This window comes from Haliotis rubra, unplaced genomic scaffold (genome assembly GCF_003918875.1).
Source record: "Haliotis rubra isolate DU_JTF1 unplaced genomic scaffold, ASM391887v1 Scf275, whole genome shotgun sequence".
Taxonomy (NCBI): Eukaryota; Metazoa; Mollusca; class Gastropoda; order Lepetellida; family Haliotidae; genus Haliotis; species Haliotis rubra.
Window position 1 is genome coordinate 985,659 of NW_025766836.1, and position 121,896 is coordinate 1,107,554.

A 121,896-nucleotide genomic window follows, 5' to 3' on the forward strand; every position below is an offset into this window, starting at 1 on the left:
CCAGTCTTAGTCTACACCCAGTGTCTCCCTCAGCCCCTGTCTGCCAGTCTTAGTCTACACCCAGTGTCTCCCTCAGCCCCTGTCTGCCAGTCTTAGTCTACACCCAGTGTCTCCCTCAGCCCCTGTCTGCCAGTCTTAGTCTACACCCAGTGTCTCCCTCAGCCCCTGTCTGCCAGTCTTAGTCTACACCCTGTGTCTCCCTCAGCCCCTGTCTGCCAGTCTTAGTCTACACCCTGTGTCTCCCTCAGCCCCTGTCTGCCAGTCTTAGTCTACACCCTGTGTCTCCCTCAGCCCCTGTCTGCCAGTCTTAGTCTACACCCAGTGTCTCCCTCAGCCCCTGTCTGCCAGTCTTAGTCTACACCCAGTGTCTCCCTCAGCCCCTGTCTGCCAGTCTTAGTCTACACCTTAGTCTACACCCAGTGTCTCCCTTAGCCCCTGTCTGCCAGTCTTAGTCTACACCCAGTGTCTCCCTCAGCCCCTGTCTGCCAGTCTTAGTCTACACCCAGTGTCTCCCTCAGCCCGTCTGCCAGTCTTAGTCTACACCCTCTGTATCCCCCAGCCCCTGTCTGCCGTCGTTAATCGCAGGGCAGTCTGAACGTCTAAACCATTTTTCGTCGCTGTCTCCCTATGCCAGCAGTGCTTGTATGAATTCTCCAAGCCTTGTATGCACTTTTACTGTTTACCTGGCAGTGATATGCGATGTTTTGTCGAGTTTAACCGAGTTTTCAGTGTTGACTCTCTGCCATCTTATGTTCAAACAGATGTGTAACTCACAGGCGTAGATTCAAGGGGGCGGCAGATAGCACGAGATTAGCAGCGGCATAACTGGGCCAATGTTCAATGACGCTGTACTCTACGTGTATCGTATTTCGTCCTAGATCGTGCACAAGTGTCTACACCAGGAAATATTCAGGTACTGGGTTAAAGTAACCGAAAGATAGTGATCAGAATACGGGGTGTGCGACCAGTTACCTCGACATCTACACAACTCGGCTCTAAAACCAAAGTCAGGCTTTAACGTTGGCCTTAACTAAACCTAGCTCTAACTTGGGCCTTTTACCAGAAGAGGCTCTAGTGTATTTCCTTCAGCCAAGCCAGGCTCTAACTTGGGCCTTTGACCAAACCAAGCTCTAACTTGTGTCCTTCATCAAAGTCAGGCTCTAACTTTGGCCTTTAAAAATTCCAGGCTCTAACTTCGACCTTTAACCACGTCTGAACTAAGAAAGAGCAACTTACCTTGCCAACCACCTAATTAACCTAGGCCATAAACCAAACTAAATTTAAATCGACGAACTCAAAGTCAGACTTCAAGCCCTAAGTAACCCAGCCTTTGTAAATCAAAACCCTTTGCAAGTAAGCCAAAGTTTAACCGAGAAACGTTGGGCTCACGTCTTACCATAACGTTAACACCGACCCTTAGTTAACTCGTAATAATTTTAACGAACGTCCTTAACCAAGCCAATCTTACAGACTTAAACCAAGGAACTTAGCCAAGTCAGGTAAATTAAGAGAAATGTAAGTACGTACTTCAACCCATTTAGACACGTAGCAGTCTATCAGAAACGCCAGTTTTAACTGGATCCGCTTGTGCAATTTTTTTCGATGAACTATGACAGTACAGACGGTTCTCGAAGTCTGTGACTACAACTTGTCTAGTGTGGCAGTGGAGACACATGCACCCATTTATTCAGCCATTGTTTGTTTGACCGCGTTGTCGCAACATGAATGGCGAATCTGGCCTTGATCTAGTTCGTCTGGTTAGTCAGAACATTGACATCCATCCAGCAGCTAGCTGATGACATTATTGTTCGAGGATGTTTGTATGGGGAATGTTGAGGTATCTCTTGAGTTTTGTACAAAGCATTGACTATAACATGGCTTGTCAACTCGACATTTTGAACATTGTGAATACCATACTGAACTATGTGTCATTCGTGTATTCTATTCGCCGGCATGTAAATCGACAGTATTTTGACACGACGCTATTCTCATGACCCTGGACCAGGTAAACCGGTGGTTGATAACATGAGTACCATAGTAACACACAACCAGACAGTCAGTGCAAACGTCATTAGTCCGTGGGGCTACAGAGGACCGATTCTAATCCAGATTCTCTACTCGCTTTACATTACAGGTATGCAATGCATACATCGACACGCCTGCAAGAGAGAGTGAGTTTAGTTTTACGCCGCACTTAGCAATATTCCAGCTGTATGGCGGCGTCTGAAAATAACCGAGTCTGGACCAGACAATCCAGTGATCAACAGCATAAGCATCGATCTACGCAATTGGGATACAATGACATGTGTCAACCAAGCCAGCGAGCCTGACCACCCGATCCCGTTAGTCGCCTCTTACGACAAGCACGGGTTAATGAAGATACATTCTAACCCGGACCTTCACGGGTGACACGCATGCTGCAAATACCAATACAACACATTCAGTATGGCAGCGATAGGTACAAGATAAACTGCTTGAATCAATGGTACGTGTAAGATGATATGAAAAGGAGTTTAAAGCCGCTTATTCTGTTTTTAAGCATCGCGCGAGCGTCCGAGCGTTCGTGCGTCCGTGTGCGCGCGTACGATTGTTCCAGTCCTTAATAATGCTGGTTTACCCATGAATACCCAACTCAGATACAGGGATACTGACCAGGGCCCTTATTCTCGAAACGTTCGTAGCCCTAAGAATTCTTAACTTTGATCGTAGCAAATGTGTTAAGAATGGGCTTAAGAAGTTCGTAGGGCTACGAACGTTTCGAGAATAGCTAGCCAAGCCGTCTTTTATCGCGTCATTGCAGAGCCTGAGCCAGGGTAAGATCAAGTGTACAAGTATCAACCTTTAACATCTTTTGGTATGACTATATTCCGCTATATTTAGAGTAGGTGAGCTTAGGTTTTACGCCGCTGTTAGCAATATTCCAGCAATATCACGGCGGGGGGACTCCAGAATTGGGTTTCACGCATTGTAACAATGTGGGGAATCGAAACCGGGTCTTCGGCTTGACGAGCGAACGCGAACTAGGCTTTCCACTCCGCTCTATCCATGAAGCCATGGAGGTTGTCTGGTACATATACAGCTTTGAATATACAGTTAAAATCGTTGTCATATATAATTCATAAACAGGTGTATATTAATTCAATATTTTCTTTCATGTCAAGTGTAATATTATCCAGGTTTTATAAAAAAAGTCATTGCTTGCCGTAACATCCGACAAAATAGAAGAACATAAACCTCAGCCCAGACAGTGTTCTATATAAATTGTAAGCCCTTTTGTTCGCTGTGCAATCGGCCACCTGCCTCTTTCTGTAAGGAGTCTATGGTTGGTTGTAGAGAAGAATGTGCCTTATATGACAGATAAAGAATTCCATGCTGTGAGATTTGGAAAATGTCCCAGTCTGCTGCTTTTAAACAGGCGTCCTTGTTACGTCTGCCTACAAGACAACAGAGCGTACATTTTTATCAAATGTTAATGCTTATACTCTATAGGAATGTATGAAATACAAAGCATTATGTACCGTGAATCTACAGTGAGTGAGTATGTCATAGGCACCAATATCACAGCTTTATCATGGCAGGGTGCAAAGTGTAATGGGTGAGCGAGTTTAGTTTTACGCCGCACTCAGCAATATTCCAGCTATATGGCGACGGTCTGGAAATAATCGAGTCTGGATTAGACAATCCAGTGATCAACAGCATGAGCATCGATCTGTGCAATTGGGAACTGATGACATGTGTCAACCAAGTCAGCGAGCCTGACCACCCGATCCTATATAATCGCCTCTTACGATAAGCATGGGTTATTGAAGACCAATTCTAACCCGGATCTTCTCGGGTCGGATAGAGCAAGCTAGGACCTTCGCGGGTTGGTGGTTTAGACTAGGAGTGAAAGCGTTCGCTCCTCACGCCAAAGAGCCGGCTTTGAAACCCCTTGTGACATTTCAGCAATCTATGAAGCCCATTTCTTTAATCCCCCGTCCTGTTATTGCTGGAATTATTGCTAAAAGGGTGTTAAACAAAACTGATTCACTCACTCATAATCAAGCCATGGCTGACTCCGTGGTGTATAGTTGACGGAGCGTACATCCCGAGAATTGAGGTCTTTGCTTCGAATTCCAGCCTTGACGTTCCAAACGACGTCGGACATTAGGGGAAGTAATTGGGCATTAAGGCATAATCACGGGTCATGAATATACAGACGGACTTCGGGTGTGTGCCTCATGATGAGTGAGTGAGTGAGTTTAGTTTTACGCCGCTTTTAGCAATATTCCAAAGGGTAGCGTGCCTTGTACCTCTGCTTACAGGGCAGTGGGGTAGCGCAGTGGTCTAAGCGTTCGCTCGTCACGCCGAAGATCCGGGTTCTATTCCCCACATGGGTACTATGTGTGATACCCATTTCTGGTGTCCCCCGCCGTAATATTACTGGAATATTGCCAAAAAAAACGTCGTAAAACCATACTCACTCACTCTGCATACAACACCGCAGGGCGTTCTCTGTTTTTCAAAGAATTCAGCTTGTTACCTTAAGGAATGTTTAAAAATATATATTATTATGTACAATGTGTGCGTCGTTATGAACCAATCAGTAAGCTCCGCCACTGCATGAATACATATGTATATACACAAAGAACTTAGTTAAGCACCCCCCGACATATCTCACGATTGACTGAGCCCCGATCTAACCGTTTGGAGCATATCTGGGACATGATTGGTCGTCGTGTGCAACAAAGGGATCCTCTTGTACAGAACCTGGCTAGTTGGAACCTGCTTTACACGAGGAATGGCGTTGACTACCCCTTCAGAGGACCAGGAGGCTGACAGGGGGTATGAGGAGGTGAGTGCTGGCTGTCATACAGTCACATGATGGTTACACTCGGAATTGACTTTGAATCGTGCAAGACACGCAAAATGACATTTTGAATGAGATTGTTTTTTCCATCGTGGTCACCACGAGAAGTTTTAGGTACGTGTTGAAATTACGTGTTAATTACGTTCTTTGTGTATATTTGATTTGGATGGAAACAAATAATTCCTATTAAATTGAAAAGAAGACCCAATGAGAAGGGAGATTCAGAACCTGACGACATCTACACTCGCTTTATTTAGGGCCTGAGCATTGCAGTGAGGGCTAGGCAGTAGGGGACATTATGTGGTTCAGGCGCTGTGAGATTACTATAGGATCCGCCCCTGCATGAATAGATAGTTACAATGGTGACTGCACACACGCCTCTCTCGGACACGGAGTAGAGACTGGCTGTCTTATTCACATTTCCACACAGTTCCAAATCACTAACCTCTCTATTGACGCACTGAACAGAGTTGGGGCCACCATCCTCGCAAACCTAGCAGGAGGTGAGGTGAGGTGAAATTGGGTTTAACGTCGTGCTTGAGAATATTTCGCTCATATGACGACGTGCATGTGTGTGTATGTGTATGTGCAGCTGCTTGTACTAGCCCAGACTAAAGCTGGTTTTATAGTACTAGCCCACTGAGATACCATGCCGCAGTGAAGCATGAATATCCCACTCAGACACATTATACTGACTCCGAGCCGACCAGTCCTTGTTGTACCCATTAATGCCGAGCGCCTGGCAGGGATCAACAAGTACCATATTTTAACGTCTTTTGGTATGACGCAGTCGGGGATCGAACCCGCGACCTTCCGCTCTCCGGGCGGAGGCGGTCAACCCAGCAGGAAGCAGACAAAAATAATGACTGCAGCACAGTTAGCACTTTTTGTAACCATGTTCTTCATCACTACATGTTTCTTGAGCTGCAGATAATTTTTTTTCTCAAATTCACAATTTCATTGTGGTTAGAGCATCCACCCGGAGAGCGGAAGGTCGCGGGTTCGACTACCGACCGCGTCATTCCAAACGACGTTAAAATGCGGTACTTGTTGGTCCTTGTCTGGCGCTCGGCAACAACAAGGTCAGATGGCTAGGAGTCAGTATAATGTGTCTGAGTGGGGTATTCATGCTGAACTGCGGCATGGTATCTGAGTGAGCTTGCATTATAAAACCAGCCTGGGCTACTAAAGTACTGTCGGAAATAGAAAAAAACTGTTATTTCACATTTACATCCACAATTTATGTAGATAATATGTGAAAGTGTGAAATATCTGTTAAACTAGGTTCGGCCTAACTATAGTGTCAGTGGTAGGGAGATAGAAAACGTAAAAATTGGACTTTACTCAGGAGAGATTAGTGCAGAAATGAGCAATGCCAAAGTCCAAATCGACTTATTTGGAACAGACCATGGCTTTATGCAAATTAGAGGGCGATGATATTGTATTACAAAGGACACTTTTTAAATACCCATTTTGAAATTAGACGTAGCTTCATTATAAACGATAGCTAACGTAAAAAAATAATAACTTTAATACTGAAACTATTAAGGATGTAGCTACCATGGAGTCTCACTATCACTATAAAAAGAAACAGGCAGGAGGGGTCGTCTCAAAAGCAAAACAGGGACGGGTGTCGGAGACGGTGGTTTGGGGTCGGGCTGGGGTATAGCGATATCAGCTAAGATAAGATGATCCTTCAGAGGAATTAAACTTTTGCCCGATTTTACGAGTAAACATGCTTTTCTGGATATCCTATTACGCATCCCACTGAACGCCCAGTTAGGCCGATGTGGGTTATTTCGACATATGCTATTTGCAATTGTGAAAAATTTAGGGATACAGAGTAATAGCCTAAAAACATTTTCTATTTCCGACAGTACTTTACAAGCAGCCACACATACACACGCATGCACGTCGTCATATGTGCGAAATATTCTTAATTGCGACGTTAAACCACATTTCACCTCACCTCACCATAATTTCAGTTCTATAAAACAAAGAAACACCACGGTGCACCATGTGAATGCGCGGGTTTGCTCTCGACCGGCTGCACAGGAAGTCTTGTTTTGTTGTTAAAGGTTGAAAAGGGGTAAGGGGTGGAATGGCTGATAATCACTTGTCATATATCGATTGATTTTACCTGATGTACTCAAACACCAATTGCTCATCGTTTAAGGGGGCAGTGGATAGCCTAGTGGTTAAAGCGTTCGCTTGTCACGCCGTAGACCTGTGTTCGATTACCCACATGGGTACAATGTGTGAAGCCCCTTTCTGGTGTCCCCCCGCTGTGATAGTGCTGGAATATTGCTAAAAGCGGCGTAAAACTAAACTCACTCACTCATCGTTTAGGTTTACTTGACAAACGCAAGGTCTATACATATTCCATAGATAGCAGTCTATTGATGACGGGGATCGAGGATGACCCAGTCGTCAAAAGTGGGGACCGATTGGCCCAGTCGTCAAAAGGGGGAACTGATAGCCACGTCGTCAAATGGGGGAACCGATGGCCACGTCGTCAAAGGGGGGAACCGATGGCCACGTCGTCAAAAGGGGAACCGATGGCCACGTCGTCAAAAGGGGAACCGATGGCCACGTCGTCAAAAGGGGGAACCGATGGCCACGTCGTCAAAGGGGAACCGATGGCCACGTCGTCAAAGGGGGCCTATGGCCACGTCGTTAAAGGTGGTTCCGATGGCCACGTCGTCAAAAGGGGAACAGATGGCCACGTCGTCAAAGGGGGGTGGGTCGATGGCCACGTCGTTAAAAGGGGGAACCGATGGCCACGTCGTCAAAAAGGGGGAACCAATGGCCACGTTGTCAAAAGGGGGGACCTATGGCCACGTCGTTAAAAAAGGTGGTTCCGATGGCCAAGTCGTCAATTCGTTATGCAAAATTGCCAGAATGCGACAATGGTGGGTTCGAATTTCTAATTCGTCCTGATAATGTTTTGAGGTTTCTAAGCACCACATCGCTGCAGCTGGGCTTCACCGAAATGATAAGACCGGAATCATGTTCGCCTATGCTTCACTTCCAACATGACACGCAATGACACGCAACATATACACACAAGCGAGTCCGGTAATTCCGCGCGGTTACTACAGAGTGTAGTGGCAGATAGTGGCAACAACCGTCAACATTTCATCCTCTACTGAAGTTATAGGGTTCAAAACATGTACCAGTAGGTTATTGTCCGTACCGGGACTATCTTAGCCACAAACACCCATAAATAGACGACTTGACGTCAAATACGTGATGCCAGCCTTGATCGATTAGGCACATATCCACTCTTTAACGAAACATCGTTTGATTTGAAAACCAATACACGTCTGTAAAGAAAGCCCTCATCTTGAAGGATCGACATACCATATTCTATGTCACATGAGCCAATATCACGTGCAGGTACCGTGTCTCACGTAACCATAGTGATACGACGTATACAGAATCGACCCTGAAGAGTGAAAAAAGGTCCCGTGCCACACTAATGACGAATATTAGACGCCATGAAAGAGCAATATGGAAAGAATTGATCTGAAGGTCGTTGTTTTTACTGTGATGCTACGTCATCTGTGGTTTACGCCACACCAAGACTGTCATATCACTGTGAATGTGAGTGAGTTTAGTTTTTCTCTGCTGTTAGCAATATTCCAGCAATATCAATCCGGGGGGACACCATAAATGAACTTCACACATTGTACCCATGTCGGGATCGAACCCGGGTCTTCAGCTTGAAGGACGAACGCTTTAACCAGTAGGCTACCCCACCGCACTTTTTGTTATGGTCTAACAATACAATGCCGTCCGGTGATTCCGCGCACCTAAGCACATCGTTCGCAACACGGCAGCTAACGTCTCTTATTTTTTGTGGTTTACTCGATGGTGGTATGCATCATATTTACCTAGATATATAAGTTTTATTGACTATTATAAGATTCTAACGTTGCATTATGCCATACGGTTCACCTTATAGGCGTTCTGACGACATCGCTTGCTGTCCGGTAATTCTGCGCAGCAACTGATGCGCATAACATCCAGCCGGAGATCCGAAGTATGGAAGCCTATTAGGGCCAGATTATTTTCAAAAATCTCTTCATCAATGTAAGGAAGAGTGTTTCATATTAAATCCAATTATGAATAATGAAGAAAAAGGTTTAAAAGTCTGAAGAAAACGAATTTACATAAAACTGTCAACAGTGAAACAATAACATATTATGCTTATTTACCTACCTTTAGTGATTAAAAGCCAGTACCTTGTAGAAATGTCCCGATTTCAAGCGTAAATGTGGTAGCAGACGATGTTTACCTTCGATACGGAAGTACGCGTACGCTATTGCAGACCGCTGAATTACCGACCGCGCGGAATTACCGGACTCGCTTGTGTGTATATGTTGCGAAATAGAACATTGTTTTCTACGTGGCGCCATCTTTGGGTCTGATTATATTGTTATTGTGCTTGGAATCGTACAAAGTAATCATCAATTTGAAAAGACAAATACATGTACCTATACGGCGTACCTAAACAATGTATACGCACAGTTTGATGCGAATCGACGAGGGTACAAAGTGCCCAAGCTTTCTTGGGGTGCCTTGGGGCATGCACCCATAAAATGCATTTTAAAACACTAGTGTCAAGTTTCCTGGGATTTTGAGACTGTGATTATGAAGTTTTAGTACCCCAAAATATTTTGTGTTCAATTTGGTAGTTAGACAAACAAACACACCTAGCCTACTCCATTTCTTTCGTGGGGATTCCCTGCAAAACAGATGTCTTAGTGCCGATAAGGATTGCGCGGTTAGAAAATGTGACGTCCAATCATCGTATATGGGGTACTGTTATATTGCAGTGAAGTGCACTCAGGAGATCTAAATGATGTAAGCTGTTTTCGTAAAGGGGTTGATCCTTTCATATCTAAAAACTACGTGCTTATTCATATAGCCTGATTCAGTCGATTTCACTTCCAACCCCAAGAGACCCGTGAAGATCCGGGTTAGAATTGATCTTCAGTAACCCATGCTTGTCGTAAGAGGCGACTAACGGGATCGGGTGGTCAGGCTCGCTGACTTGGTTGACACGTGTCATCGTACCCCAGTTGCGGAGATCGTTACTCATGAAGTTGATCACTGGATTGTCTGGTCCAGATCCGATTATTTACAAACCGTGGCTATATAGCTGGAATATTGCTTATTGCGGTGTTAAACTAAATTCACTCACTCACTCCAACCCTAAGTGGCCCTTGAGACCCCGGGCCGGGTCCAGGGTGGAAACTGGGGGTGGGTACAGGGCCCCCTTGAAGCCAACGCACAATTGCAAACCCCCTTCTCATAAAAGTCATTGAAAATGATGTGTCCAGGCATATTTGTATGATTTTTGAATCGTCTAAATATGCAAGCCAAAGGAAATACCTACATGTACCTTAAAATTTTACATGAGATAGATTTATCAGTTTTGTCGCGAGAGCGTGACATGAGAAATAGAAACGCGAGTCTCAAACCAAGGACGTGAGAACTGGCAGGTATGCGATTTGGATATTTCCAGATAATATCCTAACTATAATTGTTTGGTTTACAGATAATTTATAGCAGTGTGAGTAAAATGCCATATTAGCTGGGAGTAAGGTAGCTGAGATTAAATACGTTGTGATGTTTAGATAGGTAAGTGGTCAGAACGTGGTAAGGTTGTATCCCATGGCAACAATACACTGTCGTGACCTCTTGACCAGTCGTTCACATATGGAAGGTTTACAGTGTCAACTCTAAAGATTGCGTTCAAATCAACCTTTACTGTTGCGACCCCGAAGATCCGGTTTAGAACTGGTCTAAATGAACTGGCAATCCATGTTTGTCATAAGAGGCGACTAAGGGGATCGGGTGGTCAGGCTCGCTGACTTGTTTGGCACATGTCATCGTATCCCAATTGTGTAGATCAATGCTCAAGCTGTTGATCAGTGGTTGTCTGGTTCGGATTCGATTAGTGACAGAGAGCCGCCATATTGCTAGAATATTGCGTTAAACAAGAAACAAACAAAACCTTGGCTGCTGCACATCGATATGGTAATGAGTTACCGGAAGGAAGTTAAATCCAGCCTCGTTTCAAAACTTATAACAACGTACGTAAGGTTCCGAGAATCACTTGCTCAAAATAACATCTATTAGCACGCTAAAATAGTCGCTATGTAGCCTTGGAGGTGGTCATGGCCATATTATATACATCAAAACAAATTGGGCAATGCGTCGGAGACGATGCTTCGCGTGTATTTGTACGTACGCGAGTGTGGAGCATGTGCGTGCGTGCGTGCGTGCCTTCATGCATGCGTGCGTGTGTGGTTCATAGCCCACCGGGATACCATGCCGCTTGCATCAGAAATATACTGACCCCGATACGACTTAATGCCCAATTACTTCCCCTAATGTCCGACGTCGTTTGGAACGTCAAGGCTGGAATTCGAAGCAAAGACCTCAATTCTCGGGATGGACGCTCCATCAACTATACACCACGGAGTCAGCCATGGCTTGATTATGAGTGAGTGAATCAGTTTTGTTTAACACCCTTTTAGCAATAATTCCAGCAATAACAGGACGGGGGGTGAAAGAAATGGGCTTCATAGATTGCTGAACTGTCACAAGGGGTTTCAAAGCCGGCTCTTTGGCGTGACGAGCGAACGCTTTCACTCATAGTCTAAACCACCAACCCGCAAAGGTATAAGGCTGCTCTATCCGACCCGAGAAGATCCGGGTTAAAATTGGTCTTCAGTAACCCATGCTTGTCGTAAGAGGCGATTACTAGGGTCGGGTGGTCAGGCTCCCTGATTTGGTTGACACATGTCATCGTATCCCAATTGCGTACAACGATGCTCATGATGTTGATCACTGGATTGTCTAATCCAAACTCGATTATTTCCAGACCGCCGCCATATAGCTGGGATATTTCTGAGTGCGGCGTTAAATAATAAGCCAACCGATATAAACCATCAGTCACAAGGGTTGAGGGGATGACCACAGCTGCCACACCCACATTTACCCCTTGTGCGTGAGGGTCCATCAACTTTACTTTGCACACGTGCACACAAGGTCCCGATCCACAAAGCGTTCGTAACATTACGACCCGTCGTATGTCTACAGTTTATCATAAATAGGCTTACGCATGTCGTAGCGCTACGAACGTTTTGTGGATGGGGACCTGGGACCCGATTGTAACGTTACGACCTGTCGCATCTCTACAATTTACCATAGGCTTACGCATGTTGTAGAGCTAAGAACGTTTTGTGGATGGGGATCCTGGGACCCGATTGTAACGTTACGACCTGTCGCATCTCTACAGTTCATTATAGGCGCTACGAACGTTTTGTGGGTGGGGATCCTGGGACCCGATTGTAACGTTACGACCTGTCGCATCTCTACAGTTCATTATAGGCGCTACGAACGTTTTGTGGGTGGGGATCCTGGGACCCGATTGTAACGTTACGACCTGTCGCACCTCTACAGTTTATCATAGGCTTAAGCATGTCGTAGCGCTACGAACGTTTTGTGGGTGGGGATCCTGGGACCCGATCCACAAAGCGTTCGTAGCGTTACGACCCGTCGTATCTCTACAGTTTATCATAGGCTTACGCATGTCGTAGCGCTACGAACGTTTTGTGGATGGGGACCCTGCTTCGTAAACATACATGTACTTACAATATATCTAGACAAGCAAGTAAACAACATACAGATAAACAACACCTATATATTCACGTGAGAAGGTTATCAGATTAGCCTACATATCCAAGTGTTGATGACTTACGAGAGTCCAAATACGAACCTGCCTTTCCTTGAATGCGGATGATAGCTAATCAGGGAACTGGGTCAAGAGAAGGTTGCGGTTGTACTCGGCAGTTAGTGAGTATACAGATGGCACCGTGTTGTCAAAGTATGAATGGATCACGATCTGATCACGCTTTGATAGTACCAGGGCACGTGGACAGATAGTGATAATGAAGGTCACATAGTATCTATTAATACTCCTATGTTAGAAACGATACGACCTCGTAACCATTTACATATAATGTTGTGTTGAATGAATTAAGATAAATAAAAAAAAGTTGTTGATGTTATTGTTGATATAGTGTTTGTTTGTGTTTTAAAGGTGCGCCAATATTCCAGCCGTCAGTAAATAATTCTGTTTGGACTAGACAAACAGGTGCTTGATATGTGAGCAATGCAGATATGTTCACAGCATCATAAAACATTATATGCTTGGATGAGTTGACTGAACCATACTTGCTGCAATTATTTAAGTACAATAATGATTTCACTGCATTTATTGTGACCCTTAGCCGAAAACAATGATCGTTTTGGATTTAAACTTCTCTAGATTGTAATGTTAACATTTCAGTTGTTGGCTGATGTTTCAAAGACTCGTGAATATATTTTGACAGCTTTTGAGGTCTGCGTAACAAAATATACTATTAATGCATACTCGTGTAGAATTATTCTAAGTAATACAGGAACCTTCACAACTACGTTTCGAGTTTCGAGTCTCGAGTATGAATCCAACTGTTTCACCAAGCTCTGTTACTGACTATGCACTGGCGTGCTGCCAGTGATGTCTTGCCCCTGAAAATCCGGGTTAGAATTTATCTTCAACATGCTTGTTGTAAAAGGCGTCAAACGGTTCTTACACACATGGAATGTCAGACATTATATCTCAAAACATGATTGTATGTATTTAGTATTTCCTAAAATAACTATATTTGTGCTTACTAACCCTGCCACAAATCGCCAGACACTTTCATGGTGTAAGTCACCCCACCACCTCACCCTTACAAAAAGGACAATTACAGGTATAGGGCTGTGTATCAGCAAATAAATGGTATTGCAATATATTGCGATTCAGGTACCCGTATTGCGATACGTATAGCGATGTATTGGGAACTTAAGTGTTTGACAGCAAGTGCCACCAATTGTATATGTCGACCCTATTTTCAACATTATAAGTCCTTAAACATATATGTTATGGTTCTGATAACAACAATCTCAAAATTAGCTTGCATAGTCAGGGATTTCTTTTCTACACAATTTACAGTATTACAGTATGCCATTTTGTCTTTGAATAACGAATGAAAACATTTTTGTCGTGAATGAAAGTCTGTGTAGATTTTAATCTAAACCATAAAGATAATCAAAAAAATTTAACATATGTTCTTTACCCAATATACCGGATCTCAGAAAAAAAATACTGCAATATTATCGTTTGAAAAGCGTATTGCGATATACCGATAATATCGTCCAGTCCTAGTTACAAGTATGGATTATTGCAGGGATATTTACAGAAACAGGCTGTCATATACTGGGACACATGTGGGGGATGTATAAACTGTCAAGGCATGGTGATGTGCGTCATGACCGACCTGTTGACAAACAATATCATATGCCTATCAAAATCAAAATAACTGGACGGTGAGAGTATACAGAAAGAAATGGGTTGACATATAAATGCACTCATAAGGTACAAAGTACAACTCATTTTACGCCCTGCCAGTTTGAGTGCGAATATGTATATGCAGTAATGTAATAAAAAATATATACCACGATGTGCATCAGTGTTTGTTGTTTGTCTGTTTGTTTGTTGTTTAACGCTATATACCAGCTAAATATATAACAGGAACTGACTGAGTGAGTGAGTGTTTTTATGCCGCTTTCAGCAATATTCCAGCAATATCACGACAGGGGACACCAGAAATGGGCTTCACACATTGTACCCATGTGGGGTATCGAACCCGTGACGAGCGAACGCTTTAACCATTAGGCTACCCCACCGCCCCTCAAAGAAGAAGAGTCAGTGAGTTTTAGTTTTACGTCGCACTCAGAAATATTCCAGCTATAAGGCAGCAGTCTGTAAATAGTCGAGTCTATACCAGACAGTCAAGTCATCAAAAGCATGAGATCGATCTACGCAGTTGGAATACGATGACATGTGTCAGCGAGCCTGACAACCCGATACTGTTTGTCGCCTCTTACAACAAGCATGAGCGTTGGCTCGAAGACCTGGGTTCAATTCCCCATATGGGTACAATGTTTGAAGCCCATTTCTAGTGTCCCCACCGTGATATTGCTGGAATATTGCTAAGAACGGCGTAAAACTATACTCAGTCACCACAACAAGCATGCTGAAGGCTAATTCTAACCAGCGTCTTTAAGGGTCTGCATCAATGTACACGCTAATTTTCCTTGAAATCTGAAATGGTTGACTGTTTGCTCTGGAGAGGGCCTTTTCAGTATGGCATCTGCACGACAGATTACGAAACAATTCGCCCCGAATAATATTAGGTTAATAGGTTTCACCGTCCTGCGAATGAACCATGCAATGGTTAGCTAAGATACATAGCGTTCACTGACTTCATGTCAGTGAGCGCTATGTATGTTAGCTATGTAATGGTTTCATAGCAAATCCGCCATCTTGTTTATTATGTTTTTCATTTTTTTGACGTCTGAATGATCAGTTCATGAGATGGTTCCCGGATCTGTCTGAGCGTTTTGATTCGAAAATGTTGTGTTGAATGAATGAACTCTGCTTAGATCAGTTAATTACCGCAAGAGGTTAATGTGACGTTTCATTGCCACTGTGTGCACATGCGTGTAATAGCATATTATTGAACAGTGTGCATCCAAATAAAACCGCCTCCGTGGTGTAGTGGTTAGAGCGTCCGCCCGGAGAGCGGAAGGTCGCGGGTTCGATCCCCGACCGCGTCATACCAAAAGACGTTAAAATATGGTACTTGTTGGTCCCTGCCTGGCGCTCGGCATTAATGGGTACAACAAGTACTGGTCGGCTCGGAGTCAGTATAATGTGTCTGAGTGGGGTATTCATGCTTCACTGCGGCATGGTATCTCAGTGGGCTAGCACTATAAAACCAGCTTCAGCCTGGGCTAGTACAAGCAGCCGCACATACACATACACACGCATGCACGTCGTCATATGAGCGAAATATTCTCAAGCACGACGTTAATCCCAATTTCACCTCACCTCATCCAAATAATGCTCCGGCCGTAGATGATCGGATATTTACTCTAAGTGCCCGGAACAAACCATTGACATTTGGAGAAGTTCATTTCAGACATTTCAGTTGGACCCACGCGAGAATCCCGTGGTCTTTTCTTACTTATGGATTGTAATGAGATTATTGTTCAAGATTATTGTTGGTGAGAGAATTGGTTGGGATACGACAACTGAGATGTTGGTGGCTGTTCGACGAAATCAGCGGCCATCTTCTTTCTTTCAAGCTGAAATTCCTTCAACAAACGTGTAATTATGGTATGTGATGGGACAGCGTACACATATGTAATCAACATGCTGATCCACAAAGCGTTCGTAAGTTACGACCTGTCGTAACTCTCTACTTTATTACAGGCTTAGGATGACGAAGCGCTCCGAACGCTCTGTGGATCGGGACCATGGGTAACGATCCACAAAACGTCCGTAGCGCTACGACATTCGTAAGCCTATGATAAACTATAGAGTTACGACAGGTCGTAACGTTACGAACGCTTTGTGGATGACCCTGATCCTCAAAGCGTTCGTAACGTTACAACCTGTTGCAACTCTATAGTTTATCATAGGCTTACAAATTAATGTCGTAGCGCTACGAACGTTTTTTTGATCGATACCCTGTCCTTTATTAATAGTCTTCAGTGATTGAATCTCTAGGGTAAGCGTATATATAATCTATACCTAGTTTTATCCATTCCAGTGCAGTGGGGCGGTGGGGTAGCCTAGTGGTTAAAACGTTCACTCGTCACGCCGAAGGCCCGGGTTCGATTCATTGGTACATTGTGTGAACCGCATTTCCGGTGTCCCCCGCCGTGATATTGCTGGAATATTGCTAAAAGTGGCGTAAAACCATACTCACTCAATCACTCACTTCGTTGCTATGGAGTAGCGTATGTCGGGGCCAGGTGTCAGCAAGTCACGTGACTAAAGCAATCAAAACTGTGACAGATGCCACAACGAACACAGATCACTGCTGATGTATGTCACACATAAATATAACAACTATAAATACACCACACATCATGATATCTGATAAACGGAAGATCAATAAAGAAGGTCACATTACAACGATCGGGCACCTGCTTGGACAATACGCTAGTGGGCATACTAGTTACTGGTATCTACTCTGTCTGGGAGTAAGTCTCGTGTGAGTCTAGTTTTACGCCGTTTTTAGCAATATTCCAGCAATATATGGCGGGGGACACCAGAAATGGGCTTCAAACATTGTGCCCATGTGGGGAATCAAACCCGGTCTTCAGCGTGACGAGCGAACGCTTTAACAACAAGGCTACCCCATCGCCCCACAAACAACTATATATGATCAGTCAACAAGCATCTGACCAACTCTCAAGAACTCTCTGAGCAAAATAAACAACCAGAGACCCGGAACAGATCAACATGGCTGCCTCCTTTGCTGAGCTTCCTCTGCCACAGATGTAACGCAAGATCATACATGGGTCTCAATGAGTAGGCTAACAACTATAACATTTTCGAGAAATATATTCAAATTCATAACACAATATGTACAGACAAATATGTTTCAGTTAAAACAGCTAAGTCAAGAAGAATCGGTCGGACACGCTTGTATTTTGTGATGCAATTGTAACAGAATGATACGAGAGATCGATTATTATTTTCCTATATGATGACTCATATTGTGTTCAGCACATACTATAACCGCGAGAAAGCTGTTGCTTGTATACTACGTGCAATAAAGCATAAACTGTATCCAACAAGATATAGTTTCTATTTATAGTTATGCTGAATATTAATCATTCTGATCATTGGTGATCAGGCCAAACACACTCGAGTTGTGTAATGTATTCATTTATAGATTTGTTCTGAACAGTTAAGATTATAACCTGTCAATAATATTTCCGTGTGGATATGCTTGAACAAATGAACTCGATCGCCTTATTGGTTTATAGATTATCTTACAGGCAAGGAAACTATATTTGAAGCTTACCGTATTCGATGTAATAAGTGCCCAGAGCGCTCAGAAAATTCATAAATGTATTTTCAGAGAATACAGTAGGAAACAGAGTTTGTTCACACATCGATCAAGCTAAAGAGTTTTACATGTATATACCAGTAGGCAGTTATGTTCCCCTTTCTTCGCCGTTGTACATTTCACCTGGATATACCGGCAATGAACGTTCGGTCTTACAAGGGAGCGCTTGGAAGCTTGAGAGCATGGCGCTTAGTAAGTACGTGTGAGTGAGTTGGGTTTTACGCAGCTTTTAGCAATATTCCAGCAATTGCACGGCGGGGGACACCAGAAATGGGCTTCACAAATTTGTACCAATGTGGTGAATCGAACCCGGGACTTCGGCATGACGAGCGAACGCTTTAATCACAAGGCTACCCCACCGCCCCTCCAACTCACTTTTTGTTTAGGATATTTATAATCCGTCAAAAACAATAACACGGCATTATTTTCATTATATTACTTATAGAAGTAGTATCATCGTACATATTTTCATGTAATACATGTAGATTGGACTAGACAGGGTCTGGGATGTAGTAGGATCTCAGCTCACCACATGCGAAAATATATATTAAACAGGGTACTCTCCCGGGGTCTCGTACTATAGCTTCTCGTGTCTCCAGAAACAGCTGTATAATCCAGTCCCTTTAGTAAACATTGTTAAATACTGGAAAGACAATCTACAACAGGACAAAGGCATCACCTGTATAGGTCCGCCCTCGGCCTGCTTGAACAGGACAAAGGCATCACTTAATTACGTCCAGCATCGGCCTGCTTGAACAGGACACAGGCATCACTTAATTACGTCCAGCATCGGCCTGCTTGAACAGGACACAGGCATCACTTAATTACGTCCAGCATCGGCCTGCTTGAACAGGACACAGGCATCACTTAATTACGTCCAGCATCGGCCTGCTTGAACAGGACACAGGCATCACTTAATTACGTCCAGCATCGGCCTGCTTGAACAGGACACAGGCATCACTTAATTACGTCCAGCATCGGCCTGCTTGAACAGGACACAGGCATCACTTAATTACGTCCAGCATCGGCCTGCTTGAACAGGGCACAGGCATCACTTAATTACGTCCAGCATCGGCCTGCTTGAACAGGACACAGGCATCACTTAATTACGTCCAGCATCGGCCTGCTTGAACAGGACACAGGCATCACATAATTACGTCCAGCACAGGCATCGGCCTCGCTTTGAACAGGACACAGGCATCACTTAATTACGTCCGCCGGCCTGCTTTGGCCTGCTTGAACAGGACACAGGCATCACTTAATTACGTCCAGCATCGGCCTGCTTGAACAGGACACAGGCATCACTTAATTACGTCCAGCATCGGCCTGCTTGAACAGGACACAGGCATCACTTAATTACGTCCAGCATCGGCCTGCTTGAACAGGGCACAGGCATCACTTAATTACGTCCCAGCATCGGCCTGCTTGAACAGGACACAGGCATCCAATTACGTCCAGCATCGGCCTGCGTGAACAGGCATCACAATTACGTCCAGCAGGCCTGCTTGAACAGGACACAGGCATCACAATTACGTCCAGCATCGGCCTGCTTGAACAGGACACAGGCATCACTTAATTACGTCCAGCATCGGCCTGCTTGAACAGGACACAGGCATCACGTCCAGCATAAACAGGACACAGGCATCACTTAATTACGTCCAGCATCGGCCTGCTTGAACAGGACACAGGCATCACTTAATTACGTCCAGCATCGGCCTGCTTGAACAGGACACAGGCATCACTTAATTACGTCCAGCATCGGCCTGCTTGAACAGGACACAGGCATCACCTGCTTAATTACGTCCAGCATCAGCCGCATTACGCTTGAACAGGCACCTGGCATCACAGGCATCATTAATTACGTCCAGCATCGGCCTGCTTGAACAGGACACAGGCATCACTTAATTACGTCCAGCATCGGCCTGCAGGACACAGGACATCACTTAATTACGAACAGGCCTGCTTGAACACAGGCATCACTTAATTACGTCCAGCATCGGCCTGCTTGAACAGGACACAGGCATCACTTAATTACGTCCAGCATCGGCCTGCTTGAACAGGACACAGGCATCACTTTAATTACGTCCAGCATCGGCCTCGGCCTTGAACAGGACACAGGCATCACTTAATTACGTCCAGCATCGGCCTGCTTGAACAGGACACAGGCATCACTTAATTACGTCCGCCCTCGGCCTGCTTGAACAGGACACAGGCATCACTTAATTACGTCCAGCATCGGCCTGCTTGAACAGGACACAGGCATCACTTAATTACGTCCAGCATCGGCCTGCTTGAACAGGGCACAGGCATCACTTAATTACGTCCAGCATCGGCCTGCTTGAACAGGACACAGGCATCACTTAATTACGTCCAGCATCGGCCTGCTTGAACAGGACACAGGCATCACCTAGTTACGTCCAGCATCGGCCTGCTTCATCAGGACAGAGGATCACCCAGTTGGCTAGTCCAGCATCGGCCTGCTTCATCAGGACAGAGGCATCACCTAGTTTAGTCCAGCATCTGCCTGTTTCAACAGGACACAGGCATCACCTAGTTAAGTCCAGCATCAGCCTGTTTCAGCAGGACACAGGCATCAACTTGTTGAGTCAAGCATTAGCCTGCTTCATCAGGACACAGGCATCACCTAGTTAAGTCCAGGGTCGGTCTGCCTGAACAGGATACAGGCATCACCTAGTAACGTCCAGGGTCGGCTTGCTTCAACAGGACACAGGCATCACCTAGTTACGTCCAGCATCGGCCTGCCTCAACAGGACACAGGCATCACCTAGTTAAGTCGGCCTCAACAGGACACAGGCATCACCTAGTTAAGTCGGCCTGCTTCATCAGGACAGAGGCATCACCTAGTTTAGTCCAGCATCTGCCTGTTTCAACAGGACACAGGCATCACCTAGTTAAGTCCAGCATCAGCCTGTTTCAGCAGGACACAGGCATCAACTTGTTGAGTCAAGCATTAGCCTGCTTCATCAGGACACAGGCATCACCTAGTTAAGTCCAGCATCAGCCTGTTTCAACAGGAGACAGGCATCACCTAGTTAAGTCAAGCATTAGCCTGCTTGAACAGGACACAGGCATCACTTAATTACGTCCAGCATCGGCCTGCTTGAACAGGACACAGGCATCACTTAATTACGTCCAGCATCGGCCTGCTTCAACAAGGCACAGGCATCACTTAATTACGTCCAGCATCGGCCTGCTTCAACAAGACACAGGCATCACCCAGTTACGTCCAGGATCGGCTTGCTTCAACATGACACAGGCATCACCCAGTTACGTCCAGGGTCGGCTGGCTTCAACAGGACACAGGCATCACCTAGTTAAGTCCACCCTCGGCCTGCCTCAACAAGACACAGGCATCGCCTAGTAACGTCCAGGGTCGGCTTGCCTCAACAGGACACAGGCATCACCTAGTTAAGTCGGCCTGCTTCATCAGGACACAGGCATCACCTAGTAACGTCCAGGGTCGGTCTGCCTGAACAGGACACAGGCATCACCTAGTTACATCCAGGGTCGGCTTGCTTCAACAGGACACAGGCATCACCTAGTTACGTCCAGGGTCGTCTTGCTTCAACAGGACACAGGCATCACCTAGTTACATCCAGGATCGGCCTGCCTCACCAGGACACAGGCATCACCTAGTTACGTCCAGGGTCGGCTTGCTTCAACAGGACACAGGCATCACCTAGTTAAGTCCAGGATCGGCCTGCCTCAACAGGACACAGGCATCACCTAGTTAAGTCGGCCTGCTTCATCAGGACAGAGGCATCACCTAGTTAAGTCCAGCATCAGCCTGTTTCAACAGGAGACAGGCATCACCTTGTTGAGTCAAGCATTAGCCTGCTTCATCAGGACACAGGCATCACCTAGTTAAGTCCAGCATCAGCCTGTTTCAACAGGAGACAGGCATCACCTTGTTGAGTCAAGCATTAGCCTGCTTCATCAGGACACAGGCATCACCTAGTTAAGTCCAGCATCAGCCTGTTTCAACAGGAGACAGGCATCACCTAGTTAAGTCAAGCATTAGCCTGCTTCAACAGGACACAGGCATCACCTAGTTAAGTCCAGGATCGGCCTGCTTGAACAGGACACAGGCATAACCTAGTTGAGTCCAGAATGAACCCGCTTCAACAAGACACAACTGATAAAATAACTCCAAACGGACGCAAGCATGGTACAATTCAGTGCTTACACATTTTCATTAAAAGCAGACCAATTACTCCTCTGTGATAGCCGTCATGTTGCTGGAGGCTAAAAATAAAGACCTCAAAAACTAAACTAACAACCTATTTGTATGTAGAGCAGTACCGATCTCCACATAGTGTCCCGTCCTTGGAACGTTCTAATCAGAGTCGAGGCTTCTAAATTCCCTGTACGGGTATGTAAGGCATTCAGATGAGCATAACCGATTTCTGCAAAACCAGATAGAACGGCCATGTCCGAATGTAAATAATGACGTCCGCACCAGTATTATGTAATTGATATACAATCTGGTTTTCTTTGCCCCGTTGCCTCTGCGTCCAAAACGAAGTACCATCGAAGCCATGTTTCTGTCTCGTATGAGTTTCAAATCAAAATGTAGTGTATGAGGTGGTGATGAAATGAAGCCAAATCATCTCAAAGAACTGTCATACCTACCATCCTTCATTCATTTACATGGCTCATAGCATAAGGTTCACATAACACGACTTCCAGGAGAGCGTTGTCAGATCTTACAGCAGAGATCCTAAAAGCCCATCCTATGTAAGTACAAACATCTAGGCCTAGATTTTCGAAGCTCTCTTAGTGCTAAGATAGTCGTAAGTGCCATACATTAACATTAACTTAAGACTATCTTAGCGCTATGAGAGCTTCGAAAATCTAGGCCCTAATGTTAAGGAAATTGGTTTACACGAGCTCAAACTGGTCAGGAACCTATGACCGTAGTAGAAACTCCCCTTCGAAGTCCGACTGACATCCTGGTCTTGTAGCATCATTCCGTGAAATCCAAGCTATTCCGTTTTCAGATTATATGATCATATTTCCAATGTTTACAAGGTTCTCTTGCTTGTTGCGGAGGATAAATGGAATGTTTTGCAAGAAAATACTACATTAAATTTCTAGTCATACGGCTGCAGACCATTATTTCCACACGGAACAGACTCAATATTAAACCTTCACGGAGCATTTACAAACATCTCGGATTGGGAACATGTCGGAATGGAAGCAAAACCATTGTGTGAACGTCAAGGTCCATGAAAACGTTTTTGAAGTAAAAAACTGGAAAGAAATTTGAATACGCTTATCCAAGGATCGCTTGATAACGGCAAGGTTTCTATCTGAAATCTGGACAGATGGTGGAAGTCTAGATTTGTTAAAACAGATATATTTTGGGTGATTTCATAAGTTCCGTTAGAGTGCAACACATTACATAACTTCGGGAATATATGGCATATCCTTTGTTACCAAACCATTTATCTTTGCCGTAATCTTCACATTTCATAGTTTGCACCTACGGAGTGAGTGAGTGAGTGAGTATGGTTTTACGCCCCTTTTAGCAATTGCACCTACGGAACTCATAAAGGAGCATTGGGCCTTGTTCGAACGTTACAAAGGCGTGACTAGTAAGTATTCATTAGCGACCAGTGGATGTCAGATAGTGAGTGAGTGAGTTTCACCTGGAAATACGTACCATAAATGTTCGGTCTTACAAGGGAGCGCTTGGAAGCTTGGGGGCATGGCGCTTAGTAAATACGAGTGAGTGAGTTGGGTTCTACGCCGCTGTTAGCAATATTCCAGCAATATCACCATGAGGGACACCATAAATTGGCTTCACAGATTGCACCCATGTGGGGAATCGAACCGGGTCTTCGGCGTGACAAGCCAACGCTATATCCACTAGGCTAGCCCACCGCCCCTGCATGTCGGATAGTACATAATGGAGCAGTACATAATTATGAATATTCAGTTAGCACAATGCAACTATGTTTCAACTACAGTGAAACCATAAACTATACCACCCTTATCATAATCACTTTAAACAAGCCATGGGTGACCAACTATGTTGTCTGCCAATATGTTAGTCTGCTGTCCGTTAAGACACGATGAGAGAGGTCTGATGTCCCTTAGCTATGGGTGATTTAATAGTTCACTGCCCATATCATGCACAAGTAAACTTACGACAATCCTGGTGGTTTGGGACCCACTCCCTGGTGTAGTGGTTAGAGCGTCCGCCCGGAGAGCGGACGGTTGCGGGTCCGATCCCCGGTCGCGTCATACCAAAAGACGTTGAAATATGGTACTTCTTGGTCCATGCCTGGCGCTCAGCATTAATGGGTACAACAAGAACTGGTCGGCTCGGAGTCAGTATAATGTGTCGGAGTGGGGTATTCATGCTTCACTGCGGCATGGTATCTCAATGTGCTAGCACTATAAAACCAGCTTAAGTCTGAGCTGGTACAAGTAGCCTCACATACACACGTCGTCATATGAGCGAAATATTCTCAAGTACGACCTTAAACCCCATTTCACCTCATCTCACCTGATGGTTTGGGTTGGACAAAAATTGCTTCCTGGTGACAATTAAGGATACTCCAGTGATCTTGTTGGATAAACAGTGGTATATACAGCTGAAAAAGTCTCATTTAACATCCAAAAGCTGGCTTCCAAAAGAAGTATGAATGAAACAATGAAACTGAACGACAATGTTTTGCAGAACACTGTGACGTAATTCACTGCTATGATGTCACAAACAAATGGCATCACTAATCTCTCTGCCAATGAAATTGGTTGGTTTTATACACTCAGGACACAGGTTATTACCGATTACAAAAAAACGATGAATGATGATGACTATGATGATTCTTTATGATAGAATCTCTCCTTTATCTTCTTAGCTCAATTATGTCAAGATTTTGTAAGAAAGGTAAAAACGCAATGGAGGATACAACAGAGGAAGGACACTGGAATCAAAAGGGCAGTGGGTGAACACTGTCTTATGAAATCGCTGTTGATGGTATAGCTTCATCAAAGCAACCTGTCCGAGCAGTCTGGACAATACAAACTCTGGCTAAGCAAACATCCAGCCAGTTGGATTTGTTGACCCATTATCGCCAAAAAAACACATTCATTCAAACCTATTATAATATGCTGAGAGGACATACACAGGGAACTGGGAGTCCACTTCACTGTTGAATGGCAGCCATGCCTTCCTGGGACCAGTTCACCTTCTGTAAACAGCTATATGCCTGTAATAGTGCTGAGCTCAGCATGACACATCACCTTCTTGGGCAGTGGGGTAGCCTTGTGGTTAAAGTGTTCTCTGGTCACGCCAAAGACTTTGGTTCGATTCTCCACATGGGTACAATGTGTGAAGCCCATTTCTGGTGTCCCCCGCTGTGATACTGCTTGAATATTGCTAAAGGCCTTGTAAAAGTAAACTCACTCACTCACACACACATCACCTTCTAACTAAAACAAAAAACATATTTCCCTCCTTTCATGTGATTTGGTTCTCATACAAATGTTTAGGTGTGCCCTTTTTAATTAACATGTTCATACTGCAAGAATAATTTTCAGCCATCATCAAAACTCATTTCACCAAGACCTAATAAGCAGCGGTTACTTTGAAAATTTTCCCCTTTCCTTATTTTGGAATTCTGATACCCTCTTCTTTATTTCTGAAAACTTAAATGTATTATGTGAATTACTCTGCGCATATATTTCATCATTCTCCTTGTGTTTGTCATCTTTAAGGTTTCATATTTAAAGATATATATACTAAACGTTGATGATGATATTCCATTCAAAAGTAAGCTATCTAAGTTAGTGGTGGTTCAAAAACCTGGCAAGCTTTCTGTCCTGCAAATTAACATACCTTATTTCTCAGTGTTTCATTAAGTAAATAAAATATACAAAGCTTCCATCCCATTTCACCAATCCTATTTTTACTACGAGATTGTTATTATTGACAGTTGTGATTGACAGCAACATTTCAACGGTCCTGCAAGTTTTCTATCTGACATTAATATCCTTACATTATTTATCAATGTTTCATTCAATAATTGTGGTGGCGTGTGGTCCTGTGCAGAGAGCTCAGGTCACGAATCAGTTGAAGTTAAACAACGTCCAGCTCGGACAATCCTTGGATGGGTGACCATGTTTGGCAGCATGACTCCTGAGAGTTTCTAGGACTTCAGTCCTGCCCCCACAACGAAGCACATGTGATGCATGTGGTCTCACCTTAGGCAAATGAGTTTGTTCAAATTGCCTCTGTTCACCCAGCAGAAAATGGGTACCCGGTGGGATAAAGTCATGTGACTATAACCTTCTAGCGCCTAACAGGCAGCTTGGGTTATCTGGGGTAATAAGAATCAGATTCTGATAAAACGCCGCGAGCAATCACTTTGTGTTTGGAGACTGTGCGTTATAAAAGATGACTTATTATTAACTAAAAACAAAATCCTGATCCTATTTCACAATCCTATTTTTACCAGGATATTGCCGCTGCACTAAGATATGTTCGTCATTCATCCTGACAGCATGTTTTTAAGTATTACAGGGAATTCATTATTTACAGAATTAAAGTAATTGTGGAAGGGTGGATCATTCAGAACTAAAAGAATTAAATTTTTCATCCTACATTGAACTTTTGAACTGGTCTCTAATGCCACACATCTGAGGATCTGACATAAGTGAGTGAGTAAGTGAGTGAGTGAGTTTAGTTTTATTCCACACTCAGCAATATTCCAGCTATATGGCAGCAGTCTATAAATATTAAATAATCAAGCCTGGACCAGACAATCCAGTGATCAACACCATGAGCATCGATCTATGCAATTAGGATACAATGACATGTGTCAACCAAGTCAGCGAGCCTGACTACCCAATCCCGTTTGTCGCCTCTTACGACAAGCATGGGTTACTGAAGATCAATTCTAACCCCGATCTTCATGGGTGGATATGACATGAACCTGTCGCACAATGTATCTGGTCTCACACATACCAGCATAACAGTTATTACCGTCACCATGAAATAAAACAGAACCAATAGAGTAAAGATATGTCTTAGTACGTTATCACCTTTATCAGCATAGAAAAATAGATCATTCATGTCTGGCTGATCAGTAAGCAACCTCATTACCAAGAAACATACAGGGAAAGAAATACAACAGTAGTTCTTAGCACAGCCCAGTGATACGAAACTAAAAAAAGGAAACTAAAACTAATCACTCCTGCTTTGTCTGTTACTTAAGGTTCATACATTTGATAATAATGTTTATCGCTATACAGGTTCACATAACGATACTTGGTGTTGGTCTGTGGCACGAGATTATGACTGGATGTATTGCATAACGCCAACGGTACATGTTTTTGCTTCAAATTTTATTAAAAGTTTTCAATTTGAGTATCACTGTTTGTGCTTAATAACGTAGGTTTTACAAACAAAGCATGGGTCTCATTCTTAATAGTGCTACCAGTAATGGTATCCTTTCCAGGAGTTAGGACAAGGGTTTTTTCAGGCCCAGGAAATTATCAAACATTTTCAAATGGCTCATAACTGGCATATTTTTTCATTACACTTGCAAATGTATGAATTCTGGCACAAACGCACCACTGTAGTGAAAAATGTCAACTTTAGAACTACAAATGAATGCATATAGTGTCTTCAGCTGCCTTGATGCAGACATACTATTCTGGATTTAGCACTACAGTATTCAATAAACTTTCCCTGCTTCAACTGAATTAAATTTTAAGTATGTTCACAATGTGACATCATAGCCATTGTTGCATCATGTAACAGTAACATCTGTCAGCATTGTCTGTCATGATGTAAGAAAGGACAATGGTTATGATGTCATAGAATACAGTTACGAGAGAATGAACAATGTAGTGCTAGCCCCAAAGATGAGTATATTTTTATATTTATGCAGTTTCATGTACATGTATTTATGAAGTTACTTCAATTCCTCTTTGGAAATGAACAAAACGTGAATGAGCAAGTTATTGACCAAATTGTTTACTGTATGTTTGTAATGTGTAACAGCTTGGCTCAAAAAATTGATTATTTTCAACTGTTTGAAAAACTATTTCATGGAAACAATGCACATGAGACATTTTGGCAAATTGTCCTTAAAAATGCATTTAATGTAGTCTTTGACATGCAATTGTTCAAATGTACAAAGTTCAGTTGTCATTCAGTTGAACATTTATAAAAAGATAATGACATTTCTCACAGGTTTGCTCAATTCTTATTTTAAAACAGACACTATGAGTCAAAACAATCCCATGTCCTACCTTGTCTTTTGACACATGATAAAGTAACATATATATCATTTATAACACCCCTTTATAACAACAAAGGTCATGGCTGGATACTCCTCTGAAGATTTAACTTAAAACAACAGAGAAGAATAGGTGATCAACAGGCATGTCAATGCACTCCATACAAGGAGTTTGTTTTTCATGCCATTTTTAACATAATTCAATTACTTGAGTTGAGGCAAAGGACATCGAGGATGGACTGCACACATTATATGTAGTTTGGGAATCACAGCAAGGTCTTGTATGTGATGATCCAACACCATAATAACATGGCTGCCTGATATTTTCAAGGCTGCACTCATTACCAGGGATACCAGCCATTCAAAGCATGGTTTAGTCTGTGAAACTGACCTTGAAATTTAAACTATCCAAAATTTGCTAGCTCAGGGACCATTCATAATTTATGGCTAGGGGGGGTGATGATGATATTTATGGAGAAACATGTGCAATGTGAATTAAACCCCCCTCCTCCCCCTAAAATTTGTGTAATAAGTAAGTGACCCTCCTGCATATCATGTACAAAATCAACGACCCCCATCCCCTTCCCATAATTTTTAAGCATACTTTTTAAATTTTCTTTTGTACAAAATTGCTGAAACACTAACCCACCCAACACCACCCCACACACACACGTGCATAAAATTGATGACCCCCCCAGAACAAAATGGGTGACCCCCTTAAAATCATCATCCCCCCCACTAGCATTAAATTATGAACCATCCCTTATTATGGTTTGGCAAGTGTAGATTATGTTCAAGCTCATTTCAGTTAGCTATTGAAAGGCAATGTGACCATTTTTAAGAATATTTCCATTTCAGACGCTTGATGTTCGTCAAAGCATAATGAAACTGGCTCATGTTCACAGTCCGCTCAACACTGATTACCTCTTCGAACAGATTCTGCTGCAAAGCTGATACAGGATATATCCAGTATAGAATGTCTGTTCATCAGATATGAATAATCTTTTTTCTATTCATCACTTTTCAGTATTTCCTTGACAAAACAAATTACATAATTGCATTTCAACATCTTGAGTGACAGAAAACCTTGACTGCATCATTGGTAGGGTACCTCTGTAGACATTTACCCAAGCATGAATATCAAAGTTTCATTCTCGTATTCTTCTTCCGAAAGTTCAAGTTCAGCACAAGATTACACATGTAAACATAAGGGAAAATGATTATGAAATATTTTGCAGTGAGATGCTGCCTTTCATTGCTAATTCCTTGAGCAACAACAACAGGGATGCTGATTGGCTGACTATTCACTTGCTTTCTGCATGCCCATTGGTTGTACCCAAAATCACGGAGAGAGAGGATCTGAAAAAAAGAATCCATATGTTATAGAATATGACAAAACTCTGTAAGGAATCCAGTCTCTTTGCAGGTATTACCTGCATTTCTATGATTAGAAAAGTATTATCAGCCAATCAAATTCTTTCACTACAGTATACCCTAGATGAGTTCTGGTTTAATACATTAACAAATAAATACATCACAATAGTAACTACTTGTTAGTAAAAACATTCAGGCAAAAGCCTGATCAAATAAAGTGTTTATCTTTCCTTAGGGACCGTTCATTATTTATGGCAAGGGGGGCTGATGATTTCTATGGAGAAGCATGTACAAAATCAGTGATGACCACCCTAGTACATGTATGCAAAACTGATGAAAACCCCCACCCCCACCCGACCAAAATGGGTGGAACACCCCACCCCCAAAATAAATCATCATCACCCCCTAGCTATAAATTATTAATAGTCCCTTTGTAGCTCTGTCATGAGCCTTAACCAAATATTAATATGACCTATGAGAATATGTTTAGAGCTGACCTCACCTGTATTTTGAGTGTTTGACAGTATTTAAATTACTAATTTGAATGGGTAATATATTCAGAATTCGGAGACAAACATTATCAGTTCTCTACTCAGAGTGTCTTTGACAGTTGATCAACAAGGACCAGGAAGTAAGCAGCGAGAACGGGGACCATACTGTACCTTGCATCTTTTATCTGGTTTCTTATTCTTTCCATCATGGCTACTGTGTTGGCCTTCTTCTCCTTCTGCTCCAGGTCAGCAATGGTGGCCCGGTACCCAGTCACATTATGGAACACCTGAGCATGTTTGTCTCCAGCGGAGAGCAAGTATTTGCTGCTCACATCAAACCCTATCTGTGATATTGTATCTGGAAGAATGGACATGGATATGAGTGAATGAGTGAGTGAATTTAGTATTACGCCGCTTTTAGGAATATTCCAGCCACATCAAGGCAGGGGGGACACCAGAAATGGACTTCACATTGTTAAAAACATGAAACAACTTATGAACCACACATCAAGCCAAGGCTCATGACTGACTGACTGACTGAGTTTGGTTTTACGCCCCTTTTAGCAATATTCCAGCAATATCACGGCGGGGACACCAGATATGGGCTTCACACATTGTGCCCATGTGGGGAATCGAACCCATGTCTTCAGCATTACGAGCGAACGCTTTAACCACAAGGCCACCCCACTGCTCCAACATGGATATGAGTTCAAGGATTTATTAGTAATCCAATAATGTCCTTAGAGGACAAAATGTGAATGGTTTTGTTCAAATTGGGACGATCTTAAAAGTCCTTTTTTTCTGAAACTCAGGGGTCTTAAATATTGATTCAAAGCAAAAAAATTAAAAGTGGGACTTTACAACTTTTTGTTTATTAGTCCTGTTATCAGTGAAAATCTAGTCATCTATGTGCAAAATAACACACCTTGGCAACTTTCTTAACTGCAGTTTGAAAATTTTACTGACAATTAAATTACATTTGTGACGTCATTCCATTATCTGCTCAATCCATTATTTTTCAGGAATGGAGTGATGGATACCAGTTTCAAAAGTAAGACTTTGATAGTATGTTTCATTTTGACATTTAGTTTTGATAACAGAAATACCCTACTTGGAATGTAATTTAAGCAGGGTAATATCCTCGTCACAGTCCATTCCTTAAAACTAATGGCCCTCGGCTCTGGATTCAATTTAATTGTTTATAAGATGTGCATGCCAATTGTTTATTTAAATTTTAAGGATTGAAGGTATATTCATTGAATTCCTCAGCTAACAGAAGACAGGGCCTCACATGAGCAAATTCCATAATACTCAAAATACTAAAAGTTCTGAATCAGTTGACACCTGGAAATAGAGGACAGCTGGTGTTGTTCATCATGCCAGCTGCTAACATCAATATTACATGGTATACTGACAATCAGCAAACCTGAACAGCCTGCAGCTATAGTCTGTTTGCAGTGAAAACGTACCGATGAATTTCACTTTAAACAAAAAAGTAAATCACATAAAGTGAAATTAAGATTGCGAATCCTCATGATTTTACCTTGCCAATTGAACATTAAAATCTCAGAAAGGTAATCAAATTAGGACAAAAATTGTTTAACAAACGATCATAGTTTCAAATCGCTCTTATTGGTATGTATTACAAGGGGGTATGCACATTAAATGAAAACACGAGAACAAGAAGGGTTGGTTTCTACGGTAGTCTAAGTTAACGCTCATCATGTACCGCACATGCATTTGTTTCACTATTCCAACAACTGCTCGTACCCCCTTGTAATACAAACCAATAATAGCGATTTGGAACTATGATTGTTTGTTAAACAACTTTTATCATAAGTTGAATAAAATTCTGAGATTTAAAAATTCAGTTGGCAAGGTAAAATCATGAGGATTCGCAATCTTAATTTCACTTTATGTGATTTACTTTTTTGTTTAAAGTGAAATTCATCGGTACGTTTTCACTGCAAACACTAACGTATACTTATTTTTATTCGTGGTGCAATTTTTCATGAATTGACAGTTTAGACTATATCGTAGCGGTCAATTATTCACAAGAATCAGTAATTGCCGGAACTGCCAGCTGTCTTTTTGGCCGCCACTAATAGCAATGAAAACAAACAGAGTGGCTTAACCTGTCAGGCGGCGTTTATTGCTTACTCACAGGAAATCCCTATCTGTGCGATATACTAGTACACAGTAATCCGTTTACTCCCGGAAGAGATGAAAAACACATCAGTCTTATGTTCCGAATTCTGACGATTTGACGAATGAACTTATACTGTATATGAAGCTCTTTGTGATTTCAAACAAGCCGGGTTGTTGTGAATGAGATGTGTTAGTGACTATTCACTTCATGATGTACTGGTGAATAAAATCTTAAAATCTTAAAATAAAATACTGCTGTATTATTTCTTTCCGAGTCGTTTCACGGTAATCTGTTTTGTATCAAACCATGTCATGTGACCAATTTCCATGGCGGCCACAACACACATTGCTGTTTTCGCTAATTCGGCAATGGGATTTGGCTCATTATTTAATTATGTTTTGGGAAATCAATTACAGCGACAGTTAAGTATGATCAGTCGTCATTTTAAGATTCCCTTTGATTTCTGTCTTCAAACGTGATGTGTTATGGTAACAACTCAGGGGCGAGCGTGGCTAGACTGAATGAATGACAGGTTTATTCGCGGTGTATAAATTTTCGCGCTAAAATGTTTTGCGCGAAAATAAAACCTGCGCGAAATATAATACGTTTACAGTATATGTTTCTCATTATTTCTGTTGTTCATATTTATGGCCTAATCAGGATGCCATTGGACAAAACAACCTTAACGCTAAGACTACCTTAAGTCTATATTAAGGAATGGGAGTTACACTTACAGCCACCTTAACGCTAAGACTACCTTAAGTCCATGTTAAGGAATGGGAGTTACACTTACAGCCACCTTAGCGCTAAGACTACCTTAAGTCTATATTAAGGAATGGGAGTTACACTTACAGCCACCTTAGCGCTAAGACTACCTTAAGTCCATGTTAAGGAACAGGAGTTACAGTCACCTTAGCGCTAAGACTGTCGTAAGTCTATATTAAGGAATGGGAGTAACAGTCACCTCAGTGCCAAGATCACTTATTACAACGGCACCCAGATGACTTCCACAGTCAGTCACGGGCTCTATTTACAATGGAGCAGACAACATTCACGCTGGGTTTCAAATTAATGTAGATGTTTACATATGAATCACAGACACAGTCAAGTCTACAGATTTCACGATGAACGTTGTACCAACAGGAGAAACATCGGTGTGGTGGGGAAGGTCTTGTGCTATGGTGAGGGTAGTAGTAGTAGTTACTCACCTGCATGTACATTTTCAAAAAATTCTTCTTCTTTTCCTGAGACAGTGCTGCATATAGAGATTGACTGGTCACCAGCAAGTGCGACCGATCGAGCATCAGGTGACAGTGTTATCAGATGGAGACTAGGGTGGCTCAGCTTGCCGGTGTATAACAGCTTGGGATCCTGATCAAACTCGTATCGCACTGTAATAAACGTATAGACACATAACACAAAGAACCAAAGGTTTTCTGTTTGTTGTTTATTGCTGCAATCAGGAACATGCCAGCTTTATGATGGTGACCTCTTAATTGCGTCAAGTTCAGACAATCCAGAGACTGATGTTATGAGTAACGCTCTCTATTCTCTGTATGACTTAGCAAAGCATTTTGACCGGCATATTTGAATTGTGTAACAATACTTAGAATCTGTAAATCTCATTATTTGGCATATGCTGCCTCTAATTTCATAAAAGTTGGATCATCACAAGCAGCGGAAGTGAAGTTTGATGAGATATCAATTGAACTGCTACCTCTATTCACAAAAAATGTTCAGTTATAAAGAAACAATGGCATCGTAAACAGTTCATTGCAAGATAGACACACATGATAGACATTCACTCTGGTTATACTGCCCCTGGTTATAATGCCACCCTGGATATAATGCCAAACTGGATATAATGCCATTTGCCAATGGTTTGTGGAAAAAGTCATTTTCCCCTGCCAACTTTACTCGTTCCTTGTAGAATACATACTGTTATTGGTTAATTGACATAACTCAAATTAATTGAGTCATAGATAAAAGTCATTAATGATTTAAGTAGTCTTGTAATCCCAGATAGGGATATCTTAACAGAGGCAACTATGGATTGGCTCATGTATGCCCTTCTAGGTAAGAATATATGTATATATGCAGTGGTAAGTGATAAAAACCTCTACAACAGATCCATATCTCCCATACACAGGGAGGTGAATGAATAAAACTAGTATAGTGGTATGTCATAGGCACCAATATCACAGCTTTATCATGGCAGGGTGCAAAGTGTAGTGGGTGAGTTTAGTTTTACACCACACTCCGCAATATTCCAGCTATATGGCGGCGGTCTGTAAATAATCAAGTCTGGACCAGACAATCCAGTGACACTGCATGAGCATCAATCTACGCAATTGGTCAGAGAGCCTGACCACCCAATCACATTAGTCGCCTCTTACGACAAACATGGGTTACTGAAGAATTCAATTCAATTCTAAGCCTGATCTTCATGGATCAAAAGTGTAATCAAGTCACTGATATAATCAAGATCCATCTCTTGATTGGTGAGGTGAGGTGAGGTGAGGTGAAATTAGGTTTAACGTCATGCTTGAGAACATTTCGCTCATATGACGACGTGCATGCATGTGTATGTGTATGTGAGGCTGCTTGTACTAGCCCAGACTTAAGCTGGTTTTATAGTGCTAGCTCACCGAGATACCATGCCGCAGTGAAGCATGAATACCCCACTCAGACACATTATACTGACTCCGAGCCGACCAGTCCTTGTTGTACCCATTAATGCTGAGCGCCAGGCAGGGACCAACAAGTACCATATTTTAACGTCTATTGGTATGACGCGGTCGGGGATCAAACCCGCGACCTTCCCCTCTCTGGGCGGACGCTCTAACCACTACACCATGGAGGCGGTCTATCTCTTTAGGATACAGTAATAAGCTAACAATAATAATCATAATATAACCTGCAATATCCATTTGGTCCTGTCTTATAACAAACATAGGTTGTTGGGGGCCAATTCTGTTATTGAATCCAAACTGGGACTAAATAAAATAACCAAATTGAGTATTATTCATGCACAGACTACAGGGAGGTGTTCATGAAGTCATAACTGCAAGAAAGGTGGGGCTACTTACCATCAGTATCCCAAAACTTCCAAGTGCCATCTTTAGACACTGAAGCCATCCTAGAAATAAACAATGTCATCATATTTCATGTTTTAGTTAATGGCAACACAACATAAACACGAAGAAAAAAAGTGATTTAATGCCGCATTCAATGCATAATTGTTGCATAATATTTAAATCATACCACAGTTTGATATTAATACTCCATTGTCACACAGTACACAGACTCCGACACACTCCGGTGCAGTGATGACTTAGCATAACATCACAGCCACAGGCTCCTTTGCATATCATGTGACCGGACTTTTCTATTGTTTGTAAACAATTGCGCGCATATTCGTAAATATGAAGAGACTGGTCTGACGCAAGCGATTCGGCGCGGTCTTCATGATATGTTTTACATTGTTACATAATTATTCTTCTACAACTGCGACAGTATGGTTTATGACAATACATATTTATATATCATAGGGGCTGCATCGTTTGCTCTCTGTCGGCTTCGATGACAGCACGTGGTGCCGTACAACCCATGTAAACAAAGGATCGCTACGCAAATCGCAATAGTGTTACACGTTTTAGGATATTTTCTCAGTGAAACTAAACCATTCTAACAATGATGTTTAATTAGATGTGTAGACTCATCAAAAGTAAAAGAGTTAAGAAATCTGTACATTATATTGAATGGACAGTGTAAGATGTGTCGAATCGTCACATCATTCTGGCCCGTGGCAGAGGTACTATGCTGGCTGGCCGCATGGAACTCTGGGTAGGAGAGTGAGACTCCCGAATGGACCTGTCCTAGTTTCATGACAAGCGTGCCAGGCAGGGCAACAACAAGCATCATTACTTGACATCGCTATGGCCACCCGAGAAGATGCTCTATTCACTGGGGCGGTGGGGTAGCCCAGTGGTTAAAGCGTTGGATCGTCAAGCCGAAGACCCGGGTTCGAATCCCCACATGGGTACAATGTGTGAAGCCCATTTCTGGTGTCCTCTGCCGTGATGTTGCTGGAATATTGCTAAAAGAGGCGTAAAACCAACTCACTCACTCACTCTATTCACTACACCACAGAGGTAGTCACATGCTAAGAGTGAGTGAGAGAGTATGGATTTACGCTGCTTTTAGCAATATTCCAGCAATATCATGGCAGGGGACACCAGAAATGGGCTGCACACATTATTCCCATGTGGGGAATCGAACCCAGGTGTTCAGTGTGATAAGCGGACGCTTTAACCATCAGGCTACTCCGCCAGCTGAGAGGTTTAGTCACACCAGCAGTACCATAGTGTAACTACTACTGTAAACGTAGTATATTTCGCGCAGGTTTTATTTTCGCCCTTTTCGCGCAAAACATTTTAGCGCGAAAATTTATACACCGCGAATAAACCTGTCATTCATTCAGTCTAGCCACGCTCGCCCCCGAGTTGTTACCATAACACATCAAGTTTGAAGACAGAAATCTACGGGAATCTTAAAATGACGACTGATAGTAGCATAAAGGATCATACTTAACTGTCGCTGTAATAGATTTCCCAAAACATAATTAAATAATGAGCCAAATCCCATCGCCGAATTAGCGAAAACAGCAATGTGTGTTGTGGCCGCCATGGAAATTGGTCACATGACAGATGGTTTGATACAAAACAGATTACCATGAAACGACTCGGAAAGAAATAATACAGCAGTATTTTATTTATTCATTAAAATAAATCACTTACCGACTAGAATCGTTTGAGAATGAAAAGCTATGGACACCTGCACCATGACCTTTCAACTCGTAAGCTCTTTTGACTTCTTTAAAACCTCCAGATTTGTCAAATAGCACCTCCCATACTTTGACATCAGGTGTGAAACCTACAAAACAAGCACATTAAACTGTATGATAGATCAATAAGACAAACTGACAATATTGTGGATAAATATAGATCAGTCAATGACATGACAAATCATGCATTGAAGATAAAGGGAGATAACTCAATCATCCCACTTCTTTGATTGCATTCTAGAAGTTGAGGAGATGAAGAATGAGGACAATATTTTTATGGATATACAACTTCTTTATTCTGTATAGGCGAGTGTCAGGAGATGTTTCGACATAGATTCTCATGCCAATGTCAAGCATAAACAAGGATATTCAATGCAAAATTAGTAAAATCTAAATATTTTTTATATTTGTATGCTTATCCTGCACTACTTACTTCCTGCACTTATTGCTTACGACTCGAAACGTGGCTGTGCCAGACGATTGATGATAGATGAAAACAAAAAGGGGAGGTAGCTAAAAGCGCAGGTTGGGCCCTTATCATAAGTAGTGCAGGATAAGTATACAATTTAAAAATATTTAGATTTTACTAAATTTTTAACTAATCCTGCACTACTTACTTCCTGCACATTTATCGGACAGGCAGGATGGAGGGCGTGTCATCTGTGGGGATTGCCTCGCAAGGTAAACAAAGACAGCTCGGTCAATGTTATCAAGTGCGCCTCGGTGGTGGAAAACCATCGTCGCACCTAGAGCGGACAGCGAGTGACGATCAGGCAGTGGTTATACGCATATAAGACACGTAGTCTTAAATGGAATATACCAGACGATTTTTAAAGCGTTATTAGCTTTAGGGAAATGTAGTAAAAAGCAGTGACTCGGGTTAACCCAAGCATTACTCCTTAACTGACACACCCAGTTGTTCCAGAACAACTCTTTCCCATATGGCGTCGGTGTGCTTCATGGGAAGAAAAATCATGGTGGAAGGTATCTTAGTTGCACCTGGCAGAATAGTCAACAGACAGTGACTATCTCTCAGTGGTAATTCGCATATAAGACATGTAGGCCTAAATGGAAAAGACCACGCGATTTTTAAAGCGAGATTAGCTTTAGGGAAATACAGTAAAAAGCATTGACTTGAGTTTTTCGAAGTGTTACTCCTTAACTGACACACCCAGTTGTTTCCCTCCGAACAACTCTCTTCCCACACCGTGACATCATGACTCGAGGGAAGAAATATCATGAATGAAGACACCTTCGTGGAATCTGGAAGACTGGTCGACAGAGAGGGATTGCATCTCAGTGGTAGTTCGCATATAAGCCATGTACACTTAAATGGAAAAGGCCACACGATTTTTAAAGCGTTATTAGCTTTAGGGAATGCAGTAAGAAGCATGGGCCTGAGTCTATCTAAGTGTTACTCCTTAACCGACATACCCAGTTGTTTTGCTCAAAACAACTCATTCCCCACACGACATCGTCATGCTTCATTGCGAACAACAATGTAGGATGTGATATCCTTCGGGGATTGTTGAGGTGCTGGTCTGGCACCAATGGTCGGAAGCGTTGGACACATATGGTGTGGATACTGATTGGCGAAGACTGTGTCCGACTTCTAGAAACACTCTTGCATTATCAATGCCACGGTACAGTTACTGTGAAGGGCCACTGTACAGTGACAGTGAAGCGCCATAGTAGAGGCGAGTGGCGAGTGTGCTGGAGGTTGGCGTAGATGTAGGGGAAGCCAGACCAGCCGCATTATACGCATGAATAATGGAAATCCGTATCCACAAAACACCCGGGGTTTTACTTACATGCCTCTGATGGCTTGAGTTCGCTTAATGTACAAACTGAGTTCACCAGCTGAACACAAGAGGAACACAGGAATGTCTTCACGCCGACAACGGACGATAAGGGCGAAATAGAGAACCGTTAATCATTTCGCCCTAGCTGGCAATGGGTGTGTAGTGATGAAATCCCCATAAACTACCCAGAGGTACAGAACCATGACTGCGTCGTTCAAACAGGGTCCAATTAACACCAAGCGCACCAAACGCAAAACCCTTGTCGCTATCGCTGTGCAAGTCTGCAAGGGAAGTGTTCGTGAGTGACTTGTAAAACACAACGCATAGGCGGTCCAGGACCATGTTGCGAGTCCTGGCGGGTGGTCAAAACTGCAGCTTGGGTACACAAGTGCTAAAGAAACGAAGCACAGACGGTAACTCTGGTCAAAGGGGACTGCTAATATGAAGGGAATTGCCACTAACAGAAGTGGCAGCCATATCCCTCCTGAAACGCCTCCCGTCTAAATATGAGCAGGGAAACTGCTAAAAACAGTGTGTGTGTGTGTGTGTGTGTGTGTGTGTGTGTGTGTGTGTGTGTGTGTGTGTGTGTGTGTGTGTGTGTGTGTGTGTGTGTGTGTGTGTGTGTGTGTGTGTGTGTGTGTGTGTGTGTTTGTGTGTGTGTGTGTTTGTTTTGGTTGTGTGTGTGTGTGTGTGTTTTCAGCGGATCCTGCTTCGTGGCAACATAACTGCTCGAATGACTGCCCCTTGTTATACATGTGCCTGATGGGAGTCTAATGTTCATCAGCAATGCAGTAACAATGCTCTGGCTGAAAAGTAATTGGCGCATAATGCCGTCTGCAGATGCAGTGTGTTAATTGAACCGTTCTGGCATGGGATGAGGATTCACTATAGAATGTTTCCCCATCTGGCTAGTTGAAGAGGGGCACTTGACACTAGACTGTTTCAAATCGGAAACCAACCTCTGGTTGGTCAACTGGGACCGACTAAATATAGTCGAAGTCAAGTTGTTAATTCTTGATTGGGACGAAAACATTTGGAAGCAAGACTGGAGGACACGTATTTTGCATGTAGCTCCCCCAAGAATGGCTTAAGCCATCCGCTGCCCAGGCTGACCATCCGGAGACAGAGACACATAAACCGGTATCTCTGGATGTCGGCTATTACTGGACAACCGACGGAACTTCTGGAAACAGTAACCCGGTCAAACTCTTGTTAAACCACCCAACAATTGGGTTGCCCGGGAGATAATGCGCCCAGTGACGGATAGTGAGGAACACTGCCTAGAGCTCCAAACTGCTGATTGATCTCATGTCCGAAACCCTGAGATTATCAGATATAGTAAGGGGGCGCCTCAACTCTGCATGGAGGCGCCGACGTAAACTTAGGTAGTTCGGAACTCGCTCAGTCAAGGGGACTGCATCTATAGGCGAGTCCACTACAAGAAAAAAATACTGAGGTAAGTGAGGCAGGAGACCGACATGTCTGTCTGTTACTCCCGGGTGGACATCGGTCCGAACAGCACACATGGGCTGAGGGTCTAAAACCTGTACCTGCCGGATTCCAAATAAGGATCTTGTCTGCTTGAAAGTGGCTTCAAATGTACGCCAGTGTGTGTGATGGTACAAGGTCCGAAACGTCCCGGTTGACAAGTCAACCCAGCTAATTAGCCCAGCTAGTATAAAGATGTATGGTGAAGACCGGCTGCTGTCCGTAGGCAAATGATGCCATATGGCGGTGAGCACGCATGAAATCACCAAATTATCACTGTTGCTGCATTATGATACGAGTTAATAACCATGGAGCTGTTGAAGTAAAAGCGCAGGTACTCCCGGTCAAAAGTAAACCTCGGAACCATGCACATCTTTGAGGCAGAGCTACGAGAAGCCGGAACACATGTTTCCAGATGTCGTGACGTATGGACCCCAAAGAAAAAAACAATTACGCCAGAAACGCAGTAGTCACCAATGTACGAGTGTTTGGATAATACAAGGGTCTCTGGAGGAGGGAGTGTCCAGTCGTGTGGATCTTGAGCTTCATTTGCCCCTGCTTCCATCACCCTTGAAGGGGACGCAGCTACGTTCATATCCTCCCCTGTCAATATGAGACTTGTCACCACGTCTCCAACCACGGATCGGAGCCTGATTCAGTGTGACGTCGAGGCAAGAGTAGGTACTGGATTCATGTGATGAGGGATGTTGGACGCGCTGGAAGGCCGTCAACACTATCTCCTTCTGAGGAAAGTCACACACTGTTCGATAGACATCCTTGAGCTCGTTATTAAATATGGTAGACAAGGACTAGGGTTGGCCAGAAAGATTCCACTGAAACTTTGAATCCCAACCGGAAAAGGGGAGAGAAATCCTTGGCCTCAAATAACACGTGCATTGGCGAGATCTGCCCGTAAGTGTTCGCCAAGGACAGTGAGGACCATCCACTACCAAGCCATCATAGAAGAGAGGTGACGATCCTGTACGGATTCATCTCAGGTCAGGTCTTGAGAGACAGTGTTAATAGCCCAAGCTAAGTTTGAGATAGGATGAAACATCCGTGTGAGTTCCAAATCAAGGGCCGTCATCCCTTGAGACTCATGCCTTGTAAGACTCACTGTACGAAGAAAACTATCACACGCCTAATTTCTTGACAAGGGATTGCATAAACGCCACGCCCGGCCTTAGGCGCCATAATAGTTGAAGTCTCTGAGGGCAAGATGTGTTTGTCTCCCGACATAGGGGCCATTGGAGACAGTGGCACAACCAACAGCTGCCGAATCCTTGAAGATGATGGAGGTGGTGACGCAGTATGTTAAACAGTGGAGGCACTGGATATAGTGGAGGCATCATATAGGTGCTGAATCTGGCAAAAATGCCGCTGGAACACAGTATTCAGAGTCCAACACTGTTCCATCGCAGTGTCTGCCTGCTGGAGTGAGTATGGGTTTACAGGCACTAGATCTAGTAGAGGCGCCGTACAGCTGGTAGCGCCGTATAGGCGCTAGATCTAGTAGAGGCGCCGTACAGCTGGTAGCGCCGTATAGGCGCTAGATCTAGTAGAGGTGCCGTACAGGTGCTAGATCTAGTAGAGGCGCCGTACAGCTGGTAGCGCTGTACAGGCGCTAGATCTAGTGGAGGCGCCATACAGCTGGTAGCCGTATAGGCGCTAGATCTAGTAGAGGCGCCGTAGATCAGCTGGTAGCGATGTACAGGCTAGATCAAGTAGAGGTGCTAGATCATACAGCTGGTAGCAATGTACAGGCGCTAGATCTGAGTTGCCGCATAGCCATACATACAGCTGGTAGCGCCGTACAGGTGCTAGATCTAGTAGAGGTGCCGTACAGGCTAGATCTAGTAGAGGCGCATGATCACAGCTGGTAGCACCGCATACAGCGCTTAGATCTAGTAGAGAGCCGTAGAGGCATGGTAGCACAGATCTAGTAGAGGCTACCACGACAGCTGGTAGCATCTGGTTGATAAGCTTGACAAGACGTTGGAGTGAGTGAGTATGAAGGTATATGCATTGGATCTCGAAAAGGCGCCGTACAGGCGATATATCTGGTAGAAAAACCGGACAGGCGCTCTGGATCTGGTAGAACCGCCGGACAAACGCTGGAGTGAGCAAGTGAGTATGGTGTTATAAGCCCCATACAAGCACTGGATCTGGTGGAAACGCCATACAGGCTCTGGAATGAGTAAGTATGGTTTATAGGCACCGTACAGGCGCTGGATCAGGTGAACCATACATTTGCTGTAGTCAGGAACAAAGTTGGAACAGGTAGGTATGGCGACGGAGACGCTGACACCAACTGCTGAACGCCAAGATCGTAGTCGATGTGCCGTACAGGCGCTGCAGTTATGATCAGCAGTGGCGCTGTTGTACCAGACTGCCCTGCTAACTAGGTCAAGTGTGGAATGGATGTGGAAACATCCAGTGACTGCTGAGCGTGCGGCGCATGGATCTTAGGCGTCAGGAGCATAACGCCTGCCATGGAAACTCTGAAAGCAGCAACCTGGAGAATGGAGACGGAGGGGCAGACGCCCTAGAGTTAGTGGACATCAGTGGTGTGGCAAGTATCTGGGTGCTTGCCATAGGCGACGTTGGTGTTGAACCTGGCGCTTCATAGACGAAAAAAGGTGTTAAGATGATATATATTATATTAAGAAAGCACAACAAGCACATTTATTCATGTGAAAATACGGGGAAAAACACGGAAGTGCAATTCAAACAGTGTGAATGTAGGCACTTATGAGATACCCCGCCTTTCAAACTATACAGCTTGTGCCGTATAGAAACTGCAACATAGCAGAAACCTCCAGCAAATACATGGTGAAAAACATTACAATAGTGATGAGGAACACACAGGGAAACAGTTTAATAGTAACGGGCTATAACAGCATAATTGAGAGCAAACGTCTCACAAATACTAACAAAAACTGGAGACCAGAATTAAGGACACCACAAATAAGCATGAGCCAAGAACAAGCTACTACAAATACATCGAAGCCACGTGTTCTGAATGGCGAAGTGACCGATAATAGTGATGAAAAACATCATGTTTATCACAAACACCATCACCATCACAGTACTACTAAAAAGACGAAACAGAAAGGTAATTCCTACACTCTCTGAAGAACAAAGGAAAACACCCAAAAGTCAGTTTATTATCAATAAACACAATTCATAGGATACAAATCAGTCGAGCTGGCAAACCACACGTCTTGCGAGGCGTGCCAAAAGCAATAATCTGAGGTGGCTGACGTCACCTTCCGGTGATGCGTGCGCAGATGGATATTTACCCGAGACCAGGAAGTGATCACAGTCTACGCTTTCAACATCAATCGTCTGGCACAGCCATGTTTCAAGTCGTAAGCAATAAGTGCAGGAAGTAAGTAGTGCAGGATTAGTTAAAAATATAACCCTTTGGAATATTTGAAAGTTAGGCAAACTGGAAGCTCTTGGACATTGTGAAGTGGTAAATGTTTCAATATCTTAAATAAAACCTCAAGGAGTGAGTGAGTGAGTTTAGTTTTACGCTGCTTTTACCAATATTCTATCAATATCACGGTGGGGGCAACCAGAAATGGGCTTCACCCATTGTACCCATGTGGGGAATTGAAGCCGAATCTTCGAACCCTTTAACCATTAGGCTAACCCACTGCCACTCTCACTCAAGGAAGAGGAGGGGGTAGGGAAGAAGGGTTGATTCGTTGGTAAATTGTTTCTAGGTCTCTCTGCAGAGGTACGATGTGTGCAGCCTGTTTCTGTGTGGTGATATTGCTAAAATAATGCCAATAGCCGTAGACTTCACTCACTCACTTGCATTAAAGACATATACAATGTATAGGTTTCTGGTGTAAGGCTTACCTGACGATCCCACAAACCTTCCACAAGGTGAAACAGCACCAAATGAGTTTGACATCTGGTGTGTGTCTATCCTAGACAATACTTCTCCTGGAACAAACAAACACAGAAACATTCAGTCACTGACAGCAGGGTTTTCTAGGACACACATGTGTCATCTTCATACCACACATGTGTCATCGTCATACCACACATGTGTCATCTTCATGCCACACGTGTGTCATCTTCATGCCACACGTGTCATCTTCATGCCACACGCGTCATCTTCATGCCACACGCGTGTCATCTTCATGCCACACACGTGTCATCTTCATGCCACACACGTGTCATCTTCATACCACACGTGTCATCTTCATAAGGACACATGATCAACATGCAACAATACACAACTTTTATTTTAGGATAGTATTACTTGTTGCAGAATACAATTCTCAAACTAAACACTTTAAGTTGTTTTATTCATTTATATGATCAGATTATCTTAAATCATTTTCAAATGTTTTATCATTCATGGGTAATTGTAAATCCTATGTTTGCTCCCCCTTAAGCAGAAAAAGCTTTGAGCAGTAAACCCTCAAGTTGGAGGTATCATACAGCTAAAGCTATGTCTCTTTGACGTAAAGTAAACCCTCACTTTTGAGGTTATATATAATTACAGCTCTTTCTCTTTGACATGCAGCAAACCCTCACCTTTGAGGTGACATATAACTACAGTTCTGTCTCTCTGACATGCAGCAAACCCTCACCTTTGAGGTGACATATAACTACAGTTCTGTCTCTCTGACATGCAGCAAACCCTCACCTTTGAGGTTACATATAACTACAGCTCTGTCTCTTTCACATGCAGTAAACCCTCACCTTTGAGGTACAATAAGTAAGGTCCTGTTCAATGTAGAACAAAACCTGATTTGCACTAGCATGTAACTACTGTTAAGTCACTGTTATACATGGTAAAGCATCATTTTAGGTTATATCTAACCGTAGCAATATCCCTGAGACACATGATAAACCCTCACCTTTGAGGTTGTATATTATTATAGTTGTGTCCCTGTGACAAGTCATAATGAACTTCCCATTTGAAGCAATGCCGATGCTGATGATCTCGACATTGTGGTGCTGTAACATACATGAAGAATAAAGCTATTAAAAACAATTTGCATTCAAATCTTTGAATTCATGCAATAATGTCTTCAGTTTATGATCTAGTCAACAGTAAAATCCAGGGTAGAAATTAGCACCAGACTGTTTGCCAAAGACATGCAATTAGAACTCTGAAGGTGTTTTTACATGTCAGGAATAGTACATTTTTAAGGAATTCAAATGTTTGATTTAAAGATTCTCAGGCATGTCTTTTTGAATTTAAGTGTGCAATATGCAAGTTCCTTGACAACAGTATTCACTATCATGGTGCAAAGTATAATGGGCCAGGTGAATATCTTCCCTCTTTCCATTCCCTTCTCTCTCTCTCCTCTACGCTTGTCGTAAGAGGCAACTAATGGGATCGGTGGTCAGGCTCGCTGACTTGGTTGACACTTGTCATTGGTTCCCAGTTGCGCAGATCAATGCTCATGCTGTTGATCACTGGATTGTCTGGTCCAGACTCGATTATTTACAGACCCCCGCCACATAGCTGGAATATTGCTGAGTGTGGCGTAAAACTAAACTGACACACTCACTCTCCTTTCCTCCCCACTCTCCGACGACGACAATGACAGAACACACCTGGGGGAAGTCCATGGCACCCTGTATGGTGACACTAGAGCCATCCTCCTTCTTCCCCAGGCGGAAGATTCGGATGATGTTAGCATTGCCCAGACCGCGACAACTGCCCTGAAATGAAGATACACAGTCTTCTTGTTATCAAGGAATCAAACAGGAATCAAACAGCCTTCTTGTTATTGTTGTGATAAGGACTTCATTTAAAAGAGCTTTCTCTCCTATACATTACTTCTCTGTGAGATGACCTGACAAGCCACCCATAAGCGATTACATCAGCTGACTGTTTCTATTAAGAATTAAGAGTCAATGTTTCCAAACTCTCCATAAGAGCAAGTAAGTGAGTGAGTTTAGTTTTACACCCCTTTTTAGCAATATTCAAGCAATATCACGGCCAGGGGCACCAGAAATGGGCTTCACACATTGTACCCACGTGGGGAATCGAACCCCAGTCTTCGGCGTGACGAGCGAATGCTTTAACCACTAGGCTACCCCACAGTCCCTAAGAGCAAAGATTTCACAGCAGTAAATCTGATTTCTGTGTCTCTAAAACTAACATAAACATTATAGAGGTCATAATCTTATATTGTTGGGGATAGTTCAAGAAAGACTCTCAGTTATTGCCTTGCCTTTTAAAACAGTTATCTTCCGGGCAGTAAATAGATACTCATATCACTATAATATGACACTAGTTCAAGCCTCACTGCATGTACGAACATTTTAATTATATACTGTAAATCATGAAATTAATGCGTCACAAATTTAATGCGAGTGCGTGGGTCTAGTCTAAAATGCGTCATGAAATTAATGCGTGCTCAGGAATCTGTGTTGATGATAAAAGGAATTGAGCTTGTTGAGCAATGAATGGAAATCAGCTGACGATGTTTTGATTACGCTGCCATGTTTGATCACGTGATTGCTTGCTACTTGGACATCTACCAACTTAGTCATCTACCAAGGTACAACAAACAAGTGGCTGGAGAATGTCCGTGCTGGCACCGAGCTTGAGTGACTTTAAACAATGACCAGTAATTGTAACCAGTGATAATTACATGTGGTTTGAGATACCTGTAATGAGGAAGTGACCTGTATTGGTGTAATGTGTAGTGTCAACAGATTTACGTTTTCTGTCTTTTATTAAGTAGACATGGTCAGACTGAAATGCGTCATTGTAATAATGCGAGAAGATTACAGACGCATTTTTCGCATTAATTTCATGATTTACAGTATGCATCTGACAACTAAGGCCATCAGCCTCATAGGAGTGCTACTGCCACAGACCTGAATCCTGCACACACATAAAATCAAAAAGGTTGATATCCTTGTACACTGTATCCCCCCAAAAATGATAAAAGTGACAGAACAAGGGATCATCATGCTCCATGTTGTACTATTATAGATTAATCATCGCTACCTCGAGTCTGGGCTGAAGGCAAGTTGAGTGGCATGATCTAGTTCTACACTTCCTCTGATGAATCTGAAACAGTTAACACAACATCGTGAACACTGGACAAAACAACAATGCACGATAAGATGAGATTCAATAAAAAATTGTTTCTGAGATGATGAATGAAACTTATGGCACCATCACTCAACTTTCCTGGTTGTTTGCAATCCCAGTTAAACTTGGAACACCTGGTATCATAAGGATATAACACTAGAGCTGTGACGATATATCATAGCAGGGGCGGATACAGCTTTTTGAGAAAGGGGGTTGCACACTATTGAGAAAAGGAGGGGTGCACACTTCATTTTCACCCCAGTTTCAATGGTCATTTAACAAACTTTCAGCACAAAAGGGGGGTTGCGCACCCCTGCACCCCCCCATCTGGATCCGCCTATGCGTAGTATCGATAATCGTGATACTTTACCTGACGATAAATATATCGATACTTTTTTTCGTATCGTGATATGTATCGCTGACCTTAAAATAAATAATTTTCACCAGAAATTGGCAGTCATGTCAAAATTTACAATGTTACTTGCTATCAAAATATACATTTTGAAAGAAAATAACTAAAGATAGCATATCGTGATATGCATCGAATCGAATCGTATCGTTCCAAGATATCGCAATACGTATTGTATCGTGAAATTTCTGTATCATCACACCTCTATATAACACATGCGATATTAAATCATCTTTTTCCAGTTTAAACTCATTCTTGAAAAAAACCAGCATGGTGGTGGTTGATACAGTGCCCCCATCGTCCTGCCCCGTGATATAAATCTGTGCGGATTGGTTCCACACCCCCATCAACTATACTACCGTCCGCAAGATACAAAATGTGGAGGACAGATATGAATGTGCAAAATATCATGTTCCCGTTTTATATTTTTATAAACATGACAAACAACGGTTGCTAATGTTGATGGCACTCACTTATGTTCTTTCTGTAGAAATTCCTTCACGCTCCACATCATGAGAGATCTATCTGAAAACAACATTAAGAGTGAGTGAGTTTTTTAGTTTTATGTCACTTTTACTAAGTTTTAGCAATATTCCAGCAATAGTGAGTGAGTTTAGTTTTACGCCTCACTCAACAATATTCCAGCTATATGGTGGCTGTCTTTAAATAATCGAGTCTGGTTCAGACAATCCAGTGATCAACAGCATGAGCATCGATCTGCACAACTGGGAACCGATGACAAGTGTCAACCAAGTCAACGAGCCTGACCACCCGATCCCGTTAGTCACCTCTTACGACAAGCATGGGTTACTGAAGGCCAATATTCTAACCCGGACCTTCATGGGTCTATGCAAGCAATATCACGGTGGGGGACACCAGAAATGGGCTTCACACTTTGTACCCATGTGGGGAATTGAACCAGGGTCTTCAGCGTGACGAGCGAATGCTTTAACCACTAGGCTACCCCACTGCCCCAATAGCCATTGTAAATAACACAAACAATATATCGACTGTGCCTGTGGTCATGCTGATCCATGGTAATATTTAATTTCAGTTAGATATAATCATTTGAATCATCTCAGCCTCAAGAACCTCAGCCAGCAGAGGCAGCAAATATCCTTTGGGGAACTTGCTATCTGCATGAGACATTCACATGATAAAACACAAACTAAAAGAGGTGAATAAAAGATATCAAGTTTAAATTGTTTCCGTTTGTTTTGTCTTAAAATCAAACTAAATACCGAATGAATGTTAAGCACAGAATGTCCATCCTATAAAAGTTCCTATTATCGTCAGCTCTATATATGGAGAAGTGCTTTATCATATACTAAATAGAAAACACCATAGAAGAATCTATAGGATTCCAATGCATAACCTGAACTATCTTATTCATAATTTGAACACCATCTATGTTTGACCTACTCACTGACAATGCATGTAGAGACAACAGAACACTAAGAGGAACTTCAGGGCTCGATTTATGAGAGGTTAACCTACTTGCACCAGACGCAACCTAAGATAAAAACCATGTTGCATCAGCCAAATTCCAGTTGCAAAGAAGTGTGTAAAAACGTCAGAGGTTTCGGTGCACATAAACATATTTCCGTGATGTAGTACCTATGTAACCATAGCAACACAGAGACACAGCTGATCCCTGTTTACAAGAGCTGTCATAGCCGAAACGTGTACATGTATATGAATAGCAATATTTCAGTGCAATAGCTATTCAAAGTTTAGGAGAAAAATGAGCTGACATGTTTCTGCTTATAATGTTAGATTTATTGTTGATTTATTTCTCAGAAATTGACTTGCACCTTGTGCAAGTTAAGACTCATAACTAGGTTGCACTTTGTAATATTGCGTTGCACCAGTGCAAGTAACAAAGCTCTAAATCGAGCCCTGAGCTTCAACACACTCGATAACCCAGCAACTGTTTGATGTCACATAGTATTGTTTTTGGTACAAAGGTTTCACAAATTACATCATAAGGTATTGTGATGTCATTTGTAAAGTTTGTGGTACTGTATTCTAGGTAGGCCTAAGACTGTTACCATGGCAAATAACACAAGGAATATATCTTCTGTGCCTGTGATCATGGTTATCATGTATTAAGGAGTTTTAATGATGCTATCCTTTTTTGGGACCCTAGAGCTGTCCACAGTCAGACCAAAGGCCACATGACCCCTTACCTATTATTGCATGTCTCAGAAGAATGTAATGGTTAGAACATAAAGTGGGAAGCTGATTCAGCTCTTTAGGGATTCCAATGCAAAACCTGAACCATTATATTCAGAATTAGAACAATATTGTTGAAACTTCTGGAACCAGTACTTCAACTCTTATCAGGGCTCCAGATAAGGGCCGTATCGGCGTATGTACGGATAAAAAATATGCACGATACGGTAGGAAATAATTTAGAAAACGTAGCAGATACGCACCACAGCAATGGTGTACGGTCTTAGAATCATTTACAGGCGTAATTATCTGAAAAAGTATTATTTTATTGTTTATTGACCTGTTTACACAAAAGTATCAATGTTGTGGTGCATATATGAAACGAAACACAAGATTACTGATACTCCATTAAATTCCACGCAGTACTCTAAATGTACTCTTAAGGTTCTTAAGCGACTATGCTTGTCGTAAGAGGCAGATCGATGCTCATACTGCTGATCACTGGATTGTCTGCTCCAGACTCGATTATTCACAGACCGTCGCCATACAGCTGGAATATTGCTGAGTGCGGCGTAAAACTAAACTCACTCACTCACTCACTCACTTAAGGTTTTCCAGTACTCCTATGTTGAAAATATAAGGAGTACGTACGCCTGATGTTGAAAAACTATCTGGAGCCCTGTCTTATTTAACATAAAAAACTTGCAGTAAACTGTTACAATTACCTTCGGCACATGTCAAGATGTATTTTCCATTGGGGCTGAAGTCGAAGGCAAGTATTGGACTCCCATGTCCTTTCAAGGTTCCTGCTAGCCACTGATGGGTAAAGGCCGGGTGAGCTGCTTTCTTTCCCTTTAAGCTGACTTTTGCCTTCCTTGAACCTTTGTCATTGGTCTTTTCAGTCTTCTTTGGTTCTTCAGATTGTTCTGGAACATGCAACACTCTTTTACACAACGTGAAATTTGAGCTGACTTGACAGATAATGTTTTATAACGATCAAGTATATAATATACTCAATCCATCGTGTTAAATGCTCTGCTTCAATATACCCGTGAAGAACCGGGGTAGAATAGGTCTTGAGCAACCCATGCTTGCCACAAAAGGCGACTATGCTTGTTGTAAGAGGCGACTAACGGGATCGGGTGGACAGGCTCGCTGACTTGGTTGACACATGTCATCGGTTCCCAATTACGCAGATCAATGCTCATGCTGTTGATCACTGGATTGTCTGGTCCAGACTCGATTATTTACAGACCGACGCCATATAGCTGGAATATTGCTGAGTGCGGCGTAAAACTAAACTCACTCACTCACTCTGCTTCAATAAGTGCCCCTGACCAACTTCTAGATTAATCTGGAAGTAATCATTATTAGTGCCCCTTACTAACATGAAAATATTACATGACAGTTCACTTTTTGGGTGTATATTGTAGATCATTTACACTAAATTACAGAAAGCAGCAGGGGAGGGAAGACATGTTGTTTATTACCACTCTATCTCTGACAGCAAACCCAAATTGAATAAACTTATGCCATTGTCAATCTTGTAAGGGATGAGAATACACAGGAGGGTTTGACATCAAATGATCATGAACACAACTACACATGCATTCACACATTCTAGAAAACTGATTTGATTGGTCCAGGAATATTAATTATTTATATTGGTTGGTCAAAGTTTATGTAGTCTTCATCTAATATGTCTATATGCCTTCTTTCATGTCTATCCAGGTGTCTTTCTATGTTCACAAACAGATGTATCGTATCAGAGAAAAAGATCTCATTTAAAGGAGATTGATTAGCATGTTTATTTGTTTATCATTGTCACCTGCCTTACACTGAGCTGCATAGAGTAGTGACAGCTGGACATATTACTATAGTGACTTGAACAGGCAAGTCTTAAGAAATCATTACAGTAGCTCCAGTTAAGGAAAGTATTGATGTATACATATATGATGTTAATGAATAAAGACGTATAGCAAACAAGCATAGGTGAATAGGTCCTGAATTTCAGAAAATTCCATAGCTCTCATTTTTCTGATGATATCAGTCTTACAGGCACAAGGTCACACATTTTTGACAATATTTTGGCCTATATTTTATATAGTAGGGGCATATGCACTCACTTTAGCTACCTATTGATGCGATAAAAGTCTTATTATCCCTTACAACAAGCCTGAAATCGATAATTGAAACTTCGAGGCGAACAGCTTCCAAACAGGTAACACTTGCCACATATGGAATGTAAATGATTGTTCCATACATCGAAAACTGTCGCATACTGTGTTGTTGGTGTTTGCCAAACTGGTTTCAATCACAAGTCGTGCGTAGGATATTCGTAAAGATCGCAAGGGACATAACTCTATGGGGTTCACTTGAAATAATTTTCGGCTGGTAGACATGTTATAGGGAGCGAGAGTCGATTTAATGCAATGTTGCATTAATTCATTCGAACTTTATACTTAAATATTATAATCTAAATACGTAATTTTAGGGGAATAAATTATATGGTAGCTTCCCTCAGGGCAGATAGTATTATTGAGAGAAAGGCATTGTGTATTTCTAGAGAAGTGTGGTGTGACATTGTGCCTTTAATCATGTTGTTTAAGTGCTTACGTCAAAATATGCAATGACTTGTTAGGGATTTCCATTTACTTGAATTATTTCCTGTCCCTGTCGAATTAAACAAATAGATTCATTGTCAAAGATCTCATTTTCGTGGTGATAATGTGACATTAGGTATGGCAATGTTACTTGCAGCAGATGCGGCCATATCAAATGATCAAGAATGCCAGCAAGCACCACCAGGAACATACAGCAGCTGAATAAATACAGAACATTCTAACACTAGCAGTACAGGTTTCAGATACAAGTGATGAAAATAAGGCTGAATTTGACATGAGTGAAACTGAGAATGCCATGATTACAACTGTCTACTTTGCTTTGAGAAGCTGAAATGTCTACTGACAAAGTTAACAAGTTGCTCAAGTAATAAAATATTAAAGAAGTGAAAACAACCAATTATACCACTCCTCTTCTACTGACACTACTAAGACTGGAAATTACCTCAAGCACAATGTTATCATACAGTGCACACAATAGAAAATACCAAAGGAAGTTTGACTACAGTTTTTGCAAATAGTGAACAACTCACAGCCTGACCATAAACTCCATGGTTTAGCATTAAGTTCTAATCATTTATTCAGGCAACTCATTTGTGTGCCAGGGTTTTACAAGCGACATAAATGTGCACAAATGTATAGAAAGGGTGAAGAAGTTCTAATCATATATATAGTGTCCTAGGGATATCACAGTACCAAATTGTCGACAAAGTAAGTATTAAAGTTTAAACTACACTGCAGTATTTCATTACTTTACAGAACCCTCATATTTCCTGCAAGGACCCCTGAATTTTGTAACTGGTGGTTAGACCCCCTAGTTTTGTTGGGCATAGTGTGCCAAATGATGTTGATCTTGAATGACAATCTAATTGCACAGTCACTCTGAAATTGAGGCAGGTGATAAAAGGCAATTTTTAATCATCAAAATATCAAGATTTAACGGACAAACTTCAGTTTTACTGTTATTATATTCACCTATGTGTAATTCCGGATACTATTTCCTAAATGATTTGATTACAAAATTGGGGTGTTAATTATCACTTTACAAATTGTAAAAAACTCTTGAAATCCATTTAATTAGAAACCTGTAATACATATTACGCAGCAATACTGTCTAAGAATCATGAAGCATTCAAACTGATAGCAATGACATTGACATGCGCTTTTTATGAGATCACGTTATATCGTGCTTATATGACGGGGTGTTGTCTTAAAAAGGCATTCACTCAATCAGCTGTTTATGGAATAGGGCTTCTCCATGAACATCGTCAACTACAAAAAACTCGGACTTATCGGATTAAAATAATCGCTCACCTTGTTCTTCTTTCTTCTGTTCCTTCCTTCCGATGCCGCATAAGAGAATCAACAAGAGAACCACGGCGCCTACGGCCGCTGTCACTGCGATTACCGGTACCGAAGAGGTTTCGTCTGCCATGTTGATTTCCGACGTGCTGAGTTGGACGTGTGCAAGTGCGTGGATGGTTCGTCGTCTGCGATTGGTTTCTTCAACGTGAAAGAAAAGTGACGCCGATTTTTATTGGTGAATCTGGAATAACAATCTTTGAGTTTTTCAAAATACTGGAATGAATAAAACGAAAACCTAAACTCCGTTATTGGGAATTTATTGCAAAAGAGATAATTTAGAAAGTTTCCTTAGTCGTAGTATCATATTTTATATTTAAATATATTTATTGCATATAAATATGGGGAAATACTATCGTTGTATATGTGTTGATGTTTTTTATATAAAGATCATCTCCCAACGTCTAGTTCTGAATCTTAGTTCTTGTCGACGGCATATTTAGCTATGAGCAGTTACTCCCCTTTGACAGTTCTTATATGTTTACAACTTTAGACGCTTGATATTTAGGTCAAGTTGTAAATAGAACGGCGTGGCGTTGCATAAAGTTTATTTCCTGACTTTCGTGTCAGCATATTGTTTAAGTTTTGTGATTCCTTGGTCGCGTGTCTCATTACGATCATGTCGAATTCGGTGATTACAGACAGTTTTAAGCACACAAAGAGAGTAGGGAGGCAAGTAAAGAAAGAAGAAACGGCAACAGGTAATCAGTTTTTTGTGTTTATTACTTTCAGTAAATTGGTTACTAACTGGTAACCATGAAGGACATAATTGCAATAACACTTGTGAAATAAAGGCATGGTAAGAGTTCCTCCCGTTCCCCCTTCCCAAATAATATTTATAAATTAATATATGCTAAAATTATCAACAATTACTAGAGGACTCACAAAAATGACTAAAAGTCCAAAATTTAAGTTACGGTTAGGTTTAGGGTTGGGGGAACGGAAGGAACTCTTTCCAAAGGCAGATACTAGCTCTTAGTCAACATCGTCATACCGTCACTCAACGTTGTATGACAATTTTTATAGCTTATGCACATAAGCCGATATGAAGATTTTGGTTGTGTTACCATAGTAAATACTGATGTTGCAGTTCTAGCTGTTTTCTAGCAAAGATAAGCTCAATGTAATTCACTGTCCTTTCTGAACTTGTAGTCTTGTCCGTCATTTTCTCTGATATCATGATAAAATTGTGTACATTAAGAAGTGTTATTAATACTGTAATGGTTAGGTTTTTTAGTAGAAATTAGGCTTGTCTTTTTTAGGGTTGGGACAGGGTTAGGCATAGGCTAGGCTAAAACAAAATACACCAGACTTAGGTTTCTGTGGGCAGGTCCATTTAGCTTTTGAGGGGTGAGGACCCACTTGACATGTGCCTAGTATGCTTTTCCCCATTGAAATACAATGGGATTGGCCTGTGCATGTGCATCTCATGAGTAGATGGATCAGTCCACTGAACTTTTCTTTTGTAGACATTTATTGGGTAGTTTTGAGAGCATGGTTTTTATTGGTACATCCTTTATTCCAAGTACCATATCTCTCTTAAAGGTCACATGCAACGTAAAACACAACTTTGCAGATTCTGATACCTTTCGGTATGGACTTACCGAAACAAATCATCAAAAATGCAAATTCAACTTATAAAGTTGAAAAATAACGCGATGAAAAAAAACATGCGAAATCGGAGTTCAAACAATTCACTAATTTTCCCCCGACTTTTCGGGGGAAAACTGGTTTCAACAGGTGGGCTGCGCTCATAGCACGTGCGCAGTGAAATAGGTTCGGGCAACTTGGAAGCGGGCTGTCCGGTGAATACTCGGTGAAGGCTTTGGTGTGAGCTATGTTCCTAATGTTTTGTTGATATCTCACAGAAGCGCGAGCTTTTATATGTTATGACAGTAAATAAACTGTTTATATAATTTCATTTGTCTATTTCACCACACGTTCTTCTTACCGAGTCACTTTCTCAGTTCGATACTTAAAAGCAATGTCATTATTTAGCGTTGACAGAATTTCTAGCTGTGATATAGATCTGTCGTTGTCACAGACAAAACTGAATGTCTAGTTTCATTGACACCTGTGTGTCTGCCTGCCTGTCTGCTCATGACAATATTCAATACACAACTGCGATCACTGACCACATGCAATTTGAACTTAACACCAATCAGGCTACACACCATAAACAAAACGCATTGATTTATGGCCCGAGTTGAGGTCTCTGTCACATTATGTAATTACACAGACAGGCAGGTGTGATACTTGAACACATGACATGTTATGATGTCTGTTGATAGCAAAATGTTATACACAAAAATGAGCATGTATTTACAAAACCCAACATCTCTGTATAACACAATTAAACTGTGACTCCTGAGATTATTCAGAAGCGGGAAGTGTTAATCAGTATCTTGTTAATCAGTGAGTGGTAATGCATTACCACTTACATGAGAGTAATTAATACATGTAGTGGGCAGTTTGACTGTAAAACAAGCAAGTGTTTACATGTTGTTGATTCGAGAGGGTATTGACTCCGAGATTATTCAGAAGCGGGAAGTGTCAATCAGTGTCTTGTTAATTAGTGAATGGTAGTGCGTGTCACTTACATGGGCAGTTTGACTGTAAAACCAGCAAAGAGTTTATTTACATGAATAAACATGAATGTGCATTCAGACACTGCCTTGTTTCTTATTCAGACATGTTTGTTAATGCTAAAGTGACGAATGCGACCATGAACTTCCCGTGTGTTGCCAGCGTCATAAAGTGAACTTGCAACCAACCCTAAACCGGCACTCTGTCAAAACCGGCATTTTATTTGGTCCCGAGTGATGCCAGTATTGACAGAGTACACTGTATATACACACACAATGAGCCGTGAGGGCATCTGCAAATGAACCAGCCGTTACACTTGAGTGCACACTCACCCGCTCTGACTGGGTTCGGTATCCTGACTGCTTCCTTTCTTGTGAAGTAAACCCAAGTACACAATATTGCACTTTTGATTTGCGATTGTAAGCTTATATTTTTGTTTATGTTTTTTTCATAACCAGCAATGTATATTATATATAGCATGAATAAGTGATAATTGTGTTTTAATTATGTTTGATTTTTGGTTGCATGTGACCTTTAAATAAATCATTAAGTGACCAACTTGTGCTATTCGGGACAAGCCAAATAGCGACTCGTGACCCTCTGGAAGGATTTCATATTGGCGCATGAACATCAGAACTACTTTAAAACAGAATGATAACTCTATCCCTGTTTGATTCCCAAGTTTCTTAATATCATTGAAACACATGTACATTGAATTGTTAGGTTGTGGTTTTGGGGTTTTGACTTATTTATTTTAAAATAATTAAACCTCTTTGATACAACTAAAAAGAAGGAGAAAAACATATTTGTTAGACATATTCTAATGTAATTATTACCAGCTGTTCCTCTTATATTTCCAATTATGTTATTTTTCCTTATCCTGACTCATGCTCTTTTTGCTTGTCTTCTTCCTCTTGCTAACATAGTGGAACACTTGTATCTCCTTATTGAAGCTCCCTTCAATAAAGCGTCACGTAAAATCACTAATCACTACTCACCAAGAGTTGTCCCTCCTTCCGTTTTGGCGGGAACTGGCGCCACTGTTCCCCACATGCTTCACTCTCTCCTTCTTAAGCCCAGTGAGCAGGTTGTGAGAGCCTGCCTGTGTCTCCTTACGGCACTATATCCTTTTATTATTTAGTTAGTTACCTCTATAAGTTCTTTATAGAGGTTTAGCTAGTATCTTTCATCAATATGATTTGATATTTATTAAGTATTTACCACTGTTTATTCATGGTGTATTCCGTGTTTGTTCAGTAGTTTACGTTGATGAAAATCTGTTCCATGTATGTAAGTTCGTTTCTCTGCTGCTGACCGCACCTAATATGCCCTAGCTGCACGGTACCATGTTCTTTCAGCTCATGCTGCAATTATTGCAAGCATTTATCAACTTGTGCATTTAATAAATATCTTCTTTGCGTCCTGAGACGTGCCGCAGATAGGTCGCGAAGGATTGATCCAGTCATGGATAATTCAGCTGAGTCCCTCACCAGTCAACTGCTGTCGGACGACCCCCTACCGTCTGGTGTTCCGCTGGAGTTTCCCTCGGAGGAGAGGCGTGGGACGAAGTCCGCCACCTCCAAGAAGAGACCTGCATCTCCAGACATCCCGTCTGTCGCAGTCCAAGACTCGGAGGTCGTCAACCACCCAGCGCAGACTTCGCACCCCCAGGGCAGCGTCCACCACCAAGGGGAAGTCAGCGCAGACTACTAGAACTTTCTCGGCCGAGATTGTTCCCGTCGCAGAACAGGGCCTGTATGATGATCAGCCGATCATCATCCCAGAGGTTCATCACAAGAAACGACCGGTCTCAGCTACGGTGACTTCAGCGCAGATCCATTCTCAACCCGAGTATCAACGCTGACAACAGATGATCGTCCCCGCGGGCCCGTCGCCATCAACGCGCCAGAAAGGGCAGCGCTGGTACCACCGCAGACCTTCCCGGCGACTTTATGCAGCAGTTCTCCCAGCAGATCATGGAGATGATGGAGGAGCGCTACGCCTGGAAAAGAAACAGCCAGCCCAGGGCCCGAGCCTTCGGCGAAGGCTCCAACGCAGACATCATCTCTGAGGGGCCAGCCATCAACGTGACTTCTGCCAGCAGAACTACACTACCGGACCAGCCTGCGCCGAAGGTCGACTCAGCCAGCTCCTGCGGAGGACTCGGACGATCAGCGTTAGCGAAGGCGTTATGCGCTACTACGATCTTCACCTGCTTCGACTCGGATGATCAACGTTTGCGCGGCGTTCAGCGAAGGAGGAATCGCTCATCCCGGACTCTGGCTCGGACAACCAGCCTTCGCGAAGGCCTTCCGCGAAAGGACCAGTCGCCACTCCCAAGATGCAGACTCAGATGAACGTTCGAAGGCCTTCGCCGGCGGACGCCAGCTACAGTATCCAAAACATCTTAAGTCCGTAGATCGCCGAGGGATTCACCAGAGATTCACCCACAGTCCCCATCTCGCGGTCCCCCTGGTCACCCTAGGGCACAGTTCGTCCGGGCCATTCACCACGCCCATCTCCTCGCCCGATCTCCACGCAGATCCCCACGCAGGGACTCCACGGTCTCCACGCAGGTCACCACGACGTTTGCCCAACAAGTCTCAGCGCGCAGGTCGCCCGCGTAGATCGCCACCCAGGTCACCACAGTCACGCAGGACTCCACCTCGCTCACCGTCGGAGGAGTATCAGCGTCCCCTTCTCAGCTCTGAAATACGTTACTGGATGGCTAATGGATTGGACTTGGCTTCACCATCTAAAGACAATAATCCGGCTCACACCTATCTTATGAGAGATGATGATGTCGACCAGCCACTCTGCCCCTCGATCGATCCCATCGCATGGCGGTTCCACAGAACCTGGACACAGCTTTCAAGACAGCCACTAAAGCCCAGGCGCCGCGCACTTACCACAGTTCAACGCCAGGAAGTTCTCCTCCCATAACATGGATCCTTTCCTTAAAGCTCAGGACATAGAAGAGAACTTTAAAGTAATCAGCGATGCCAAGGCCAAGTCTTACAAGATTGAGGGACCGCAAGCTGGCTAAAGTAGAAACTATGACCAGAAGAATGTTCTTCGGCCTCAACAGATCTCGGACAATCAACGCAAACGCTCATCGCCAAGTTTGAGATTCCACTGCGGAAGAAGATAGAATGATTTATTCGGCCCTCCTTATGCAGAGAAGGACCAACAGTTCATGACAGACCACCTTTTAGTCCATCTCCATGGCGCTAACTCTGGCTCGTCGTCAAGGTCTCCTCGCCTCCTGCAGTTGGAGTGAACAGTTTACGTCGTCACTCTACACAGCCCGTGGTCAACTCCTTCCATCTTAAGCTGGAGAAATCGACAGGGTTGCTAAGGAAGTTACCAAAGATTCAAGAGAAGTCCTAATGATCAAGTCATAGACACTCTGGCCAGCGTCATCAGGCAGACAACCCAGCGTTACTCAGGAAGATCCAAGTTTCCTGGAATACAGAGGGCACGGGACAGGAAAGTGGCTAGCTCCAGAGGTGGGAAGGACTCTTTTAGCCGCCCATCCTGCAACTACAGGGGGAGGATCCGGACAAGGCAGGGCACCCAGAGGCTCCCGGAATTATCGGCGATGAAAGGCGGGTTGAGCGACTGGAGTCTTCCACCCCAGCCGTTCCTGTACAACCTTCCAAAGTGGGTGGATGTCTACAACTCCACTGGGAAAACTGGGGAATAGTACAAGATCCATCGTTATCCAACATCCTAAGACACAGATATTGCATCCAACTCACGGGCCGCGCCACCGCTTACAGTCAACCCTCTCAAGTTCGACTTCAAGACACATCAGATAGAGAAGTTACGAGAGGCTGTCTCATCTCTTCTAACCAAGCGGGCCATAGAAATGCGTGGATCAAGTCAACATCAACCAGGTTTCTACTCCCCAGTTTTCCTGGTTCCAAAGAAAAATTCCAAAGAAAAGTTCCGACTTATCTACAATATGAGCACGTTCAACAGGGATTATCTCACGCAGACCTCCCACTTTCCGCGATGATACATCTACCTCAACTAATCCACCTCGTCTGTCCGATGGACTACATGGCCAGCATAGATCTACAGGATGCCTACCTGCATATCCCGATACATCCCGACTCGAGAAAGTACCTCAGATTTACACTGGACGGGCTACATTACCAATGGAAGGTCCTGCCATTTGGAATATCATCGGCCCCCTGGTTGTTTACAAGAGTAACGAAACCCATAGTCACATATCTACATCATCGAGGGCTACGCAGTGCATTCTACCTCGACGACGGGATTCAAGTAGATCAAGATCCAGAGCATCTCAAACTACAGTTGAATTTCACCATCGATCTACTCCACTCAGCTAGGGTTGGTTAGTGAATCTACTCAAGTCGGACCTAGAACCCTCGCAGGACCTGCAGTTTCTAGGGATCAGATTTCTCCTGACGCAGAACCCGTATCGTCGTGCCAGAGGACCCGATGGCTCAAGATTCAACAGACGCGATCCCTCAAGCCTTACTCTCCCGTGGCCACTACGACAGTGGCAGAGTCTGTTAAGGTCTCCTCCGTCCGCGACAAGACATGACAGCCAGAGGCAGACTACAGCTACGCCCGTTACAGGTCCTCATCAGCGCTCATCTCGACTGACCTACAACCCTTCGGCTCGGTCTACCTCGAATTACCTCAGACCTACTATACTATGGTAGACCGGAGGTCGAATGATTGCCGAAGGCATCTATTTAGCAGAGCGGAGTTCAAGACCCACCTATCGTAGGCGCGTCACTCCAAGGTTGGGGAGCACATCTCGACAACCATGTGGCAGCCGGGATATGGAACCAGGAAGAGAGATCGTCGGCACATCAACATGCTGGAGATGAAAGCAGTCATCAACGCCATACTCCATTGGAGCACCATTCTACAGAATGTGCATCTCATGGTACACACAGACAACTTCGACAGTGGCGTTTTACATAAACAAGCAAGGCTCAACAAGATCATTGAACCTACTAGATCTCTGCTTTCAGCTGTTCGACCCTAATCGGCGATCTGAACATCCACGTAAGAGCATGTCACATTCCAGGAGCCAAGAATGTCTTAGCAGGCGCGACTCTCCGTCCAACTCAACCATCGCCGGTGGAATGGATGCTCCATCCAGAGAGCATCGGGCGTCAACACTCGGGCTCTACATGGGAATTGCTGCGCTTAACACGATTATGGAGGGCTGTTTCTGGAAATCAGACATGGTGTTTGCAAACCACTACTTGAGAGATATCGCCACCGAGGACGTCCCAGGCATTCACCATTTTCGCCCTCTGGTTGTCGCACAGCAGTTGACAGTTCCCACAGAAGATGAGATCGTAGTCTCGGCTGTGTTATCACATGACTTATCAAGCCTACACTCAGCAGAGTTTTGCTTCAGTCTCTATGCACGTCTAAAGACTAGCATAAGTGATAAACCCAGGACTTGTAAGCTTACTTTCATACAGTTGGGTCGCTTTTCCACTTTGGAGTCGCTAAATCCACATTGTAATGTTAACAGAAGTAGGACCAAAAGTTAACTATTGTGGTCCCCCATCAAAAGGCAGCTGAAAGAACACGTTTGCTAACAGCAGCAGAATTTAGCAGTAAATACAGTGCCATTATGAAGTTCCTGTAGGGGGTTTAAATTGACGTAAAATTCACTAATTAAATCCTAAAGTGCTTTTCCCACCACCTTTTCTGTCGGATTCTACAAGCAATTAAGCATGAGTCAGGATAAGGAAAAAAATATGTCATTTTCTGAATAAAACTGATATTTTATACTTATCCTGACTCATGAGGTAAGCTCCCTCCCTAACCTCCCCACAAGACACTTTGGATTTCCCTGCAAATTCAAGTGTCGGGCTCATATTCAGGAGAGTGAAGCATGTGGGGGAACAGTGGCTTCCAGTTCCCGCCAAAGCGGAAGGAGGGACAACTCTTGGTGAGTAGTGATTAGTGATTTTACGTGACGCTTTATTGAAGGGAGCTTCAATAAGGAGATACAAGTGTTCCACTATGTTAGCAAGAAGAGGAAGCAATTAAGCATGAGTCAGGATAAGTATAAAATATCAATTTTATTCAGAAAATTACATAATTTTCTTAATAGGGTTTAATTATCACAAATGGGAATTGTTTTGTTGAATATACACTCACAAAAATCAAACAAAATCAGCTACATTAATTCCCAAAGCAGATACTCAAAAATGACTTTAAAATATTTCTCAAACTGAACATTCGTGTAACCTTGCTTAAACATCTAAGTAACTTTCCTCATAGCATTGCACCTCCTATACTGTAACATAGGAGGTACGACTCTCTGAAAAGGTTCACGAGAACTTAAACTTCTGAGCTTAGTGAAACGGGGCCCTGGTGGAATTTCAAATGAATTAAGCTGAACAAAATATGAATGACCGAAAAACACTCAGACTAAAATATCCCGGAGCTATGAAATATAAGCCCAATGTTGAAGGTCACATGCAGCGTAAAACACACCTTTGCTGATTCTGATACCTTTTCGGTATGGACTTACGAAACAAATCATCAAAAGCGCAAATTCAACTTATAAAGTTGAAAAATAACGCAATGAAAAAAAAACGCGCCGAAATCAGAGTTCAAACGATTCAGGGGAAAACTGGTTTCAACAGCTGAGCTGGGCGCTCATAGCTTACGTTGCGCCGAGTGAAATAGGTTCAGCGCAACTTGGAGGCGGGCTGTCGATGAATACTTTCGGTGAAGGCTTTGGTGTGAGCTATGTTCCTAATGTTTTGTTGATATCTCACGAGTAGCGAGCTTTTATATGTTATGACAGTAAATAAACTGTTTATATAATTTCATTTGTCTATTTCACCACACGCTCTTCTTCTTACCGAGTCACTTTCTCAGTTCGATCCTTAAAAGCAATGTCATTATTTAGCGTTGACAGAATTTCTAGCTGTGATATAGATCTGTCGTTGTCACAGACAAAACTCAATGTCTTGTTTTATTGACACCTGTGTGTCTGCCTGCCTGTCTGCTAATGACAATATTCAATACACAACTCACGATCACTGACCACATGCAATTTGAACTTAACACCAATCAGGCTATACACCATAAACAAAGCGCATTGATTTATGGCCCGAGTTAGGTCTCTGTCACATTATGTAATTACACAGACAGGCAGGTGTGATACTTGAACACATGACATGTTATGATGTCTGTTGATAGGAAAATGTTATACACAAAAATGAGCATGTATTTACAAAACCCAACATCTCTGTATACAGTGGACTCTGGCAATACCGGCCTCTGTAAACACCGGCACTCTGTCTACATCGGCACAAAGTTTCAGTCCCGCAGAAATGCCGTAATTATCATTTAGAAACATCTGTAAACATCGGCATCTGTCTATTCAGGATATCGGCATTGTTTTCAGTCCCAACGAACAAGTTTAGATACTGAATCTGTAAAACCGGCTCATGAAAGACAGCGTAACCCTTTGATGCAATTAGGTCCAAATGATGTAACAACACAATTCGCTGTGACTCCTGAGATTATTCAGAAGCGGGAAGTGTTAATCAGTATCTTGTTAATCAGTGAGTGGTGCGTAACCACTTTACACATAGAGTAATTAATACATGTAGTGGGCAGTTTGACTGTAAAACAAGCAAGTGTTTACATGTTGTTGATTCGAGGGTATTGACTCCGAGATTATTCAGAAAGCGGGGAGTGTCAATCAGTGTCTTGTTAATTAGTGAGTGGTACATGTCACTTACATGGGCAGTTTGACTGTAAAACCAGCAAGAGTTTAGTTGATTTTCGAGGGTATTTACATGAATAAACATGAATGTGCATTCAGACACTGCCTTGTTTCTTATTCAGACATGTTGTTAATGCTAAAGTGACAGTACGACCATGAACTTCCATGTGTGCCAGCGTCATAAGTGAACTTGCAAGTTAAGCCTAAACCGGCACTCTGTCAAAACCGGCATTTTATTTGGTCCCGAGTGATGCCAGTATTGACAGAGTACACACTATATACACACACACAATGAGCGTGAGGGAATCTGCAAATGAACCAGCCGTTACACTTGAGTGCACACTCACCCGCTCTGACTGGGTTGATTATCCTGGCTGCTTCATTTCTTGTGAAGTAAACCCAAGCAAGTACACAATATTGCACTTTTGATTTGCGATTATACGCTTATAATTTTTGTTTATGTTTTTCATAACCAGCAATGTATATTATATGTCATGAATAAGTGATAATTGTGTTTTAATTATGTTTGATTTTTTGGTTGCATGTGACCTTTAAATAAATCATTAAGTGACCAACTTCGTGCTATTCGGGACAAGCCAAATAGCGACTTCGTGACCCTCTGGAAGGATTTCATATTACGCATGAACATCAGAACTACTTTAAAACAGAATGATAACTCTATCCCTGTTTGATTCCAAAGTTTCTTAATATCATTGAAACACATGTACATTGGAATTGCTAGGTTGTGGTTTTGGGTTTTACTTATTTATTTTAAATAATTAAACCTCTTTGATACAACTAAAGAAGGAGAAAACATATTTGTTAGACATATTCTAATGTAATTATTACCAGCTGTTCCTCTTATATTTCCAATTATGTTATTTTTCCTTATCCTGACTCATGCTCTTTTTGCTTGTCTTCTTCCTCTTGCGAACATAGTGGAACACTTGTATCTCCTTATTGAAGCCCTTCAATAAAGCCGTCATCGAAAATCACTAATCACTACTCACCAAGAGTTGTCCCTCCTTCCGTTTTGGCGGAACTGGCCACTGTTCCCCACATGCTTCACTCTCTCCTTCTTAAGCCCAGTGAGCAGGTTGTGAGAGCCTGTGTCTCCTTACGGCACTATATCCTTTTTATTATTTAGTTAGTTACCTCTATAAGTTCTTTATAGAGGTTTAGCTAGTATCTTTCATCAATATGATTTGATATTTATTCAGTATTTACCACTGTTTATTCATGGTGTATTCCGTGTTTGTTCAGTAGTTTACGTTCATGAAAATCTGTTCCGTTATGTAAGTTCGTTTCTCTGCTGCTGACCCGCACCTAATATGCCCTAGCTGCGGTACCATGTTCTTTCAGCTCATGCTGCAATTATTGCAAGCATTTATCAACTTGTGCATTTAATAAATATCTTCTTTGGCGTCCTGAGGGCGTGCGCAGATAGGTCGCGAAGGATTGATCCAGTCATGGATAATTCAGCTGAGTCCCTCACCAGTCAACTGCTGTCCGGACTGACCCTCTACCGTCTGGTGTTCCGCTGGAGTTTCCCTCGGAGGAGAGGGGGAACGAAGTCCGCCACCTCAAGAAGAGACCTGCATCTCCAGACATCCCGATACCGCAGTCCAAGACTCCGGAGGTCGTCAACCACCCAGCGCCAGACTTCGCAGCTCAGGGCAGCGTCCACCACCAAGGGGAAGTCAGCGCAGACTACTAGAACTTTCTCGGCGAGATTGTTCCGTCGCAGAACAGGGCCTGTATGATGATCAGCCGCATCATCATCCCAGAGGTTCATCACAAGAAGCGACCCGGTCTCAGTTACAGTGACTTCAGCGCAGATCCATTCTCAACCCGAGAAGTATCAGCGCTGACAACAGATGATGCGTCCCGTGGGCCCGTCGCCATCAGCGCCCAGAAGAGGGCGAGCGCTGGTACCACCGCAGACCTTCCCGGGCGACTTTATGCAGCAGTTCTCCCAGCAGATCATGGAGATGATGGAGGAGCGTTACGACCTGGAAAAGAAACAGCCAGCCCAGGGCCGAGCCTTCCAGCGGCTCCAAAGCGCAGAACATCATCTCTGAGGGCCAGCCATCAAGCGTGACTTCTGCCAGCAGAACTACACTACGGACCAGCCTGCGCGAAGGTCGACTCAGCCAGCTCCTCGGCGGACTTTCGAGACGATCAGCGTTAGCGTTAAGCGTTTCTGAAGGGCTACGATCTTCACCTGCTTGGACTCGGATGATCAACGTTTGCGTTTGCGCGAAGTTGCGAAAGAGAGAATCGGCTCATCCCGGACTCTGGCTCGAACAACCAGCCTTAACCAGGCCTTCAACGAAGGACCAGTCGCCACTCCCAAGATGCAGACTCAGATGAGCGTTAGCGAAGGCGCCGGCGAAGGGCGTCAACTACAGTATCCAAAACATCTTAGTCCGTGTAGATCGTCGAGGGATTCACCAGAGCCAGCGGACCCACAGTCGCTCATCTCCGCTGGAGTCCCGGCTGGTCACCCTACAGGCACAGTTAAATCGAGGGGCCATTCACCACGTCCATCTCCTCGCCCGATCTCCACGCCAGATCCCCGCGGGACTCCACGAAGAGTCTCCGCGCGAGGTCACCCGCGGCGTTAAGCCCAACAAGTCTCAGCGCGAGGTCGCCCGTAGATCGCCACCCAGAATCACCACAGTCACGCGGGACTCCACCTCGTTCACCGTCGGAGAGGAGTATCAACGTCCCCTTCTCAGCTCTGAAATCGTTACTGGATGGCTAATGGATTGGACTTGGCTTCACCATCTAAAGACAATAATCCGACTCACACCTATCTTATGAGGAGATGATGATGTCGACGCGACTCACTCTGCCCCCCCGATCCATCGCATGGCGGTTCCACAGAACCTGGACACAGCTTTCAAGACAGCCACTAAAGCCCAGAAGCGCGCACTTACCACAGTTCAGCGCCAGGAAGTTCTCCTCCCATAACATGGATCCTTTCCTTAAAGCTCAGGACATAGAAGAGAACTTTAAAGTAATCAGCGATGCCAAGGCCAAGTCTTACAAGATTGAGGACCGCAAAGCTGGCTAAAGTAGAAACTATGACCAGAAGAATGTTCTTCGGCCTCAACAGATCTCGGACAATCAACGGCAGCTCGCCATCGCCAAGTTTCAGATTCCACTCTTGGAAGAAGATAGAATGATTTATTCGGCCCTCCTTATGCAGAAGGACCAACAGTTCATGACAGACCACCTTTCGTCCATCTCCATGAAGCGCTAACTCTGGCTCGCGTCGTCAAGGTCTCCTCGCCTCCTGCAGTTGGAGTGAACAGTTTACGTCGTCACTCTACACAGCCCCGTGGTCAACTCCTTCCATCTTCGGCTGGAGAAATCGACAGGGTTGCTAAGGAAGTTACCAAAGATTCAAGAGAAGTCCTAATGATCAAGTCATAGACACTCTGGCCAGGCGTCATCAGGCGAACAACCAAGCGTTACTCAGGAAGATCCAAGTTTCCTGGAATACAGAGAGACACGGGACAGGAAAGTGGCTAGCTCCAGAGGTGGGAAGGACTCTTTTCGCCGCCCATCCTGCAACTACAGGGGAGGATCCGGACAAGGCAGGGCACCCAGAGGCTCCCGAATTATCGACGATGAAAGGCGGGTTCGGGCGACTGGAGTCTTCCACCCCCAGCCGTTCCTGTACAACCTTCCAAAGTGGGTGGATGTCTACAACTCCACTGGGAAAACTGGGGAATAGTACAAGATCCATAATGTTATCCAACATCCTAAGACACAGATATTGCATCCAACTCACGGGCCACGCCACCGCTTACAGTCAACCCTCTCAAGTTCGGACTTCAAGACACATCAGATAGAGAAGTTCACGAGGAGGCTGTCTCATCTCTTCTAACCAAGCTGGCCATAGAAATCGTGGATCAAGTCAACATCAAACCAGGTTTCTACTCCCCAGTTTTCCTGGTTCCAAAGAAATATTCCAAAGAAAAGTTCCGACTTATCTACAATATGAGCCGCGTTCAGCAGGGATTATCTACGCAGACCTCCCGTTCCGCATGATACATCTACCTCAACTAATCCACCTCGTCTGTCCGATGGACTACATGGCCAGTATAGATCTACAGGATGCCTACCTGCATATCCTGATACATCCCGACTTGAGAAAGTACCTCCAGATTTACACTGGATCGGGCTACATTACCAATGGAAGGTCCTGCCATTTGGAATATCATCGCCCCCTGGTTGTTTACAAAGAGTAACGAAACCCATAGTCACATATCTACATCATCGAGGGCTCGCAGTGCATTCCTACCTCGGACGGCGGGATTCAAGTAGATCAAGATCCAGAGCGTCTCAAACTACAGTTGAATTTCACCATCAATCTACTCACTCAGCTAGGTTGGTTAGTGAATCTACTCAAGTCGGACCTAGAACCTCACGCCAGGACCTGCAGTTTCTAGGGATCAGATTTCTCACTGACGCAGAACCGTATGCGATGCGTGCCAGAGGGACCGATGGCTCAAGATTCAACAGGCGATCCCTCAAAGCCTTACTCTCCCGTGGCCACTCGACAGTGGCAGAGTCTGTTAGGTCTCCTCCGTCCCGCTGTTAAGACACATGACAGCCAGAGGCAGACTACAGCTCGCCCGTTACAGGTCCTCATCAGCGCATCTCGGCGACCTACAACCCTTCGGGTCTGCGAATTACCTCAGACCTCATCTACTATATGGTAGACCCGAGGTCGAATGATTCGCGAAGGCATCTATTTAGCAGAGCCGGAGTTCAAGACCCACCTATCGTGAGATAGCGTCACTCCAAGGTTGGGGAGCACATCTCGACAACCATGTGGCAGCCGGGATATGGAACCAGGAAGAGAGGCGTCGGCACATCAACATGCTGGAGATGAAAGCAGTCATCAGCGCCATACTCCATTGGAGCACCATTCTACAGAATGTGCATCTCATGGTACACACAGACAACTTCGACAGTGGCGTTTTACATAAACAAGCAAGGCTCAACAAGATCATTGAACCTACTAGATCTGCTTTCAACTGTTCGACCTAATCGGCGATCTGAACATCCACGTAAGAGCATGTCACATTCCAGGAGCCAAGAATGTCTTAGCAGGCGCACTCTCCGTCCAACTCAACCATCGCCGGCGGAATGGATGCTCCATCCACAGAGCACTGGCGTCAACACTCGCTCTACATGGGAATTGCTGCGCTTAACACGATTATGGAGGGCTGTTTCTGGAAATCGGACATGGTGTTTGCAAACCACTACTTGAGAGATATCGCCACCGAGGGCGTCCCAGGCATTCACCATTTCAGCCCTCTGGTTGTCGCTGGCAGTTGACAGTTCCCCACAGAAGATGAGACGTAGTCTCACTGTGTTATCACATGACTTATCAAGCCTACACTCAGCAGAGTTTTGCTTCGATCTCTATGCACGTCTAAAGACTAGCATACCGTATATGACCGTCTATAAGCCGAATTTTGAGGACCAAAAAGCAGTCTGTAGAAGGGGTCGTCTTATCCATGAGTTACACTTTAAGTCAAACTTTTTTCCAGGGGTAAGAAAACAACATCATGATATCGCCAGGCGGGGAACAAACAACAGAAGGCGACTTTGTCAGTAGAGGCGTCAAATTTGCAATTAAACATCACTAGACAAGATTATTTACCATTTAAGTTATAAGTTGTTTTGCTGGGCATTGTTTTATTTGCAGGGATTAAGATTACCGTCGCGTGTTTGTCTGCGTACACAAAGCCGGAAATAGCAATCAGCTGTGCACTGCGTTTCCGGCCGAACAAGTTCAAACATGCACAATAATATAGCGGGGCCGAATTCTGGCGCTTGATCATCAGTAAAATATAATACAGAATACCATTATTTAACCCAAAGAAATATATCCTAGCATTGTGTAATTTTAGTTACAGTTTTTGCTCTATAAATTAATTAAGATTACGTGCGTCGTATCTGTCACCATTACACAAAGCGAGGAAATAGCAATCAGCTGTGCACCGTTTCCCCTTGAACAAGTTCAAACATGCACAATAATATAGCGGGATGAATTCTATTGATTGAATACTATTATTTAACCCAAAAAAATATATCCTAGCATTGTGTAATAGTTTTATGTAAAAATATATAATCAACACTAAGGTTATCACGGACCATCATGAGCGTGGTAAGCCGCGTGACACATAGCGAAGTGATAATCAGTTTGTGATTGTTGAATGGGGTAAAATAAGCAAAGCCAGTTTGTTTGCTACAATAAATATGATATTTAGAGAAACAAAATATATTATGCATTTTCTGTCAACTACGCTTCGTTTAGATCCGTGAGTAGACACAATATATATGACAGTGAATTCTTTGAATAATGTGGATCGACAGTGACCACGGAATTTGATGGGTTTCACGGACGATGACTTGTGAAAATCTCAGAACTCTCTTGCAGAAATGTCAGTGTTTATTGTTAGTGGACTATTTTTCTTATTGTCATATATATATAGATGAAATATGGACACTTAGATAATATATTTTGAAACAAAGTTGACTTCAGTTTTTATTTACCGATGGTACTTTTTCACAAAATGGCGTCTAGATTGTTGATGCAAGCAGTGATCTTCGGGATATAAAAGGAACACAAACACATGTTGCCACAATACACGGTAATCTTTGTTATGTAATATTCTCACCAACACTTACGCTGTATATCCACTTTCCAAATGCGTCTCCGTTGTTGATGCAAGCAGTGATCGTTAAAAAAGGTAAACAAACACGGTAATCTTTATTATGTAATATTCTCGTAATGGTGTCTCGTCGTTGATGGAACATACTTACGGGTACTCTGGTCTCTGTTGGCGCTGACCCATCGGCGAAATTGACCTATCCATGAGAGATATGATTTTGACACTGATTTTGAGGGTCAAGTTTGGGGGTCGGCTTATCCATGGGATGGAAGCATAGACGGTCATATACGGTAAGTGATAAACCCAGGACTTGTAAGCTTACTCATTACAGTTGGGTCAAGCTTTTCCACTTTGGAGTCGCTAAATCCACATTGTAATGTTAACAGAAGTAGGACCAAAGTTAACTATTGTGGTCCCCATCAAAAGGCAGCTGAAAGAACCGCGTTTGCTAACAGCAGCAGAATTTAGCAGTAAATACAGTGCCATTATGAAGTTCCTGTAGGGGGTTTAAATTGACGTAAAATTCACTAATTAAATCCTAAAGTGCTTTTTCCCACCACCTTTTCTGCCAGTTCTACAAGCAATTAAGCATGAGTCAGGATAAGGAAAAATATGTCATTTTCTGAATAAAACTGATATTTTATACTTATCCTGACTCATGAGGTAAGCCCTCCCAACCTCCCCACAAGACACTTTGGATTTCCCTGCAAATTCAAGTGTCGGGCTCATATTCAGGAGAGAGGTGAAGCATGTGGGGAACAGTGGCCAGTTCCAAAAGCGGAAGGAGGGACAACTCTTGGTGAGTAGTGATTAGTGATTTTACGTGCGGCTTTATTGAAGGGAGCTTCAATAAGGAGATACAAGTGTTCCACTATGTTTCGCAAGAGGAAGAAGCAATTAAGCATGAGTCAGGATAAGTATAAAATATCAATTTTATTCAGAAAATTACATAATTTTCTTAATAGGGTTTTAATTATCACAAATGGAATTGTTTTGTTGAATATACACTCAAAAATCAAACAAAATCAGCTACATTAATTCCCAAAGCAGATACTCAAAATGACTTTAAAATATTTCTCAAACTGAACATTCGTGTAACCTTGCTGTCACATCTGCGTAACTTTCCTCATAGCATTAAATACCTCCTATGCTGTAACATAGGAGGTACGACTCTGAAAAAAAGTCACGAGAACTTAAACTCACGAGAGCTTAGTGAAAGCGGGGCCCTGGTGGAATTTCAAATGAATTAAGCTGAACAAAATATGAATGACCGAAAAACACTCAGACTAAAATATCCCGGAGCTATGAAATATAAGCCCAATGTTGAAGGTCACATGCAGCGTAAAACACACCTTTGCAGATTCTGATACCTTTTCGGTATGGACTTACGAAACAAATCATCAAAAGCGCAAATTCAACTTATAAAGTTGAAAAATAGCGCAATGAAAAAAAAAACGCACAAAGTTCAAAGAGATTCAAATTTTCCGATTCAGGGGAAAACTGGTTTCAACAGCTGAGCTGCGCTCATAGCACGTCGCGCAGTGAAATAGGTTCGCGCAACTTGGAAGCGGGCTGTCCGATGAATACTCGGTGAAGGCTTTGGTGTGAGCTATGTTCCTAATGTTTTGTTGATATCTCACAGGCGAGCTTTTATATGTTATGACAGTAAATAAACTGTTTATATAATTTCATTTGTCTATTTCACCACACGTTCTTCTTACCGAGTCACTTTCTCAGTTCGATACTTAAAAGCAATGTCATTATTTAAGCGTTGACAGAATTTCTAACTGTGATATAGATATGTCATTGTCACAGACAAAACTCAATGTCTTGTTTTATTGACACCTGTGTGTCTGCCTGCCTGTCTGCTAATGACAATATTCAATACACAACTGCGATCACTGACCACATGCAATTTGAACTTAACACCAATCAGGCTATACACCATAAACAAAACGCATTGATTTATGGCCCGAGTTCGGTCTCTGTCACATTATGTAATTACACAGACAGGCAGGTGTGATACTTGAACACATGACATGTTATGATGTCTGTTGATTGCAAAATGTTATACACAAAAATGAGCATGTATTTACAAAACCCAACATCTTTATATATACACACACAATGAGCCGTGAGGGCATCTGCAAATGAACCAACCGTTACACTTGAGTGCACACCCACCCGCTCTGACTGGGTTCGGTATCCGGCTGCTTCGTTTTTGGGAAGTAAACCCAAGTACACAATATTGCACTTTTGATTTGCGATTATGCGGCTTATAATTTTGTTTATATGTTTTTTCATAACCAGCAATGTATATTATATGTCATGAATAAGTGATTATTGTGTTTTAAATATGTTTGATTTTTGGTTGCATGTGACCTTTAAAGATTAAAGTTGACTAGTTACATACAAATACGATATTATTGTTTTGAAACTCGTGAGCGATTATATTACATTTCCTAAAGTTGGTCGAAGCACACGTTGCAATCTCCATAACAAGCCCACAAGATTGTCAGAAATACACTCAGTTGGACCCATGAGAGCCGTTATGTCAACAAATTATTTTATCAAAGCACTGCGCTTATTTACGACGTTCTGATTGGTTTGTCATATTTTCACACACATCAAGTATCGAGTGGGGGCGAGTCTTCTTGGAGGTTACGGAAAGGGGCGAAAGTGGTGACGAATGTTAAATAAATGTGAAGATACCTAAATCAATGAATTTATGTAAATATGTTTTGTATCTCTCTGATGTGTCAGTAGCTCTGCTGATGTAACACAAATTCTTGAAAAGGCATTAAAGTTATTATTCTATTCTATTCAAAGAGTTTAGGTTAGGGGTATAAAAGGGCAGATCATTTTTTTACTCTGGGCACTGGGGTCTTACAGAGGCAAGAAAGGTGATAAATTCACTATTGTTTCTGTGGACTAGGCAAACAGAGTTTTAAGTTCTTTCAGTTTTAGTTTAATGAAGAAATAAAGTTTAGTTAGATAAGTTTAGGTAATTAAATAAATTTTATTTTGCAGGGAAAACTATTTTGGGGAATTCAGTTTGGATTAAGATAAGGGGCAATAGTATAGGTATATTTAGTAGGGTTTTCATTTTTAGGATCCTTGGAGGCATTATTATTTTTGTTGTTTATTTAACTTAGTTTATGGTTGATTCTAGGATATATATTAGGCACATAAAGAAACTGTGCATACAAAAATTTAAAATCTAAATTTATCAAACCTGTGTAGACACATAAGGATTTAAACTCAGAGATTAGTGACATGTATCCAACATGCATGCACGTGCCACGTTCCGTGAGGTCAGTGGGTTCGTCCTTCAGATGTGCAATACGTTGTTGCACGTGCATTCCGGGAAAGAGAAACAGAGCAAATGAATGCCACACAATACTGTCACTTTGGAAAGCTCAACCCCTGCCCTTGCGATCGTTCAAAAAAGTAAACGGCTTTTGAAACGCATAGCATGCCAAGGCTCATGTCTGCACAACGTCATGAGGCCATTGGGATGGTCCGCGGGGGAATGTCTCAACGACAAGTGGCTGCACATTTCCACTGCCACAGGAACTACATTTCTGCACTGGTGAGACGCTACCAGAACACAAATGACGTCATCAATCCACCACGTTCTGGACATCCACGTGTGTAACAACGCCAAGACAGGACATGTGAATAAGGATGACCCATCTTCGCCACAGGTTTCAGACTGCAGTGATGACTGCCCGAACCATCCCAGGACTTCGCCCAGTATCCACCCCAACACAGTTCGACCGACAACGCTTACGTCATCAACGGATCAGACCACGACGTCCGCCATACGGCCTATCCTGACACAGCGTCATCGACAAGCTTGCGCCGGTCGTGGTGCGAAATCATGTCCGCGAGACCCTTGTTTTGGTGGAGAAATGTTGTTTTTACAGATGAGTCCAGGTTTAACATTTCCCATAGCGATGGACGTCAATATGCCTATAGGCAATGCGTGGGAGAGCGTTATGCACAGGCCTGTGTCTTGGAGAAGAATCGCTGGTGGTACGTGATGATTTGGGGTGGAATAACAGCACGCCTAAGAACTCCATCCCAATGGCCTCATGGCGTTGTGCAGGCGTGAGCCTTGGCATGCTATGCGTTTCAATAGCCGTTTAATTTTTTGAAAGATAGCAAGGGCAGGGGTTGAGCTTTCCAAAGTGACAGTATTGTGAGGCATTCATTTGCTCCGTTTCTCTTTCCCGGAATGCACGTGCAACAATGTATTGCACATCTGAAGGACGAACCCACTGACGTCACGGAACGTGGCACGTGCATGCATGTTGGATACATGTCACTAATCTCTGAGTTTAAATCCTTATGTGTCTACACAGGTTTGATAAATTTAGATTTTAAATTTTTGTATGCACAGTTTCTTTATGTGCCTAGTATAGATTGCTCTGTGTTGACTGGTCTTGACTTACCTATTATTGGATCTTTGTTTTTGGATTTCCGGATTGGGGAACATGATTTTCAACAGAGAATGTTTGTGGTAGACATTGATGATTCAACAGGAACTTTGGGTATGGATTTTCAGAATGAGTATGATGTTTATGCTCGTGCTGCTCATGGGGTTGTATATATATGGGACCAGATGTAATTTATTCCATAGAACAAGCAAGGAAAGTTTATGCTAGGGTCAAAGTGACAGAAAACATCACTGTAGAACCCGCATCTGAAGTTTGTATTCATGGTTTTGTGTCTGGACAGAAACCATTTGGAGATATGATTGCAGAACCGTACAAGTCTGTTGCTAGAAAAGGATTATTACTTGCCAGATCCGTGATTGATGCATCTGAAGGCAAAACAGTAGTGTCTGTGGTAAACATTACTGATAGACCAATAAAGATTGGAAAACACACTGCTATAGCTAGCGTTGAGGCAATTGAAGAGCTGAATTTTACAGAATTAAGTCTAACTGTGAGGCTACTCATTTAGAACTGGTCAGTTACCTTCTCATTTAGAACCTTTGGTAGATAACTAAGACTTAGTAACTCAGACTTACGTCTGAACAGAGGCAACAGTCTTTGGGCTTTGGTAGATCCAATTTTATTGGTGACCAAAAGGATGGTTCCATAAGATTCTGTGTTGGTTATCATAGGATGATGGTAAACAGAGTTACTATTAAAGATCTCGTTAGGTTACCTTTACATCACCCTCTACCGTTGATTCATGAATCCATAGATGCATTAGCTGGTTCACAATGATTCTGTACTCTTGACTTAGCTTCTGGCTATTGGCAGTGTGATATGAAAAAGGCTGATGAAATGTAAACTGTATTTGCAACTCACAGAGGTCTTTATCAGTTTAAAGTTCTTCCTTTTGGACTTTGTAATGCTCCGGCAACAATTGAACGCCTGATGGAGTTGGTTCTTCGAGGATTATTGTGGGAAAAGGCTCTACGTTACATAGATGACATCATTGTATTTGGAAAATCTTTTGAATATACTTTAGATAATCTTCAGCTAGTTATGGATAGGCTAAAGCAGGCCAACCTTAAACTGAAACCAAAGTGTTCTCTGTTCAAAAGGGAAGTTGCTTTCCTGGGACATGTAGTTTCACCAAAAGGTGTTGGTTGTGATCCAAACAAAACTGAGAGTGTAAAGAACTGGCCAACTCCTACCAGTGTTCATGAAGTTAGGAGTTTCTTAGGTCTTGCTAGCTATTACAGACGGTTTATTCAGAACTTCTCTCACATAGCTGCACCATTACATGCTCTCACCAGAAAGAATCAATAGTTTGTGCAGGCTGAAAAGTGCAATATTTCTTTTGAGGAACTGAAAAGTATGCTAATAACAGCACCTATTCTAGCATTTCCATCTCGAGAGGGACAGTTTATCTTAGATACTGATGCTAGTCAAAGAGGGATTGGGGCTGTTCTCTCACAAATTCAGGATGGTGAAGAAAAGGTTATTTCATATGCAAGTAAAACCCTCAATAGGTCACAGGAAAGATATTGTACCACATACAAAGAGTTATTGGCTGTTATTACTTTTGTGAAGCATTTCAGGCATTATTTGATAGGGAAGAATTTTATCATCAGATGTGATCATCCATCTCTTACATCGCTAAAGAACTTTTAAAATCCTGAGGGAATGGTTGCTCGTTTGATTTTGGTTCTAGACATCTATGACTATGAACTGAAACACAGGAGAGGACCTCAGCATCAAAATGCTGATGCAATGTCAAGGAAACCTTATAAAAAGTGTAAAAACTTTGATTGTTCAAAATGTCATGTAACAAGTGAAAAAGGGTGTAATCACTCTGTTGCTCAAGTTACAATTCATTCCTCAGACGGTGATGATAGTGATGATGATTGTACTGGTATAGTTAATAAAAACATTGTCAGTAATTGGATTGAGACTTGGGACAAACATTCCATAGAAAAGTGGCAGAACGATGATGAGACTTTGAAGGTTTTTATATCATTAAAGAAAAGATTTCAGGAAAAACCACCTAAAGCACTAGTGGCAAACTGTTCTCAGCAGGTCAGAACCATGTGGGGATTATGGGAGTCTCTTGAGATAATTGACAGAGTCTTGTACTTCAAGTCTATTTATGGCATTATGGGTGATGTAAGATACGGCGATGAAGGAGGAGATCATGCACATGCTTCATGATACATAACATCAGGGCATTTAGGCAGGGAGAAAACTTTGAAAGCTGTTAAAAGAAGATTCTTTTGGCCAGGAATGACAGCAGAAATAACTTTGTGGTGTAGACAATGTCTTGTTTGTGCCCAAAGGAAACCAGGTCCAGGGAAAGCAAAATCAGAGTTAAAACAATCAAATGTTGGGGCACTTTTTGATAGGATTTCACTTGCAGGGGTGGAAATAACTTTAAAATTGCTAGTGTACTCCGGTACAGTGGCACATGTAAAATCACTTGCCCTGATAAGTTTTCCACTATGCCGTCCATGTTCTTGTTGATTTTTTAAATAAACAACATTATTAACATTGGAAAGTCAACTGGACACCGGTACAGCGTGATATACAAATTTGCTTGCCCGACAGAAAAAAAACACTGCACTCGGACGTCGGGCAATGGGTTATTTCCACCCCTGACTTGATGTGGTTGGACCGTTGCCTATAACTGAGAATGGGAACGAATATATTCTAGTAGTTGGAGATTATACAAAATGGAAAGAAGCATTTGCTATTCAAAATCACACAGCATTAACGGTTGCAGATAAAGTGGTCACTGAGATTGTTTGTCAATTTGGATGTCCAATGCAAATACACACAGATCAAGGGAGAGAATTTGAATGACTCCTGTTTTCTGAAATGTGTTCCAAATTGGGCATCGAAAAAACTTGTACAACTCCATATCGACCGCAATCAGATGGATTGGTTGAACTGTTTAACAGAACCCAAAAGTATATGTTAAGTTCGTTTGCTAATAGCCACCGAAATAACTGGTCATCATCATCTACCTCAAGTTCTAATGGCGTATAGATCTTCAGTTCATGAAAGTACTGGATGTTCTCCATACCTCCTTATATTTTGACGTGAAATATCTTGCCCTCTGGACAGTATGGTGGGAAAACTGCCTCTGTCGCAACCTGACCTGTGTCCTTATGTTCAATGGCTACAGCACAGCATGAATCACTGCTTTTCTTTTGCGCAACAGCATTTGGAAGTCGCTGCCTCCAGACGAAAGAAATGCTATGATCGAGGTTTTAAACCTCGTAGTTTTCTTGCTGATGACTTTGTTTGGAGATGGCAGTTACCAACTGCCGATCTCCCTTTATCATTAGGATGGATAGGACCATACAAGATTATTAGGAAGGTGACTGATGTAACATATCAGATTCAGAGAAGTACAATTGCAAAGCCTATTGTTGTACATGTAGATCACCTGATGGCATAGGAAGGGAGGACAACTCCTGATGCTTGGCTTGATGAACCTGCAGGTGATAGCTCAGCTGATGAATCCAGCAGTGTGTGCTCTCAACATGAACATCATGTTTCCGATTTGGAAGCTGGTCTTGAGGATATCGGTGTGGATGTTGAGCAAGTCAAACGAACACGTTGTGGACGTACTGTCAGGCCACGCCAAAGATACTCTCCTTAAAATTTTCATCAGGCTAATTTGGGGCAGTGCTGGTATCTGGATAGACCAATATCTTGTGAGGAGGAAGGGTTGTACGAATGAGTTCACTGAGAGTAACCATGGCCATGGTTCCGTAGGTGACTCAACATAAACAATCATGTAGAGAAACTGAAACAGGTTTCATGAGGGGTATAGCGTTATAGAACTTCATGTTCGGAATAAGAAATGCCTGTGACATGATTTCTTGTTTTAAGTTCATCCCTTCTTTACAGATGAGTGACATCATAGATATTTGTGTAACTCAAGCAGAGCTTGAAAAGGACCATGACTCCCGACCATGTGAAGTGTGTAACTCTGGAACATTTTCATCAGCAAGGGTCCGGAGGCGCCACATGAAGAAATATCACACAACCTTTGTTCGAATGTTCTTATGTGTAGCATGCGGAAGACGATTTCGGTCGAGGACAGACCTCCATCGTCACCTAAGGTTGAAACATAACATCCAGGCAGACGGAAATGAAGGGCCAGAGGTGGAGATCAACTGCCACTTGACACCAAGAGAATTGGCCCAACAATCAAGGGAATTCATTGCAAGGATGGCACAGGAGAAGCCTTTGATGACTATGTCTGGTCCAGGGACACCCAGGGATACTGAGGTCAGACCTCTGTATGATGGAACTGACAGGTGTATCAGCATTGTGAGTAGGATGCCGCCTCTGCCTCCCCTTGTGCAGCCCTATGCCCAGAACTACGTCTGTCCTGAATTTGAAGAGTGGGCTTGGTGAATGAAAAGAGACTTTGAAAGAAAAAAGAAAAAAAAAAAAAGATTTTCAATCCCGTTGTTAGTTTTGTCTTATCAAAGATCTTAAGAAGGGGGGAAATGTAATGGTTGTTTTTTTTAGTAGAAATAAGGCTTGTTTTTTTAGGGTTGGGACAGGGTTAGGCATAGGCTAGGCCAAAAACAAATACACCAGGCTTAGGTTTCTGTGGGCAGGTCCATTTAGCTCTTGAGGGGTAAGGACCCACTAGGCATGTGCCTAGTATGCTTCTTCCCCATTGAGTGAGTGAGTTTAGTTTTACGCCGCACTCAGCAATATTCCAGCTATATGGCGCTGGTCTGTAAATAATCGAGTCTGGACCAGACAATCCAGTGATCAACAGCATGAGCATCGATCTGCGCAATTGGGAACCGATGACATGTGTCAACCAAGTCAGCGAAACTGACCACCCGATCCCGTTAGTCGCCTCTTACGACAAGATAGTCGCCTTTTACTGGCAAGCACATGGGTTGCTGAAGACCTATTCTACCCCGGATCTTCACGGGTCTCTTCCCCATTGAAATACAATGGGATGGGCCTGTGCATGAGCATCTCATGAGCAGATGGTTCAGTCCACTGAACTTTTCTTTTGTAGACATTTATTGGGTAATTTTCAGAGCATGGGTTTTATTGGGTAAGAGTTTAGGTTAGGGGTATAAAAGGGCAGATAATTTTTTTACTCTGGGGTCGGGGGTCTTACAAAGGCAAGAAAGGTGATAAATTCACTGTTGTTTTTCTGTAGACTAAGCAAACAGAGTTTTAAGTTCTTTCAGTTTTAGTTTAAAGAAAAAAGAAAGTTTAGTTATAGTGTGTTTGCAGTGAAAACGTACCGATGAATTTCACTTTAAACAAAAAAGTAAATCAAATAAAGTGAAATTAAGATTCCGAATCGTCATAATTTTACCTTGCCAATTAAATTGAACATTTGAATCTCAGAATTTTATTCATCATAGAATAAAAGTTGTGTAACAAACGATTATAGATTCAAATCGCTATTATTGGTTTGTATTACAAGGGGGTAAGCGCAGTAGTTGGATCACTGAAACAAATGATGAGCGTTAACTTAGACCAACCCTACTTGTTCTCGTGTTTCATTTAATGTGCATACACCCTTGTAATACAAACCAATAATAACGATTTGAAACTATGATCGTTTGTTAAACAACTTTTATCCTAAGTTTAATAAAATTCTGAGATTCAAATGTTCAATTGGCAAAGTAAAATTATGAGGATTCTCAATCTTAATGTCACTTTATTCGATTTACTTTCTTGTTTAAAGTGAAATTCATCGGTACGTTTTCACTGCAAACAGACTATAGATAAGTTTTAGGTAGTTAAATAAATTTTGTTTTGCAGGGAAAACTATTTGAGGGGAATTCAGTTTGGATTAAGATTAGGGGCAATAGTATAGGTATTTTTAATAGGGTTTTCACTTTTCTTACGATATTTGGAAGCATTATTATTTTTGTTGTCTATTTAACTTAGTTTATGGTTGATTCTAGGATATTTATTTGTGGTGTTTGAAATAAATTAAGTTTGTTTATAAAATCTTGTGTTTTGTTGTCATTGTGGCTTCAAAGCCCTGAATCCTGCGATCTGAGGACCTGGACAGGATCCTCCTGTTACAATACCTTAAAGGTCACATGCAACCAAAAAATCAAACATAATTAAAACACAATTATCACTTATTCATGACATATAATATACATTGCTGGTTATGAAAAAACATATAAACAAAATTATAAGCGTACAATCGCAAATCAAAAGTGCAATATTGTGTACTTGGGTTTACTTGCCAAGAAACGAAGCAGCCGGGATACCGAACCCAGTCAGAGCGGGTGGATGTGCACTCAAGTGTAACGGCTGGTTCATTTGCAGATGCCCTCACGGCTTATTGTGTGTGTATATATAGAGATGTTGGGTTTTGTAAATACATGCTCATTTTTTGTGTATAACATTTTGCAATCAACAGACATCATAACATGTCATGTGTACAAGTATCACACCTGCCTGTCTGTGTAATTACATAATGTGACAGAGACCGAACTCGGGCCATAAATCAATGCATTTTGTTTATGGTGTATAGCCTGATTGGTGTTAAGGTCAAATTGCATGTGGTCAGTGATTGCAGTTGTGTATTGAATATTGTCATTAGCAGACAGGCAGGCAGACACACAGGTGTCAATAAAACAAGACATTGAGTTTTGTCTGTGACAACGACATATCTATATCACAGCTAGAAATTCTGTCAACGCTAAATAATGACATTGCTTTTAAGTATCGAACTGAGAAAGTGACTCGGTAAGAAGAACGTGTGGTGAAATAGACAAATGAAATTATATAAACAGTTATTTACAGTCAAAACATTATGAAAATAGCTCACACCAAAGCCTTCACCGAGTATTCACCAGACAGCCCGCTTCCAAGTTCGCGAACCTATTTCACTCGCTATTACATGCTATGAGTGCAGCCCAGCTGTTGAAACCTGTTTTCCCGAAATTTTCAGGGAAAATTAGTGAATCGTTTGAACTCCGATTTCGCGCGGGTTTTTTTATCGCGTTATTTTTCAACTTTATAACTTGAATTTGCATTTTTGATGATTTGTTTCAGTACGTCCATACCGAAAGGTATCAGAATCTGCAAAGTTGTGTTTTACATTGCATGTGACCTTTAATATGTTCATGTGTTATGGTAGCCTTGCTCCAAGGCTGTACTGTATGCTGAGCCCCATTCTCTTCCCACAGAGGTTACTTGTCATATCTTCCTACGAACCTCTGTTCTAATATGGTCATATTTCCCGGTTCTCGTAAAATCCCCTAGCGGCAAACAATCGCTACACAAATTATCTCCCTTCTTTTTATCCAATCAGAACACATGTTACATCGACTTAGATCCAACTTGACGAACACAAGCAAATGAGGGGGCACAAATATCCCTCCTCTGCCGGGGTCTTGTGTTGTTGATGTGACACACAAGACATTTTATGGCTAGCTTGGCTAGCAATGGATATGCCATTGATCCGCCATAACATGACTGTGTTCTGTGTAGAAGAAAGGTTTGCGCATTGCGCTGGGGAAGAGGTTCTACTTTTCCAAAAGCATACGGAAATTACCGAGGCCTTGCGAATGATCAGTTTTGAAACAACGTCGCTGATTGCACAACTAAATCTGATTGCAACCAATCACGATTCCTGAACACTTGCACCATGAAAGGGCCGTATTAGAACAGAGGATCATAGGAAGATATGACAAGTAAACTCTGTGGGAAGAGAATGGCTGAGCCCATGGATGTATAGTAATTCTATCCTTCGAAGAGTCAAGTCTAGACAAGCGGACAGTACAGCCTTGTGAAATACAGAATTTTACCAACCATCTCCATGGTCGGAACCTGATAATGGAATGTCTGTGTCCCTCATACACACTCCCTGGGTGCTGTCACCATCGTTCTTTCCCTTTCTGATTATTAATGATCAGAAAGAGCTGGGAATGTTAGTTCCCAAGTTCAACATGGCAAATACAGATTTTCTACTTAGCTTTTTTGTAGCTTCTGCTTCCTCGTGGTGGTCTTTCCTCATATGCTTCTCTTTTACTTTGAAATATTTTTCTGAAATCACCTTCAGTGTTTCCTCACATTTGCTTTAAAGGCTTTCTAATTTAGTTTTAATTGCAAGAATTTTTCTTTGTGACACTTTCTACACACTATGTGGGTGCTCAGTTCTGGACAGAAACGAATATACGTATGGGTGTTTCTGAAAGAAAACAAATCTCCATCTTTTCCCTACAAATTTTCTTCCACAGGTAATACAAACACTGTTCTTTGTTCTTGGAGATATAATCACTGATATCCAAGATTTGGTCGGTGTTTTAACACTAAGATATGAATGAAATCTTCACTATCAAATTGATAGTTTATGAAAATATTATGTACACCTGAAATTGAGATTTTGGGTATAGTCATAACCAGACAGACTACTCTGTTTTCATGAGAGCCTGATCAAGATGATGTAACTATGACGATCTTTAATGTTTGTTTCAGTTGGGTCAAGCAGAGGTAACAAGACACAGCAAGCGATAGACCTTGAACTCCTTCGACAATTTGACCTTACATTGGAGTTTGGACCTTGCAGTGGTAATCATATTGCATTTTTTCAGTACATCCAGGGATTTCATTATGAAGATTCTTAGGTGTGATAGGGGGCACTGCATAACAATCATACAAATATTGTTATTGATATGTGCAGTAAAACTTGAATACGTTTGATTAATCTTTTTCAATGTATATTTAAGTGAATATGATTTCATTCTACCATGACATTTAAGTATGGTCGTTTTTGATTGGCTGTTACTAAAAAATTAGAAGTGAAAAAATTTCAATAACCACTTCTGAGAGCCGGTTCACTGCGCGTAGGAATATTTTGCACTCATTAACCCTTACAAAGGTAAACAAACATGTCGTCTGAAACTGTTACGTTTGACCTCAGCGATTTCTTTGATGTGTTTGGATCGGATATGGAGGAAAATATTGACCCAGCCTGGTTCCAACATGAAATGACTGAACAATCACCCAAAGTAACTCTAAGTACCGATGGTATGAGTATGTAAACGTCATAATGTCCAGTTTCTAAGCGTGGTAGTCTAGGCCTACGCAAAGGGGTAATGAGTGCATATTTAAAACGCGTTTTATTCATGGTGCATATGTCATGGTAGAATGGAGATAATCCTATTGTGTTTACATTTTGGAAGTGATAAATATTTCATTTAGCAGCATTCAAACAACCATAATCACTTCCAAAATGTAAACACAATATGATCAATTCCAACATGTTGTTGTTAGTTTATTGTTGTTGTTGTTGTTGTTGTTGTTGTTGTTGTTGTTGGTTTGTTGTTTATAGTGAATGAGTTTAACTTTATGCCGCTTTTTGCAATATTCCAGCAATATCATGTCGAGGGACACCAGAAATGTGCTTCACACATTGTACCCATGTGGGAAATCAAACCAGGTCTTCAGCGTGACGAGCGTTAAGGCAAATGCCTTAACCACAAGGCTACCCCAGCGCTGCTTGTAGTTTAAAGCCACACTCAGCAATATTCCCGCTATATGATGGCGGTCTGTAAATAATCGAGTTTGGACCAGACAAACCAGTGATCAACATCATGAGCATAATTCTACGCAATTGGGAATCAATGACATGTGTCAAAACAAGTCAGCGAGCCTGAACATCCGAACCAATTAGTTGTCTCTTACAACGAGTATGAGTTCTTGAAGACCAATTCTAACCCGAATATTCATGGGTCTCAGTATCAGTCACATGTAAATGGTTTGTATTATAGTGTGTCACACTATGTCCGGTTTGAATCGCCACAGGGCATAATGTGTGAAGCCCATTCTAATGGTTAAAGCGTTGGCTGGAATATTACTAAGACCGCGGTTCGAATCCAAACATCAGTCAATCAGTCAAGTCATTTTCTGGTGTATCAGTCACATATTGCTGAATTTGTATTAAAGTGTGTTAAAACCAAATCATCTTGATGTCAGGTTATAGTAATTAGATAAACCTTAATTTGTAAATGCTAAAAGATAGTAGAGACATAATGATCCTTCTTATAATAACCTTCAGCATGTTCTCAAAACACGCAGATCATAAAACACCTGTTTAATGCTCCTACAAATTGTAAAGAACCTCCTCGCATTATGCATAATAAAGATCAACCAATGGATCAGCCCTTGCTGAATGTACCGAGAAATAAAAACAACAAAGAGTTAAGGTTTATTTTTGTATAATTATATATGGAGTGAATGTATTGTCAGCGTCTAAAAGTAACGAAGTAACAGAAGAACAACAGAGAACATATTAATAACTGTCGGCTATGTAACAGTGTTGTTACTTGTATGTCTTCCTCAACACGATAGGTCAACTCTTTCTGTTGTCTGACAGGAATAACAAGGATGGAGAGGTGGGCCCGAGCTGAGAAACATGGACTGAATCCTCCACAAGGAGTAAAAGATTTGTTGGAACAAAACTCGCATGATGAAGAATACACACAGTGGTGAGATGAGTTGTCTCCCTTATGTGCCATGGGGCATATGTTCCAGAATGTGATTAATATACAGAATCTGATTAATATCCCGTATATTACCGTCTATAAACCAAATTTTGAGGACCCAAAAAAGCAGTCTGTAGAAGGGGGTCGTCTTATCTATGGGTTATGCTTTTGTGAAACTTTTTTCCAGGGGTAAGAAAACAACATCGTATCACTTTGCGTGAACAAACAACAGAAGACAACTTTGTCAGTAAAGACGTCAAATTTGCAATTAAACATCACTAGACAAGATTATTTACCTTTTAAGTTCTAAGTTGTTTTTGCTGGGCATTGTATTATTTGCAGGGATTAAGATTACCATGTGTATTTGAGCCGGAAATAGCAATCAGCTGTGCACACGTTTCCCGGCGATCAAGTTCAAATATGCACAATAATATAATGGGATGAATTCTGACGCAGTCATCAGTAAAATATAATACAGAATACTATTATTTAACCCAAAGAAATATATCCTAGCATTGTGTTATTTTAATTACAGTTTTTGCTCTATAAATGTAAAATATATACAATCAACACTAAGGTTATATGAACCCTCATGAACGTGGTAAGTGGAAGTTGTATGCACATGGAATGGGGTAATATAAGAAAGCCATTTAAACTCACACACTTTTACCGATGTTACTGTAAACTAGCAGTCCATGGAAAACGAGGCGGTAATCAGTTCGTGATTGTTGAATGGGGTAAAATAAGCATGCCAGTTTGTTGACATGTGATTGTCCAGCTACAATAAGTATGATATTTAGCAAAGCCAAATATATTATCCATTTTCTGTCAACTACACTTCATTTCGATGCGTGAGTAGATGGAATATGATTGTGAATTCTTTGAATAATGTGGACCTAAGTTATAATTATTAGCAACTGCCAGTTGTCTGTGGTCTGTGTTTGCCGCGATTAGGACCCCATCGCGGGGGATCGGCTTATGTACGAAACATACCATTTTGACAGTGATTTTAAGGGTCAAGTTTGTGGGTCGGCTTATCTATGAGGTCGGCTTATAGACGGTAATATACGGTAAGTATCTCCATGGTTTGATGCCCTCCTACTTGTCTGAGCTACTACATTCCTATCTCCCCGCATGCAACTTTCATTCAAACACACAAAATCTACTGGTTATCCCATCCTACAAACTGAAATCCTTTGGATACCGATTGTTTTCTTACTCTGCACCTGTGCTTTGGACCTCTCTCCCTTGTGTCATTAAAAGCTCTGGCACAATTGACATTTTTAAGTCCAGACTTAAAACCCACCTTTTCTCAGCATATTACTTATAATTTCAACTGTAAATACTCCAGTGTAAATATTCTGTAGCGCTTTGAGCATGCCTTAGGGTGTGGAAGGGGCGCATTATAAATATGCATTTATTATTATTATTATAAATATGTATTTCACTGGTTTATTTTTAACAAGGAATTTATTATTCCAAACTGAGTGTTTTTGAATGCAAACTAAGTAAAAACACTTAATTTGTTTCAAATTGTTGATCTGCTGCAGAGATTCAATTTGCTGAACAGATTTGTGTCCAGTGATTGCAAATATCATTTCTGGTGCAACAAGATCCTGAGCTAAAATATGAACCTTTTGTGTTTCAGTTTGTGGAAAGATTACAGCATCTGAGCCAGACCCTTCCTATGAAACAGTTAAATCATGATGACAGCATTTTGACATCGACCATATTGTTCACTGGGTACAAGATATGTCTTCAAACATAATGTCATCAGCTATTTTGTTCAAATGGTAGCATGTTTTATCATGAAATATATTGTTGGTTTTTTTTCATGTTTTATCATCCATTTTCGTGCCACCGTTGCAGTAACAGCTAACTTACATGTCTATGTATTCAAGTAGGAAGATTTTGTCACAATATTCCGTCATTTCAGTATGTTCTATTGTTGTCATAGTCAAAGCTTTATGAAAGCATGCATGTTTGTCTCAGCTGACATGTCAGAAAGAATGAGTGCATGATTTTTTTTTAAATCATATTATGCATTTATTGTCCTGATTGTCGTTATGGTATCAGAAACAGTTAGGATAATTTCATAAAGTGTGTGAAGCCTATTTCTGGTTTCCCCTACCATGATATTGCTGGAATATTGCTAAAAGCGGCGTAAAACGAACTTCACTCACTCACTCACTCACCATATAGCTGGAATATTGCTGAGGGTAACGATGAACAACAAACAAGCACTCAACATGGATGTTTTCTTAACTGTAAACATGTCCACAAGCACCAAGAGAATATCCAGGCTATTGTGTTTTTTTCATAACAATTGGTCCTGTTCAGGATGAAATGTAGATGTAGCCATTTAGATGGACTGCATCTGAACATATCTGTCTTATGCCAAAGCACAGAGACTCTCCCATGTCTCGCAAGTGCAGTGACAAAATAATCAGACTTCTGTATTAGTTCCACAATGTTTTAAGTCTTCAACCTAACTGATGGAAGATATGAATTTTTCCCATCCTGCATTAGATGCTATCTGATTTATGACGTAGGCGTCGGGTAGCCTAGTGGTTAAAGTGTTCACTCGTCATGCTGATGACACAGGTTTGATTCCCCACATGGGCACAAGGTGTTAAGCATATTTCTGATGTCCCTTGCCGTGATATTGCTGGAATATTGCTAAAAGCGGCGTAAAACCATACTCACTCACTGATTTATGACATGTGATCAAGTTTGTCGGTGAGAGGACATAGGATTTTTTCTACACTCAGCAATATGTGTTCTCCAGGGACTAGGTTTCCATGTACATCTTAAGGCAAACTTCTGCTTCCCAGTCAGCCTTAATATGGAGCCCCTGGCCCCAACCCTTTTTTGAGTTCGTTTTAGTTGTGCCATGTGATCACAGATTGGATTTCTTTGTGTATGCCAGTGAGAAAGCTGATTTACATATATCAACAAAGAAATAGAATTTTGACGAGAATATATTTAAAACTGTCCAGGGACTGAAGCTGTGGGTATAATTGATGGTCACATTATTTGTCAGATGGTTAGCTATTCTGTTATTAATTTGTTTTATGAAAAGGAATTATTTGTTTTGTACTTCTGAGTTTTAGTTTATTGTTTTATTTGAAATTGTGATATTTCTTAAGTTTTGTGCCATTTTGTTATGTTAGTGTTATAGAAATTAATAGTGTTTCAGTACAGGTGTATGCATAGATATTGAGATATACAATGTAGAAAGTGTCTTGCTGTTTTCTGTTGAAAGATTGTTGTATACCTTTGTGTGTCAGCATGATATGCCGGTACCTGTATATCATATCTCGATTTTCTATATCATAGAAAAGATGGAGCAATAAACTTGAATATGTGATGTTTATTGTTGTTTTCAGTTGATATATGACATTATTACTCGCCTACGTGGAAGATACTGCAGTGTAATATTTTTACAGCAATATTACACTAGTGTAATACCGCTAGACGTGTAATGACGCCATAATGGTTTATTCAGTTATGATGTCACAATGCTAATACCTCTGTCACAATGGTATTAGACCTTGCTTGACTTGTGGAAAGCTGAGAGTCATCACACTACGTAGGCAGTTTCTAGAAGTTTATGTTGGAGAGTAATAAACAGAATACTAAACTCGCTTCTGTGAAATACCATTTTTATTAAACTTGTGAAAGATTTAGTATCAAACTCGCTTTACCAAATCGCTAAATAAAAAATGGTATTACACGGAAGGTTGTTTAGTATCCTCTATTTATGCCATTTATGTATTTAATGGCATGTAATGCTTTATACTGTTGATCACTGGATTGTCTGGTCCAGACTCAATTGTTAATAAAAATGGTATTACACGGAAGGTTGTCAAGTCTGGACCAGACAATCCAGTGATCAACAACATGAGCATCGATCTACAAAGCAGTGTTAGGTACGAGATATCATACACTTTACGACACTATGGCCCATCAACCTATGCTTGATTCTGTTTCAGACATTTCAGACTAACTAGTTGTACCTTGATGACTTGATTGTGTGACATTGTACCCTGACAGTGTTTAAGTGTAAGTGCAGTGTAAGCTCACTGACTTGGTTGACATATGTCATCGTATCCCAATGGCGTAGATCAATGCTCGTGCTTTTGATCACTGGATTGTCTCGATTATTTACAAACCGCTGACATATAGCTGGAATATTGCTGAGTGTGGCGTAAAACTAAACTCACTCAGTCACTGTTTTCAGAGTTAACTAGATGTATCTTGATGACTTGATTGTGTGACATCGAATCCTGATAGTGTTAAAGTGTAAGTACAGCATTTTCAACAGACAAGCAAACAGAGTATCACACATTGATTCAGAAACTATTTCTTTCTTTCAGGGTATGGAACAGAAAATCGAAATATAATATCATGTGACTTTGCTGTAGAAAGTTATCAGTCTGTTTAAAGAACCCATAACTAAATCATGCCATCATCAGGTCATCAGACATCACGTGAAGAATATGAGGAATTATTTGGTGTAGTTTGTGAACATATGTTACCGGGATAAGTCATGTCCGTTTCAATCTCAACCTACAGGATTAACCATTTTCATTTAGATCATCTTAAAGTTCGAGTGAGTTTAGGTGGATTGTCTGACATCCAATAATCTATATGTTGTTACATTTTTCACATTTGTTCTGAAAGTACAAGTCCTAAGGAGGTGACAGTTGGGATGAATATTCCCAGTTAAAATGCTCATTGATTCATAATCTTACTTTAAAAATAGTAACCATTATTTCTTCATATCCCAGTATTTTATAGTTTGTTGCTCTGTTTCATAAAAATATTGTGAATTCAGTTTAATGAGCTTGACAGCAGCATTTTGCTTTTACAAATTTTCAAAGAGAATATACTTTGTAGTGTCATTGTTCTTTTCAGCAATATGCTCTTAGACATCAATTATGTCCCTTAAAATCATTCTAAAGAAATACTTTTTCTTAATAATTGAGATAATCAGTAGTGCTAGGATATGATTGATCACACAATATTTGTGATCATAACTGAATAGTAAATGGTAAAGTGTGTATTTCGGGGATGGCAACAGGAAAATCTATTTTCAGCTGAAAACCTAATATTGTGTCACCGAATGGTGGGTTTGAATTGATCAATTTGAAATAAAATAGGCAGATCAGCGGAAAATTGCCATCCCTGGTAATTTGCAGGAAGGTTTTTGTTTAGAAATAACTTAGAAGTTTCTAACATTACATAAAAGAAACGTGTATAATTTGATTCGATTCCCCAAATAGGTACAATGTGTGAAGCCCATTCTGGTGTCCCCCGCCGTGATATTGCTGGAATATTGCTAAAAGTGGCATAAAACTGAACTCACTCACTCTGAAGGCAGACGCTTTATCCACAGAACAGTCTTATATTTGAACACAGTCATTTGCATGCTATGCTCTTCAGATCTTGACACTTATACTAATGACACAAACTCACATGAGGTTCATAATAGTACAGATTTATTATGCATAATATATGGACATATTTACACAACAATCCACTATTTACTAAATTGAATATTTACAATATTCACACGTGTACAAATTACAAAATATAATATCATTAAAAATATGTCACACAGTCATTTTGAGTTTACTTAAGAGTTCAATTTCCCCCTCCATAAGAGGTTTTAATAATAAATACATGTAATTTGAATAATATATAATTTGAACCATAAATTTGAGAAAGAAGATCCCAAACTTAAGACGTATTTGTTATGTGAAAGATGATTGAGATTTTCTTTGCTAAAACAACATAAAATGACACATCCCAAACAGCTAAAATATAATAGTAACAGGAAATAACATATCTTCTTTACAAAACAATTCAGCAGTACCAGTAGTCTTGATCATTTAGCAAGAAACATAAGTTCTCTAAAAATATATAATTTTCATCATAATCTGAAAACAACAAACATCTGATGTAATTGTATTGATAGCCAAATTGTATTCATTAAACTAAATTGTACATTTAGAAACGATTATAATTCACATATGAAAATGAATAGCCTTATTTCATACTGTGTTATGAAGACTTAAATGTTTAATCACATACCATGATTCACATTAACAACAGCAGGTGATGACTTTTCATGGTGAAATTGACAGTATCTATCACAGATATTTGAAATCGATATGAAATGTACATGATGAAATCTATATTGTGTATTCAGTAACTGGGATCACTGATATCTGTTTTCTTCTCTCCAAGGATATCTTCTTCCCATCTGGACAGCTGCTCTATAAATCCCCGATTCGGTCGGATTGTGGAACAGCACTTCTTTATGTGGCAGTAGGCTTCCTGTGATAGGAGGGAGTTTGAATATTGATCAAAACTGTCATACTTTACAGCTGTGTTGCAAAATCAAAACCCATATGTATACACACATCTTTAATTATACATTGTTTTGGGTTGGTTGGTTTGTTGTTTAACACTGCACTCAGCAATATTCCAGCTGTATGGAGTCAGTCTGTAAATAATCGAGTCTGGACCAGACAATCCAGTGATCAACAACATGCGCATCATTCTACGCAACTGGGTTATGATGACATGTGTCAACGAAACCAGCGAGCCTGACCACCCGATCCCATTAGTCTCCTCTTACCACAAGCATGGGTTACTGAAGACCAATTCTAACCTGGATCTTCACAGGTCTTAAACATTGTAATATGATATATACACTAGGACCATATTTCAGCTCTCCATTTTAAGCTAAACTTGAAAACAGAAGTACACTTACTCAGCTTATGCAACTTATTAAGAATGATCTGCTTTTTTACAGACTGTATAAGAACCTTAACACCAGAGTTTTGCTTCTCAGGGAGGGAGAGAGAGAGTAATTAATAACATTGCTGATAACACCAAATCTTAGTAGGGAACATCACAAATGAACTGCCCATGTGGGCAATCAAACCCAGTCTCTTCAGCATAACAAACCAAAGCTTAGATAGGAATGATAGTCTATATGGATTATCAACTTCTTTATTGTACTATAGCAACATTTCGGCTTATACCGAGGTGGTGAATGAGTACAGCAGGATGTATATGGGGGACATGACAATGGATGATAAAACAAAATGATTAAAAATGAAAACAAGCATAAATATACATGAGTGAGTGAGTTTAGTTTTACGCCGCACTCAGCAATATTCCAGCTATATGGCGGCAGTCTGTAAATAATAGAGTCTGGACCAGACAATCCAGTGATCAACAGCATGAGCACCGATCTGCGCAATTGGGAACCGATGACGTGTCAACCAAGCCAGCGAGCCTGACCACCTGATCCCGTAAGTCGCCTCTTACAACAAGCATAGTCGCCTTTTGTGGCAAGCACATAAATATACATGAGATAAGCTGAGGCAAGATAATCCATTGTTGATCCTCTATAAAGACTTGTCATTCCTATTGCTTACAACTTCTAGAATGCTTCTCAAAAAGTTCAAAGCTTAGATGACAAGGCCATTCAATTGTTATCAAGGTACGGAGGATGAACCGAAGTCATCATACATAAATCAAATTAAATACAAATTAACCAACCTCTAGTGTCCACTTGAAGTGATGCATAAGATAGGCAATGATGATGGTGGCACTTCTACTGATACCAAGCAGAGAAAATACCAGTATTGCTTTTTGATCCTGTCTCTGGGTATCTGAGGATATGAAACAAACGACTTTTATTGGATATCAAATTATGAAGTATTGTATTTATTAGAAAGGATTTGATCTGATATCTCACATGACTGAAATAACATTGATACCAGCACTACTTTCAGTCTACCTCAGTGACTATGGTTTTCAGATATTCAGTATGAAAATATTAAATATAGTATATTTGCCATTTCAGTACAGTAAGGCGTTTATCATAACTTGTAGGCATTATCACTTGTGATTGCACCACTCTTAAATATACCAACTCAATCAGTTTAAACACAATCAGTTCTCATTAATTGTCTCTTTTTTTCTTTGTTCGTTGTTTAACCCAGTACTCAGCAATATTCTAGCAAATCTGACCAGATAATCCAGTGATCAACAGCATGAGCATCATTCTATGATGGGATGCGATAACAGTATCAACCAAGTTAGCAAATCTGGCCACTCTATCCTGTTAGTCGCCTCTTGCATCAAGCATGGGTTGCTGAAGACCAATTCTAACCCAGATCTTCACGGGTTCCTTTATTGTCAACTCAAGGAATCAAGCCAAAAGTACAAGAAGAGGCAATTAAGGGGAATAAAGTCCAAAGTATCTGCAGACCGCTTGTTAAGTGGCAGTTCAAGAAAACAAGCCAAAAGTATCTACAGTCAACTTGTCAGGTGGCAATTCCAGTGTACAAGCCATGGGTTATCTACAGTCAGTTTGTGAATGGCAATTTGTGTCATTCGATCATACTGGTGCACAGCCAAAAGAATAAAAGGAACCTGACTCAACAATAACAAAAAGGAATCAATACTGTAGTTGGCTAGTTAATTAAACAAGAGAAACATTATCCACTGATGGACAGTGTGTACATGAAATACAAACAGAAGTGTAACGTACTACTACATTGACTGATCAGCCAGTTATCCATCTGTCACCATATTGTTTATACAACAATGTCAACTATGCTAAATTATATAATAGGTTCAAACTTGACCACATCTGGCTATCCATTTTCTGAGTGAAATGTATGACAATTGACTGCAGTTACTTTTGAAGATGTTCTGATAATGGATTAAACCAGTTTATCTTTATTCTGGTGTTGATGATTTGAGGTAAATACTCAAAAAGCAAAACATTTAAACCAGTCCTTTGATCCACAAATAATTACACATACATTCATTACTTCTTTTTATCACTTGAGTATATACAGTTAGGTAAAAAATATTCTAATCATGGTGAAAAGGTTCTTTGAAACACATTTCTAGAACCAACGAAACAAGTATTTGTAAATACCTTCTCTGGTATTTCCACAAAGTTTCAGATATCAGAATCTATCATCTTGCACTTCAAATCTGGTATCTTTACCTTCCGTTGAGTTTTACAGATGTTGATTTAAGTGGAAAGGGGGATATTTCCAAAGATATAAAAATTACCCTTAATGGGTAGCTGCAATCAATTACATATGTGTGTGTTCGTTGTTTGATGCCACAATCAGAAATATTCCAGCTATTTAAGAAATACAGTTCGCTCTACCACCATGTATAGTGTAATAAAGCACACTTTTTCTCTGAACCATTATAGTTAAAGTACGAGGACGCTTGCGTCCAAGTGCTTTAATGTTATAATAGTTCATGGCGAAAGTGTGCTTTATTACACTATACATGGTGGTAGAGCGAACTGTATTTCTTTTCTAAGATGCCAAATTTAATACTTTCTAAGGATAATTACGATTAATTTAAGGCAGAAAACAAACAATGGTGTCAGTGACCTAGATTAAGAATCCTCGCACAGGGCTAACTGGCGCGCTGTTCTATTGATGTGTCTGCCCCCTTACGTTAAGACGAACATTACCAGAAAAAACAAATGATAACAGTTTGATGACGGTTTACGTTCGGATTAAATATCTTCTCTGAATTATTTTAATTACATCTGTCATTAACGTAAACCATATGGGGCAATATAAACGTCGCATTTCTACTACCAACGTAAGTTTAGATCAGTACATCCAGATGAAGCTGAGTAGTCAAGCGGCATTCCACGATTGCATTGTCGGAATGTAAACATTGCGAACTTTACCGTATCTCTGAAAAATTGTGAGTCGAATTGACACATTTTAACCGTCGTAAAACATAAACATAATGTTTCCACCAGTGATGTTAGCTGCGTGAAGCAACTGCAAACCAAGAAACGGGATGCAATGGAGTAGTTTACTGTAGGAGGCGGTAGGAGGCGATGACAACTGACATGCATCGTGACGTCACTTACATTGTGACGTAATGTAAAATGGTTTGATTACGAGTGGGCACACTAGAATGGCGCAGTACCGGGATAACGTCATTCAATTGTTCCTTCATCAAAAAACTATACCTTTATAGTCTGATCATGTATTTTTTTTTCGATTGTTCTAACCGCTAGGCTTCTTAGAAATGACAGCAACCTGGTCCTGAAATTCAGTGATTGACCCAGCCTGACCATCCTGTCCATGTAGGTGCCTCTTATGACCAGGGCCTAGATTTTCGAAGCTCTCTTAGCTCTAAGATAATCGTAAGTGCCATACATTAACATTAACTTACGACTATCTTAGCGTTAAGAGAGCTTTGAAAATCTAGGCCCTGGACCACAAGTATAGCCGCAACCATTCAGAAACACACACCAACATGATGTTCGGAGAAAAGATGGTTTTACTTCAGCGATTGGTGACTACAAGATGGAGGATGTTGCCAAGCAACACCATGAGAGACTACAAAACATACCACTAGTCATACTGACGGATAGGTTTCCTGATACCTGTATTCTTACCCAGAATGGGTGCTAATCAGAAAACAGATGACCATGATAACCATTCCTAAACTCCCAACTGATTGCCAATACTGTCTGTTCTGATCTTACCAATGAAGGCACAGGCTGTTGCAAACTGACTGTAGAGATCAGCATCATTCCTGTCCTCCGTCTGTATGTGCAGCAAGTTGGGGCCAGGGTCGGGGAAACTGAACATAGAGTAAATACATGTCACAATAGTCTGTCTCCCTGACAATAGAGAATAAGTTGAAAAGGATTCAAGAATGATTGGGCAAGTCTAGATTGTCTCAGTTCTACTGAAATTAAGAAGTGTATTTTGTTTTATATTCATTTTTATATATAGATGTATAATTAGATGGATATGTTTTCAAATAAGACAACTCTATTTTGTCAGTCTAATGTCACATCTGCACTTACAAATGCACTTAGAACTAATTATGGCACATGCAACTAAATATAGACATGCATTGTAAAGTTTTGCATCCAATTTCAATTTGTATGTGCATATGGGATGATTTATTTTGTCAAAGGTAAAACCATGCAATCATGATTTCTTAAGTAAATTCCAAATCCAATTGGAACAAAATTATATATTTTCCCCTAACAATCCGTCCATCCATCCATTCATCCATCTGTCCATCCATCCACCTATCCACACACCCATCCATCCATGCACCCACCCACCCATCCATCCACCGACCCATCCATCCCTCCACCCCACCCATCCATCCATCCATCCATCCATCCATCCATCCATCCTTACAAAGTCTCGGACTCAACACAGCAGTTGATGTGTCCCTTGATTTTGAGATCCTTCTGTATGTATGCTGCGTTGCCCTGCCTCCAGTTACCCAGGTACAGGACGCCCTGGATGATCTCTGTGGGGTAAGGCTTCAGCTCGTCCATCTCCTGTCACAGAGAAATGTACATTGAAATTAACAGGAAATGTTTAGCAATATCAGAATCCCACAATTGGCCCCACATTTCCCCTTTACTATAAAGGCTGAGACTTTTGAGGCTGCAAATACTTGAAATAGATGTCCTTATTTATATATTTAATCTGAAAACTATTCATACCTGAAGTGCAATATGTTCATTTTGGTATTTTAAACCTATTTCTTGTTTTTCAAATTACTTGATTAATATGCCAGATATATGAGTCCGAGTACATAAAAAATAGTGTCATGGTTGATTTGTGGTCATTTTTTAAAATTGAAATATAAATTAAGGCAGAACATACAAACTACAAAAACGTTCAGATTTGAATATACCATCATTGTTCATCATTCGCTACTGTAGCTTTGTTTTGAATGTAATATCACCATCTCTATCTTTATTTAACCCTGTAAAGAATTTCTCTTGTTCATGAGTTTGAAATGTATCTACATTACAACAACTCTTTGTACAATGGAGCCCTAGGTTTATTTCATGTTAAGGGACCGTTCATAATTTATGAATAGGGGGGGTCATGATGATTTCATGCATGCGTGCGTGCGTGCGTGTCCCCATTTTGTTCTGGGGCGGTAGGGGAGTCAGCAATTTTATGCATAAAAATATTTTAAAAGTATGCTCAAAAATTATGGGAGGTGGTGGTAATTGATTTGTACATAATAATAATGAGTGTGCATGCTCAAAGCTGTATCCATCCACAAGGTGCATGCTCAAAGTGCATCCTACATGACATGCAGGGGGGTCACTTACTTTGTACATATATTTTTTGGGGGTGGGGTCATTCACATTGTAAATGCTTCTCCATAAAAATCATCGTCATCCCTAGCCACAAATTATGAACGGTCCCTTATAATAAATCAGGAAACCGTCATGAATAAAGTCTTAGCTGAAAATGCTAGGCTACAGATTACTTTTCTTCCATGACTGGAACCACCAGCAAAATATGCACTGAAGTTCTATACTGATATATTAGCAAATGGATCAAAGGTATTCATCATGACAGAATGCTGATCAAATACACTGTATGAAGGGGGATGTCACCAATCAAACAGTACTTTTATTCTTGATACACATTACATGGTTCATTTCATAAACCAAGAGTGACCCATAAGCCGAAAACCTATGTTTGGAACCAAGAATAACAATGAATCATACCACACACAAGTGTATTGTCACATGTTGCTACACACGTTTGAGAAGATATTAGTGAGTGAGTTTAGTTTTATGCCACACTCAGCAATATTCCAGCTATATGGCGTCGGTCTGTAAATAATCGAGTCTGGACCAGACAATCCAGTGATCAACAGCATTAGCATCGATCTGCGCAATTGGGAACCAATGACGTGTCAACCAAGCCATCGAGCCTGACAACCCGATCCCATTAGTCGCCTCTTATGACAAGCATGGATTACTGAAGATTCATTCTAACCCGGACCTTCACGGGTCAGAAGATATTCGTAATTGTATTAGGTAGTCAGTACGTTTTTGGAAATAAGAACAATAATGCTTTACAATGTAATATAATATACTTCAGAGTTATAAGTAAAACCTGCATCTAATGTTAAACTAACATCAACCTTGTGAAGAGTCAGGTTAAAACTGGTCATCAGAAAACCATGCTTGTCTTTAGGGGAGACACAAGGATACTGGATGGTGAGGATCACTGACTTACTTTATTCATGTGATCACATCCCAAATGTGTACATTCATGCTCTTTATAGCAATCACTTGATGGTCTGGTCCAGACTCAATTATTGACAGAGCACCACCATCTAGCGGGAATATCGGTGAGCCGTGGTGTCAAATAACAAACAGACAAGCACAGAACAAACATCGGTGAACGAGAAAAAGAAGAGAAAAATATAGTCATGAGTTGTGTCCCCTTATTCTCCCAAACTCACCCTTGGCATAAACAGTATCTTCTGAGTCCTGAGAAATGGATACAATGCAGAAAATTCCTCATAACCACCTGGAAATAAACATGTTTCTGGTTAATACTTTAAAGTTTTCAGTCAACACAGTAAAGTGTCCACTAACCGAAACCAAAACCTAAGTTCCACCCTTAAGCCGATTCAAGCCTAACTTTCTGTGGCTTTATATGAAAGGGCTATCATAAATATTTATAGTCCAATTAGAAAATATTTTACAAAATCTACATACAGGTTCAGAAAATGTGTTTGCTGCTATGTTCACAGTCACTGTTTGTCAGTTTGTCAAATTCTAAACATAAAGCGAAGACAAATTATCGATTATTTACATACTGCTGCCATGTAGCTGGAATATTACTATATGGCCTTAAACAACAGACGGAACAAACAAACCAAACCATCATTCAATTATATTGTTAGTGTGTCCATCTCAACCTAACCCCATTCAAGGCTCAGTCTTCAGCCATGCTTAAAAATACTTCACTCACTAAACTATTCCAAGAAATGAATAATCATTGACAATCAAATTCTATGTATTTGACCAATGTGAGGTTATTTCTCACCTTTCAAAATTTTGACTTGATTTCTGCTGCCATATTCCCATAGCAACCGTGCACAATCCACAGCAGGGCCTGTAAATAAAGTACATGTATCATAGGAAAGTTAGAACCTAAAACTATTGCTAAATTATAACAAATGTTCTCTACATTTCCAATTACATTTCATTCAATCTGCAGGACCATCCATCCATACAGAGGTCATGCCTTTGCTTCTTCCTCATACATGTATTTCAATTTCCGAAAATAGGCTTTAAGCCTTGTAATGAATACCATAAAGACAAATAAGGAATGTGACAGATCTAAACATTGGTGTGGCCAGTGATGATGATGTTAACAATTAATATAAGGATGCAGATGTCATCAGCTACTGAGTATGTACTCAGAAGTTTTCAATCACTTTGGGTATGGTTTAATTTGGGTATTCAATATATTTTACACCAATGAGAACCAGTGTAACTTCTAAAACAATTTTCTGCTTAAAATGCTGTTTCCTGTGACTTCTAAATTGTTACTGTTGCATAATCTCAATACAATGATATACATATCTCAATACAATGATATACATATCTCAATACAATGATATACACATCTCAATACAATAAGCAAGATAATCAGTTACTGGCTTATATTAGTATACCAACAGGATAATGCTATTTTAAAACATATCTATTATTACCAATATAAGCTGCCAGAAATTGAATTAATTGTTGGGCTCTCAAGGTAAAAGGATTACTATTCAGTTTAGGACTTGTTTTTTCTTGGATAGAACAGGGTGTTTCAAATGTTAATCATTTTCTAAGTATGTTCAAGCAAAGATGTGTGGATATTGACAAGCAACCATGGTTCGATAACATAGTTCACTACTCTAAGTTATAGACAAATTAAAGTGAATCGTATGTATGAAAACTACTTGTACCAATTCATGTTTATCGTATAGAGCTCTGTAAATTCCGCTGCTCAAATCATAACTTAATGATTGAGGTTGGTAGAAGATGTAATATTCCACCAGAAGAAAGATTTTGTCCTTTTTGCATTGTAATTGTTCAAGAATGTGAATACCACTTCTTGTTGCAATGTCCATTTTATTCAGACCCTAGAAGCAGTATTCTACCCATGTATTATTGTACTTCACCGTCTTTACAAAAATGAAATTTTTAGAGTAAAATTAATATTTTTATACTTATCCTGACTCATGCTTATTTGCTTGTCTTCTTCTTCTGGCGAACCTAGTGGAACACTTGTATCTCCCAATTGAAGCTCCCTTCAATAAAGAATCACTCATTAGTACTCACCACGAGTAACCTCCCTTCCGTAAGCGCGGGAACGAGGGCGCCACCCAAGCCCATGTGCCTCACGCTCTCCTTTTTTGCTTTGAGCCCAACACTTTCTTTTTCCCGAGAAATCCAAAGTGTTAAGTGGGGAGGACGGGAGGGCTTACCTCATGAGTCAGGATAAGTATAAAAATATTAATTTTACTCTAAAAATTTCATATTTTTTCTTATCCTGACTCATGCTTATTTGCTTGTAGAATCCTACGGATTAGGAGGTGGGATTATATATACTTTGGATTTTACTAATTAGTGATTTGAACTGATATGATTGTAATAACCGTATGGGAACTTCATGAAGGCACTGAACTGAATTCCTGCTGCTAAATTAACAGCTGCCTTTAAAGAAGGTTATTACAATTTACTGCATATAATAAAAGTATATACAACATTAATTAAGCTAAGGCCATTAATGTGATAGTATAAACTGTTGATAGTTTATAATGAATACTTTTATAAGAACCAAAGTAATAAGCTTACAATATGCATATATATAAGCTATAATAGAAATGTGCTTAAGGTATAAAGATAACTTAAGCTGTATAATAGTAACCAACTACTGAGAGTTTGTTAACTTATACATGTTATGAAATGAATATATGACTGAGCTTAAGGATAGAAACTTAAGCTGAACATATATATAATAGTAGAAACTCGTAAGAGTTGTAGGTATATATATATTATGATATAAATCATAGTACTGAGCTTAAGATAATATTTTAACTTAAGCAAATATATATAGATAGCATGTAGCTATTAGTACTGTTATCAGATAAGTATAAAATCAACAAGATAGACTTATCTTCTCCGTGGAACTGTCAACTGTTGAGCGAGGACCATGGGACCGAAATGGTGGATACCTGAGACGTCCTTGGTGGTGATATCTCTCAGATAGTGGTTGGCAAACACCATATCGGATCTCCAAAAACATCCCTCCATGATGGTATTCAATGAGCAATTTCCATGTAAAGCCAAAGTTGAAGCTAGTGCTCTAATTTCGTGAGGATTAGTAGCACTTGGAGGGTCCAGTCCAGCTGCCTTGTAGGCTCTTAGTATGACAGTTCTGATCCAAATAGAAATGGTAGTGCGCGACACTTCTGTCTGTGAGGCGGTAGATATAGGGATAAACAATCTTTTGAATTTCCCTCTACTTTGCTTGGATCTTTGGAGATATATTTTCAGTGCACGTACAGGGCAAAGTGATAAGTCCATCGTGATCCCGCGGTCCAAGTATGGATGAGAGAGCTGAGACATGGAACAACCTGTCTGGTTGACCTGGTAGTTGATTTTTCGCTATAAAATCCCAGCCAAGTCCCATATGAGCCGATGTTATGAATATCATCAAATCGTGTTCTCTCGTAATCCAAAGCGCGGAATTTCAGACATCCTGGCGCAGTGGCTAATGCTAGCAGGAATAAGGTTTTGTGGGTCAATGATTCATATGACGAGATAACAATGGCTCGTAAGCCTCACTTGTGAGGTGTTGTAGTACAACATTTAGATCCCAGGCTGGCTTTGAAACTTCCGCTTCTGGTCTTCCAATCGAAGGCACGTAAACAAGGCGAGTAACTCCGTGTTCTAGTCAATTTGACGCCTCGCTTCTCATTGTTATGACTGAACTTATGGCTGCAAGATAAGTGGACAGTGTAGATCCTTTTAGATTCTTAGTTTGACGTAGGAAACATAAGAAATCTGCCACTTGAGGATGTGTAGCAAATCTGGCTGAAAATCCTTTCTTAGCAGCATAATTGACAAATCTGAGCCATTTGTCATCGCATTGCTAGGAGTAGAGTTACGTAGTGCAAGCGTGACGCCTTCGCGGCTCTGGTGGAATAACCTCTTATTCAAACATGCCTTGATACAATCCACACGTGAAGTCAGAATGCTTCTGGTGTTTTGTGCACTTGTTTGGTGTGCGGATGTATCAGTAGATTGGAGCCGTAGTGGGAGCTGAAGTACTGGTTTTCCGATTCCTAGTATGAGGTCTGGAAACCACGCTCGCTGGCCAGTATAGCGAGACCAAAATCAGATCGAGGTTCTTCGCTTGACTGATTTTAGCAAGACTTGTGGGATTAACGCAGGAGGCGGAAAGCGTCGCACGCTTAGTCCCTCCCATGATATGCTTAGTGCGTCCGCTGCCCTAGCTAATGGATCTGGCACTGGCGATCACGAAAGGTTGTCAGTTGATTGTTGAATCGGGTGGCAAATAGGTCTATCAGAGGAGATCTTATTTCCATGATTATCTGATTGAATATCTCTGTGTGGAGCATCCATTCTGTCGGCGACGGTTGGTGCGGCCGAGAGAGAGCGTCTGCTAACACATTCTTTGCTCCTGGAATGTTGCAGGCTTTGATACGTATGTTTAGACTGTCGACTAATTCGAACAGTTTGAAACATCGAGTGAGAAGATTCAGTGATCTTGTTGACCCTTGTTTGTTCACATAAAACGCCACTGTTGAGTTGTCTGTGTGAATCATTAACTGAGCGTTCTGTAATAGGTTGCTCCAGTGACCTATGGCGTTTATGACTGCTTGCATCTCTAGCAGATTTATGTGACATAAGCTCTCTTGAATGCTCCATAGGCCTGACGCTGTCCTGCCGGTAAGGTGGGCTCCCCAACCTTTTAGTGACGCGTCCACGAAGAGATGTGTTTTCGATTCCGGCTCTACTAAGGAGACGCCTGCGCAAACATTCAATCTCTTGGTCCACCAGAGTAGATGTGGTTTGATGTAATCTGGTAGACTGAACGGTAGAGGGTCCTCGAGATGGGCATTGATGAGGACTTGTAATGGACATAATTGAAGCCTGCCTCTGAGTGTCAAGTCTTGAGCTGATGTGAGTAGTCCCAGTAGACTCTGCCACTGTCGTAGTGGTAACGGAGAGAGTAGGGCTTGGGGGATCAGTTGTTGTACCTTGATCCATCTGTCCTCCGGGACTACCATACGATTCTGAGCTGTAAGGAATCGTATACCTAGAAACTGCAGATCCTGCGTGGGCTCTAGGTCCGACTTTAGTAGATTTACTAACCAGCCTAACTGCGTTAGAAGCTTGATTGTAAAGTTCAGCTGTAGTCTGAGACGCTGTGGATCTGGATCCACCTGTATACCGTCGTCTAGGTAAAATGCATTCCGCAGGCCTTGACGATGTAGGTATGAGACAATAGGCTTGGTTACTCTTGTGAATATCAATGGGGCCGGAGTGATTCCGAAGGGAAGTACTTTCCATTGGTAGTGTATGCCGTCTAGCATAAATCTCAGATATTTCCTTGAACTGGGATGAATCGGAATGTGTAGGTATGCATCCTACAGATCTAAACTTACCATGTAATCTAGTGGACGAATTAGATGACGGAGTTGAGGTAAATGTATCATGCGAAACGCTGGTGGTTTGCATAGAAATTCTCTGTTGAATGTGCTCATGTTGTAAATGAGACGGTACTTCTCTTTGGAATTCTTTTTCGGCACTAGGAAAACTGGGGAGTAGAAACCTGGTATGATGTTTTGCTGATCGAGAACTTCTAAGGCCTGTTTGTTTAGTAGAGACTGAACTGTTTCTCTTAACATCGGTAGTTGTGCCAGATGAACGTTGAACCCTGGTGGGTTGACTGTTAATGGTGGCTTGGCCTTGAGTTGTAGACGATATCCGTACTGAAGGATGTTGGATACATACGGATCTTGAAGTATTCCCCAGTTTTCCCAGTGAAGTTGTAGTCGTCCACCCACTTGAGACGGTTGTACTGGAACGGCTGGGGGTGGAAGACTCCAGTCGTTCCGAATCTGACTTTCATCGTTTAAATCCACGGGCACCTCTGGATGATCTGCCTCTAGCTGATCCTCCTCTGAACTTGTTGTACGGGCGACGAAAAGAATCCTTGGGATTATTAACGGCCGCTAATTTCTTATCCCGTGCTCTCTGTAGCCCTGAAAACTTGGACTTGCCGGAGTACCTCTGTGCTGAATGTTTAAAGACGTTCGCTAATGTATCCATAGATTTAATCATGAGTACTTCTCTAGAATCTTTAGATACTTCCTTGGAGACCTTGTTAATGTTGCCACCAAACAGTAAGGGTGAAGACCATGGAGCTGTGTATAGGGGCTCTGTGAATTGTTTATTCCAAGAGCAGGAGGCTAGTAATCCTTGCCGACGTGTCATGGTAGTAGCTTCAGTAAGAGCTGAAAGATGGTCTGTAAGGAATTGTTGATCTTTTTTCTGCATAAGTAGAGCTGAATAGATCATCCTGTCTTCCTCATCCGTGGAGTTCTTGAACTTGGTGATGAGAGTCTCGTTAATAGTCCTAGATCTATTAAGTCCGAAGAACATCCTTCTGGAAATGGTATCTAATTGGGCCATCTTGTGATCGTCTACCCTATAACTTCTGGACTTCAAATCACTGATAAGTTTGAAGTTTTCATCAATCTCCTGAGTCTTGAAAAAGGGCTCCATATTATGTCAATAAAAACTCTTGGCATTGAAGAACGGTAAATGGGTAAGTTGAGTTTTAGTAGATTTGGAGTAGGCTGTATCCAGTTTAGCAGGAACGGCTGCGATAGGATCCATAGGAGGCTCGGTGATATGATCTACATCATCATCTAACATGAGGTAAGTTTGGGCTGTATCCTTGTTCTTAGAGGGAGAGGCCAGTTGTAATTCGTTTACCATCCAATACCTTATCTCAGCCTCTGAGAAAATGATACCATCGTCCTCCTCTGACGTATGGTCATATGTCGGAGTCCTCGATCTGTAAGAAGATCTATGTGAGGACTGAGGAGAACGGACTGACGAGTGGCTAGTGTATGTAGACCTTGGAGAAGACATCCTTCGCGGAGATTGTGGGCTTCGTGAACGGTGATGGCTTCGCAGACGCTCTGGACTTCTCGAACGTTGAGGGCTACGCGATCGCCTTCTAGGCGATGTAGAACCACTTAGCCTTCGCGTCCCACGCGAATGTCTGGATTCAGTGTCCGATCCGACATATGAGCTTTGCTTCGCTGGACGCTTCCTTCGCATGACAAGGTGCGTACTCGGCTAAGCGCCTCCTTCCGAAAGCCTCTTGCAAAAGGTGAGGCTCTGGCTCCTTCTCGAGGCTGCCTGGGATACCTTATGCAAAGAGCTCACTCCGGGCAGGGTTGCCCTTCGCGGAGGCGCGTCTATGGGCTCAGAGGCCCTACGCAAAGTCAAGGCGGGCTCTGAGGCCCTGTATGACTTGATATGGGGTGGGCTCTGAGGCCTCTGTAAGCCGTAGCAGTCTTCCATCACCCTCATTATCTGGTTGATCAAGTCGTCTGACGCGGTCTGCGTTGATGAGGGATGTCTCTCTGCAGAGGTGACGGGACCCTCAGATAAAATTTCTGGTGATAGAGTCGGCATCTCCGGTTGTGTGTTCATCTGCGCTGAGGTGATAGTCGCAGAAACGGGCCGTTTCTTGTGACGAACTTCTGGAATGATAATTGGCATATCGTCATCATATAATGCTAATTCTGTAACTGGTAAAATATCAGAGGCAAAATTATTAGATTTTGCTGACTTCCCTTTAGATGAAGCTGTAGATCTTGGTGTACGCAATGTACGAGATGATATGGATGGTTTCCTCGACTTGGACTGAGAAGACGGCAGCTCTTGAGATGCAGGTCGCTTCTTGGACATAGCGGACTGCATCCCACGCTTATCCGCCGAGGGAAACTCAGGCATGCAACCAGCCGGTGGCGTGTCCTCAGTCAACAGTTGACATGAAACATTAATTTGCGATCTATTAGCCATGTTTGAATTCTGTTTACGGGATTTATCTGCCTTCCGTCTGTAAACGGAACATAAATATTTGTCAAAGGCAGAGATAGGTAAATTGATACAAAATTTACGAGAATCAAAGGAACATGGAGTAATGCAACTAGGGCATTTTAAATGTGGATCGGTATCAGAATAACGTAGTTTACATTCTGTGCAAATTTTCATTAATGTAGCCTACTGAACAAACACGATGAATCGTGAATAAAACAGCAGAAACACAATTAATAATCAATGCAAATTGAATAATTATACTAGTACTACCTCTATACTAACGTATAAGAGGAACTTAACTAAATATAATTAAAGGATATAGTGTGTTGGGAGACACAGGTGCTCTCACGTCCAGCTCACTGGGCGAAGAAGGAGAGAGTGAGGCACATGGGCTTGGGTGGCGCCCTCGTTCCCGCCCTTACGGAAGGGAGGTAACTCGTGGTGAGTACTAATGAGTGATTCTTTATTGAAGGGAACTTCAATTGGGAGATACAAGTGTTCCACTAGGTTCGCCAGAAGAAGAAGACAAGCAAATAAGCATGAGTCAGGATAAGAAAAAATAATGTATTTACTTTGTAAATCTGATAATAAGTACATTATTAACTGTCTTGCAAAGTATGTTTTCCTTGCATTGAATTGTTTTTTGAAGTTAATATAATGATAATACGTATTTATATATGTATTCATTGTAACTACATATATGTATTCACTACAACTGGTGCTCAATAAAGAAACGCTATTGTTATTTTGCCTGTACATGTGAAATGGGCCGGTGGCCTTATTTACTTCTGAATAAACAATTTTCACTTACAATAAGCAAGATAAGCGTAGTGCTTTATTTATGCATTATTCACTTTAGTAGAGTTTGTGTATGCTGACGCTTGCAATTGACCAGGAAATAAAGGTCTGTAAAGTTAAACAGATATGCAAGCTAAATAGGATACAATGGGAAATTACACAGAGTTGTTTTAGTATTAGTTTATACTAAATATTCATGTGTGTTTGAATGCAAGTCACTAAGAATCCATAGGGAAATAATGATATTATGGTCGGATGCAGTCATTAATATTAAAGATAATCAAATAATCAGAAAGCCGGCAAAGAGGGTAGCCTTAGGAAGCAGACCAGAGGCTTATAGTATGTGCAATGATATACACTGTGCGTGTGAGTGAGTTGGGTTTTACGGCCCTTTCAGCAATATTCCAAAATTTAGTTTTGTTGATCCTTTTGATAAACCCGGATACTTGGTACTGATCATCATAGTCAGTTTCATGCATGTAGGATGTAAATTGAACTAACCTTCATCCCTGAATGATGCAGTATTACTGTCATACACAACAATGTTCTGTTTACACTCCAGTTCAGCATCATAAGGTATAACGTAATCCTCATCTTCATTCTGAAAAAGACAGGATGCATATGTATATTTCAGTTGAAACAGCCAGTATACATGTATATGGCAGTTATTGATTGATTGATTGAGGTTTGGTTTTACGCCGCTTTTAGCAATATTCCAGCAATATCACGGCGGAGGACACCAGAAATGGGCTTCACACATTGTACCCATGTGGGGAATCGAACCCGGGTCTTCAGCGTGACGAGCAAACGCTTTAACCACTAGGCTACCCCACCGCCCCATATGGCAGTTAAGACAGTAGACTAATGTATTTCAATTTCAAGGTTTTGAAAAAGGTGGAAGTACAGTGTATTAGCCAAGTCAAGAATTAAACTGAAACACGACAAAGGGTCTGACACAGACTGATATGTTAAGAGTCTGGAAAAAACAAAGATGCTGCACACAATAGCTGTGCTGGTGAAAAATGACAGAATAATTGAGTGAGTGAGTTTAGTTTTACGTCGCACTCAGCAATATTCCAGCTATATGGCGGCGGTCAGCAAATAATCGAGTCTGGGACAGACAGTCCAGTGATCAACAGCATCTGCATCGATCTGCACAATTGGGAATCGATGACATGTGGCAACCAAGTCAGCAAGCCTGACCAACCGATCCCCTTAGTTGCCTCTTATGACAAGCATGGGTTGCTGAAGACCAATTCTAACCCGGACCTTCATGGGTGGCCAGAATTTTTTCAATTTCAACATTTAAGCAAATGATGATTGGGATTTACTTAGTGGTTGGATTTAGTGCTATATAAATATTATCATTATTATTTACACACTTTACCATTACCCAACACCTTAAGGACATCATTTATGACACTTTTTCTACCTAATATCCTTGCAAAAAGAAGTGACCTAAAACCATGCAAATGTCTGACAAGTGACATAGTTTCAATAATAAGAGTTGCAGAATCAAAATTTAATGCCAAGTTTGCAATAATATGAGGTGGGGAAATGACCAGGTGGGGATATGGCAGATGGGGTAATGACCTGGTGGGGAATAGCCCTACACCTATCCTCCCAAAAAGCTGACAATATATATGTATATATTGTAATATGATTTGTATTTTTAGTCCTTAATATATCTGTAGAAGTGGAAACAGTCTAGTGTTATATCTGAATAAAATGCATAGTACTGTTCAGAAAAACTGTCTTTGTTGTTTACCCACAGATCACTCAGAGTTTCTACCAGTTTAAGACGATTGCAGCCTCTACTAGTAGGATCAGAGTTTCTACCAGTTGAATTGGAAAATGTACTGGTAGAATCTCCCGATTCAACCAGTAGAGACTACGATTACAATCTCTACTAGTAGGATCGGAGATTCTACCAGTAGAGACTCCGAGCGCAGTCTCTACTGGTAGAGACTCCAATCGCAATCTCTACTGGTAGAATCGGAGATCGCAGTCTCTACCCTGACATATGTATATATATTTGATGACTGATGAAAGCTTGTTATGTACAGCTACATTCATGTGTAGTAAGTTTTTATTATGTATAGTTTTACATGAACAGAGTAAATACAATATTACCTTTGGGGCTTTCTTAGCTGTAACCACATGACTTTCATTATATTCATGACGTTTTCTTGAATCTGGAAAAAGAATTCGATCATATTTTAGTAACAATGGTTGAACAATGTGAATTGTACAAATCATAAAATTTGTAGAACTACAACTGTAAACATAGTATAGATGTAACATACATTCAAAACTTTTCAGTACAACGAATTTAAACTGAAAATGACATTAACAACCAGTTTCGTAGTAATTATTACATCAAGACAGCAGTCTCTAATGAGACTACCCGTGAAGGTCCGGGTTAGAATTGATCTTCAGTAACCCATGCTTGTCGTAAAAAGGCGACTAACAGGATCAGGTGGTCAGTCTCGCTGACTTGGTTGACACATGTCATCGGTTTCCAATTGCGATGATCGATGCTCATGCTGTTGATCACTGGATTGTCTGGTCCAGACTCAATTATTTACAGACCGCCGCCATATAGCTGGAATATTGCTGAGTGTGGCGTGGAACTAAACTCACTCTAATGAGACTAGTGAGATCGCACTATACCAGATAACTTCCACTATTTCAGTCAAGGCTGTATGCAAGCTCCTACCTCAGTAGTTGTCCAGTTTATATGAATTACAGAATTTCTATTTTTGATTAATTTTCTAATAGTAACATGTGATTTTTGGGGGGTGATTTTGACATTTATGGATTGCTTTAATATTTGATTCTGAGGTTAACTTTTCTTCTACTATGTTTTCAACTTTATCACTCTATTTTCTAAATAGCCAGGCTCTTGCATGCCACTTCATTAGATGCATCAATATGCCATAAAATATGGCCAAAAGGTATCCGTGCAATGTAAGTGTGAAGATTAGTTTTCATTTCCAACATCCATACTCCTGAAAAATATGTTGATTGTGACTATGCGTTCGGGGTCCCTGATCAACATAGTCGTTGTTGTTGTCGTAGTGACAACAGTGATAACACTATTTCCCAGTTATGCAAAGAATAAATATTCTAAATAATGTCTGATATCACTAAAGATATATACTAATAACAGGGATCTGGGTGGTAACGCATCAAATCAGATCACATCCTACTAAAACATACTGTAAACAAACGTGAGCAGCTGGTTAGATAAAGCACATCTCATTGTATTTACCTATAAGTAGCAGATAATTAGGATCACTCAAACATGAGAACACAGTTGATTGTTGTAGCATATTGTACAAATCAGACGGTTCCATAAATTCAAGCCCTTCCATGGTGAAATCTGTACACAGTAGAAACGATATCCAGAATCCCCTCAGCTAGCAGATGACACTTCTTGATTCTTCACCCAGTTTGTAAACAAATGTTCATCCGCCAAATAAAATATATCACGTTTTCTTGTTAAAAGCTTCGGATAAAACAATCACTTTCACTTTGGCAATAACTAGTATCTGGGTTCTTTATAACAATGTTGCATTATATCTAATCGTCTACGTGGAATTGTAAATGCTATAATGTTAGGGGAAGACGCGTTGCCATGTGCGGATGAATACCAAAATGGCTTCTGGCATGCGTATTACAATTATCCACGACTTCCTGTTGTACGCCATATTGACAAGGCCTCAAGACCGGAGAAGATGTTTTCAAGGCTCGCACGTCAACCGCTGATTATCAGCATAGTCAAGAATGCTTTTTCGACGAGTGCGAAGGTTCAGAACATATGATTTTTACTATTCTTTTCACGATTGCTGTTAAATCCGATAGACATGCTCCCAATTTCACGTTTGCACACCTCAACAAGTGCCCGGTGTCCATGTGGCCCGGATTCGTGACATTGTGTAAGGCGATGCAAGATCGAAGACCTGTACCGGTGTTGTCGCTGCTCAGATGCAGATGCTCATAGCATCGTTATATTAGTCTAGCTTGTATAAGCCTAATGCTTTATTGCTGACATGCGAGAAGAATGTAATATATGTCTTAGTGAAGCATTAATCACGTCATCTGTGCATGGACAAAGTATTTTCAAGGGCATAGCTCTGATTTTAGCATGAAATGTTATGTGCGTCCTTTCCTTCGGGGATGCGGCAGTTGTATTACTTGAAATTGCAACATCATTCAAATTATTGAAATGTCTCATTTCCAATTCGGAATTTCACATTTGTGCATACTATACCAAAAAAAATATAATTGATTAAGCAGCTGGCGCTAATCATCAGGTTGGGGAAACCTACCGATTGGCCTATAAAAGGCCAAACGGGATATAATAAGCCGTTAACTGAAAATTAATGACATAGATATTCAGTTTTAGTTGTCAAAATGAAAATCTGTGCAAATTTGTGTTCTGAAATGAAACACCTTTTCCTGAACATTATATAAATTTCCATTTGTCCAAAAACTTATTTTTTTTAAGCTGAGCAGGTCCATTAACTATTCATCTCTATGATCTAATAAAACCATTTCGTGCGGAAATTGATAGTTTGTGAAATGTTAATAATAATGGTCACATATAGCCTCATCGGCCTATTGCAAAATAGGCAGAACGGCCTATAATATCCTTTTATAGGCCGATCGGTAGGTTTCCCCAACCTGATCATGATCTCATTTATACCAGGGAGACTATAAACCGGGGAGTAGTCACTCCTCGAAAAGCCCCTTAGCGTATGCCTACCAGTGTAACCAATATGGCGGCAGCTTAGTTTTTGAGATAGAGCCCGGTTTATTTTCAACAGTTGATTACATTCGCTGAGTGTTGTGACAATTGAAACCTACATGTAGAAGATAAGATACCTATTCTGTCACTTCACTGTAAGTCAAATAATTGTTATTAGTGTCAGTATTAGTACAGTAGATTTGTAGTAAAGTTTCAAGTCGGCATGTTGTAGCTCACTGGCTTCAATTCTCGGTACACAACGAAGAAAGACTAAGTTGTATCGCTAAAAACTTCTTTCACATATTCGTTTAATTTTTATGAGGGAAATATACCTTTAGTTGATACGTGTTTGCAAGTAATAATGATAGTTTTATAACTTTAAAAAAATGTTGGGGTGTATTTGAGGTGTGTGAAAAATATGACATATCGCTGATCTGATCCGCCATTGAAATACTACAGGGCGTTGTGTGAGTGTTTCTAGTTATTGTTCTAAAACTTCTTTCACATACACCTTTAATTTTTATGAGGGGAATATACCATCTGACATCAGGTGAAAGGTGTTTTCAAGTAATAGTGATAGTTTTATATTTTAGAAAAATTGTTAGGTGTATTTGATGTATGTGAAAAATATGACATATCGCCGATCTGTTCTGATCCACCATTGATGCTTGTGATGCTTGACTGTTATAGTTCTAAAACTGCTTTCTTTCTTGTTGATCTGAGTATTTGACAAAACTGGAAAGGTGTTTACAACGCTTTGTGATAGTTCTAAACTTTCTGTTTTTGAGGGTGGTGTGACACTGACAGTGTCAGTTAACATTTTGTCAATGTCCAGCCATTCCACACATGCAATAAGATACAATAAACTGGCTGAAGTACAGTTAAACGCTGCCTAAGTTGTGCTGGGAACGAACCAAGTCATTGTGTGTGGATTGAAGAAGTTTAACAGTAATCCAGCTAAAAGATAGCCATTTGCTTTAAAGGGAAGTTGCTTGACCTTTCCAAAGCATTGTTGAAAACAATAGCCAATAACCCCCAAGCTTACTCATATAACTCCTTTCTGCAAGGGAAGTGTTTGCTCAGCAGGTGTACATTTCTCACTTTAAAGCTTTTTTTCATGCATGATTTAAACACACAGAACCATCGTCATATTGTCCCTTTGAACATGTCAAAGTTTAGAAACATTTTTGTTTTGTTATTTGAATATTATTTACATCATGTGCAAGCATTACTGAAATTACTGGTGTAGATATGCTGGGTTGGACCATTAAAAATATAATTGTATGTACACAGCATATTAATTAGCATTGTTTGTTTCAGACTGATACAAAAGTCGCAGTTCTTGGGGCCAGTGGCGGTATTGGTCAGCCACTGTCACTGCTACTAAAAGAGTCTCCACTTGTTAGTCAACTCGCATTGTATGATATTGCTCATACTCCTGGGGTAGCAGCTGATTTAAGTCACATTGAAACAAAAGCTAAAGTTACTGGTTACCTTGGACCAGACCAACTCAAGGAATGTGTGAGTGGTGCCCAACTAGTGCTCATTCCTGCTGGAGTTCCCAGAAAACCTGGTAAATATATATTTAGGGCTCCTTGCCTCTAGGCAGGAGACCTATTGTAACTGTTCGGATTATTATTATTTATTATTCCGCCGATTTTTGTACCAAACATAACTCCTAAACCAATGCTCCGAATCACTTACAAAAATCACACAGATGCGCACTGAGGTGTAGATATTCCCCTTAAAAATCCCTAGGCTCTAGGCCCAATAGCAAAGTGGAGATAATTCAAAATTCATTCCAAAATTTCAAAGTTTGACGGCAACACTTCAGAATCTCTTGTACAGATGCACAATCGAATTCCCAACACTTTTGCCTGGACAGGTCAAGTTGCTAAAACGTACCGTTTGGCAGTTATTTTTGTTTTTAGTTTTTGGCCATGTTTTTGAGCTGTTTTCTGAGTAGTTTGCTCCCAAAATGTGCTGAGCTCCAACCATCAGCTCTAGACATTCCAAACTTTCCATAACTGATGTCCAGTGCCAGTATGGTAGATGAAGTCTTGGTGATTCCAGAACACTAATTGTTTTGACCGTAGACCCAAGAACAACTGAGATACAGCCTTTTAAAGAGGGAACTATTTCTCCTCCAGAACTTCTTAAAAGGTACATGACCCCAGCGACCCCGGCTGTATTTGGAAGATCCACTCGCCTGTCGAAAATGTGTCCTGGCTCCGTTTTGGACGATGATTTCTTGCCCTCTAATACAATAGATAGAACTAAAGCCAAGGAGTCCTCATCGTTGCTTGGAACTATATTTTTCGATTGCTTCAATAAACAAGAATACCCTTGATGGCTACACAACAAAACTTTAATACACACTTAAACTGTGTCGATGCAGCAGTATGCACCAAATAGTGGTTATGAAAGGTGGCCAAAGTGTTCTCTTCAGATCCATTTCTAGAAACATTTGAGATGAGAAACAAAAGGATCATTTTGGTGTCATGTTTTGTTGCTATATTCCAGGAATGACGAGAGATGACCTCTTCAACACAAATGCTTCTATTGTCAGAGACCTATCTGATGCGTGCGCCCAATATTGTCCTAAGGCAATCATGGGCATCGTCACAAATCCTGTAAGTCCACTTTCATGAACATGGAGAATTTTTATCCCTCGCAACAACGAAGTTGCGGGGGATATAGAAACGAGTTCCGTCCGTGCGTCCGTCACACTTTGTCCGAAGCATATCTCCTAAATTATTCGTGATAGCTTAACCAAACTTGGTACACATGTCAACCATGATCCCTAGATGTGCCCACATTGGGGGATTTCACACACCAGTTTATTTAGGTGACCTTGACCTTATTTTGAAGGTCACCACGACACTTTTCACACATTTAACCCTTGTTAACATGATATCTCATGGACTGTTGTACCCAATGTCTTCTAATTTGGTGACAGCATACATTGGGGGATTACGCAGACACCAGTTGATTTGGGTGACCTTGACCTTATCTTCAAGGTCACCACGATACTTTGACCGCTTTCTAAAGGCGATATCTCATAAAACATTGCACCAAATGTTTTCAAGTATATTGACAGCCTACATTGGGTGATTATGCAGACACCAGTCATTTCAGGCATCTTGTATGTGACCCAAAAATAAAAAGTAGTAAATATAGATATTCCATTCTTTAGCGGCGGGGGACATTGCCATATCAGTGGCAAACACTTGTTTATTCTTAAATGAAAGTTATGAACAATGTTTTTAATATTTTCTGTTAGAAAATACGTTTAGCTCGCATTTAAGTCATAATGTTTAGTGGTCAAGGGTTAACAAGTATTGGTAGTGTATCTTTATCATGTTAATAGCTTCAACCAATAAGGATTCCAAGGAGTTGCCAAACTCGTGAACCTTTGAAGATCAATGTTAGACTTCGCAAAATGCAACTAACAGGATCAGGTGGTCAGACTCGCTGGTCTGGTTGACACATGTCATTGTATCCAAATTGCGTAGATTGATGTTCATGTTGTTGATCACTGGATTGTCTGGTCCAGACTCAATTATTTACAGACCACCACCATATAGCTGGAATATTGCTGAGTGCAGTGTAAAACTAAACTCACTCAAACTCAGTGACTTGATTGAGGCATGCCAGTGTACCCTGAGGGCTCAGATAATTGCCCATAATATCTATCACTAGATTGTCTCGTCCAGCCTCTATTGTTTCAATTGGGAATATTGCAGAATTTAGAGTCAACATAAAATTGCAGATTTAGAGTAAATTGCAGAGTCAACACCACATTTAGCTGTCTTTAGAACAGAAGATCCAGGTTAGAATTGGTCTTCAGCAACCCATGCTTGTCCGAAGAGTTAATGGAATTAATGCTCATGGTGTTGATCACTGGATTGTCTGGTCCAGACTTATTATTTACAGACCGCCACCATATATAGCTGGAATATTACTGAGTGCTGCGTTAAACCATAATCAACCTTTAGAAGAGGACAAAAGGCATAGGATGTCTATTTGATTTATTTTTGGGGTCTTAGCAAGTACAGGTATTGGGTATTACCCTCGTGTGTATGCTTGAGTCTGTGTTTCATCATGTTCAGTTGGTTGTTTACTCTTCTCCCAGTTTTGATGTTGCTCTTCTTTTTGTAGGTAAACTCTACTGTACCTATTGTATCTGAAGTATTTAAGAAGAGAGGAGTTTACGATCCAAAGAGAATATTCGGTGTTACAACTCTTGATGTTGTCAGAGCAAATACATTCATTGCAGAGGCAAAGGTAAGACAACAGCTGTCATTTGTTCTGTTATATTATGCATTAGATACCATGGCCATTCTGAGTCATAATCTTTTGTGTTGGTGATATGCAGTGATGCAAAGAAAAAGCTATCAGTGGTAATATTTGGGTTGGCATATTTGCTAAGCATCCACATGTACAGCATCTGTACATGTGCTTATAAGTGGTTCTGCGATCAATCTAATAAGCAGTTTATAGATCGTTTGACAATCATTTGATCGATAACCCAGTAATTCTTGGAGTGAATAAGAACTCTCTCAATTAAAAAATCTGATTCAGATCCATTTTTCACCAGCATGTTTGACATAGCTTAACAGAGCTGACTTTGCAAACAAGAAGATGATGCAGGGCCTTTAGGTCATACAACTGTGGATACAAAGTGCATAGCCCATTCTTTATGTCTTTCAATAGTATTAAATGTTTAAAAATTGGACCTACAAACCATTCACGGAGCTCCAGATAAGCTGCATATTTGCGTATGATACGCTATAGAAAAGTTGAAATACACAAGAAAAATAAATGCCAGCGTGTGAAAAAGAAACTAAATATTTACGTTTACGCTATGTCAAAATAGCAATGCGTATTCACCCAATACATCAAAATCATGTTGCATATCGTATCATTTCAAGCCAATCGAAACAACCTTAGTTTTTCCATCTCCAAATATTCACCATTAAAAGAATCTTGAATAATTCTCAACGCAGTTAAGATGTGCAACGCGATAGAATACCAGTCCTGGTTTGTTAACCCTTCACTGACTGGCCCATCTATAAGTAACGACCAATCAAATAGCTGTTTTCTTTTTACATGTCCTGTAAACAAATCAACAATGGCAAGCAAGTGTGGTCGAAAGCTTCCACTTGCTCAAACTAATATAACTAGATTTTTATGCTACAAACAGAAAACAACCTCATTAGAGGACTGCTATAGGAATTAATAGGCAAGTGTTGTTTCACAATCAGATATTTTAAATGAACTTGTAACAATAGATTTTCGCGGCATGGAAGTGAAACAACACAGTGATAACAAGGTTTTGAAAAAACTAGCAGAGTGAAAACGTGGCTGTTATATCATCTAAAAAAGATAGATAGACACTTGAAATTGGAAATGCCCACTTAGTTTCAAAAGTATGGGTATCTTTTCACTTGGCCAAAAGCTTTTCTGGAGCTCTGTCATTTATTTCATGTAGGATTCATGGAATGATAGCGTTTTGATGTTGATTACTACTCACTTGGTGGTGCCACCATATAGCTGGAATATTGCTGAGTGCGGCGTAAAACTAAACTCACTCACTTGGTGGTGTCTCAACCACATGCATGTAATGGGTAGAGGAAATGTGTTACGGTCACATGCAACGTAAAACACAACTTTGCAGATTCTGATACCTTTTGGTATGGACTTACAGTAACAAATTATCAAAAATGCAAAGTCAACTTATAATTTTGTTTATTTGTTTTTTCATAATCAGCAATGTATATTATATGTCATGAATAAGTGATAGTTGTGTTTTAATTATGCTTGTTCTTTTTGGTTGCATGTGACCTTTAAATTGTAACATTATATGTGTTTGTTTTAGGGTCTTGATGTGTCAAAAATTAATGTCCCGGTCATTGGCGGCCACGCTGGAGCAACCATTATCCCAATCATCTCACAGTGCACTCCCCCAGTGTCTTTCCCTGAAGTAAGAGCCTTGTTTTACTTACACATATTTATGACCCACTGACAAACTTGATTTACGTTTCACATTGCCTTGTAAAAAAATTGACCTACCACATATCTTTTGGCAGGTCATTTTCTAAATATGAGTGTGAGGTTATAAACTGATATAACGGAGTCTTTCCGCATAATACATGTAGCTGATTAGGTGGTGTATATAGTCATGCCAGTTGCATTTCTATAGTAGTTAACGTATCTTGTGGAAGTTATTTCAGTCTCATTTGATTCTGAAAGCTTGTGGATTTCTTACATTTAAACAACTATTTGAGAAGTGCCTTTGAACCTGAAGCAAATTCATTGTCTTGCTTAGGAGTTATATAAAGCACTCATATCTTGAGTATTTCAACAAAATACTTAATTTTGTGAGTGCTTACATTGTCTAGAGTGTGGAACAGTCCATGATATTCTCCGGCATACCAAAATACATTAAAACATGGTGCTTGTTATGCTTGGCAAAAAGGAGATACAACAAAGACTCATTGGCTCAGAGTTAATATAATTTACCTCAGTGGTGTACTCATGTTAAACTTTGGCATGGTATCTCGCCAGGATAGCACAAGAAAAGTAATGCCTCAGTTCTATAATGTTATGAACATTTGCCTGTCAGTGTGTCTGAAGCAGGACAAGCAGTTGGCAAAACATCTTTCCATAATGTCTGACATCCCTTTTCTTTCTAGGAAGAACGTGACCGAATGATTAAGAGAATTCAGAACGCAGGAACTGAAGTTGTAGAGGCTAAAGCTGGAGCTGTGAGTTCATGTTTGACATGGAGCGGTGGGGTAGTCTAGTGGTTAAAGCATTTGCTTGATTTTGTTGTGGTCATGATTTATGAATCAAGCACTCACTCGATTATAAGTAGTTTTTTGTTTGAAAATGCTTATTGCAATACATATCACAATATATGCTGTCGTATTGCAATATGAAAATTCTTTGCAATACCCACCCCTAATAGTATACACATGGTCAGTGTCAGACTGTTGGAGCAAATGCTGGACAGTGGCGATCAGGGGCTTCTGTAATGAAGCAACCTTTACTAACGTTAACCTTAACTCCCATTCTTTAAAGGGCAGTGGGGTAGTCTAGTGGTTAAAGCGTTGGCTCGTCACGCCGAAGACCCCGGGTTCGATTCCCCACATGAGTACAATGAGTGAAGCCCATTTCTGGTGTCCCCGGCCGTGATATTGCTGGAATATTGCTAAAAGCGGCGTAAAACCAAACTCAGTCAGTCAGTCCCATTCTTTAACATTGCACTAAGGTTACCTTAGTGACTTACGATCACCTTATAGTCTATTAGTGCTTTGTGAAAGGAGGCCCAGTGTAGTACAATGACTGGTCACTGGCTCATTAAGTGCACACCATTTACAAAATGTAGGCTGATGTTTTAAGCTTGATAATTTTCTGTAAATTTGCTTAAATGAAGTTAGGAAGATTTGGTCATGACTGTCAATTCTTTACACATACTTTTCTTTTACACATGATGCTTTTCTTGCAGGGATCAGCCACCTTGTCTATGGCTTATGCTGCAGCTCAGTTTGGGTTCTCTGTGCTGGAGGCTCTGGGTGGTGTGGAAGGCAAAGTGGAGTGTGCCTACATCTATTCAGATGAGACAAAAGTGAAATACTTTGCAACACCAATTTTACTGGGTGTAAGTATAGTTAAAATAGTCCAGAGGATCAGTTTTGGTAGCTTTGTGGTTGAGGCATTTACCTTGCATGTAAAGGATCCAGCAGGTATGATTCACCTTGTAAGAAACATCAAGTGAAGTAATTTGTGGGTGTGTTGCAAACAACCAATCACTTGCAAGCGATGCACAGTGATTCGCCTGACAACGGACTGCTAACTTTCAGCTGCTTGCAATCGCACCTATCACTGGATGAGGTCGCTTTGTTCTCAAACCAAAATGGCTGCTTAGGGAAATTTTAATTCGACGGCTGAGAACAAGAATTTTTTTGGCTTGATCAGATGGGAAATGGTAACGGCAGCTTACATCCCAGCATTTTCAGTTTGTAAGACATCTTCAATGTAGTCATCAAGAATCATAAATTTATCAGCTCGTCATCAAGACTCTTCTTATACGTTCTTCATTAGGGACAGGCGACAAACGTTAATCGCTCCGCCATTTTGGAAGAGTGAGAAACGCTTCGAGCTGTTGCAAGCCTGGGATAAGTGATTCATTTACTTACATTTACTTCCTGGCTTGCAACACACCCTTTGTTTTCATTCTGATCAGTTTCTGAAAGGTGTGTTAAAGATTTTGTGTTCAAACTGATGTTGAGGATATTATGTTTTAAGTCCGTCCCGCCTACAAATAAAGTGGAGGAGGCTCATCAAGAAAATTAAAGTCGGTGATTGTACTGTATTGCTCCGTTTCTTCCACTATCTTTGAGCTGAAATTCTGAGGAAAATAAATATTTTTCTTGCAGCGGGAAGGCGTTGAGAAGAACCTAGGAATGGGCAAACTGTTGGGGTATGAAGTTGACCTTCTTAAAGCAGCTCTCCCAGAACTACAAGAAAGCATTCAGAAGGGAGAGGACTTTGTGCTCAAAGGGTAGAAACCCACACTGCGTAAACAAGACAATACTGCCTGCCTACTCAGTCTATTCTGGAGGTTGAATTAATGTCTGTCTGTTTTGAGATGCTCCATATATGTGTCCAGGCAAAAATCTACCTAAATTATATTATATGTTGGCTGTGTGCATAAACGAGCATTTTACATGAACATCCATCCAGAATAGTTTGAGTTGTATGGTTGAGATATCATCATGGTTCGTGTAATCAAAGTGAATTATCCGGTTCGTCATTTTGTGCATAATTATATGCAATGGAACAGACCCCATCAAGTAATGCCTGTGAACTGTTTCGATGTGGAGGCCTGATTCGGGCATTTTCCATGTGCAAGTGCCATACATTACTACCCAACATGTTTTGTAGGTGTGGACTTACTTGTGTCCGTTTGTCAGCATTGATAGTGCTGTTTCCCATCTTGTATGCGAGAGACTCAGATTTGTTGATATGTAGTCATTGCTGGTTTATTAAAGAATAATATATGCATGATTGTTTTGATTTGTTGGTTGGCTGGTTGGTTTGTTGTTAGCCACCACTTTCAGCAATATTCCAGCTATATGGCGGCTGTCTGTAAATAATCATGTCTGGACCAGACAATCCAGTGATCAACAGCATGCCTATCAATCTGCTCAATAGGGATATGATGACATGTCATCTAAGTCAGCGAGTCTGACCACCCAATCACTTTGTTGCCTCTTATGACAAGCATGGGTCACTGAAGACCAATTCTAACCAGGATCGTCACCTGTGTTTGATTGGTTTATGTTGAGATATGGCATGTCCCTGAGGAGA

At 41.3% G+C, this 121,896-nt stretch overlaps 4 protein-coding genes across 4 annotated transcripts; 2 read left to right on the forward strand and 2 right to left on the reverse strand.

The window, feature by feature from the left end:
* Positions 1-28,958: 28,958 nt before the first annotated feature.
* On the reverse strand, positions 28,959-54,077 carry LOC124280861 (transducin beta-like protein 2). Its single transcript, XM_046716852.1, is given in 13 exon segments — positions 28,959-29,519; positions 30,197-30,383; positions 33,383-33,565; positions 35,264-35,313; positions 36,974-37,109; positions 44,181-44,267; positions 45,194-45,293; positions 45,900-45,976; positions 45,979-46,007; positions 47,308-47,370; positions 48,277-48,328; positions 50,704-50,904; positions 53,914-54,077. Coding segments are annotated over 13 exon segments (1,341 nt in total). The 5' UTR covers positions 54,035-54,077; the 3' UTR covers positions 28,959-29,464.
* A 384-nt stretch (positions 54,078-54,461) lies between these two features.
* Positions 54,462-89,315, forward strand: LOC124280860 (DNA polymerase delta subunit 4-like). Its single transcript, XM_046716851.1, has 4 exons — positions 54,462-54,662; positions 83,937-84,029; positions 85,837-85,948; positions 87,594-89,315. Exons 1-4 carry the CDS (start codon positions 54,581-54,583, stop codon positions 87,616-87,618), a joined length of 312 nt encoding a protein of 103 aa, XP_046572807.1. The 5' UTR covers positions 54,462-54,580; the 3' UTR covers positions 87,619-89,315.
* A 2,112-nt stretch (positions 89,316-91,427) lies between these two features.
* LOC124280859 (serine/threonine/tyrosine-interacting-like protein 1) lies at positions 91,428-111,257 on the reverse strand. Its single transcript, XM_046716850.1, has 9 exons — positions 111,040-111,257; positions 109,899-109,960; positions 108,267-108,366; positions 99,868-99,936; positions 99,278-99,345; positions 97,189-97,334; positions 96,516-96,613; positions 93,527-93,639; positions 91,428-92,290 (listed from the first exon to the last, which is right to left on the reverse strand). The coding sequence occupies exons 1-9, from the start codon at positions 111,140-111,142 to the stop codon at positions 92,159-92,161; spliced, it is 891 nt and encodes a 296-aa protein (XP_046572806.1). The 5' UTR covers positions 111,143-111,257; the 3' UTR covers positions 91,428-92,158.
* Positions 111,258-111,453: 196 nt separating this feature from the next.
* Positions 111,454-121,587, forward strand: LOC124280863 (malate dehydrogenase, mitochondrial-like). Its single transcript, XM_046716853.1, has 8 exons — positions 111,454-111,577; positions 113,839-114,091; positions 115,042-115,151; positions 116,680-116,805; positions 118,400-118,504; positions 119,217-119,288; positions 120,032-120,184; positions 120,963-121,587. The coding sequence occupies exons 1-8, from the start codon at positions 111,506-111,508 to the stop codon at positions 121,089-121,091; spliced, it is 1,020 nt and encodes a 339-aa protein (XP_046572809.1). The 5' UTR covers positions 111,454-111,505; the 3' UTR covers positions 121,092-121,587.
* Positions 121,588-121,896: the final 309 nt, after the last annotated feature.

Coding starts and splice junctions, on each gene's coding strand:
- LOC124280859 (XM_046716850.1), bottom strand. CDS start 111,142: ATGGAAGGGCTTGAATTTATGGAACCGTCTGATTTGTACAATATGCTA. Junction 109,961..111,039: donor TAATTATCTGCTACTTATAG/GTAAATACAATG, acceptor TTCTTTTTCCAG/ATTCAAGAAAACGTCATGAA. Junction 99,937..108,266: donor TGCATCATTCAGGGATGAAG/GTTAGTTCAATT, acceptor CTTTATTTACAG/GCCCTGCTGTGGATTGTGCA.
- LOC124280863 (XM_046716853.1), top strand. CDS start 111,506: ATGTTTTCAAGGCTCGCACGTCAACCGCTGATTATCAGCATAGTCAAG. Junction 119,289..120,031: donor TAGAGGCTAAAGCTGGAGCT/GTGAGTTCATGT, acceptor CTTTTCTTGCAG/GGATCAGCCACCTTGTCTAT. Junction 120,185..120,962: donor CAACACCAATTTTACTGGGT/GTAAGTATAGTT, acceptor TTTTTCTTGCAG/CGGGAAGGCGTTGAGAAGAA.
- LOC124280860 (XM_046716851.1), top strand. CDS start 54,581: ATGTCGAATTCGGTGATTACAGACAGTTTTAAGCACACAAAGAGAGTA. Junction 84,030..85,836: donor GGAGTTTGGACCTTGCAGTG/GTAATCATATTG, acceptor GTTGTCTGACAG/GAATAACAAGGATGGAGAGG. Junction 85,949..87,593: donor GATGAAGAATACACACAGTG/GTGAGATGAGTT, acceptor TTTGTGTTTCAG/TTTGTGGAAAGATTACAGCA.